Source organism: Topomyia yanbarensis, chromosome 2 (assembly GCF_030247195.1).
Source record: "Topomyia yanbarensis strain Yona2022 chromosome 2, ASM3024719v1, whole genome shotgun sequence".
Lineage (NCBI taxonomy): Eukaryota > Metazoa > Arthropoda > Insecta > Diptera > Culicidae > Topomyia > Topomyia yanbarensis.
The window spans coordinates 12,045,181-12,189,359 of NC_080671.1; the positions used below are offsets into that span (position 1 = coordinate 12,045,181).

Here is a 144,179-nt window from a genome sequence, read left to right on the forward strand (position 1 = left end):
AATAAAACTTTTCCAGGGAAGGGAAAAAGTTGCTCTGAAATAGTTACGATAATTGTCGCTGTTTTGATACTTACTCATGAAGTTGTTACATTGAAACAATCAACATAGTTCCGTGCCTGGTTTCCATTAGCAGCTTCAGAAACGATTCCGTTTGTTCACCAATCGCAGAACAGCACTCGTTATCAGTGAGCAAAAGAAATAAAGCTATTGAATATTAATCAGTTTCGATAAGTTTTTAGTAACTGTTTGTTGACATGAAAATGGGAAAAGTTTGTGTAGTGAATCGAACTATCTAAAACAAGCTTACAATTTGATGATTATTGCAGTGTAACATTCAATACCGAATAGGTACAAATTATCCACAAATCGCAAGAAATATTGGCAACACTGAAAGGAAAAAGAATTTCGGATACATTTCTATCAAGTGAAAAAGTTAAAAGATTTGTTTATTGCTAGCATTTTATTACAGGTTTGTCAAAATTGAATACTCTTCTCGAGATATTTGTTACAAGATTGCATTTCACTTGCTTTTGACTTGTGGTAAACGAAATAAATAAATAGGTCGAATTATTCCTAACCTCAAAACAAGCAAGTGTCGTTTTCATTATTTTTTAGTTACGAATGAACGCTTTTCAGCGACTGAATTTCGATAGTATTCGCAATACAAATGAGTACATATTTACACTAATCTACAAATTCGTTTATCTAATACTCAGCTTTAATAAGACTTACCTCGATGATACTGTTGATTTGCTTAAAATAACTCAGTTCGATTGCGGTTAGAGACTCGGGCTGCCATCTATTGATTGAGAAACATTTCACTGGTTTTAAATTGGGTTAAGTACAATAAAGTAGGACAGTTTGCAAACAGCTAGGAAGGAATAGTTATCTACAACATTGAAAAAAAACTATTAGCTACTAAAAATGTACATCATGTCTCCTATTAGTGAGTGATTTAACGTTACAATATCACAGATTTTCTATTACTTCCATCTTCAAATGTGATCAAATTGTCTGGTTTCGGTTGGTTTGGTGGAACAAAATAATCTTTTTGGGTTGAGATTTGAGATAGCATGGATGAGTGAAGCATTTCAACAAAGCTATTTACCAAACGCTCAGCTGCTTTCTTCAGTTCCTTTACTATAATAATTAGCTTAGTTTGAACTATTACTACTTGTTTATCAAACTTGTAGAAGGTTTTGTATTGTTTTTCTTTTGTTTTCAAAAATTTCACGAAAGGTATGCTGAATGGTGCACAATCTGATCCTGTTCACACATCATAGCCTACTATGTTGCCTACAACTGTCACGCTTGCTAGACGCTGGCGGCCGCCGCCGAACCGGTTCGAGATTCAGCCGCCGCAGCGGCAGCAGCCTGCATCTCCTGCAGTTCTTCCTCCTCCCGGGTCAGCGGCACCGTCGAGTGATTGTACAAACCTTGCGCCATCAGCTGCAGTGCGAGTGGGTTCTTCTGGCCGGAGGATTTTTTGATTTTCGCTCGCTTGTTCTGGAACCAGATTTTGATCTGGGCCTCGTTCAGGCCCAGTTCGGCACTCAGCGCCTGGCGGCGCCGCTCCGTCAGGTAGCGATTTTCGGCGAATTCGTGCTGGAAAGAGAGGGAGAGATGGTGGAAATGTAGCAAACCAAATTTGGTTAAATGACAATGATTAAACAAAACTTCCAATAACATAAATTGTAAAACACGTACATTAAAATTATGCGTAACTTTAACGAATATGTTCTATGATATTACCAAACTGAGCAGTTAACTATAGAAAAGCCTATATTTAGTTGGTATTTTGTTTAACAATATGTTTTGGGCCATAAAACGAAAACGGAGACCAGGCGATCAATGCATTGATTCTAGATGTAGTAATTCATATCGAAATTTAGGGATGTCCATTAAAAGGCTCAATTTTATATTTGGTCTGACCTGGTCTAAAGGTCGAACACGAAATAAGTGACACAGTCAATTCACAATCGAATCTGTCATAAGGCGAAACAAATTTTTTTAAGAAATTTTTAAATATATATTTTCTACGATTTACATATAATATAATATTTTTTGCGATATTTTTAAGAACTTTGGGTAAAGCGAATTGATCAAAACTTTTGTGTGTTATAATGTATCATTTCAATAACATTCTGTAATTTTTTTATGCAAAAATATTGACAAGCGACTCAGCGATGAAGATTTATGTATAACGTCTCTGGGAAAAACACAGTGTAACCTGCCATTCAAAAACTACTTAATTAATTTATTTCAAATTTTGCATACACATTCTATGTGAAAAATGCCTAACCCCTACGTTGGCCTAACTACCAATTTGCTAAGCAAATAAAATGCTAGTCAACTTGATTAAAATTTGTTGGTCTATCGCCCGAAGCCCACCTTTAAATTCGCATCGTATACATTTCACAGACGTAAGCAAATTCAAAGCAGAATCCCGTAAAATTAAGACAATTTGAGTAAATAAGAGAAAATTTAGCACAAGTCCAAGTGCAACTGTTGATTCAACCAGGTCAACGTGCTGAGACGCATTGTTTCTCAGTTGTTGGCCAATTGATTGAAATCCAATGTCTTACCGCAGTCGTTAAAGAGTTGGTACCTCAGGCTCTATTTTAGTTCAAATGTCTATAAGTTTCACACAAAAAGTTACATGGGGCAATTGATCTTTACTTTCTTCGTCAAAGATTTCTGCCAACATGGCGAAACAACTGAATACTTCACCGTGCGGCAAAGCCTTCTCCGAGAAAGCTATAAATGTCAGCCGGTAAACCGAAGAAGGTCACAACCTAACAGTAGCCTCAATCAACAAAAAACGGCCAGAACCAGGGCTGTACGGCAAAGTGCTGACGAACTCGATGGATGTGTTTAGACCGATGATGCAACTTATGCGAAAACCGGTTGTAAATAAATCCTGGGGTTCGAATTTCACAAGGCTATGCGGTCTCTAGCAGATTAAAGTTTGGTTTCGCGGATAAATTTTCGAAAAGAAAATATGATTTGGCAAGGAAATTGTTCCTGTGGCAAGAAAATCAGCATTATTGTTACAGATAAGACTAACTACTCGGAAGCATACTCTTCATTAAATCCCATGTTATGTTATGACCAGATCTATCCAGCAGCCATCACTACATGGACTTGCTGCAATGGTAGAACGACAATGAGGTCCAGCTCATCCCAAAAGAGCTGAATGCACAAACATCTCTCCAGTTCCGTCCATTAGAGATATATTGAATGGCATTGGTCGGAAGAAAAATTAATGGAATTAGCTTGCCAAGACCGTAACTGGTCGGCTGCTGATGGACGGCCAATGCGAGAATTCATTCAAAATAACGATAAATGAATTGTTTCAGTTATCGATCTGTTTGACTGCGCTAAATTGGAATCATTCTGAGGCATCATTTACGATATCGAAAATATTCCTGTCTTATGAGTACTTTTCAAGAGAAAAGCCAAACTTTTGCAGTCGCAACTGAAAGTCCAAATTATACTATTGATTTCGCACTGAATTAGAAATGATAACAAAATGGAGAAGCTGTAACAAGAACTATGAATTAAACTTACGGATATGAAACAAAAATTTGCGTTTAATAATTAAGATTTTAGTAGAATGTTGGTGAGTTGTTTTAGGAACTACCACTTAATTTCAGATTTCATTGTTCAAAATATTCTAAAAAATACGCAAATATTCTTTAAATTGCATCTGTTTAACAAGCTTTTCTTATGTCTTATCTGTTTGGGACATGATTAATTGCCCCAAAATGACAAGTATAACAAGTAGTTTTGCACCTCATTGATCATAACGAATCATGTATCGTGAAATAACTTTATCTTCAAAGATGTTGAAAGCGCACAAAGCCACTTGTCTTAACACTTTAAAGGGAACTGTTTTTAAGCGACCTGGTGGAATGTTACATTAAAGAGTTTTTTTTACCAAGTGTTCCGTTTTAATTCCACTGTTATAAAAAAATTGCGAGCCGTAGCCGAAATACGTATCTGTGATATTAAAGTACATGTATTTAAAACTACAAGTGTGTCTGTATAAAGCAATACAAGTGTAAAAATTTAAAATTAATTTCATTTCTTTATAACAAAGTGGAATTAAAAGGAAGACTTCTAAAAAAGGGTTCAACAGATTTAAGATTTTTGATTACTTGTACATTGTGCTTTGGCTTCGAACAATGTGTCATATTCCTACTATGTGAAATGCGTCTATTCGTTGGTACAAAGGCGGTGACAAAGATGTCGCACTAAAGAGAGGTTATTTGAGATTAGAAAACAGTCCTTATTATTGCTCAGACTCAGATTATACTAGAACATTGTTGTTTAAAACACCACAGTTTCACGATAAGTGAAATACTACCCCTATTACCTAAGAGAAGAATTGTTGAGCGTGAAATTAAAATAAATTAAAAATATCACCAATGTGCTAATCATGTGCTCTTCCTATGATATAATAGCTTAGGAGTTTTGAACGTTCAAAATCACGATTTTATTGATCAGATTTTCAATACTCAACAAGTATTCTGATCAACAAAGCATATTTAATGTGTCATTTTGGAAATCATACGTGACGCCACAAACTAATTATATCGACTCACAGTGAATAATGGAAGCCAATAAGAACCTTGCATATGAAACCTTCTCAAAAAATCATGTTTTGCATTCGTTGTCAATACTTTGAAATTTAAAAACTTAAACTAAGTAAAATGAGGTAAAATTGTCGAAGATTCCACAGAGCAATGATAGAATTTTGAGATTAAAATTGGTTACATAGGAACCCTGAGCAAAAATATATTTATAAAACGCTTTTAATCCACCTAACAGTGCACAGTGGTCCGAATCCAGAATTTAAGATGACAAAAACATTTGTGACTAAACTACCGGCTCTAGAGATTTCATGTCTTCGGAACAAATAATCTATGTCAATTGAGGCATCTTTTGAGGTGGGTGACATTAGGGTGGTCCTTATTGTTTGTACGATCTGAAAATTATTTTCGAAATAAGAAGAGATAGAACCAGTGTTGCTAAAAGAGCGAGAAACCAACACATCCACCTCGTTCGCCTGCGAGCGCGAGACTCACACTGTATGCTCCCTACTGCTGTACACACGTTTTCGAAGAACTCTCAAATATGTGACAGTCAGCACGAGCGGCAATTACGTTTGATTCATGTGAGTTATCTGCCTTCGCTATAAGCTCATGTGTCACTCGCACTCTTGTCGGCTCGCTAGATATCAGCTCCAACGAAGAGTGGGTTCCCATGATGGGACTCCTCAGCTGCGAGTTTTTGCTGCATGCCACCCACTCCCGTGTGCTAAGCACTCTTTATAGCTCTGAAGATGTTTATTAGAACAGCACGTATACACTCTTTTAGCAACTGGGAGCGCTCGTAAAGGAGCGAAGGGATCAGGTACGGCATTCTGATGAAATCCTAAAACAGCGCAAGCAAAATCTAACTAAACTAACAGTGCGCGCGTTCGCATTAAATTGTCATTGCATACATACGTTATCTGTCTATACAAATTTATGCCGGTCGTATTTAAAGAACAAATTAAATATATTGTTCTTCATATTTTTTTAAAAATATGTAATCAAATTATAAGTGCGGTGTCTTAAATAAAACTTGTCTTTTACGGGGCGTCTACTATAAAGTGCTCAAACTGAAAGTAATTTTGTTATAAGATTTTGATGGCAAGGTGACAATGGACCTCTGAACCCTTTCCATGTCGAGGAGTGCCGCAGCGGACATGATAACTCTTGATACAATTGTCTGAAATAGGAAATTCAATAAAAAAAAATTAAAACATAGACTTGTAGTTACTCGATGAACCAAAAAAATATAGAACAGTTGGAATTTCGGGAAATGGCATAAGATAAACCGAAAAATAAAATTCGTTCACTTTTCTTCAAAATAACGAAGAAGATTTTTGTATTCCATTTTCCCTTAGTTCATCGACTGACTACACATATTATGCATTCGCATAAAAATGTTGTTTGCGTCAAGAAGAATCAGTATTACCGAAAACAATGTTGTTCAGTCATGTTCAAATCTCCATTAGTACAAATTTATAAAACTTTTTCTATATATTTGTTGAAATGATCTAAATCCAAGATTATGTGTATTAATAAGAGAAGCAAGTGAATCACGATAGTAGGAATTAGTTCAGAGATATTTCGTTTCTATAGTCATTTTGATTTTCATTTAAATTCAGCATCTTCAAAATTTTCATTTTCAGAATTCCACCAAGACGCTCAAAGAGGAACGATTTTCATTTAAAGTTTGATTTTATTAATTACCCTAACTATTCTTTACAATTTGACTATTGATTCGATAATTTATCATCCCACATCCATGCTTTTCGTCAAATATAAATATTGAATCATCCTTTATACTATTCAATTATCATTAAAAATAACTTTTTTTATACTTAATTCGGCAAAACAACCCATTCGGGAAAATACCAGTCGGCAAAACAAACCCGGACCCTAGTTAATTCGTTATCTGGGAAAAACCAGCGTGAGAAGTTGACGAGCAAGTAAAAATTACAATTTCAATACTAGTATTGCTTGTGGCTTAAAAACTCGATTCGAACCATATTACGCACTTAACATTCTACTAATAAATTTATCTCATAGACTGGTTAGTTCGGCTGGCCTGTCTATGAGAGTATCATCTCTATAACTTCAAATACATGTGTTTTGGCAGCTCGCAGTTTTCAGTAGCAGCTTTATTACTCATACTTTTAAAGTGCAGCGTTCAGCTTCGTGGAAAGTGCGCAAAATCATTCACTTGAGATTTCTTCTAGCATAGTCTGCTGGCTGTATCAATTTTGGATTGTGAACGAATGCTTTAGAGTATATAACGCACGCTGTACTTTTCTTACAGCTGATAGATTTGCTCTGAGTCCGTCGTAATTTGGAGGACAGATAGCGTATGTTGGAATTGGTCACGAAATTTTCAACAAATTAAGTGCTTATGTTTAGAAATTCACTTTATGACGGTAGTCGATCTCCTACATACATATTCTCTAGAAGCCAATGTTTGTTAATGGATTTGAATTTTTGTAGTGAACCGCATTAAATGCGTTTATCTCGAAACGATGTATTTAATCCGAATATCAAGCACAGGTCTTGATCCGATTCATTTAATGCAAAATGTACAAGGAATGGTCATAGATGTATACTACCCATGATTGCATATTTGTTCCGTTTTCTATGGGATTTCCTATCTTTATGGGACTGACTTGCGATCATAGGCAATATAAGTCATAAAGAATTTTATAAATCTTGTGAAATGAAACAGGCCGCGGATTTGAAGTTCAAAGATGATGTCGTGCAGAGGTCGACGCGAGCCGCCATTTTGAATTTTGGAATGATAAAAAAATCAACCAATTCAGAAATTATACACTGAAAATATAAATTCGTAAATGGAAAAAATGATCGTGCAATGCACGATTTCATTCGTCATTTTCTGCATCGAAGTATTTTCGTGCATTGAAAATAGTAGATTTTGGTCATTTCATTCACAAATTTTCATTTTTTTTGCATTTTGCATATTAAGTGTACATTGTACGATATCGAAATTATTTTTCGTGAATGAAACGAAATGGTGTTATTTAAAAAAAGGTTTGTGTGTATTACTAACAATTTCGTTGTTTGCACGAATTTATTTTCGTTCATCTTAGAAAAGTTATCGTGTTCAATTATAAATAATTTCTTTTTATTCGATCTTTTAAGATCGATATTTGTATACCAATTTTTTTTTAATTAAGGGGATCAATCTGGCAAAATGAATTTTATTTCAAACAGCTCACCACTAAAATTTTCAAAATTTTTTTATAAAAATTAGTTTCACTCTTGGAGCAGCTATTCAATTCGATATTTTACGAAAATTATCTGCACAAAACAAATTCTTAGCGATTTATGCATATATTCATTCAGTGACATAACGTGAAGGCACAAAATTCCGCGCACCTAAGGAATGAGTAAAGCTAAATTCGTTATGAAAAATCAATCCAAATTGTTAGAGTTATGCAATAAATCCCACTGGCTAGCAATTTTATTATGTTACTATGGAAAATTATAACAACAGGAGAATTTAAACTGAATTACACAAAATTACAAAAATGAAAGATGTGTTGTTGCACCAAATTCCGCGCATCATATATTACACTGATTGAAATTCCGCGCACAGGTGCTTCAAATTCCGCGCAGAACATTATTTAGTAGGATTACAACAAAAGTGGAACCTCATCTAAATCTATAGGATTTTTATTAACGTATTGTAGAATACGAAAAACTACCTGAATAGAATTTTTACTCAATTTTAGGGTATCATTTGAATAAGGTTTACTTAGGTAACTGCGGTGAATATAATTTCCATTGAACCATGGTAAAGAATATATCCTTTGAATTGTTTCTTTTTGCTATGTGTTCGAAATGTGGATTAATTCATTATATTTATATCATTAGTTTTAGATTGGATTGGTATTTACACTGCAGTTCCCTTTCTTTCTGTTCTTCGTCAAAAGTTTTTTTACTTGCTCGTTTTTATCTGTTCTGTAGCTTTTTATTCAATCTCACTTCTCTTTTTTCTTTGTAAATTTATTTCAACATTTTTTTCTTCCTTGTAACCTCATCGAAATATTGCTGATAGACTAGTCGCAGCAAACGATAATTATCCTTTCATATTGTATTGAATTTACGTTTGCTGGTTTGTGACAAGTTTTATCAAAGGATTTTGCGATGTTACCGGTTCAGCAGGTTCTGTAATCAAATTTCTTCCAGTAACCGTTGGAAGCAGAAGTTTTGGAAGATTCGTACTAAACCAAAAACATAAAAGAGTATGGGTCAGACACATATACTCTTTTATCTCCCTGGTTTAGTTCGAATCTTTCATAACTCCGGCTCAATGTTTGAAGACAGGTTTGGTACTCTTCCAGATATGTTTGAATGTCGCTGAAAGAAACCTTTTATCCATTACCTTCCCGGAGTTTTCGCAGCTCTTTAGATGAAATGGTCAGTGTTAAGCCAGACTGGACAAATGTGACAAAATATTGTTTTCGAGAAAAACGAGTTTAAATTTTGAATACGTTATACTTTATTTTTTGCCATGATTCTTGTTTATGGTTACATTCTTCAAATCTGGCAAAAGTTGAATGTAGCTGAAGAAATTCTTTATCCAGTATTTTCATTATCTCATTTTTTGAAGTTTTGCGACCTAGTCCGGTCTGACTTAACACCGACCAAATGTCCTTGCCGGACCATAAGCAATGGTTTTTGACGTTTTCTAGAGTGTAATATATGTTTTTCTTGTTGGCTGAAACTACAATTTTTATGAGCGGAATTGGGTTCGCCTAAATTTAGTGCACCTTTTTCCGCGCACTGTAAGTTCACTGATAATACCCTAGAAAATACCTATTTATAAATGTGCTGGCCATTTTGGTCTTATGAATTGTAATTCAACACACTCTTTTTATTTTGTTGTTTACAAGTTTGAAAATGAAAATCAACCGTTTCGCTTCAAATTAGTTATACTGTCTACATTATGGTCTTAACGCAATCGCTTAGGAAATATGCAAATATGGCGGCCACAAGGACGAGCGATCTATTTTATTATTTTGCAGGTATATGAGCCACCAGAAAAAAAATTTCTCAGTCGGTATGGATAAACATAAGCAGCATATGTGTATACCATGTTCAATTATTTTAACAAGCCTGCTTCTGCAATTTGGCAAATAGCTCAGAGTGCGCGGAATTCTAAACTGCGCGGAATTATGTGCCTTTATGGTATTTGACAATAAAATTTCATTATTCCACAAAAAATCTCAAACTTCAATATAGGTATTTTTGCGTTTTAATGCGACCGCATTTCATTCGGATGCGTTTATGACTTCATTGTACAACAAGTGAACCGATGAATAGAGAATTTCCCGCGCCATTTCCTTTTCCGCTATACCAGTGTCATATCAACCTCAATCCATACGATACATCAGCTTCCATCAACGTTAATGTCCGTCAGCACCACGTCATCGTTCCATCAAGTTAAGTTGAATGCGTCTCTCGTTCACTCTTTCCGTACGTCAAAGCATTCCGTGCTGTTGATATTGTATGTGAATACCTCCATTTAACTGCATATAACTAATTTTGACGTTCCCTGACGTGCTGTATTGGTGACGAAAGCCAGACGTATTGTGCAATTCGATCTTCAAACAGCCGCGGCTTGGACTTTGTACATAAAATATCCGAATAAATTCATTTGCAGCATTCTTGGTCTACCAACGAAGAACGAAATGCGAGACGGGACGAGAGCGCTGGTGACTGCAAGAGTGCGAGTGCAGGCGAACGCCTTTAAGAGTGCGAGTGGATACGAGTGGGTTAAAGAGCGCGAGTGGCTACGAGTGGGAGTACGGACGAGTGGGAGCATGGGCGAGTGGGAGCTTAGGCGAGTGAGAGCATGGACGAGTGGTAGCAGCAGTAGGATTGAGCGCCATTGGGTGGGTGCGAACGAAAGAGTGGGTTTCAATATGTGCAATTTGAGTGGCTTTTGGCGACTGGAACTCGCAGAAATTCTACCCGGCTGGGGAGCGAACGAAAGAAAAGCATGTATGGAGAACACTCGGATACGAGTGTTGGGCGCAATGAGAACACGCGAATGAGAAATATAAGAGTTATTTTTACGAGTTCAGCAACACTGGATAGAACAATGCTTGAGCGTTTTTTCAAAACGTCATATCTGCAATGAGTTACTCTCTGTTTATACTTTCTCTTTCGATTTTTCCGGCGTCACTATAACACTTTTCACTTATTTTACAGTACAGATCGAAAGACGGTGGTTTTAACTAGCATATTATGCAAAGAGCTGAGGGATAAATGTTAAAGTAACCGAATTATTAACAGAAGAGAAAGTAAACAAAGAGAGTAACTCATTGCAGATATGACGTTTTGAAAAAACGCTCAAGAATGAAGTGTTCCGCAAAATTGTAGTACAACCTTTCTCAAGCAACTTTGCTGAGGACGTCATATTTGTAACTTTAATGGTTTTAATTTTACAGCTATTAAAATGTTGTGTGATAGGGTATCCCTAACAAAATCAGTTTTTTCGTCATAACTTTTTAAATAATTTTTTTCCGTCAATAGCGTCTTCACAAAACTTTTTGAGCTTATTGAGACGAATATTATTTACATAGACATATTTGAGATAGCTCATTTAGTTCAAAAGTTATGAGCATTTTTAGCAAAAAAACACAACCTTTTCAAATGTTGATATCTTAAAATGGAGCAAGTTAAATTGATCTCTTCTTTTTGCAATCGAAAGATCACAATTGATAGTATGTTTTATGAAAAAATCTCAGAGGTCATTTTTGTTTAACTCATTTTATTTTAGTTTGAATATTGAGAATATTACTACTATTTGTAGCATTAAAAGTGAAACGGTCAGTGTAACCTAGCAACTATTTTGAAAATAAGATCAGATATTTAAACAAAATCTCAAATAAAACTGCCCAAGTGTGGCAAAGGGCCCACTGAGTTGTTATTTCTCATGTAGCCGTGTATCAATCCATCTGAACAGCGGAGAACGTAGTGTGATGTTTGGCTAGCCATCCTAGTCACACATATTTTAATTTACAGTATCAACTTTGTTAGCTATTTTCGGAAAATTTATGAATAAGAGAAACGAAAGATGTTAAAATCGAAAAACATATAGGTATTCTAAAGTTAATCATTCGTAAACTTAGAACGGAAAGCTAGAGCTAGGCAGGATCATATAGGCATGATCGAACGGAAATGTTAAGAATCGGTGGTCGATGACGACGTTTTGAGAAGGAAACACCAAAGTGGCGTGTTGGAAAGACGACAAATCGTTAAAGAAAAGATCGAGCCTTCGAATTAATGAAACCATTACCCAGTGGAGGCAATTTCAATGATGGCAACGCGACAAGAAAAGTTTTTGATGAATGGAGTTTGTGAGATCACGGGTTTGAATGCAGATTTATTGGAACGATTGGGTATCATTCGCGCCGTTACCATTTAGCAAAGCAAAAATAAACTCCCAAGTTTTTGCAGGCTATTTGGAAGCAACGAGAATGATTTACGATCACGAGTACGGTTGGTTCCTCTATCTCCAACCCTTCATAAACTTTTGGTACTTGGTTCGTCTATCGTCAAGCATGCTTTTCTTCCTGTTGGTAGCGTAAATATGTTCCATGTTGATGTCCGAATCTCTTTCAAAAACGAAAATATCAAAAAACCAACACAATACTCTTGTTCAACATTAATTTTTACGTAAGAAACAACTCACTTGATGTTTTTTTACGTTGATTAAATGTAATGTACTGAGGACGAAAGACAATTCGTTTCCGCAGAACAACACACAACACGCGAAAACATAAACGACGTCGTAACTAATACAGCTGATTCACGGCAACAGCCCAAATGATAGTCGTCTACGATGCTTTCTACCGTGTGTCTAATTCACGCAACACGAGCTACCTCTGCAATAACATTGCAAAGATACTTATTGTACACCCGTACCTGTTTGACCCCATTCTACTCTATGTATTTCTATGGTTTTCTCGAAACTTGCGGATAGACATATTCCTCGTTTCTAAAGCCTTTTCACTGAGGCATTAGAAACGAGGAATAAGTCTATCGGCAAGTTTCGAGAAAACCATTCAAGAAAATTTAGCGGCGTTGCCAATATTAAAGATTATTAAATTATTAAATATTAAAAAAAAAATTGCTGCTTACTTCGGACCAAGGTGCGGAAAACTCGCTCACCGCCATGAGCGTACATGAATTTGTTTCCTTATACATCGTCGGGGGTTTACACTCTCGTTAAAAAGATACAGACCCACACAACTCGTTCCGCATCACACCGTATGCGATTACGAAAAGAGAGAGAATCGGAAATCGCAAAATTTTTTAACGCGTTCCACATTGCCGATGCAGTGACGTAATGAGTGCCATCGAACATATTCGGCAGCGAACATGTTCGTTCGGAAAAATGATCCAAATCTTCGTGCGCAATCCTGAAACTGAACGATTGAAATATATGGCTGGCCTGAAAATATCGGTAGGAGTCAGTGTCCGCCTGGACACCGCACGGAGTGGCAATTCCTGCTGTGTAGGTTCAACTCGCAGTCATTTCCTTGCTGCGTGTTAATTTTATCATGCGCTATACATGTTATCGCTCGTGTTGAACTCTACCATTGTATGCACAAATGCCGTACTTGCGATGTAGACAAGATGTGTAGTAATGTAAATTGGGTTAGATTTGTTTGGATTTAGTTTAATTTTCAATGTTCAGGCGCGTTCGGCTCCTTTCATGCGCTACATTCGAGAGGAAACTTAGATTTGTCTTCTTTTCTATGCCAATAAATAATCTCGAAAGTTGTGCGTTTTATAGCGTATCATTGCGCTACTTTCGGTGATATGCATTTGTATAGAATTGACAAAATATCGATTGTCGCTGATCAATTTTCTTGTTTTTAGCTGTAATGATAATATCTTTTGCTTCAATCATATGATTATCCACGTTTAGGTGGTTTTGGCTTGAGACGAAGCTGGCCCAGGTTATAACTCAAATTGATGTCAAAATAAATTAAGTGATAACAGTTTCGGTTGAAACCTGACTCAGTTTCGAGATCAAACAAAAACGCATTCGTGCTAAGGCATACGAGTCCGGCGCATAAAGTTCATACCTTTTTATGTGCATGAAATTAGGTGTGAATAAACAGATAGAAAGGGAATCATATGTATCAACTAATAACAATATCATACAATATAATAGATAAATCGAAATTTTAAAAACAGTTTACCAAACGAAATTTTCACTGAAATGCTGTTAAGTTTATTAAGTTTCTTGGAACTAATAATTGGAATGTGGATTGCGTGAAATTTAGTAACAAGGATCACCGTTCTGGCGAAGTAACTATTGGTGTTTGCTTCAGGCAAGATTTGTTCACAAACATATATAAGGCGAGTAACTAGGACTATAACCATTCATTTATGCGCTTACAATTGTATTATCTATAGCACTGCAGTTATTGATATTAGTCTGAAAGGATTCCGCTGGAGCAGTGCTGCCAGAGACATTTTCAGTTAGCAGTGAAAATAAAATTTGTAGATATTTTCGTTATATTGTATTATTATTGAAAACTGATAAAAACACATAAACGTAGACTATCTTTGTCTTTTTTTCCTGTGCTATGGGCTATTGAACAATTTGGCAGCCCATAGCACTCTGATAGAAGCATCACTCTTAATAATCAGAGGTTTTTAGTGTTTCTTGATACAAACAAATCAAAAAAAAAATTAGCATGAAAGGTTTCGAGTGATCGGTGTGAATGAATTTGTTTATAGACATCATTCAAAAACCGGGGATGGAAAACGTGTGCAATTTACGTAGCCATGTATTTTTCCAATCATAATAACTGGCCAACAACATTTCGATCCGCCTCAAATTGTTTAAAATTACACTATTTTCAAATCGATTGGAATTTATGAATCGGACAAGATCGGTTGAGTTTGAATCTAATATTAATAGAAGACCCCATGTTATATAATACTTTCAGAGAAAATTGGTTATATCTCACGGTATAAAGATACTTTCCTAAGATTCAAATTTGAAAAATGATACATGGTTAATTTTACGAAGATGCGAATTTTAATCCAGGTCGCAATTCTATGATTGTGAGTATTGTGCGAATTATATTAGAATTTAAACTATACTGTTCTCATTAGGGTCAGACCCAAAAAAATGTGAAAAGCCTTCAGGCAGCACAGAAAAGCTGTAAGGAAAACTTGGAGTCTCAAACCGAATTACATCTTTGAGTTTATATAAAAAAATCTATGTTTAATAATCTTCTTGTGTGGTGTCAGATGGAAGAAGTGACGACGATCCTGTAAAAGCTTAGCTATCTGCTGACAATGGTGTTCATTGCGATAACTGAGGCACTTACGACACAGAACTGCGTAGAACTGAAGAACTTATAAATACTATCAATATGGACAGTCTTCGGCTATCTTTTCCAAGCAACTGGATTTTTGCAAAGATTCTAGGGGAATTCTATTGTGCTTCGGAAAGTAAACATTGAGTAGTAGCTTATTACTGAAAGAGGAGCACATACCACAGAGAACAGACGTCCATCTTTAGCGTTCAACTTGTGTAAAAATCACTAACGTTATCGAAGCTAATTGGGATATCTCAACCCGGTGCGTTACTGTAGTCATATTTTTAGTGACCGAGCTCGATAGATTGAAAATCGAATTGTTAAGCCTGAAGATATTTAGGTTTGAAGGAAACCATTTTTGTTTGTAAAAATCACTTTCAACTGTCCAAACAAAAGGTTCTTTTGAATTTTTTTTTTCCAGAAATAGTCTTATTATCCTGTGTAGCGCATTCCTCTGTATTTGACTCCTAAAGTGCACAGACTCTGGGTCTTACTATGTAAATTGATTCCGTTAGACACTAGTTACACTGTTAACAGTTATATTATATATAAATAATACATCGCTATGCATTGTAATCAATAAATATAACACGTATAGCATAAAATATAGTTAACCCTTAAATGCATTACGCTGCTTTAAAACAATATTACCCAAACCTTTCAAAATTATCACAGTAATGTATTGAAACTATGAAAGAACTTTCACAAAATAAAATAAAAAGAATTATTTGCGCCTTTGAGGGTTAATATGACTCCCATGTTTGGAAATAAAGTAACATGTGATATCAATTGATACAAAAAATATCTATTGCGCATTTTTAAAAGACCTATTATGTACAACAATAATGTTGTCAAAAACGGAATCCATTTGTTCGCCAAAATCTGAGTGTACCGAAAAGGGAGCATGCAAAAATCGGAACGTGCCAAAAACGCAATCTTACTGTACTATCATTGAACAGCTTCCAAGAAACATAAAACACACATATCGTCAATACTTCCTCCATTCCATTACACGTTGAATAACCTTGTCAATACGCTCCAGTATTGACAAAACAACTGAACGTGTAAGGACCGCTAATATGGAACACAAACAAGATCAAACATTCTTCACTAGTATATATGATGATTGACAGCAGGAAAAACAAAAAGCACCACAAAAAGGGAAAGCAATCAAAAACAATATTTAGAAAACAATATTTAGAACAGATGGATAAATCGTCGTACACGGAACATCACGTTCCAGATTCATTCTTGACCGCTCATCATTCCGAATTAGATCCACATAACATCACTGTGAACAGTCTAGTGAAAGAAACCGATTCCACGCACCCCGGCTTGGTCACAAAGTCAACTTACTGTACTATCATACTACAAATTATGCAAAACATCAAACTGTCTTGAAAACAAAAACTCCAAAGTCTGTTAATGATTAGCGGCTCTTAAGCGTTCAATAATCCATTGTGGTATAACAAAGTTGGGTTGACGATGTGCATCAAAAATATTGAACGCGTAAAGTCCGCTATTCATTTATACCTATGTGGAATATGAATGATATACAAAGGGACAATCTGCTCGCTTAGCAAATTACAAACACGCACATGCACTCGACTGACACTACACCACTCCATCGATACAAAACACCGCGGTAGCGTCAATGCAAACAATCGCAATCACCGCTACCGCTCGCATGCGGTGGGAATTGAATCGATTTTCGATTTAGGCGAACATAGATCGCGATCCAAATTTTTGAGGAAGAATCGCATTGCCGAACGGATCCGCTCATCATTATTCGGATACAAACCCGAACATGTATCGGAAAGAACCTAAATCGCAACGATCCAAGGTGAGCGTAAGAGAGAAAAAATACGAACATGTGAGCTACCATATTCGCTTGGCTTTAGCCGATCGGGAGCTCAACAGATGACACTCATAAACAAGAAAGACAGAATAAAGCATCGGAGGTGGGTGAGTGCGCGTGAGCCTTGAGTGAGCATAAAACGATGCGATTCTTCCTATCCTTGCTTCGGACCCTATGATCTTGTTGAAAAATAGGTCAAATAATGTTCCAGATTTCTAGATCTTCCGGATGCTACCCGGATCTTGATTACTCGTGACAAATTAACAGCATACATGGGCCTTTCGCCGCACTTAAGCAGGGTGCTGGGAAGGTTTTCCGATTCCCAAATGGATTCTACCAAGGCTGTGACTAAAATAATAATTCAGCGGACTCTTCGCCACATTATGACGTAGTGCTGGAAAGGTTTTCCGCGGCTCAGGCGGAACGAAATACATCGGAAACAACTCAGCGGGCCCTTCGTCACACTCGAGAGGTTTTATTTGAGATGTTGTTTATCTATCTGATGTTATTTTAAAAATAGTTGCTAGGTTACACTGACCGTTCTACTTTTAATGCTACAAATAGTAGTAATATTCTTAACATTCAAACTAAAATAAAATGAGTTAAACAAAAATGACCTCTGAGATTTTTTCATAAAATATACTGTCAATTGTGATCTTTCGAATGCAAAAAGAAGAAATCAATTTCACTTGCTCCATTTTAAGATATCAACATTTGAAAAGGTTGTGTTTTTTTGCTAAAAATGCTCATAACTTTTGAACTAAATGAGCTATCTCAAATATGTCTATATAAATAATATTCGTCTCAATAAGCTCTAAAAGTTTTGTGAAGACGCTATTGGCGGAAAAAAATTATTTAAAAAGTTATAACGAAAAAACTGATTTTGTTAGGGATACCCTATCACACAACATTTTAATACCTGTAAAATTAAAACCAATAAAGTTACAAATATGACGTCCTAAGCAAAGTTGCTTGAAAAAGGTTTCGCTACAATTTTTCGCAACACTTCATTGCTCTATCTCTTCTTATTTCGAAAATAATTTTCAGATCGTACAAACAATAAGGACCACCCTAATGTCACCCATCTCAAAAGATGACCCAATTGACATAGATTATTTGTTCCGAAGACATGAAATCTCTAGAACCAGTAGTTTAGTCACAAATGTTTTTGTCATCCTAAATTCTGGATTCGGACCACTGTGCAGTGTGATGACATTTCTTATAACACTTAGAATTCCTTCTTCGGATATTGTATCGATCAAATTATCTTGGGACAACATCATTGCGAAAAATTTCGAAAGTTAAGTAAAATCAAGGACAAAGCGAAAAAAACTCCCTTTTATATAGGCAGACAATCGACTTATTACTAATGCTTTGCGAATAAAATATTTAAGTTCTTCATGCAATGCATTATTAATGGAGAAACTTAATTCCCTTAAGGGACTGTATATGCTGTGCTAAGCCAAACAATAAAAAAAATTCTTGAGTATATTTGAAGTAGACATATATCCAAGATAGAGTTTATTCAAATTTTCATGGCGATCTGTGGACTAGAACTGAAATTGAAGCCCTTGATAACACGCAACCTCAACGCGAATATTTCGATATCGACTTTTTCTAAAAATGACCTCGCAATGAGCAACATATTTTAGATACCGTTGGACTCACAATAACTAATGATTAAACAAAGGATTTTAAATTGCATCATAATTATTAATCCTAATGCCCAAAAACAAATTATCAAGCACTCAATATCTGATTTTAAAAAGGAATCTTTACCATTACTGAGTGTACTGAAAACTTTAACTGAGTTTTTCTAGAAATCACATTTTTTCGATAACCAGAAATATAACTCGAACAAATGATTGTAACCAAATTCGACCACCAATACTGATTTTCAATAGATAAGATTTTACGTATTACGTATTGTACAATGTTCATTTTTAATTCAAAATTTCGAACCTCTCCCGAAATTTTTTCTCCTGGCCGCTCCTGCTAACAATATCGAAAAAGTCGAGTTTTGTAGCTTATATCACCAGATAAATCGAAGAATATATCACAACAATCTTTCATATAGCCTTTTAAGATTATAACGAACAATATTACCAGAAAACTGCTTTTAACCATTTCTGTAGCACGTTCAAATAAAAAATTCAAACCAAAAATACATATTTTTTTAGAAAACCGCAGAAAAAAGTTACGGAAATCGAATATTTCATACTATGTTGCGTTTCGGCTTCGCCTCATCAGAAACCGACACTAACACATTGTCGGAATAGATTAGCGCCGGCTTGACGCAAAAATATAGCATAATCGAATATTTGTTGTTTCATTAATTTCATCCAGAATTACGAACTGCACTTTTCCCTCCAATTATGTGTTACAGTAAAGAAATTGTCCTTGACTTCGCCATTTTGTGAAGTTTTACAAGGAAAATTTTATTTTAACTTTTTAAATGTGTTCATAAATATACGTAGGGCCAACCCAGTGCTATTCGGACCTACCTAAGCGAATCGCCCTTTCAGGTGGATAGATGTGAAAGAATTTAACGGTCAAAGATCCTAATTGATAGTTTCAAATTTCAAGTACATTTTGGTGCCATAAAAGTTCATTTGCACCATTCCATGGCAACGCTAAGCGACGATTTGCATCCTTTTACAATATAGGGGTAATTCGGACCCTCGGAAAAACTCCTTAAGAAGTCAAAAAAAAAATTGCGCTACGAAAACAATCTGGTTAGCCACAGCTGTCGATTGACGCATCATGTATTTTCTTTGCTGTGGCGTTGCAATAGTGTGCGCCGCTGAACAGTGCTTGATGGAATTGGCGGTCCGGATAGCCCCGTACGCTCATTTCCCACAAAAGTTGTGAGCGTCTTGAAAATATCTGTTGTTTCACCCAAACAAAAAATATTTCATAAAATAGGACTCTCAATCTTTCCAAAACCAAAATTTGTTACTTTAATAACGGTTTTGACATTATTTTTGATTTGAATATGGCAAAAAAACGAAACACGTTGTATTTTCATTCTAAAAAAAACGAATTATTAGGTTCAGCTGTCAAAATTATGTTTTAGAATAGCGGTTCCACGAATATCCACTAGAATTTACTTAAATTTGATATCCGACTTTGCTCGGGTAGTCAGTAGCAGTCAGCATATTGCGCAAGATTGGTTGGATTCGATCATGGAAGCAGTCTGACAGCATACCTGGTAAATTTGGACTGGATATATTCCAGCCTCGATAACCAATCATACAGTTGAGGACTCTACACTACCCGATCGGAATGAAATAACAAGAATATTACGAAATGCAATTTTTCTAACATTTTGTGTTATAAATTTGGTTTCGTTAATAGTTAAAATATCGGCAAATTATAACAAGTAACAAAACGAGACATTGTTTTGAAACCTTTTTGTTATGTGTTTCTGACCGGTAATGGCGGCTGTGCCAATAACTGATCATACTAACTGGAAACAGGGTGACTGTGACACTTTGATACGCTTATGGTCAGCAAATTAAGAACGTACTGTTCAGTAAATTAATTGATAAGCACTTGTAACTCTAAAAAACTGAGGTGAGACAACATGTTCAGAAAAATTTGCAAACTCTCCGCATATAAAATTCTTCCTCGGTACAAATTAGAGGTCATTGAAAAAACGCGTAGAGCAATGTGCTCATATTGCTTCCTTGAGGTACTCCAGATAAGTTAGTGAAATTTTCACCGCCATTACGTGGTTCCACAGAGACCGATCGATCGACTAGGTATGATTCAAACCATCAATGGCAGATAAATGAAAATGAAAAAACAAATCAGATTAGGACGCAGAAAACAATGTAAAAATGTTTTCTCGACTATAACGATAATTGTACTTTTTAAATTTTCTGATAGTACAAAGGCTTTAGACTCAAAAGTTTTGTCAGTTTGCTTATAACTAATTTCTGATGTAGTAACAAATTAACTATGACTCTATCCCGCCATATGCAAAGCATAAGCATAAGCATAAGCATAAGAGATCGCCCGTAGTTGCTACTCCGTTATTGACCAGAACCAAATTAGGTTGCAAAATGTTGATTGGAACACCATGCTTGGGAATAACATGATGAGCCACATTGTACAATCTATTCCGATCCCTGCATGCTGATCAATACCGACGCCGGCCACGTCCGAATGCAGATCTTCTGGGAAAGGAAGGAATGTTAGTCCGATACATGTTGCTACTAGAGACCTAGGAATCCTCTGCATCTCCACATGTATCACGGGAAGGGGAGAGTTGTTAGTAAGTGTGCCAATAGCGTTATCATGTAATAATTGCTCTGGGCAGCCGGCTGCCGAGAATTTGGGAAATTTATCATTTGTTGTATTAATACGATTAGCAAAATAAGCAACTTGAACTCCGGATAGCCGGCTATAAGGAGCACTGCTTATATTTTTTAATAATATTCAATCACGCGACGAATTTATTCGTGGTTTCTATCGTGTCGGTGCTGATTTTACCCGGCGATCGTTTGAATAAAATGAGGAATCTTATACCGAAGGTTCATCAGACTCTTCCATAGGTGTCGCGGAGTTGGTGGTTTGGAAGGAAATAGGGTCTAAGATTCGCTCCAAGCAAGCGATGCGACCTGTAAAGCATAGTTTATTAGGGATCATCCATAAATGAGGTAGCATTTTTTGAGTAATTTTTACCACCCCCCTCCCCATCGTAGCATTTCGTCACAAACCTCTAAATACCCCCGGGTAATTACGTAGCTCGACGGTAACTCTCCCCCCTGTCCCCGTGATTTTTTTTAAATAAAAACCGATGTTAGTTATTCCCCTTTGAAAAAGCTACATACCCTGACATGACTCCCTACCCTCCCGTCGTCACACATCATCACAAAATGCAAAACTCTCCTCTCTTCCATATAATGCTACGTCATTTATGGATGATCCCTTAGTTTGTAGTTCAGTTAGTTTTCGAAAACACGATCGCTCGAAAAAGATCTTGTTTAGTTTTTTGTTCTTTTAAAATCTGGGTAGCCAGCTACCGAGAGTATCCTATGTTTTCTAAACAAAAGCAATTTCAACTCCACACAGCCGATCGTGGGAGTATTGCCCAGAAAAACTAATCTTATCTGCTTAATGGGCCGGATCACTATTTATTGCGACATTATTTAGACTAACTTCGCTATTCCTTCTCTACGATATATTTTTTGGGTTGAAAACTATCGAGTGATAACACTTTATACAGACAAAGAGTTATGATAGCTCTAGATGTTATAAATCAGCGAAAGTGTTTCCTGATTCTAATATCGGATTGTTTGTGAAATACATGTATACGAACGATTATATCGAACATTGAAGGGAAATACAAAGGATCGTTAACCTGATGGACGGGCTTGTTACCAAAAACGGAACTTGAAATTTGATTCATTAAAACAGACGCGGCGAATTTTCAGTACGTATTGATCCGCGTTCATCGATACTAGTCAAATTAAAGTCTTATTGGAGCTGATTATTCACTTACCAATAGCTTTTTCAATATAATAAACTTTCCCCAAAAGTTGAACAAAATCTATTTTCACACATCGTCGAATCTCCTGTGTATTGAAAATGTCCAAAACTATTGATTGTCAACTGCCAATAACTTTCCCTTCAATATAAAACACTCCCGAAAAGTTGACAAAAAGTTGAATCTTAACTATGACTCTATCCCGCCATATGCAAGGAGAAAAACTCCCATACCTTTAGTTTATTAAATTTCTACTTAACTACTTCATGTACACGGTGTTTAGAAACTAAAACGTGTTTAAACAGCTATAATTTTTGTTGTACGAGAGATTATCCCACGAAAATAGGTAAAACTAGTAAGTGTGACTATTACCATTCATTTGAGAGGTGCGCAGTTATAAATATTAACTGTTGAACTGAAGTTATTGCTTTTAGTCTGATAGAATTCTGTTGGAGCAGTGCTGCCAGAGACAGTTTCAGTTATCGGTGGAAAATGAAATTTTGAAATATCTTTGTTGTCTTGCAATATTATTGAAAACTGATTAAATCAACCAATTTAAATTGTCTTCGACAATCTTTTCCATGCATTTGGACTATTGTAAATATACTATAAGCATCGTATCGAGCCTCGGAAAGTAAAATCTGAGCAGCAATGCAACAGCAACATTGATAAAAAACATATTTTAGTGTATTTTTATCCCGGCAGTATTAAGGAAAATAGTTGTTTAACTCTGTGTTCCATAGAAAAAAGTAGGGCGTGAAATTGTTAACTCCGTCTTCGCATCTTTCAACAAAAACGGCCCGCCACATTTACACCAATATGACCGTAGATAAAACAAAACGGGGTCTACATCTATCTATTTGCCACACAATGAATCTCCTTCTGGTGATTTTAAAAGGGGGGGTGTATCATACTGGGGCAGAAATAGGTTTCTACTCAGAAACGGCAGTGATGCAAATGCCGCCACATAATTTAGGGCACCGAATCGATGGAATACAGTAGAAATCTACAGATACGATGTAGGAAATCGTCCAACATTTGCACGCTCTGGCAGGGAAGAGGCGTTAGATGTAACTCTCTTCTGTTGGCAAACTAGCTCGTACCAAACGAGCTCAAACTGTGGTTATCTGATCATAAGTCTTGCATCATTTGAACGTCTCACTAGATATTGTCACATATCGCAATCCCAACTCTACGAACTGGGACCTGTACGAAGAGGGTTTGGCGACTAGGTTTTGTGGGTATTTCCAACAATTGAATATCCAAGTGGCTTAATTAAGTATAAAACAAACTCACTCATAGTAACAGCATATCAATAGGTATGTCCACTTAGTGCTATACGTGCTTCTAAAGAAACCCCTTGGTGGAATGCCGAACGTGCTTGACTCAAAATGTATTGTAGAAGAATTCACAATCTCAGAAGCAGATACGGATGAGAGGCTTTTGGATTAGATCATAAAGCGTGCACAAAACCACTCGATCTTCTGAGCGAACTGGTTGGAATAGCTGCGCTGCACAAATATCTGAACCCTCAACAAGACTGGTAGATTAAAAAGGATGTACTACCCAACTCTGTTTTTGGAACACACACTTTTTAGGCTGTACGGAGCCAACTGCTCCTGAGTTTTTTTAGTTAGGTCTGATTCTAGGACAGTTGCTCGTATAATTGTGACAACCGAATGGATCAAATGGGCGATTGGAAGTTTTTCTCAATATAAGTCTTGGGTAAAAGATGATATCATTCCAGTTCTACTATAAAGAGGATATGAAAACTTTAAACATATTTTGAAAAAAGTTCTTCTTATAATCTTGCAACAGGATGCATTCCATAAGTGTGGTGGGAAATAACTATCAATTTCATTGCCAAAGGAGGCCTCGTCACTTATGAGGAGGCAAAGAGCTTTAGACCGATCAGTCTGACCTCCTTCCTTCCCAAATCAGTGGAACGTTTATTCGACCACTACATTCGGGGCGTTAGCTTGGGCGAGCACCCGCTGCATGCAATGCAGCGGGCATATCAGCGGGGGAGGTTTACTACCACCCTGTTACATAATGTTGTCTACATGTTTAACAAAAGCAATCAAGTTTAAACGATTTCTTGATATTGAAGCTGCTTTTAACATAAATCACGAACTGGATACACGCAATGCTTAGCAACCGACATCTGTGCGCATCGTTAAGACAAGTAGAGATTAGGAAACTAAGTGTCTGCGGATGTTCTCAAGGTTGTGTGCTGTCATCACTCTTATGGAACCTTGTCGCCGATGGCTTGTTGAGGAAACTTATTTTTTATTTCCGACATATGGTTTTTCCGATGATTATCATATAATGATCGCCAGTATTAGCATTGACACACTTTTCAAATTGATGCAGCAAGCCTTATGTATTGTTGAGCAATGATGTCTTCAGATTGGACTATCACTTAATCCAAATAAAACATCAATGGTGATTTTCACCAAACGAAGGATTACAACCGGAGTTTGTCCGTTGCCGTTCTTTGACTCCGAAATTATTGTCGTAGATCAAGTTAAGAACTTTGGGGTCATTCTTTTCCAAGCACAATGACAGCATTCTAGTCAGGGTACTGACTGGACATTGCAAACTCAATTATCGCATGGTTACTATTCAGCGTACTGAGTATTATTCTGTGATCTTTGTAAATCCGATTACGGAACTTCATATAATTTGATATGTAACTGCCCTGCAGTAATGCAAGAGAGTATCTGGATTTTTGGTTCTCCATATTTAGATGAAGCTAAAAGCTCCCTGTACGGAGCTAAAACTCAAGGATATGTCATTGTTGCTAGCCCAGCGTGGTAACGAGCTATAGACTTATTTACGATTTGGCACGAGACAAATCTCTGAATAACATGGGAAATTTCATTTCTTGCGCGACATCACTCAGGACTAGGGGTTTACTCAAAAACACAAATAGTGTTTTCGGTTTTGAAGCTGGCGTCAATCAGTGACAATCAGTTAGTGTCGGATTGTGATGACCCGAAATCAAAACGCAAATTCCATAACTAACGGGGAACGTGTCAAACGAGCCAATATATTCTGATTCCTGATATAATGTATCTGACACCTTAAATAGTAAGAATCGAAAAAAAAACTTTAATGAAAAAGGAGCTTAAATTGTTAGTCAAAATCAGAATTTATATTCTACCAGGACATAAGTTCGGACCGTATTGTATACCATTAATCGACAGTGTTCATATAGTTTCCAATCATCGAATTCAGACATACTTTACTCTCCCATATACACGCAAAATCAACACAAAAACTCACCTTCAGCCTCGCCAGCTGGGGTCCACTGAAGGCAGTCCGCGGTCGCTTATCGTCCGCCAGAGCACTTGAACTGCTAGTACTGCTGGCGTTGCTGGCTGGCACCTTCTCGCTGGGACTCTTCTTTGGTTTACGCGTTCGGGGACCTGTAAGTGAAAGCAGAAGGGGAAAAACACCAAATCAAATTTAATCATTAAATGCACCACACTTCCGTCCGCACGCATCATAACCCACTCTCGTTAGGTTGCATCTCGGCTCGATTCGATGTGGTTCCTCCATCCCAGGCCGAAGGTAACGAGATGCCTATTTGGTAATGAGTGCTTCTGAACTACTGGTACGGGATGGGGGACCACCAACGACGAGTGAGCCCGGGTCGCGAGCATTTCTTCAATCTTGTGGCGCCATTCAAGCGCCAACGAAATCACACTCAATTTAAAATTCAAACAGAGAAAAAAAAACGGGGAAACAGGAAAAAGAAAGATGAAACTTGAAAGCAGCACCTCCACGCACACAGATTCTGTGAAGGGGCCCGGGAGAAGTGCATCTCCCGAGAATTGGGCCCCCTGAATCCATTGAGCCACAGTACGTACGTACTCGTTGTTTTGTTCAATTGTTGAAGATCATGTCTCAAATAGAGTCCAATTTGTTTTCTCTCCTTTACGTCTTATTTGCTTTGGCTCATACAACAACAACAACAACAAACTAGAGAAGCTGTTGATTGATGCGGTGGAGAAGAACTGCGGAATGTTTATTTACTTTTGCCTGTGTTCTGTTCGTTTCCCCCCCGGGGTTCGGTTTTCACGCACCATGCTGTACGAAGAGTTGGTCTACTATTATTCCTTGCAGTTCCGAGGGTTCCGAGAGGCTTGTTCTGTTCTGTTTGCCCATTCACGCGCACCACTTGGCCGGCCGGCTGGTTGGTTGGTTAGCTCTCACATCAGACGTGAGGTTTTCGCCTTGAAGCAAATTGAATGGATTGAATACATGATCCAGTGTTGCCTAACATTTTCGTAGAGTCGTTTTACCAGTTGCACGGTAATTTAAAATTGAAAGAAAAGAGTTTAAATAATTAAATGCTTAGATATTTCTCGGGTATTTTTTTAAAAACGTATCTAACAATGAGATACTCTTTCTGTTTTAATTATTATAGACTAAAGACAAAGCTAGCGCCGGATTGAGGCTAGCTCTAGGAAAACAAATTGAGTCTCCGTTTGTTTTGGAGCCAGCGTCAATTCGGTGCTAGCTTAGTCCTGTCACTAAGTTAGTGTCGGATTCTGATGAGACGAAATCGAAACGTAAGTTCCAAAACTAATTCAGTTATCGGTTTTGAGCTCTTCACGGGAAAATCTGGCTTTAAACAATTTTCACCTTAATCGAAAAAAAATGTTTTTATCTAAATTGTTCTCCACCAAGGAGAAATATAGGATAGTGCAAGAAATTATTTCCAATTTGTAACACACTATTCATAAATTCTAAAAATCCTAAATATTAACAGTGTACAAACTGTTCAAATAAACGATCAAAAGCAAATAATTCAGATTTTCGAAACAATTAGTTACATGTGTATAATTCCATTTTCTCTTCAAAAAATAACATGTTATTTTATTCAACGCCACCACCGGAGCTGCCCTGAAGCACCGAAGCGAACATAGACATGGTGGAAGAAACAATGCGAACACAAAAGTTTGAACAAGTCACGTCAAGTGATCTCGAAAGCTCTTCGCGTCCAGAATAGTAAAAGAATATTTATTTTATGCGAGAAATACACATGTAAATCAACTGAAGACTTCAACAGTCTTGATCCCATTCTGTCTGCCTTCATCCCAGTTCTGTGGGCTACACTCACTCTCCCTCCCATCCCATGATGGATGTTCGACAACAAAACGCAACAAAAGAGTTACAACGAAGAACAACAGCCATAAGTGAGCGGTGTGAATGACGTACATATGCCCGCGATGGCACTTGAAATTTCCAATAAATCACCGAAGAGAGGTGGAATAATAATGAGGTTTGATGATTTTGTGAGGGGGTTTGCTATTCGGAATTAATTTCATAAGAAATTCATCCAAATTTGAAAAGAATGAACGATGATATGTTTCTGTTTGGATTAAATGCTCAAATGGATTCAAATATTCAACGTTCCATTAAATCATCATTAAAAGTAAAACAATGGCATACCAGCGAGCGATGACTAATCGTTCATGCATGGAAGAGTAAAGCATTCAGCATCCGCCTGATTCAGAAGCAAATATCGAAAGCAACCGGACAGCGGCGCTCGCAAATTCGCCATGGGTGGTCCACTTACTCAGATTCGTTTAAATTATTCCCTACTCTTTCTCACTCTCTCATACACAGAATTTACACCCGCAGCATATTTGTGTGTGGAGAGTTCGAGGAACTTTGATGAAGGATAGGAAACGTACAGATTATGCAATGTGTTAAAAATCGCTAGCGAAACAATTAGCACATTTTAATTGCTGTTCGTTTATTCAAGGTTCATTCACATATACAGATTATTCTGTATTTTACAGATATCTCTGATGATTTTACGAACAAGATTCTGCATGTACAGATTTTTGCTCAAAATACAGATTTATCTAAAATATCAACAAAAAATAGCACACGTTAAAATGTAATGTGAATAGCAATTAAACACTTTGTACCGTATACTGAGGCGACATTGCTCACGTTTAAAAGTAATCATTGGATATTTTAAGACGCAACACATTTTTTCAAGTTTAATATATTTTAACCACGTACTGATGTATGAAGAACAAGATTGGATGGTTTTACATGAAATTGTCAGCTTCCTACATTTTTTCCAAAAATGACTTCTGTTTGAAGTCCGTTTTCGTATTTCACCCGCCACATTATGTTCTTGATGTCAAAGTTTCACACAAAGTCTTACATGTATAGGATTCGCTCAAACTTTGCAAACTTTTTCTGAGGCCCTGAGGGTTGAATCTCATATACCAATCGACTCAGCTCGACAAATTGGGACAATGTCTGTATGTGTGCGTATGTATAAGTATGTATGTATGTACAGCAATGTGATGTAATTATCTCAGCAACGGCTGAACCGATCTTAACGAAACTAGTTTCAAATAAAAGGCCTATCGTGACAATTTGACACCATTTTTGTTTTGTTTTTTGATATGCTGTTTACTTTCTGAGATATGGGTCATTTTTTCAAAACAAAAAGTTTTTTAAGCAAATAACTTTCGAACGACGCAGTTGAGTCACGCTTCCTGTAGATAATCAAAAGATTTTAAAAATACCTTTTTTCCTTTTTTATTTCTACTATGTTAGTCGCATTTTCTTTTTTACATTTTAACGACATTCAATTAGCTAGAGATTACTGGGTAGGGAAAGTTATGAAAATTAGAGCCATAGTACTCTAATGAGAGCAAGGATGTGAAGTAATTAGATAGGAAAACTAGAAGTGGCAGAGTCATTAGAATAGACTTAATATCGTACGGGCTTAATCTTAGTCTTCTGTTAATGAGGGACAGACGGGCTTAATCTTTGTCATTAACAGAAGACAAAGATTAAGCGATTTTAATCCTGTTCTAATGACCCTGCCACTTCTAGTTTTCCGATCTGTTTACTTCACATCTTTGCTCTCACTTGAGTACTATGGCTCCAATTTTCATAACTTTCCCTACCCACTAATCTCTAGCTAATTGAATGTCGTTAAAATGTAATAAAAAAAAATTAAAAATACCTTTCCAACTAGCTATAGATTGTCAAAATCCGTTCACGAACGGTGGAGATATTAAACATTATATATTTACAATCCTCACATCAAAGTTCAATAACTAAAAATGAAACCGTTGCATGAAGAGTATTGGTTAATTGGTGTTTTTGGGGCAAAATTAAACCGATTTTGAATATCGGGTACGAATATACATCTACGCGATTCAAGGAAATCGATTCCGAAAACATGTTGTGAATTTATTCAATAATTAATGGACCATTTCTCAATGTTTCATACGTAAGTTTACTTCACAGACAGAATAATGTGTAATTTCACTTCAAATTGAATTTTTTATCAGAGTTCATGTATTTACCCCTTGGATTAAGTATTGCGTTCACCATTGAGGTAGATGTTGGATGGTGTATTGATACGCAGATCACAAAGTAATCCCCCTAATAGTGAGATAATTTATTTCTCGTGTAATACTTATGCATATTATAATCGTGGAGCACCGAAAGCATTTTTTTTAATCGCGAAACTAGTGAAAATTTGACTTCTTTTGCAAGATTTAGGTTATACTGGTCATGGTGAAAAAGTTACCAGTTGCATTATTTATAGTAAGGATGTAAAAAATCAAAATATCGTACAATATATAAAAATAATGTCACGGTATTAACCAATAACTACCATTTCTCATACGCCTTCTCCCTTCTATACCTCTTACTCTTCGTATTTGTGGAATTTGTCACGACTTATATCTATCTTGCTATTTGTATATCCAGTTCTAAGTTGTGTCATAAAATCTTCCACTAATCTGAAATATTTTTAATGTCCAAGGTTTAGGAAGACAAAATTATTTTGTCTCCTTTTTTCCCTATAAATATTTTTTGCATTTTTGTATACAACAGAGTCACTCATGAAAATATTACATCTTACGTGGAAAAGAAATTATTTGTAGTCCTGCGACAATTTGCAAAATGTTTGTATTATGAGAAAACTATAACTAATTTATGTTTAAACCCTGTTTTCCCCTGAAGATGAACGATTTTCCGTCGAAACGTTGCACTATGGGAGGACATGTGACCAAAAAAAAAAACCACGTCAACTCCAATCAAATTTAATTCTATACTAAGTGTTTATATATACTATAATTAAGAAAATCATTGGGTATCTATTCGACTTAACTGGGTAGAATGGATGTTTAAAGACAAAGATTTCGAAAACATACATTCCACGTGAGTTTTTAAACTTTTCAAACATTTTTTGAATTTTGTTTGAAGCATATATTCAAATATGTCATCTGAAAACTAAGATTACCTGTTTTGTGATGATATTATTGAATATGCATATTTATTGTAAAGGTATGAAATTTTATGAAACAATGACGCATCAAAGCCCAAAAATATCCACAAATTAGATCCGAAAAAAAGTTTTCCAAATACCGCCTGAATTCTCAATGGCGGATGCAAGTATAAAGATTATTCTAACGTATAGCGAAGGTTTCGGTTCCCCATATTTGCTCTATGCTGAAAAGCTTCAGTTGGAGTTTCAATGGCAGTTACAATTCCGGAACTAGAATTCCGAATGAAACAATTCGCAAGCTATAAGTGTGACTGGGAATTTTGTATTATTGACAATAATATAATCGCCAACATAGCCTAGATCCTCCCTTCTATTTACTACAGTGCAAATGAATGCAATGAAATATTTACTTGTCCCATTAACGAGCACTCTCTCTCTCTGTCGCTCTTTTTATAAGAGGTTTAAAAGCACATGTGACCTTATCTAATCTGGTCTAGTCTACACATAACCAGCCAATACATGTGACCTTATCTCAGTTAACTATTTCCAATTACGCGTAAATATACTGGACCTGAAATCTTTTTTCTGTGCAAAATTCTTTGTTGAGAAATATATGACCAAAAAGACTCCTTTGAAATTCAAAACAAATTGAACGTTACCATATTCTGATAACTAATAAATAAATAGGGTAAGGTGGGGCAAATCCGACCGTTGGGTAAACCCGACCCCCCTCTGTTATCGAAAATCGGAAACACTACCAGAACTAATATCAATATTGTCGTGTAGATCATCGAAAATAATCATAATGGTGGCATGACAGCATTTTATTAGTCTACATTGAGATGCTCAAACGAAAATAAGTGTGTTTATACAACTTTTGATTTGATTTTTGTGCATCATTGACTTCAAGATATTTCTGATTGTTAAAGTGATAGCATAAAAAATGTGAGTGGATTTAAATTCTTTAATTTGAGTCCTACAAAGTGCATAGATTAATTTAATCCAACTTTTTTCATAATTTTTTTAATCGCGTCGTAATGAAAAATGACGCGGTGGGGCAAATCCGACCTCTAAATAGTGGGGTAAATCTGACCGCTTTTTTGCTAAGAAAATGTTTATTTATTAGTTTGAAAAATATTTTTATTATCATTATTTATTAGTTTTTTGCACAATAGTTCATAATTACAAACGAAAAATACAAAAACGTGATGAATATAGTATTCATCGAGCAATTGCTCCGATGCAAATGGGAATATCTTTAAGTGCTACCGCTCGTGATTTTGACATTCCAAGATTGACATTAAATTCCATTTTCTTCATGTTACAATTGAATAACATAACATTCATCTATTTATCATTGAACAACCATAAAATTTGGGTAATATCTGTACTAAATCAACCAAAAACATAGGCGGTCGGGTTTACCCCACCATTTTTGAAAACAGCAAAAATGAACTTTTTCGTAAAACGCTTGTATCTCCAAATTTTCTAAAAATACGAATAAAATGCTATATATAGAAAGTTGCCCAGAAGTCTAACCTTTGATTTGGTATATAAAACGACTTGATCCGATTTAAAATGAGCGTTTTACAGCCAAAGCCACTTACTAGGTCGGATTTGCCCCAATAAAATAAAATAAAAATACGAAATAATCTTAAACTACATTGTCAAGAAAAGAAAAATCGAAAAGGTGAAAACAGAAAAGATTGGAAGCACTGGAAAGTGCATTGTAATTAATTAGCCTTTTTTGAACAATGGCATGTTACTAAACATTTCAGAATTTTCTGAAACAATGGTTCTATAATACGTACAATTTGTTTTATTCATTTACTTTATTTAAGCCTTTTTGCCTTTCTCATATATAAAGACTATGCAATTACTCTAAAAATCATAAACCTAATCCCAGCCCGGAGGGCCGAGTGTCATATGCCATTCGACTCAATTTGTCGAGATCGGAAAATGTCTCTGTGTGTAGATATGGGTGTGTATGTGGAAAAAAAATGTCACTTCTGTTTCTCAGAGATGGCTAGACCGATTTGCACAAACTTAGTCTTAAATGAAAAAATGAAAGGTACAACCTTCCCATCGGCTGCTATTGATTTTTTTATTAATTGGACTTCCGGTTCCGGAGTTACGGGTTGAAGAGTGCGACCACACAGCAAATTTCCAAATAAACTGGAATGAAAAATTCTCAGTGGGGAGTATTCCAAAATCGAATTTGCATGCCAAATGACTATAAAATGCATGAAACCGTTGAGATTTGATGAATTCTCGAAAAAAAAATTTTGTCAAAGATTAACTTTTTTAGATTTTGACACATTTTTGCCTTTCTCATATAGAAAGGTCAATCACTCTAAAAATCGTCAACCTAATCCCGGCCAAAATTTTGTTTGACCTATAAAGGCTTAGGTAGGAGTATGCAATGAGGGGTTGCTACTTTGAAACTAAGTTAAACTAACAAATTTCTTAACAAGTTGAAAATTTTCGGCAGGGTCCGAACCCCCCGGATCTTCCTCCTTGATCCGCCGCTGGTTTCGAGCGATAGTTCAGTGTCGACACATAGTATCTCAAGATCTTGGCTGTCGATCCATTGTACGTATGTGCGAATCGTACTCAATATGTAATATACATTTCCATCATTGTATTGAACACAACCAGCCATGGAATCGGAGTATGGACAAATGAGAAAATGATATATTTATTTCATTCAGCATTCCTTTCATTCATTTTGTTCATTTGAGTTATTTGCTTCTGTTTAATTCATTTCATCCTTTGGATTCATTCTGATCAGTTTATAATTTTGTGTATTTTATTCATACCATTTATTTTACTTATATTATTTAATGTTTTCATTTTACGCATTCTACTCATTTCTTCCGGTTCATACATTTTATTCAGTTTTTTTAATTTTTATGATCTGGCTATTTTTTAATTTCAATTTTTAATTTTCATTTTTCACTTTAATCATTTTATTGTTTATTTTACACCTTTTATTCATTTGATAATTTTTACATTTTGTTTATTTTATTCATTCTATTCGTTTTGCTGATTTCTATAGTGTTTATGAACAACAACGTTTTTGAACAGCTATATATCTTTGGGGTTAGATTTTTTATTTGTTGTGTTTATTTTATTTATTTCATTTATTTTATTTGTTTTATTTATTTTATTGATATACTTATTATAAGCATATTTAATTCATTTTATGTATTTCATACATTTTTATTTATTTCATTCATTTAATATATTTTATTCGTTTTATTAATTGTAACCATGTTATTCACTTTCTTCATTTTGTTCATTTTATGCGTTTTGTTAATTTTACTTTTTTTATTCATTTTGTTCATTTTATTAATTTTATTCGTTTTATTCATTGTTAATGTAACTCATTTCATTCATTGTATTCATTTTGTTCGCTTTGTTCATTTCATTTATTTTTTTATCCTATACATTTTACATATTTTATTCAGTTTAAACATTTTATTAATTTTATTTATTATGATTACATGCATAGAAACACTTTGTTTGGATTATGTCTGTAGAAATAAATGGCGAGTGGATATTAATTTAGACACTTTCGATTGATTGGTAAATCGGCTATAGTTATTAAACCAAAATTTGAAGTAGTTGAGTATAGGTAGTTTTATCAGATTACAAACTTCAGGTTGATTTTGAGTAAAATGCGACTAACGCCCTCCATCAGAGCCAATACAGCTGTTTCCGATTTTTTTTTCAGTTGTTTCTACTTCCTTTTCACTTTCTGTTCGTCCTTCGTATCTTGGCCACCAAAACCACGGGTTTGATCATGTCGTCTCAAAAAACGCACAAACCAATGTTGTGTAAGTCTTACCTTTTATGGTGCATTTGGTTCCGAATGGTTCACTACGTTTGGCACAAGTGCATATGGCCTGCCAAATCAAATATTTTGAACCGAATTTCGACAGTTTTGTCCGTTTGAAATGGTCGTCCACGGCAACTTTGTCCTTACCCGTGACATATGCCTGTCCCGGCAACTGCTTGAAATCCGCAGCACTGAAGTACTGCTGGCGGTCGTCCAGATTGGAGAAATTTTACCCTTTTTGGGTTTTCAATCCGGATGGCCCTCTAGACGAAGAATATTTATTTATTTTATAAATATAGTTTATATTTATTTTTCCCATACAAACTTTGAACCGTTTGCGGAACCACTTCTAGTGTACCAAATGAGCTGAAATTTTCAGGGAAGCTTATTAGCCACCCAAACTATCAAATTCAGGTGCAAGGTTTGAAATTCCTCACATTGCATTTTTTCATGCAACCTTGGGCCACTCTACTCTACACACAGCTCTTGATAAAACCGCATTGCCTCGTCATGGATAACAAAACTTATGTGAAAGTAGATTTTCGGCTGAATTCTGGGCTCCTTTTTTCTAGGCGCGTCGTTCGATGTATTTGAGTAAAATTAGAAAACAGAAGCTGTCTCGTTTTGCCAAAAATACTCTTCATGGCAAGAAATTTGCTCTTGTGGAAACCGGTGTACCCCGATCGTGACAACCGGAATGGACAATGGGTAGGAGTATCTGAAAGAATGCCTCCAAAAACATCTACCTCCGCTTTTGAGGTCTCACGATAGCACTACACTTTTCTGGCCGGTTTCAGCCTTGTACCATTATCCGAAAGATGTTCTAGAGAGGTACAAAACTAAGAAAGTCTATTTCGTGCCAAAGGATCTTAATTCTACGAACGCACCGGAATTGCGGCCAATTGAGAAAGACTGGGCCATAACGAAGCAGGCATTCCGAATGAATCCTATGTAATTGAAATCGGAAGCAGAAATGACGAAAAAATGATTTCCACAAAAAAAATGGCGCAAACGTTGTAAAAATCTTCTGAGCAATGTTAAGAGGATGGTACGTGTATTTGAATATGGCTGTGAAATTGAATGAAACGAACATGGAAAAAGTTTAATAATATGTTTTAATATATTCTCTGAAAGTTTGATGGCGATCGGTTGAATGGGTATACGTTTCTTGTGACGCAGTTTGATTCCGTACACCCTTTATACCAGAATAAGTATGATTAATCCCTTTTTATGGAATTTCGTTTCAATTCTTTATTACATGAAGAATATATTGCATTTACCTCTTTTTTTGCTGTACTTAGATATATTGGCATTTGTAGCCTCAATATTACATACATGTTCTTTCAATAGTTTCAAATCTTCCGTCTTGAACACGTGTTTTACCAAAATCGTTATCACGCTGCAAATTACTGTTCAGAATCCAATTAAGTCATTCAGCATTCAATTGAACCAGTTTCCCTACGACCATCGTAAAACAACATTCAAATTATCCACACATAACAAATCGACACCCCCTTCCGACGCGAATTCCTTGCCTTGACAGCTGACTCCGAATCGAATTTGGAATTTTCTAATTAAAACTTGAAACAATTAATTAGTGTAGAATACTGCTCACGCTGACATGTCTCATTTTCTCAGAACCGGCACACTTTCTGTTGGAAGCTGATCCCAAGTACCATATACGCAAGAAACAAATCAATATGTCTCAATTCTTACTTCATTTTCCAATGGCAATGGAACAAAACGAAACGTCATCCATTTTCTTCATTATCGATCTCGACGGGTTCACACAAAAATTAATTGACGTAAAGTCAAATTACTTCAGAAATGTTCGTTCATTTGTTCGAACACAAAGACGGAGCTGCACGGGAAAGGACGTTCCCACAAATTGGAAAATTAAAATGAGACTTGAATGACTAAATAACCCCCTTGAGAGGCTAACCTTCGGGGGGTGAGAAAGAAATTTTCTTCTCCGACGACGACGACGGAAAAAGGATCGACGACGATGCTGACGAAACAATTTCCCTCTTCACAGCGGCACAGCCGCTGGTCGTCGGAATTTAAAGAGTCATCCTGCCTAATTTCGATCCGATGAGTGACTCTTTCATTCACTTAAGCGATGCTGAGGTTGTTTTGGGGATGGAAAATTTGGTTTTCGACTCGAGCGGGTTGGTGTAATTTGTAAAATAGAAATTAGCTCTCTAGGGTTGGAATTTTCCGAGGGAGGCAAATTTTCAACTACTCAGACGGCTTGAAATGAGAATAATTTGGGGTTAGCTGTAATTGCTCTCGACTACGTTGTTGCCAATTGGGGAGTGTATTTCCCGTTGAAGAAGCCACAAATGAAAAGTTGAAGACAGATAACTTACCCAGCACTTCGAGGCACTAGATGAAACCTGTTCTAAGAAAAAGGGGTGCTATGGGAAGGAATGTTTAACCATTATCGTATGCTTAATGGGGTACTAAAATGAGAAATTTATTTCTTAATTTGTAAATTTGCCAACGAGGTAAAAATTCCGTAGCGATTAATCAGTCGCGAACTTCCTGCCCAATTACAACCAACAGGCTTATCTCGAACGGATTGATCTGCTTCTTCGTGGGTTTGAGTTGTTGTGAGTCGATACACAATTTTATGAAAACAGCAAGACACAAGATTTTATCTATTTAACAAGAATCGTATTCATTACCTAGTCTACAAAAAGCATACACACACAGAGCTCATTCTCACCAGCAAATGAACGGAAAAGGCAGCTCCATAGTTAAAACCTACGCATCATGTCTTGTCCTGGGCTCTTGGAAATCGTGATGTGTTTCGGTGTTTTGCGATATTTTTTTCTGCATCAAGATCCGATCGTTGGCTGCAGCGATTGTCTTGCGTCTAGCGTCGCCTTCCTTTCCTCCAGGCGCGGTGCTTGATTGTAAACGCTTTCCATGTTGAACAGAGTTGTCATACAAATCGATTACATTAATCAATGTTGCGCAGTACCGAGTTTGCTTGCGCAGTGCTGATCATACTTTGTCTGGGATTTCATCAACACTTTTTCGAGTTGATATGATACATATAAAAGCAAATCTTGTTCGATGTGTTGTTCTTGTTTTTTTCCTTGGGCATAAATGTGGGAAACATAGTCTTTATACAAATGGTCTCTCCACATTCATGTTTCTGGAAGGGACGCCACATTGTGGCTACATTGTAGGAGTGTCAATATGTAGAAAATATTTGTTAAATGGGTTGAAAAAATGTGATATTTAAATTTAAATTGTTTTTTTTTTTCAAAGAAATCCAGCAATATTAATTAATACTGGCTTAAATGAAACCATTGGATCATGAGGGCTTTTCGTTTGTTCGGGTGGCTCAACGATATGGCGCTGTTCTTATAAGCAAACCCTCGTACGTTCGAGCTCCGACCAGAAAGGATTCTCACTGTAGCACAGTCAAGTGGGGCTGGAGAATGGCGTTTCTTCCCTCCTGTCCCGAGGTATATAATTTATTTTGTTGCATCTTTCTTGCGGAATCTATCGCAACATTCTTTAAAAAAAAATCAAAATGCTAATGACTTACACAGAAATAGGAAGATGTAATGTTTTCCTATTAGACCACTCTTTATTTGAAGCGACTGCGAATGATTTCTTTTGAAATATATGTCCATGTTTTTCATTTTTGCATTTCTCTACGTTTTCCATTTTGTTTATTTTTTATACGTTTACTTTTTTTCAGAATTTCATTCATATTAGACAGTTTTATAAATTTGATATATTACTTAATATTCTTTTTAAACATTTTCATTTATTTTTCTATTTTACTCTTCTCATATATTTTCTATTATTACTATTTTTATTTATTTTTTTGAACTAGATTTATCGTTTATGATTGTCATAGCTCAATTTTAATACATTATTGCATTTAGCAGTATTTCATCGAAGAAATTCTCTCATTAGTTTTTACAATTTTAGGTTTAAAATTTTTGCATGTTTTTAACCTTTACTTTTCTACACCCAAAACGGTGAGCTCAGATTTTCTGTTTTTGGGCTCACAATCTCATTCCCAAAAGCAATCCTTTTTGAACATTGAGCTGTTCGCGCACAATTCGGGATGAGCGCAACGCTCACGCAAAAAAAAACGAGACACACACTCACACACAAGGAAACTTTGTTAGTATATAGTTTCGTATCTTTCTTCTACACCTTACATTCCCCCCACCCAACCACCACAAGTAATCTTATCACCATTGCTGCTGCATTGCATTTTGTTTTGTTTCATTCTTTTCTTCGCTGCTATAAATAGCTCGTGACCTGAAACTTCTGGTAAAAAAAATCTTATATCAGATTCAAGATTAGAACCGACAAACTTCTAATCGGTTAAAACACCTCTTTATTGCCCGTACCATGACGACACACTGGTGGAGTAGTATAATGGCGTATATAAAGCTTCACACTTATGATGAGTGAGATAATATCGTTTGCATCCCGCCGCCGCGTCGGTATTTCAGCATCGTCATTGACGCATTTTGCTTTGTACCATTTCCCCGCTGTTATTAATATTTTGTTTGTATGTATGTGTTGGGAACTGAGCCTTACTAGAAAAAAAGATTAACGGGTAGCATCAAGACTGGAACCGACACACATCCACTCGCTAAAACGCCTGCTTTACACCTTATGCCATAACGACACATAACGAGCAGTCGTTCGAATGGGTTATATAAACTTCGCATCATTGCAGCAGTGATCACAAATGGGACAGTATGGGGACGATGGTATGTGTTATTCAAGTTATCCCTGCACTACATGAGCCAACAGTGTGTAGCTATGGGGTACGATATTGTATTCCACAAGTATGAGGTTGGTTGAACACTAATGCATCGTTTGGGAGCTTTTCGCTCACAGTTCAAGAGCGAAAAAAACAGAATCAATTCCGCTCTCAACGATTCGTTTTGGGTGTATTTAATTCCGTTTCCCATTTCTTCTGTTTTCTATATTTATTCTAATTCATATATTTTATTATATTTTATATTATATTTTGCTGCATGTTTTCCTTGTTATTATCCTATTTTTTCAAATTTGTCTTATATTCTCTTGTTGTTCCATTGTTTCATATCGCCGCATTTGTCCAATTTGTTGAATGTATTTTTTTTCATTTTTTCATTATTTCTTTGGTTTCACTAGTTTCTGATTCATCCGTTTGATTAATTTGTTTGAGTTTTTAGTTTATTGTGCTTCTTCTTAAGTGTCCTTTTTTAATTATGTATGCTTCCTCAATTATTTAAAGATATATTTTTGCACTTGTTTTTTGTTTTTTAAACTTAAGCTTTTTCCAATCCCCAATCTTACTACATTTTTCATTTTTCTTTCTTATTGTTCTGTGTAGCGACACGTTGCGAGCTGTCGCGGTAATATTTCACGGCGGACTTTCGTTTAAGCAGCAGACACGGACTGGCGACGCACTTCTCTTGGGAATGTGGCTAATGTCGGATGCAACGGAGCAGAAAAAAAAACTCCCAAGCAACACTTGCAACATGTAATGGCCGCAGTTTGTTGCATAACCATTCACTTTTGCTGGTGCACTTTTTGGGTTGCTGAATCAGTTGAATAATGGTTGATGTATGCTTCTTTTCAACAAATTATGTTGCAGAAACTGCTAGTCAACAAACGGTGTTGCTCAGGGTGTACTTGATCGTTCGATACTTATAATTCAACTGAAGGTTTTACAAATTCATCGTAGTTGTGTGTGTGTGTGTGTGTGTGTGTGTGTGTGTGTGTGTGTGTATTCAGGAGCGTAAGGTATGTATAAAAGTTGGGATGGGGCTTAGAGTGTACAGGGTGTTACAATAGGGCAGTAATTTATTTTCAATTTAATTTAAGTTGCATGTTCAAACTCCAAACACACCGGCGCCCGTTGAAACTGTCCGTTTCAAGAGCTATTCATTTGTATGATGGGATGGTATCCTATTTCTCTTCGTCTTCTTCTGAATCGATGGGGAGCACAGAGATTTCGGTGATCGTTCTCTTGTATCGTCCCGTTGCTGTTTTTACGACGACAACGCGAACATGCTCGTCTGGACCGAGAATCGTTTCGACAATCCGCCCCAAAGGCCACTGAAGCGGTGGTGTGTTGTCTTGGTTCAGTAGTACCAGTTGACCGACCCGAACATCCATAGTGGCTTGCTTCCACTTAGACCGTTGTTGTAGCTGGCTTAAATAGTCTCTAGACAAACGCTTCCACAAACCTTGAACAGAGCGTTTCATGTCCTGTAAGCGGGTTAAACGGTTAATTTTTAAGTCGGACAGATCGGGCTCAGGAATTGAGAAGAGAGGTTCTCCGATTAGGAAGTGCCCCGGAGTTAGAGCGGAAAAATCATCGGGAGAATCGGACAGTGGGGTTAATGGACGGGAATTGAGGATTGCTTCTATTTGGGTTACAACGGTCAGGAGCTGGTCCATGGTGAACGCATTGCAGCCCATGATGCGTCGAAAGTGATATTTGAACGACTTGATTCCCGCCTCCCATAATCCACCGAAGTGGGGCGATCGAGCTGGGATGAAGCGGAACACAATTTCACTGTTGATGCAGTAGTTGTCCCAATCCTTGGTCTGGAACTGTTCACGGAAAGCTTTGCGCGCAGCCTTGAGCTCACGATCTGCCCCGATCAAAGCAGTCGCATTATCGCAGTGCAGTTCGAGCACTCGGCCACGACGTGCCACGAAACGTTTAACGGCGTGAATACATGCGACCGACGTAAGATCGGCGACGACCTCGAGGTGCACTGCCTTCACCACTAGACACACGAATAATGCGACGTAGATTTTTACCGAAGCTCCTCTCCCAACCAACGGACGAACGAGAAACGGCCCACAGTAGTCCATTCCCGAGTAAGCGAACGCTCGAGCAGGTGTTATGCGTACTGAAGGGGTGCCATTTGCTGGTATGTTGGCCGCGCATTGCTCCGACAACATGTTATGCATCTACGAACAACCTGGCGAGCGAGACGTCGACCCCGGAGCGGCCAGAAGCGTTGTCGAATAGTTGCCAGTAGAAGAGTTGGTCCAGAATGAAGAGTTTGGATGTGCAATGAACGAGCAATCAACCAGCTAAGTTTGTGATCCGCTGGTAATATCGTTGGACAAAGAGTGTCGTACGGTGCAGTTTTGTATTTTATTCGTCCATCAAGCCGGAACAATCCAAATGAGTCCACTAGACAGGTTATAGATTTTAGCGGTGATTTCGAGCCAAGTTCCTTCGAATTAACTGGGCTCCCTCGACGTTCTTGATATAGCCGTACTTCGGTTGGAAAAGCGGTTGCCTGTGCTAAACGAACAAGAATTTTCAAAGTGAACTGACAATTGCTAGGCGTTAAAGGCCCTGTGATCCGATCTTTCTTCGGCAACTTGCAGTTGTTGTAGAAGCGATAGCAAAATGAAACCGTCTTGATCAATTTAGCGAGATCAGAGTATCTGTCGAACAACGATGAGTCAACCTGGCTGACGAGAAGGGCAACGACGACGTGCGATTCGTCTTGGATTGTCTGTGTAGAGGGCTGAGAAATAATACATGGTGGCCATTGCTCTACAGGAGTAGTGACGTAGCTCGGTCCATGCCACCATAATTTGTCTTCAAGAAGTTGACTTGCTAAGGCACCACGAGAAATCCGATCGGCCGGATTTAATTCGGTGGGAACGTACCTCCACTGCGATCCTTTGGTCAAACGTTGAATTTCCGCCACACGATTTGAAACGAAAACCTTCCAGGTGTTGGATGACGACTTGATCCAGTGAAGCACAATTATAGAATCAGTCCAGTATGTGACTGAATTCGAATACTTGGTTGTTCTGCGAAGATGGTCGATCAGTTGACTTCCTAAGAGCGCGGTGCAAAGTTCCAGTCTAGGAATGGTCTGTCCTCGAAGTGGAGCGACACGTTTGGAAGTAAGTAATCGGGAGTGAAGCCTTCCAGTCTCATCTGGTGAAACAACGTAGATGCAGCATCCGTAACCTCGCTTGGACGCGTCGCAAAAGCAGTGTAAACTATATTCACGGCTGGCGTTGAATATTACACTACGTTGAATTTCTATTGAATGAAGTAGGTGTATATCTGAGCGGTAGTTCGTCCACTAAACACTGTGTTGCTGTGACAGCTCCTCATCCCACGTCAACGTTTCCGCCCAGAGTGTTTGTACGAACATTTTTGCATTCACTACTACTGGTCCGAGAAGGCCAAGGGGATCGAAAAGACTGGCAATTTCGGAGACAACAACTCTTTTGGTGACTACATCCAGTTCTTGCATTGCTGGTATTTTGAATTTGAACGTATCCGACTTAGGGAACCACAATAGGCCTAATGTTTTACCGCAGCTGAGCGATCGATTTCCAATTCGGGAGCCGATTCCCACAATTCCGGTGGAACACTTGAGAGTACGGATGGGTCATTGGATGCCCACTTCCTGAGCACGAAACCGACTGATTTCAGCATCTCCATTAGTTGTTGACACGCATTGCTAAGTACATGATGGTCATCATGCCCTGAGAGCACATCGTCGACATAAGTCCCTTTCCGAATGATCGGGACTGCAAGTGGGAAGCGTTCTCCTTCATCGGTGGCCAACTGGTTCAGGATTCGCGTAGCATGATACGGTGAACAGGCGAGACCATAAGTAACGGTCTTCAACTGATAGGTATGGATTTCTTCTGACGGATCTTTTCTCCAAAGAATTTGTTGATAACGGGGGTCTTGCGGATTGACCCAGATCTGCCTAAACATTTTCTCCACATCAGCAGTAATGGCGTAGTGTGGCAACCAAAAGTTAACGACAGTTGAGTATAGAGTTGGCTGCACGGTGGGACCAGAAAATAAAACGTCATTGAGCGATAGCTGGGTCGAACCTCGACAGGATCCATCGAATACCACTCTAATCTTCGTAGTTGTACTGTGTGGACGGTGGATGGCATGGTGGGGTAGGAAGAACTGTGGGCTACACGACGCGCGCGGAATCACCTCCATGTGACCTAACCTGTGATACTCGTCCATGAAGTTACAATATTCCTGACGAAGATCTTCATTTTCGGCAAACTTCTTTTCCATCGATAGGAGACGGCGTCGCGCTGGAATGTACGAATCGCCAATCAAGGATAACATTTCTTGTCGCAACTGAAGGCGAACCGTATAACGTCCATCCGAACCACGAGAAACCGTTTCAGTGTAGTAATCTTCACAAACTTGCTCATCGGAGGTATATGCTCTACCGTCATCGAAATTTTCAACCTCCCAGAATCGTTCAAGCTGAGAATCTAGAAGATCATCTGTGCAGACGTGGCTGCTTTGTACGATATTTGGCTCAGCAACTGGCTCCATAACCTTTCCGCAGACAATGTATCCCAAAACTGTCTTTTGAAGAACCGGGTATCCATCCTCAAGTGAAATTTGTTGATTCTCGAGCAGGGTAAAGAAGAGCTCAGCACCGATAATAATATCAATCCCCTGACAAATGTTGAATTGGGGATCGGCGAGCGGGAGATTATGTGGGATTTTCCAGCGCGTAACATCAATATGATGACTTGGTAGTGAAACGGTAAGCTTTGGCAGGATTAAACAATCGAGACTATATTCGACATTACCGAAGCGAGCGACAAGGTCACACCATGATGCACGGTGACAGTGGATTGCCGATACCACTGACCGGCGAATTTAGCTTGGAACGCTTCAGACGAAGCCGTTGACATAGAGCTTCGGTGATGAAACTAGGTTGAGAACCACTGTCCAGAAGTGCCCTGGCAAATTGATAAGTATTATCTGCATCTTTGACTTTGATGTGGACAACATCACAATATTATTACGCACTTTCGGATTCACGTTTGTACTTTGACAGGAGGTGTATGGATGGTGATTTGTTACGATACCGAACGAATTCTCAACCGACGACGGGGAGGAAGCTATACCGACCGAAAACGAGTGCGACGACGACGGGACGGCGAGTTGTGAGGCTACCGAATGCCCAACCGAATTGGCATTTGCGACCGGCGATTGCGCGACTGGCGAACTGAATGCTTCTGCGAGCTGACATGTTAGCGCAGATGTCAGATGGCCTCTACCTGCCGAAGACTGAGCAGCCACCGTTGGTACGGGCGGCAAATGCAGCAAAGAATGATGCTTTTTGGCGCAGGATTTACAGGAGCCACTGGAGCAATCCTTCGAAAGATGGTTGCCTTTGAGGCAGTTAATGCAAAGCCCGTGCTTCTTGACGAATTCAAAACGTTGTTGTGGTGTGAGGTTGCGGAACAGGTCGCACTGGAACAACAAATGGGCTTGCTTGCAACTTGGGCACTTGGGAATATTCTGAGACGCTACGTGGACTGTAGCGAGGCGAGGCTTAAATGGTTTTGTTTCTGAATGGATATTTCCAGTGTGGGAGAGCGTTAGGGTTTGTAAAATTCGCGATCTTTTGTGCACAAAATCAAGAATTTGCTTGTAGGTTGGTCTGTCCACTTCAGACGTCTGAGTTTCCCACTCTCGTAGCGAAATGGGATCCAAACAACTACTCAGTCGTTCGACGAGAATAGAATTCCAGTGGTCCTCAGTGTTCTCAAGTTGGTCCAGCAATTGAACATGACGATCGAATTCATCGGCCAATTCCGACAGTCCCGAAGACGATTCCCTTTTTAAGGAAGAAAGTGCTAACAGTCCAGACATGTGCCGTTTAATCAGGAAATTTTTATTCTCGTACCGTTCCCGCAAAATTTTCCAAGCAACTGTATAGTTGTTGGCCGATAATTCGAGCGGCGAAAGTATGCCAGCCGCTTCACCGAAGTGTTGCACGCAAATAATGTAGTTTTTGAACTGCCCCAAGTTGCGGATTATTATGAATCAACGACACAAAAAGATCGCGATATGGTACCCAATCGTCAAGTTTCCCAGAAAACTGCTTCAATGAAATTTCTGGCAATCGCATGTTTGAAACTGGTTGCGCTTGCACCATTGGCGGCATCGACGGCAACATAGGCGGTGCAAGAGGGCGAGGAGGTAATCTACCCTGCAAGGACGCTTTCAGTACAAAGTACATGTTTTGAAACTCACGACGTTCATCCGAAAAAGAATCTTCCGCATCTTCCAAGACTTCTATTTCGTCTTGTATTGCTTCGAATACGCGCCACAAGTCATCTAAACGTTGAACTCTGACCGGCAGTTGATCAATGTGAGCGGGATCATATTGTTCATCGAACGTTTTAATCAGTTCGGCTGACCCCAAGACTGCTAGTTCGTCGACGGTATAATAATTTTAATTTTGTCATCTTTGTACTGGATGGTTTCGGCCTTCTTGGCGGAGTCAATTTAGTTTCATACACCATCACCAAAGTATTAAAAGCGTTACCTTGTTTTCCGGCTTGGGGTATACGGGTCACTTAACCTCACCAAATAGAAAAATCCCGCTGGGGCTACGAAAATCACAGAGTTTGTTCCGCTTTATCGCTCGACGAATGACTGCTGCTGCTGACGATGGTTCCGGTAACTGTTGTTGCTGATCGAGTTAGAAATCCGAAACTGGCGGACTCGTAACGATGGTATTCCTTCAACCTCTTCCACGTGGTGGCTCCTCGTGCACGAATTTTAGGTTATCAGCAACTCCAGCGGCGAAAAATTGCAACGGGAAGATCCCGGGTTTCGGCACCACAATGTTCTGTGTAGCGACACGTTGCGAGCTGTCGCGGTAATATTTCACGGCGGACTTTCGTTTAAGCAGCAGACACGGACTGACGACGCACTTCTCTTGGAAATGTGGCTAATGTCGGATGCACAACGGAGCAGAAAAAAAACTGTACTTGATCGTTCGATACTTATAATTCAACTGAAGGTTTTACAAATTCATCGTAGTTGTGTGTGTGTATATTCAGGAGCGTAAGGTATGTATAAAAGCTGGGATGGGGCTTAGAGTGTACAGGGAGTTACAATAGGGCAGTAATTTATTTTCAATTTAATTTAAGTTGCATGTTCAAACTCCAAACACTTATTGATTTTCATTTTGTTACTTTCTTAAAAACTTCAATTTTTCTATTTAAATCTCTATCCATATTGAGTTTTGGTTTAGCGCAACCATTTTTGGTTTTCCATTTTGAACGTTTTTAAATTTATTTGACTTCTCTAGTTTTGTTTTATTTCCTTCACCTATCTCGTGCATTTTTCAGTTTTACCCTTTTTTACTTTGCTTATCCTCAATTAGTTATTGAATTTGCGTTTCGACTTCGTCTCATCAGAATCCATCGGTAACTAAGTGACAGGATTAAGATAGCGCCTGATTGACACCAGCTCCAAAAATGAAGACACTATTTGTGCTTCTAAGCAAACCCCGCAAGAAATGGGCTTCGCGCGGGATGAGCACACAAATCGTTTTTTGGAACTAGCGTCAATCCGATGAGAGCTTAATCCGGTCACTTAGTTACTGTCACATTCTGATGAGACTAAGTCGAAACGAAAATTCCATGACTAATTTATTATAATATTCCCGAAGATATCCAAATTTCATAGTCTGGCCATTTCAAGATATAAAATGATTAAGAAAAATTGATCAGAAAACCGTTTATTTTTCAGTTTGTTCAAATCTCGACAAACATATGGGCTTTTAAGCCAATCACCGAAATTTACTTTGAGGAGAAAAACCGTTACTTGCCTCTTTTGGTAGCAATCACCAATAGCGGTCATTGACGAGTTATAATATACCCGGAATATCTCCTCAATGTCCCACAAGAAAAGGTGTCCCGATTAAACTGATGATAATTAATATAGTTGTAATTTGGTTTCCAATGCAATATGCTCCGTTCTATATTTCTCCTTAGTAGAGAAAAATTCAGGTAAAAACTATTTTTCTTCACTAAGGAGAACATTGCTTGCGCGTTAAAGGAACAAGCCCTATGTATAACCAAATTAGCTTTGGAACGACCGTTTCGATTTCGTCTCATCAGAATTCGACACTAACTTAGCGACAGGACTAAGCTAGTGCGTCAACCAGCGCTAACTTAGTCCCGTCCATAACAAATTTCGTTATAGGTTTTGTGCTCTTAATACGCAAGTGTGATTTGAAACAATTTTCTCCTTGGTTGAGAAAAATAGTTAAGGACTATTTTTTTCTTCTTTAAGAAGAAATATAGCATACGGTAAACATTCTCAATGTTTTCCCTCTCCTCTTTGTCATTCTACTTCTTACCCATTTTTATGCTTTTGATTTTTTTCCATTTTAACAATTGTTGATTTATTTCAGTTATTTTTTGCATTCATTATATGATTGTTTATTTTTCTTAGTTTTGCCATTATCATAATACTTTTTGTCATTTCGCCGTTTTAACTATTTAACCGTGTTTTTCCAGTTCTTCTACTTTTGCTTAGTTTTCTTTTTCTTTTTCATTTTTTAGTTCTTGTGATGTTGTTTTAAATCATGCAAGTTTTGTTCGGTAATTCCGTTCTTTCCTTTTTTATATTTGTTTAACACATATATAGAATTTGTCCATTGTTTTAATTTTCTCGTTCTATGTCGATCCTCAGATTGGTTATTTTTGTTTGTTTTAATTTGGGATATTGGTAGATTTTTCACAATTTGCGCAGTTTTTGATCTTTGCCTTGTCTTTTATTGTCATTTATTCAGTTTTATTTTTTGTTTCTATTTTAACCATGTATATTTTTATTTGGCATCTTTTCTTCCTATTTATTTGTTTGCAATTTTGCAGCCTTTTAAATGTTACTTGTTTGGAATTTTCTTATCATTTCTCAATTTATCTCATTCCATTTTTTTTGCTTTTTGTGCGATTTTTAGAGTATTACAAAATGTTCATTATTAGTTTCTCAATAGGCTAATTACATTAGTTTAATAATTAAATTTATTTAATAAATACATAAGTAGAGACCTATTAGTTGTTTTTTGTAATAATTGTAGTTTTTTGTACTAGTGTACAACTGTTATATGCTAGTCGTATGTCTATCTGTGTATGTGTTCGTCTGAGTATTTATGACAGTTGGGTCAGGGAATGGTGCAGAACTGGCGTATATGATGGAATAGTGGCTAATACTTCTGGTGTTCAATTTGTGCATTTGGTTCTATTCATTCGGAATGGTCGGATTGGATAAATTAAGGTACAACGAATTCACCGGCACACGTGTATCATCCATTCCCGGCGAGCATAGCATGATGAAAGTCTAACAGAATGCAATTGTCGTTAATGGTAAATATACAAAATTTGATGCATTTAGACGAGTTTGATTGCATGATACATGTGTTTTTCTATTTTTCTTCATTAGTCTGTTTCTTTTGTATTTCTATCACTTCATACACTTCTAATCCTGCTCTTTGCATCTTTTTTTCCTTGTTCGGCATGTTATGATTCTATTTATTAGTATATCTCTACTATACACTCTATACTCATATACACGTACAAACCCTCGTGGCTTTCGCCATAACACAAACCTGGTCACAAACGCGACCATGCAATTGCAATAATCTACACATACTTATGCCCGCTATTTCACCATCATGAAAACATCCCGGTAGTTAAGTAATTGTAGAACCTATAAACTACCAAACGCGGTCTCAAGCATTAAACCAACATTCGCGCGATCATGAAACAGTCATTTCCGGAAGTCTAACCTCGGTCCTAGCAGTCTAGACTAATGCCTTTAGTTGAACCAGTCAAAAAATGATACTCATATTTACTAGAAAACACGTTCCATGATGACATGACCTGGAAATACACTGATATGGGGAAACTGACTCTCTTATACCACCTGTAACATACACTAAATACACGCCATTTGACTATAAAATCGAAATTATACACGCGAAGTCACATACACGGGACAAACATGTTAATATACAAATGCTTGAGCCCTTCGCGACCATCCACGGCACCTACACCCGCGATCTTTTTCAAACCCAATTCGAACATTCTTCTATTAAAGACATTGAAACAATGAATGAAGGGACTAGAGTACCAGTTCTAGTAAAACTATTACCCGAAGATTTTTACCAATGCAGAGGTATACTTCACCAGAAGAAACAACATGCGCTTAGACTAGACAAATATTGAATCGAATTACCTTATTAAGAGGCAAATCTTTCATTTCTTATATCTTTAGCACTGAATAGAAAAACTGACCACTGCTACTCTTGATAATTAACAGCAAGTAAGAATGGTGCATGTAGATTAACGACATTGCCTGGGAAGCACTCTGTGACGCATACCGGGATTCTGTAATTACAACGTTCGGAAATGGGAGCACACTTTTTCCTAAAGTAGATTTGTTATTCACTTTCCTTGTTTTTCATTCGAACTCCGACATACTTGAAATGAAGGGTATGTTAAGGCAAAAAGATATAAATCTAAGGAATGATAAAAAAAACTCTTTTTAAATGTATAGCAAAAATAAAATAAAATTGACTTACTGACCCTGAATAAGGGGAAGTTCTATTGGACCAAAATACTGCAAAGTTTGTTAAAAAAATGGTGGAATAATTAAAAAGTGTAACAACTAAATAGTTTATTATTGAAAAAATCAGTAAATAGGTGAAATTCAAAATGGTGCACAGTGGTGCGAAACTGAAAAAAGACTGTCAAAGGTGTTCCCTGAGATCCACGGATGTTTTCATGCTTTGATGTCTTCAGGAAAGTTTTCTGGGACTATAGCCTACATCTTTTAGGATAAGCACCTTAACTGATTTTAAGGTGCAATGTATATATCTCTTAAGGGAAAATATGTAGATGGCGGACATGTTCATCAAAGTTGTCCAAAATAAATTACTCTACAAGATTCCGAGCAAAAAAACGATTTTTGTTGGTGAGTTAATTTTTTTTTTTTTGATTGACAATTGCACCTTAAGCAAAATTAAACTCAGGAAAGATTTTTGATCGTCTTTTTTCAGTTTCGCACTACTGGGTGGCGTCTCCAAAATGGCCCAAATTCTGTATGCCTCTAGACTCGTAACATCGTTCGAAAACTACGAACCTGAAGTCTCTTGTAATAAACAGAAATCAAAAATAATTATTATATGTTCAAGGTAATGGTAAGCCACAAAAGATAATCTGAATAGTGTTCGCAGTGGCAAAGTTTCCCCTAACAAAAAAAGGTAATGGTAATAAAATTCTGTACGACTTATGTACTCAATTAATCGTCAAAATTCAATCCAACTAGGTATAAGTCGCACCGAATTTTATTAACTTTAAGAAATTACTATGATTTTAATTTTAGTTTACTACAAGAGGCTACAGGCTCGTAGTTTTCGGACCATAGTTCGCGCGCAGAGGTAGACGAAAATCGCCATTTTGAATACTGATACTGATTTTTCGAAATTTTGATGAATAAACGTATCTAACCATCACAAATGGATGTTATTTCGCCATTTAATTATTTCACAAAAAAAAATTAAAACTTTGCCTTATTTTCGTCCAAAAGAATTTCGTAAAATGACCCTCAAAACTGTGGGCATGGTGAACAATTGCGTTTCGTTACGTCGGAGTTTTTCGCCAGTGTCTGTCAGCTGTATCTTACCAACGTTCAACCAATTCACTGGACAATCATATCATAATTGTATGTATAGTTAATGGTTTAGTCCTCCTGTTAGCAAAATGTTAAATTAGATTAACCATTTTATCCATCATTCAGAATGACACATTACGATCGAACGACGAAAAACCGAACTCATCACATTTTGTCAGAAAATCGGTTTTTTTTGCACATTCCCACAAAAATTGCTTATTCATGGCCAAAGACACTATGGCTTCAAGCGGCCGCGCCGTCGTTCGTTGGTCGAGTTCGCGAGTTGAGTTGAACCACATTTTCAATTTCCAACGTGGGTGGTCCTGCCAGGGTTCGGTGAGATTTCTCAAGTATCACCGAAATGGTGCGGGGTCCGAGGAGCACCACCGTACAAAGATATCCTCCGTCCAATTAGCATTCCAAACCCAGCCAGCCCGGACCAATTAATTGTTGTTTTGATTTAATAAACGATGGTTATTATTTTGAGTTCAATTAAAAGCAATCGCCCCGCTTTATGCTTCGCTCCTGCACCGGTGTTGGTTGAGCCGGGCGGAATCACATCTGTTTGCAGTGTCAGCAGCAGCAGCCGCAGCCAGATCGTCTGACCGAAAGAGAACTATATTTTTATCTAAATTTCTCGCATTTCTTTACCCTGCGGGGCAAGTCGACAGTCAGTAAGCCAGCCCCGGTCGGTGGCAGTTCAAGTCAGATTAGCCGCCGCAGATCGTCACGCAAACTGTTTGCCTTCCAGAAGTTCAGATTCTGGCAGGAGATAAATCATTGGACGCTGTGCGAAGGCGAAATGACTTGCAACTGAAAATGAGCGCCGGTGGGTCGGAACGGGGTGAAGGGAGCAGCAGAGCGAACAATTATAATAAGTAGCGAATTCCGGTGAAAACTTTCGGACCACCCACCTTGACAGGACGGTCAACGATGCTGAAGGTTCCGAAATTGAATGCATTCGCGCCGTGAACCACGGTGAGTGAAACGTGTGCTAATGTTGCTGTCGGTGGAAGTACGGGATGAATGGACAAATTACGATTTTTCGGTGCCATCGATGACAAGATTAATTTGCGCACCTTTCTCTGATGTTTGGAACTTGTCCTGTGTGAAATGAGTCATTGCATTGACGGTTTTAAACATTTTAAATTATGTTTAGTAATGACTGCTTGATTACTGAAAGCTCTTATTAGGTTATCTAATTTGATCGCACCAACAAATTACTTGCCAGATCAAATTGTTTTGGCGGTTTGTTTTTTTCCCCTACTAATACGTTTTGTAATCCTTACCTGAAATTCAGCAGCATCAGCATGGCTAGGTTTTTAAGATCTTTTGTATTAAATTGCTCTTCTATCTTGTGCGTAGTCGTAGTCTGGTCTCCGTATGTGCAGAGCACTCCAAACTACTTCTACCCAAATTTTAAATAGAAAATAGCCAATGGGTCATTTTCTACAGCGTTTGTTCCGTGATGCAATTTGATGTGGGACACTTTTTAATAACGTTTTTCTCTTTTCAATTTGGCTAACAAGATAACTCAAAATCAACAAATTGACTTGATTTTTTATAAGAATGCATAATATGTATAGCCTGTCGATTAACCATAGAAAACCGCATAAATTTTTTTTCTCGATATTATTTTGAGAGCGAATTTTACAGTTGAATATGAGATTTTTTGGTTTTCATGAAGCCATTTTCCGAAACTCGAACTTTTTTTTGGTTCATCGAGTAGCTACATGTCCAAGCATTACAAAACTTATTAAATTTCGCGTATCAGACAATTTTATCGAGAGTTATCGTGTTCGCCGCGGCACTCCTCAACTCGGAATGGACTTCTACCATTGGAACACTCGTATGTATGGCTCTATGTGACTAAAAAATATTTGCCTTGCCTTCAAAATCGTAAAACAAAATCACTTTCGTTTTGAGCACTTCACACCAGACGCTTCCCTTAACGCAATTGAGCTGAGGGCCTTTCATACAGTAAATGCATCATTTGACGCTAGATCAATTTAAAATAAAAAATAATGCGGCTGGATTAATAGGATGTAGTCTACTACCGCTCCTGGAGGCACTTGTAATCGACAAGAAATCATTTGCTGCATTGCCTGAGATGCTTGACCATGTTCTTTCCGTCAATCCATGTTCTTTCGGAACGGTTTTCTCAGTCGGTAAAATTTAGACAAACGATTGGTTTATAAATTGTCCAACGTTTCGGCCGCTTTTGATGGCCTTTTCAAGGAAAATTTAACTTAATCGTTTTTGTCGTATTGTTGATTGCCAACAGTCGGATGTCAGGTGGTTAAGCACGGATTTCTGTGGCTGAATGGCGATTTTGTGCGAGAAAAACCATTTAGTAGCGCAACGGGTCATGAATCGTATAGATCCAGAGCCCCATGACCCGTTACGCAACTAAATGGTTTTTCTCTCACAAAATCACCATTCAGCCACAGAAATCCGTTCTAAACCACCTGACATCCGACTGTTGGCAATCAACAATACGCAAAAACGATTAAGTTAAATTTCCCTTGAAAAAGACCATCAAAAACGGCCGAAACGTCAGGCAATTCATAAACCAATCGTTTGGTTAAATTTTACCAACCGAGAAAGCCGAAACACCTGTTAAAATTAACTGTTAACTGTTGGACGGTTGAATTATTGAAAATTTTGAACGAGAACCTCCCCGCAAGGGAGTGGGAGAAGGGAGGGGGGGGGCGCTCCCTAAAGACATTTAAAAAATCGATTTTTTGACGTAGGACTACGTCTTTATTTTCTACATGAGGGTGTACTTTTAAAATTCTACAAAAATGGTATGTAACAAAAAGTGGTCCTATTTAAAACGCATATAACTCACCCATCTCAAGATAATTTTCAATTTTTTTGCGAATATCGCCCCGAAATACTTCTAAGAATAGATTCCAATAGATGAACCCAAAGATTTGTAATATCATGGCATTTCAAATTTAAATAATGTACAACCTAGTCAAAATATCGCGCATTTACAGACAGAAGATAGCACTTCCCAAGTCTGGCATGACAAATTTGTGTACAGCGCTACGCTTTTATGTCATTACGTCATCATCGACTATTTAAATCAGTGCCGCTAAATTTCAAAATCATTTACCTATTTCTGCTTACCTCTTCCGAAACCGACATTCAGATTCACCGCCTCCCTCATTCATTTACTTTCCGACTGACTGAAATTTCATGCAGAATCGAATGCTTGAGTGCAGAGGAAATATAAATTCCTTCACCAACCAAAGCATTCATTTGTTATTATGTGGAGAGTTTCAAGACAGAAGTAGGAATATTCTACATTTTCGAGCATAATTGAAGTGCGTAATCTCTATCTGGTGCAATTTTGCTCGATAATCCTTCTCATAGGTAGAATAGAAACAAAATTCAGTTTGCTTCTGAAACCAAACATGTCCGAACCTGAATGCGCTGTGTCGAGAGAACGAATGACGAGGGAAACGAATTAAAAATTTCATTCATCGAGGCGGGCATGAATTGAATTTTGTTTTCTTTCAACTTCACGCAGCGATGTCAACTTTTTCAAGCTCTGATTTAAATAACGGATTTGCCCGAAGAATCTCAGTTGCCTGTTGAACGGCAGGCGGAGCAGATCACTGCGCTGTGTGATTTCACAGCCAGTGTAGCTGAGCTAGAAGCCCGTTACACTGGCTGTGGAAACTGGAGGTACGCTACCCAGTGCAGTGCTGTCCAACACGCGACTGAGCTTGTCCGTCCAAACGCTTTCTTTTGTGTCGTGCTCGTTTCCAGCACACTTGTATGTACAATCTCGAACACGATTAACATAGTGTCGTGAAACTAGTTGTCTCTTTCGCTTTACTCATCATCATCAGCGTTGGATCATTTTGTTTTGTGCGCTTGGGTTCAATGTTTGAGGCGAATGTGTAGGTAAGTATACCTAATTTGTTAGCAGGGTTACCATATTCACAGATTTTTCTGTTATGTAACAGATTTTTTTTCACATTACTTGATCACAGATTCTTTTATACAGATGACAGATTTTTGACATTTTGATGAAAATTTTATAGATTTTTGGAAATATTGTGATTTTTCGGAAATTTTTCACAGATCTTTTTCCTGTTTCAGTTATCACAGATGGTAAAAAAAATTGTTTGAAACGCTGATTTCAATGTGATATGTTAGCGGTTGCATGCGTAACCTGCATGAGAGCAATCTCTGCTTTTGTTGAGCAAAAGCGAAAACTTTCTTAGCAACAAATTTACGCGGATCGATGGAAAGCGCAACGAACGTTTATTATTTCCGTTCGATCAATTCATTGATTCATTTCCACTTCACGTGATTCATTTCTGCTAATTGGTACATACTACAAACTCTATTTAGGAATGAATACACTACCATTCGAAAAACCGTTGCAAAAACGCATCCAAGTCCCTATATAAAATTGTTTTCAATTCTTGTATATTTATATACATATTTATATCTATATAAATATACAAGATATATGATTAAGACCACTGCATTCGCTACATTTGTATGCATACTTTAGGAAAGTTACAATAATGAAAAAATATAGCTAGAAAGTTTGGTCTATACATAAAATGTGATTATATTGTCTAAAATTTGATTATTCTTCGCCTTTCTTCAAAGTAGAAACATTCGACTGTAACTATTACAATTACAATCATATTCGAATGCTTTAATATTTTTTTAATTAGGACAGCAATATCAAAAAACCGACTCAAATTTTCAGTAAAAGGTATGGAACATACGTGTTTACTTAAAATTACTTTCATTGAATCGTTAACTTTGACATTACAAGGGTAAAGTAGGTTTTTTCCAGCATCCAGATTTTTTCAAGGAAGGCTCCAGTTTAAAAAAAAATGTTGGCAACGCCGCCCACTGACAGTTCAAATTGTTCTGCTCCTTTTGCTCGAAGCTCGATTTTTACTAGTCAGATACCGTACGGTATGACTCAATTTTTAGGCATTTGTTAAAAAACTAAAATATTGGACAGCTAATTGAAGAAATGTGTTGTTTTGGACATGCCGGTGAATAACAAAAACTTTACACCATGGTGCACCAACAATTTAACCGAGCTCGACTGTCACAAAATTGTGTCGAATGAAATTGATTCTGTTTATTCTCGATCGACCCTAACGCGACGTTTTAGATGTTGGATTTCAAATCATGGGGGTGTAGCAGGTTTCAGCTGTCTAATACAGGAACGGTTGGGCAAACTCAGTTGTCCAGCGAACCTTCACCGTACAAGCGCCAAGCAAGCACCGCATTTCACAGTCCATCGCACTGCTCCAGACGGCGCGAATGAACTTCTTTGGCCCAGTTTCGCAATTCCAAATGTCAACTCCAATAATTACAGTTTCCTTTTTCAATTAATTTTCACCAACGTCAAAACGTTGGAAGCATAAACACGCATGGTAAGATCGCGAAAGGACCACACACCGCGTGCGCAGATATTCCGCCTGCAATGAGCAACAATTACCACGCTTTTTCTCGTGACAACACGACGAAGTGAGGCGAAAGCCACCCGCGTGAGTGAAAACCCCTGTGCTTGGAAAATTCGCTTAATTACCGCTGCTACACGGTCGGCAGAGAGGAACATTCGCACTATTCGAAACATGTCTCAATTCCTTCTTCCTTCCCCCTCCAAAAGGGTATGTAGCAAGAAGTCACCTCAATCCGCGGAATACGCAGCCACACCGTGCTTAATTAATCCGTTTTCGCCGGTGCTCTTAATTTCAAATTATTTACAGCACTCACGGTTCCCACTTCTCCGTACTGGCAGAACTCAGAACCAGAACCGTTGTAAACACGTCAGCTCGGATCAACCGAGGCGAACGCTTCAACGTCCTGTCGGTCCGAATTCTGGTCCGTGTCAACGGAGATGTTTCCCCTCTCTTACACTCTGTCTTTCCTAACTAATGAACATGGTTAGAACTGAACTGTCCATACCACACACGAACCCGGCCAACCAGTCGACACTCCGGTGGTGCCAAACAAACGAACAAACCCGGCGACACTTCCATAATTGTTACGCTCAATTAACAATTATTTAAAATGTTAATTAAAATCAAAATATACACCAAGACATGGCTTCGGTGGTGCTGATGGAATCTCGCAATTTAAAGTGTCATTGCGTAGCCATTCAGACGAAACGGTCGACGACGACGACGATGGACACATTTTCGTGTTGAGAAGCTCTTCAATCTCTGGCCAGAGTGGGAGGTTTGGTGTATTTTTTGTATTTTTGCGATGACTTGCTAATTATAAGAGTACGCAGCGGAAATTTGTTGAAAAATAAATATTGAAACTAATTTCTTGAATTTTCATATGTTCTTGCATATTGCATATTTATTCATTATCATTACGGTTCAAGCCACGATTTAAAAGTGAACGTGAAACATTCATTATAATAAAATGAAACATTATTCATGATAAAATTGATATTACAATTCCGGTCTTCCACACATTGATCGAAATATACCTTTGATAAACCTAATAGTTCTGCTCCTTTCTAGCTATAGTCATTCTATTTGACTAATGTTGATTGTTTACGCTTAAAAATATTTACATCTCGCAAGATGCACTTAAAAAGACTTAAGCGTCACAATTCATTAGAATTTACATTCGAGAGCATGTAAAAATGTACGTCGTTCACAATTCTCTATCTTCTTCACCCGAGTTTTACATCAAAACAGATATAATATTTTATTTTACATGTCAAAGCATGTAAAATTCTTTTATTAAACACCAAAATACGTCGCAATGTTGGTCACGTACAATGTAATTTTAATTTTTTGTAAGTGTGTTTATAAAGGTGTATATAAAACATTTTTCGTGATTGTCTTATCTTGTGTAGCTGGACGTTCGTTAGAGCTATCACCTTCCATCTCCATGTTCGCATATATGGATGTAATAACTTAATACATGTATAAATAGATGCAGATGAATTCCATAAAAATCCTCCCGTCGGTAGGAGATCGGTTGTACACGTACACTAGGGAAGCTATAGCTATAGCTACTATAGATATATCGACAACAAATTTCCGTTAACTAGCTTTAGCAATTTAAGTGCATGAACAGCTATTTCTGCCTTTATTGATTCTAGCGTTTGCACTGAGCACGAAATCGCTACAAACAATCCACTAATAGATATTTTTTCAGGATTTATATTTGAGTAATAAATGCATTTTTTTTTGTTTGAGCATTTCAATTCTTGAAACACAAGTTACTCTATTTTTTGGAGTTTTCCGTAACCTCCTACCGTTATAATGATAAAAAATAACTATTTACCTAAAAAACACAAACATATTCTGAAATTTAACGAATTCAAAGGTATAGAACCCATTAAATTACGAACCAGTCCAAAAAGTATTGTTGGCAATTTCTAACCTGTCCAAATATTGGCCGATCAAAATATTTTCTACTGAATTTTATTTGAAAATAAATTATAAATCTTTTTCGCGGGAATCTCGAATCCCGAGAATAAGAAATCAGAAATTCCCGGAAATCCCGTCGACGCTGAAACAGTAGAAGCATAAAAATATGATATATAAATAGATTATACCCGTCGCGCGTTGCTGTGACTTTCAACCAAATAGGAGTAAAACACAATTTGTTCCGAAGCGCCATCTGGCGGGCAGATAATCCCCAACCAATAGCACACAAATGTCTATTACGTATAAATTTTTACTACAATCGGTTGAGCCGTTTGGGAGTCCATAAATCATATACATACAAAGATTGTCGAATGGTATATGATAAACGACCTTCCGGGCCGGGATTAAGTTGGGAACCATTCATAAATTACGTACCGCAAAAATTTCCCAAGATTAACTCTCCCTCCCCCCATGTAATACATTGCCACAAGATTCTATATCACTCCTTCCTCTATTACGTAACAAATTCTTTAAATAAATGTTTACTTCGATAAAAAACATGTTACGTAACGTTCTAGTTTGCTCCTTCTCCCCTATATGTCAAAATGGCACAACTATTAAATTTTGGAAAAAATATTGCGTTGCGCTGCGAAGCACGGTGCCATTCGTAAATTTAATACTAACAATCATCATGTTGCCTACAGGTAGTCTAACACATCTTCCGAGTCCAATAAACCAATAGCATGAGAATCGTTATTGCCGACCATAAGCATCTTCAATGGTACCTAGGAAAGCATAGAAAATGTTAAGGTTCAAGTTACCGTTTTTAAGCATGTGTTAGAATTGAACGCTTGGTAGTGTGCGTAGGAAAATTTGTGTTTAGCTTTGCCACCGGATTATCCATATAAACCTTTTTAAAACTCTAAAAGAAGAATATCAGTCGATTTATCAGATCATCACGATTCAATTCATGCAAAATACCTGTTGGAAAAACCATCGGCTTAGCTGGATGGTGCTTTTGAAAAAGTGGCTGTGGTTTTTTCATTGCGCAGTTGTGTTGCGTACCCCCGCTCGGTGTGGTAGTGTGATAAAAAATCACAGCCACTTTTTCAAAAGCACCATCCAGCTAAGCCGATGGTTTTTCCAGCAGGTATTTTGCATGAATTGAATCCTGATGATCTAATAAATCGACTGATATTCTTCTTTTAGAGTTTTGAAAAGGTATAAATGGATAATCTGGTGGCAAAGCTGAACACAATTTTTCTTACGCATACTACCAAGCCTTGAGGTAACTTGAGCCTTAATGTGATACCTACTTGAAGGAAGTCTACCGACTCAGCAACGCTTCCATATGTATCAAGGAGTTGGATTGAAAGACGGTATTAGTCTTGGATTCGTTACAAGCAGGCAGTGCGACCACGAAATGAAAATGTTTTTATGGTGGTAGGTTGGATAGTTTCCGAGTATACGAACACTCAGAGCAAAAAGATATTTAGTTAGATTTCTATTGTGGTTCAACTCTGGATAGCCGACCATCAAGAGTGGTTTAGATGTTCCCTAAACTACAATTTGAGCTCCAAACAGCCGGCCGAGGGAGTATTGCTAAAACAATTATGTAACCTAATATGTATAGATAGTCGATTGGGAATTGACCCGATCACAAGATAAGATAAGAATGCTTTTCTCATAACACTGTTAGGTGGCTTAATCCGAGTTTAAACAGCAAATTCGCCAAAAGTTTACAGCAACTGAGAATGACAGATGGCGATTTAGAAGACGTAAAATGTATAGTAGATGGGCTGTATGAAGAAACCGAAAGTCAAAGAGATTCAGGAAGTACGACTAGATTTATCGGCAGTGCGTCGAATATGATAATCCGGAAAACATTTGGATGAGTTGGATCGCATCTGATTTTGCAAATAAAAATTCATTCGAACAAGATTTAAAGGATAGGTCTAAAATTAGATGCGGCCTGGATGATGGAGGAGAAGTATTGAACACATCAGTAATAGAGGAAACCACTAAACCATTGAAATATTAGCTTGCTTATTTTGGTTTTACCTAAGCGTAGGTGCTACAAAGGTTTGGTTTCTTTCGAAATGACCTTCCAAAATGTTGTTCTACTTTACTGGATATTCCAAAGGTTGGATTTGTCCCGAAGAAAGTTGCTGCCAATTCTCAACCCTCATACATGATTCAATAGTCGTCATTCCACTCAGACAAAACCATGCGTATTCCCCATACACATTGATGCACTGTGGATTACTTTCCTAGTTGGTCAAATAAACACTAACCAAACAACGAAATTAGTTTTCTCAGTCCAAAGAAATATCAGCTTGATTGGCATCACTCGGCGGATACGTGCTCTCTTACAATGCCATCAAATCAACGAACAATTAAAATTACATGCGACAAAATATGTGCAATTTGAAAAATAGTTGAATGAAATCTATTACTTATTTGCAAAAAATAAGATCGGAAATGGAATTCATTGCATAACAAAGGTGGCTCATTTTCAAAGATAGCATTTTCGATGAATCACCTTATAAAAATGGATTATGGAGACGCGGACGAGAATAGCTGACCACCACCGCTGCCGTTCTCTTTGTTGCCCACTCGAAACACGCCCGGAACCGTTCCGAGTACATAAAAAGTATTCAGGACATGCACACAGGTTCGATAGACTTCGATTCAAGTAACGATCTAAGGACACGTCCAGGAGTGGTTCAGTTCTAGATTCATAACTTTTACAGTTCTATAATATAAAACCGAAAAATTCTCAAATGATAACTTACTCTCCCAGCAGGAGTTTGAGCGGATGTTCTTTTTAGTTCATGTTTCACCCTTCGGAAGTTGCGCAAATGGCTCACTGAACGAGCAGCCGCTGGTGCGCTAAGTCGATGTCGCTAGATTTTCAGAGCAGCGTGCACTCGGAGCACTAGCGCGTATTGCGGAAGGTTAAAATTTATGCCTTGTCTAAGGCATCACCGAGCTTAAAACCGAGTTTTTTATTAGGAGGGAGGAAGCAGGAGAGTATGCTAGAACGTGAATAGATAGTTGTGATAGAATAAAACTCATTCTCGAATTATATTGGAGGCACTTTAAAAAACCAGCATTTTTAATGTCACCGTGGTCCTGTAAACAATCCTTGAACTTTTGTGCTAACCAACTGCGTGTACACTTCCGTGACATCATCGTTGTTGATGTCTTTATGTTCGCGAACATTTGATTTCTTCCTTACTTCTTGCCCTTACGAGTGTAAACGTCCTCGATGATGGTACTGGTTGTAGATTTGGAGGTACTTGATGCAGCTTATGCCGTTGTCAATATTAATAATATTTAATAATATGTTGTTTATTACCTTCACCAACAGGCCCCTTGGCCCCAATTGTGGTTGCTTAAACTAATTACATTTTAGTATTGACAACATTTTCACTTTTATCGCATTCCGCGTCCTGTTGAAGTCAAAGGCCGTCGCCACACTGTTAAAAATTTGTTGGAGTCCGGTAACGGCGCTATGACAACCATAATTGGTTCTCCTGAACGGAACTCGCAGAAGGGAGTTATTGCGTAGAGCTCGAACGCGGGCTTGAAGATCCAGACGTCCGAGGATTGTAGGGCAATCCACTCTGGCAGAGAGTAAGTCCGAGACGAACAGGGCTCGAGAGCAGTCCCTCCGAATGCTGAGTGTATCGAGGTGTATTAGCTGGAAACGGGTTTCATAGCTCGGCAGCTGAAATCTGTTTCGCCATGGGAGATGACGAAGGGCGAAGCGTATGAACCTGCGTTGGACAGCCTCGATTCTGTCAATCCCGTTCTGGTAGTACGGATTCCAAACAGCTGAACAATATTCTAACGTTGAGCGGACCAACGCGCAGTAAAGCGATTTAAGACAATATACGTCCCTGAAGTTTTTCGCTATTCGGAAGATGAACCCAAGCTGTCGTGATGCCTTATCCACGATGTATGACGTATGTGGTTTGAATGTTAATGCCGAATCCATGATGACTCCGAGATCTTTGATGTGAGAGTGTCTTGGAATGCTCGAACCGAAGAAATGGTAGTTAAACTGAGTCGGTTGGCGTTGCCGCGTGAACGTAACGATTGAACATTTGCTCGGGTTTAAAACCATTCTGTTTAGATCACACCACGTACTAAAGCTGTTCAGTTCCCTCTGAAGAAGCTCGGCATCGGTTTTATCCCGTATTTGTTGAAAAATTTTCATGTCGTCGGCGAAAGAAAGGCGGGGTCCTTGTAATGTGAAATTGACGTCATTAAAATAGAGGAGGAATATTACTGGACCGAGATGGCTTCCTTGTGGTATGCCGGATGTAGCGAAGAATGGTGCAGATAAACAGTCCTTAATGCTGATTTGGAGTTGCCTTCCATCGAGGTAGGAACGAAACCAGCGCAGAAGTTGTCCATGAATGCCGAGTTTGTCCAACTTCGCTATTGCGATATCATGGTTGATTTTGTCGAAGGCCGCAGATAGATCCATATAAATAGCATCGGTTTGCAATCCGTCAGCGAATCCATCCATTATTACCTGAGCAGCTTCCACAGCGCTACTGTGTTTTAAATTATTCAAAATCAATGGTTTTGCCTGGGCCAGTTTTTAGAACGAGCGCTATGAGCGCTGCTTGCCTGACATGGTAGATATCGATAAAGGTGATTTACGTAAGTCTAACCTCCATTTCCACTTTCAGAAGATGTTCCACATCATGAATGCTCGGTCTTTTGCGACTCATCAATAAGCACCGTATTTGGCCGGAGCACCACTTCTTGCTCTCGACAGATTACTGCGGCCAGAATAATAGTAACAGTTTCTTTTGTTTTTCAGATAAGGTACACAATTTAAAAGTAACCTATGTTCGCACTAGCTCGGGCAGAAACATAAAGCACGCTGAGTTTCGTGACCATTATTCTTGGTGGCTTTATCAATAATGATTGGGTGTTTATCGACTGGTTACGGAATATTCACAGGTATTTGACGGCTTTCTCAGTCTTAATAATCTAGGCAAACGATTTAATTTTAGATTGCCCGACGTTTTGGCCGTTTTTGGTAGCCCTTTTCAAGGGAAAATCTACAACAAGACTACATTTTCCTTTGACAAAAGCCACAAAACAGCCAATTCTCAACCCTCATACATCATTCAACAGTCATTATTCCACTCAGACAAAACCATGCGTATTCCCTATACACATTGATGCCCTGTGGATTACTTTCCTAGTTGGTCAAATAAACACTAACCAAACAACGAAATTAGTTTTCTCAGTCCGAAGAAATGTCAGCTCGTGGTGGCATCACCCGGCGGATACGTGTTCTTTTACAATACTATCAAATCAACGAACAATTAAAATTACATGCGACAAAATATGTTCAATTTTAAAAATAGTCAAATGAAATCTACTACTTATTTGCAAAAAAAAATAAGATCGGAAATGGAACTCATTGGATAACAAAGGCTCATTTTCAAAGATAGCATTTTTGATGAATCACCTTATAAACATGTGTGATAGAGACGCGGACGAGAATAGCTTACCACCACCGCTGCCGTTCTCTTTGTTGCCCACTCGAAACACGCCCGGAACCGTTCCGAGTACATAAAAAGTATTCAGGACATGCACACAGGTTCGATAGACTTCGATTCAAGTAACGATCTAAGGACACGTCCAGGAGTGGTTCAGTTCTAGATTCATAACTTTTACAGTTCTATAATATAAAACCGAAAATTCTCAAATTATAAGTTACTCTCCCAGCAGGAATTTGAGCGGATGTTCTTTTTAGCTCATGTTTCAGAGCACTAGCGCGTATTCCGGAAGGTTACAATTGGCATACATGTGACCAAACTTAAAACCGTGTTTTTTATTAGGAGGGAGGGAGCAGGAGAGTATGCTAGAACGTGAATAGATAGTTGTGATAGAATAAAACTCATTCTCGAATTATATTGGAGGCACTTTAAAAAAAAACAACATTTTTACTGTCACCATGGTGCTGTACACAACCCTTTAACTTTTGTGCTAACCAACTGCGTGTATGTACACTTCCATGCCATCATCGTTGCTGAAGTCTTTATGCTCACGAACATTTGATTTCTTCCTTACTTCTTGCCCTTACGAGTGTGAACGTCCTCGATGATGGTACTGGTTGTAGATTTGGAGGTACTTGACGCAGCTTATGCCGTAGTCAATATTACCTGAGCTGCTTCCACAAACTTGGCAATTGTTTCTATTTAGCGGTTTGTGAGCAGGTAGGACCATAATGTGCCGTTTTTTCACAGAACTGGTACGTATTGGTATGTGCAAAGAATTCTCTCTGTAACAGTACTACCACACATTTTCACCACAAAAACAATATTTGAAATATAGGGCAGTAGTTCCTACATGTGTCCTCCGGAATAGATTCCATATCTCCCAAATGTGACATGAATCTGGGAGCAGGTTTTGCGCGATCTTGTAGCCGAACATTGATTTTCTCATCGCAATATATATGAGCATCGTAATTATAGCATTGTCACACATTACTATGTGTTTTAAATTATTCAAAATGAATGGTTTTGCCTGGGCCAGTTTTTTTTACCGAGCGCTATGAGCGCTGCTTGCCTGACATGGTAGATATCGATAAAGGTGATTTACGTAAGTCTAACCTCCATTTCCACTTTCAGAAAATGTTCCACATCATGAATGCCCGGTCTTTTGCAACTCATCAATACGCGCCGTATTTGACCGGAGCACCACTTCTTGCTCTCGACAGATTACTGCGGCCAGAATAATAGTAACAGTTTCTTTTGTATACAGATAAGGTACACAATTTAAAAGCAACTATATTCGCACTAGCTCGGGCAGAAACATAAAGCACGCTGAGTTTCGTGACCATTATTCTTGGTGGCTTTATCAATAGTGATTGGGTGTTTGTCGACAGGTTACGGAATATTCACAGGTATTTGACGGCTTTCTCAGTCTTAATAATCTAGGCAAACGATTTAATTTTAGATTTTGCCCGACGTTTCGGCCATTTTTGGTGGCCCTTTTCAAGGGAAAATCTACAACAAGACTACATTTTCCATTGACAAAAGCCACCAAAAACGGTCGAAACGTCGGGCGATCTAAAATTAAATCGTTTGCCTAGATTAGACTAAGAAAGCCGTCAAATCCCTGTGAATTTATCAATAATTTGTTCAAACCAAGCAAGCTACAATTTTTTTTTAAAAAGTCGCCGAAAAAAAATTTCCTTTTCAATCCATTTTTGAAATGGGTTGATTTTTGTAGCTTTTTAAATATTTTATTTGATTTTTGGCATTTTTTCAATGTTTTGGAAAGTAGACGCTTCAAAAACCCATTTTTTCAAAACATTTCAACTGACTATCTCTTTTCTTCAGAGATGTAATGCACCTCAGAGCAAATAAAGAGAAGAATAAAAACACTCTTTGCACCTTTTATGCGAACCACCACTCTTCGCTTTCATAATAAACCTCTTCACTCCGATGTGTGCTGCTCCCATAAGTGCATTCTACTCCATGGCTTGTGCAGCCCAATGAGTAGAAATAAAGAGGCTCTTTAGTGTGAATCTTGGTCTCACGCGCACGGAAGTAGAGAAGGCAACCAAAAAACATTCTTAAAACGTTCTTCCGATCAATCTTTATATGAATTGTAGTTTCTACCTGTTTGCCAGTTAAGGGGAGGCACAAAAAGTGGCTTCTTCTTTGCGCGAAATTGTGTAGCTCTTGGTGCACATATCTTTCTCTTTTTCGTTTTCAAGTTTCTCTTTGTGCGGTCGTTCTGCACATCGCAGTGTTTCTGTGCTGTTCAATTTTTCATCGGAGTATTTCGCTCTTTGTGCACATTGTGTGAGCAAATAACAAGCCTGCTTTCCTTTAAGGATTAATGACTTTAAGGGCTACAATTTGCAGAGTAGCAGGTAGTACCAGCAAACATATTATTTAATTCGTTGCTGAACAAAAAATAATAAATTCTACTGCTACTACTCGCTACTTTGCCTGTAGCCTTTGTTAGAGTAAAAAAATCCAAAAAACAGTTATAAATCTTTAAGGAAAAGAGATAGCGAGTTGGAATGCTCCGCAAAAAGGTGAATTTTTCAAGCATCTACAACTTTCCAAAACATTTTAAAAATGTCAAAAAATACCCAATGGTTCCATCGCGATATCAATGACCGGTTTTTACGATCGTGTCCCACTGTGCGTCGGCTCGAGCGTCTTTTTACCGATTTTCCTTAAAGTCAACCCGCCCCACGCACACACCCCTAACGAAAGGGTATGCATTTTTGTAGTCATAGTAGGTTCAATTTTTGAGTTTTAGCTGCACCAGACTCTACTGATTCCTTTTGTGGCCCTAAGAAATTGTGCAAATTTTGATACCAATCGGTTGTGTCTAAGGACCCTCCAAAAATTTCAAAGTTTGTATGGAAAATAGGTTAACATTGAAAATAAATTCTTATAAAATCACCTCATTAATCAATTAATCAGAAAACTACTTATTTCTAAAGGTATTCTTCTACCGAACACATTTGGAGAACATTGCAAGTTTATGAAAATTCGTTGAGAAAAGTTATTAACTAAAGAAGCAGCATGACTTCAAAACAAGTAGATTTTATTATTAACCATAGCAACCCTGTTTGAATAGCTACATTGTTATACAAGTATAAACTAGACTTATCACCCACCGCTCGTGTATGGCAGATACAGCTATTCAAACAGGGTTGCTATAATTAATAATAAAATCCACTTGTTTTGAAGTCATGCTGCTTCTTTAGTTAATAACTTTTCTCAGCGAATTTTCATAAACTTACAATTTTCCACGGATGTGGTCAGTAGAAATGTGGTTTAGAAATACAATATATACGCGAACGGAGGTCTTAGTAGAAATATATAGTGTTCTGATTAATTGATTGATGAGGTGATTTTTTAAGAATTTATTTTCAATGTTAACCTATTTTCCATACAAACTTCCATATAAACTTTGAAATTTTTGGAGGGTCCGTAAACACAACCGATCGGTACCAAAATTTGCACAATTACTAAGGGCCATAAAAGAAATCAATGGAGCCTGATGGAGCTAAATGTCAAAAATTGAACCAATCTGCTCTTCAATATACATCAGAAATATTTAATAATTTGAATTATAAGTATAATAAAATAACTGAAATAGGGGTGGTGAACGAAAGGGAAAAATGAAGAATAATGCTACGTGGAAAAAACCCGTTCATAAATTCATGAACAAAAATCACAATTTCGTGAACTGAACAATTCACGAAAATCGTGACCAAACCTCTGAAATTATGGATAGTAAACCTCGTATTCATGAAACTATGCGTGTTCAACAAAAACTAGCTCGCTCAAAACGTACATGAAGTTATATTGCAATGTTTGGTTTGGTGTGGTTGTTCCCTGGACATGTATAATTTTATTAGGATTATTGTTCATACTTCATACTGCGTTCATATGTATTGGTTTGTAGCACGTTTAGACGAGTTCTTCTTCATCTCATTAGTCAGGATGTCACACTATTTCGTTGAGAGCTCGGCCAGCTGTCATTGGATTGCACTCCAATAGTAAAATGTAAACTACTCGCCTTTGAGCGAAGCAAAAATACTACCATTTAAGCTGATACATTGAACAGAGATAGCAGATACTGCTCTAACTGATGTGTTCAAATGGGTGGGATGAATAGAGGTGCTAAGATGAATTAGAGAACCGGTAACCTATATCAATTAAAACGATGTTTATGATTTCAGGAGTCACGATTTTCAAAATCTCTCATTACATTACTGTGATATTTTGTTGATGAGTTTACAATCAGATTTTTCTGGTCGGGTAGCACAATTTATCTTCATTATTTCAGTGCTATAATCACTACATTCGTTATCTATATTCATGTTTTCGTGATATTCGCGAGTTTCGTGCTGGATTTTTCTGGCAGTGTAGTGTGACTTATGCTCATGATTTCAGGATCTCAGTCACGATTTCTGTAATTTCTCTTCACGTTATCGTGACATTTATGTCCCAAGTAGAGAGCTTTGCGTTCATGATTTCAGGATCATAGCACTCAAGATAGATCTATCTTGAGTGATTGTGATGTTTAAAAGACATTCGTAATCATTTTCAATTTCATTGAACTCTGCACATGTTCATGAAATTTTCACGTGAACTATTTGACAAAAATTGGGTTATATAATAGTAATAGGTGCGAGCAGCAGGCATAAAGAGTCATGTACTACGAATTATGAACTAGTTCACAATTCCATGAATAATATTTTATGTTCTCGTGAACTATTTCACGAACACAAATGGTCAGTCGTGAAAATCATAGATACTAGGAATCATGAATCAGTACACGAAGACATGAACGACATTTTATGATTTTGTGAACTATTTCATTGGCTCATGGTCAGATGTTTTAATTTTGTGAACTACTTCACAACCACGAAACCAAGATCATGTTCAAGATGTAACGAATTATGAATCAGTTCATAGCGCATAGTCGGACTCTGATCAATGTTCCAAAAGCTATGAATAAAATCACAGTTCAACCTTTGGTTTTATGAATAATGCTCATAAAGTTGTGAACCCGTTCACGTACTGAAAATTGATTTAGTAATGGTATGGCGGAAACCGTGACTGATGTTCTCAAAATAAAACCAAATGTCGCTACTAATAAAAGCGTTTTATATGCGTTACTGGATGGAAATGTAACATTTACACTACCGGTCGAAAGTTTATGTTAACTAGCTTTTTTTTTAATTTTACATAATTGAGTGGGTTTCTCAGTAGACTTTGTCAAGCATGTGTGCCTTCACTATATCATGTTGCTACACGCTACTGGTCAGAGTGTAGGAGGGGTTTTGACACCTTTGGGTGATGCGTAGATCGGCGCATCAAAAGAATACAACCTGCCATGACAAGATCACGTAGATCTTGTCATGGCAGGTTGTATTCTTTTGATGCGCCGAGTACATTTTAGGGCTACGAGAGCTCGCTCCAAAAATTATATTGAAAAAATGTCAAATTGACCTAATTCGAAGATTATCATCTCATTATTGAAAAGTGAAAAAAACTACATATTTTATGTGTCTGTCGTAGAGAAATAGATCGATAAGTAATTGTAAATAATAATAATTAATAACAATAAATAAAGGAAACCATAGCTTTTTGAATATTACATTAACATTACATAGCCAAAAATACGTACAAGTACAGAAATTTCATTTAGTGGGCAAATAACGTCGAATTCTAAGGGATGATTTACACTTTTTTATACACCAATCGATTGTAATTGATGGCGGCTACAATTTTTGAAAGAACACATTTTTATATTTTCTCAAAAATAGACAAAATACGTAGAAGTACGGAAATTTGATGTAGTTGGCAAATAAGGTCAAATTCAATGTGATGGCCGACACTTTTATATATATATATATATATATATATATATATATATATATATATATATATATATATATATATATATATATATATATATATATATATATATATATATATATATATATATATATATATATATATATATATATATATATATATATATATATATATATATATATATATATATATATATATATATATATATATATATATATATATATATATATATATATATATATATATATATATATATATATATATATATACCAATCGATTGTAATTGATTTCGGCTACAATTGTTGCAAGATAAACTTTTCATATTTTCCCAAAAAAAACGACAAAAATACGTAGAAGTACAGAAATTTCGTCTGATTGGCACATAACTACAAATTTCCGTACTTCTACGTATTCTTGGCTAATTTTTGAGAAAATATTAACAATTGCTCTATCAGAAATTGTAGCCGCCATCAATTACAATAGATTGGTGTATAAAAAAGTATAAATCATCCCTTAAAATTCGACGTTATTTACCCACTAAATGAAATTTCTGTGTTTATACGTATTTTTGCCAGTTTTTTTTGCAAAATAAAAAATATGTTCTTTCAAAAATTGTAGCCAAAATCAATTACAATCGATTTGTGTGTAGGTGCATAGGTGATAGCTTTGAATACTTGAAGTTATTTGTCAACTAAATGAAATTACTGTAGTTCTACGTACTTTTGTCTATTTTGGAGAAAATATAAAAATCGTTCTTCCAGAAATTGTAACCAAAACCAATTATAATCGATTGGTATATAAAAAGGTATAGGCCATCACTTTGAATTCGACGTTATTTGCCAACTAAATGAAATTTCTGTACTTCTACGTACTTTTGGCTATTTTTTGAGAAAATATAAAAATGTGTTTTTCAGAAATTGTAGCCGCCATCAATTACAATCGATTGGTGTATTAAAATGCATAGGTCATCGCTTCAAATTTAAAGTTATATGAAGAATATTTTAAAATTCTGAACATCTTCGTATTTACTGAATCGTTCTAACACACTCTATTATTTAGTAACTTACATACAATAATGTTTTTTTCCACGTTCGTGCAAACATTTTGATATAATAATATCCATGTATAATATGTAGAAATATTGAGTAAACAGGTAATTTTCAAACCGTAAAACTAACAAGTCGCAAAGAATTTCAATCAACGGTACATTGTAAAAATCCTATCTCCTAAAAACTCGAAAAAGTATAGTAATTTTTGAAAATCTACTATTTATTGAATATATTACAAGTCTAGAAGCTCTAAGGATTGCATTGGTGTAAGGAAAATTGAAATTGGTTGACAAACGGTCGTGATACGATTGTTTGAACAGAAAAACTCATTTCGTCTGTACTGACTCTCAATTACTGTTTTTACAATTACTTCAGATACACAAATTTGTTTTCCATCATTCTTTGTTCACTGTTTTTATTAAAGATTTACCTATCCAATGGTGATTAAAGAAAGATTAAAGAATTAAAATTGGTGAGCAAACAGCGAAGATATGGCAAGTCAAAGAAGCGTTCACATTTTTTCTCACTGACTTTGTTATACTCTTTTTACTGTAACTTACGATAGACAACCCTATTCTTCTATTTTTTTTTTAATTCGACGTGTTCACAAAAGACAAACCTTTATATTGGTGAAGACAGATCTAAAATCGATTATGTAACAGCTGAGATATGATCGGTCAAAGTAAGCGTTCCCATTTTTTTACCCCCTTGGTATTCCGAGTGTTAAGGGGTCTTGAAATTTGCAAAACAAATTGTTTCCTTCAATTTATTTTTCTTCGGAATATATTTTTGCTCGGGGTGTTTTTTGTAACTAATGTTACATCCAAAATTCTATCATTGTTTTATGGTTTCTTCGAACAATTTTAGCTCAATTTGATTTGTTTTGGTTTTTAGTTTACTTGAAAATTACGAGTTTAAACACGATCGTCAGACTCTCCCTTTAAAAACACATAGGAGCAGCGGTCCACATTTTAGAAGAAAATTATATTTTCCGCAAATTCATTTCATACTATCTGATTTGGAGGAAGCGAGAAAATGTTTGAAATCAGTAGGGTGTTTTAGGGATTGTTTAGTGGTTCAAAGTAGCAATTCTATTAAAGTAAATATGGGAAAATTAAAATTTTAAAGTGCACTTTATCAAGTATTTTGATTTGAGTAGCCAACGAATCAAAGGATCTTACACATGAAATAAAGGTAAAATGTTCTGAGGAATCCAAAAATGATAAATACAAATACAAACACAAATACAAATACAAAAAAATACAAACCCAACAAGAAAGTATTCAAAATTTCAGCCAATTTCAGAAGATTAATCTACAAACACAGTTTCATCTCACTTACCATGGAAGTCGGAATCAGATATTAGTAAATAGGAAGCAGATATTAGGCCAATATATTTATAATAAGTGTGCTAACAAACACTGTAATCATTGAAATTGGAACACATCAAAATGACTTCTCGCTCAAAGGGATGCATGTTTGTTAAAAAAAAACTCTAAATTTAAGTATTAAACAATACATAAACATAATTAATTGAATTCAAAGAACACAAATAACTCATTAACTAAGAAATTATTTACTGATACTAAATATTTATCAATGAATCAAAAAAGCTAGTTTCATATATCGACATATAAACGAGTAATGAAGTCTTCATAGATAAATAAATATAGATATTTATTTTTCATATTAAGAATTAAGTTTTAGAACCTTAGGAAAAATAATTCAAAACTTGTCTCGTTTAAAATAGAAGCAAGTTTTCGGATAGTGAGTACTTCAGTGATATTGATTTGTTTGTGGTAATATTGTTCTGCCAGAGACAAAAAAAGCCCCGAGTAAAAATATTATTCAAATTTTAAATTTAAATCATCCCGAAGTTGGCTAAATGTCGGACATTGGTGTCTTCGGAGCTATTCATTAACGTAACAAGCCCCTCCTTCTGATACTGAATGTCCCAAGATCCACCCCCCTTAAAGTGATATATCTTCTGAGAGCTTTTCGTTGAAACGCAATTTTCAAAAATAATCATCAAAATGTTAAAAAAAAATTATTGTTCTACACCCCCCGATAGAACATTTCAAATTTAGTCTCAGATAAAAGAAAAGTATCTAATCATTCAATTAGGGAATATTTCAACGATACTGATTTTTTTTGTCTAAATATTGTTCTACCAGAGACACCGTGAGAACACATGATTTTTGTTCATGGTTGTGATTGTTCCAGAATTTATTCACGATTTTGGAAAAAAAATCGTATACTATATAGTAACAGTGATAGGAATATTGACGATATAATTTCCCCTCTGTGAAAGATTCGACCGAAACGTAATGTCAACACGTTCCAGAGATCCATAAATTGAAGTGTAAATATATCAATTAAATCCGACCACTCACATTTCCAACAACCGGCTGAGTTCGAAATCAACCGTAAAACCGCAACGTGCTTTAAGCAACAGTCGACGCAGCCAGCGGAAGAAACCGCGACTTCAATCGAAAGTGACAGATTTCTTCACCTTCGCACGTCTGTCGCTGATTACCGCCGTCGTCAATGGAGGGGCGAGATGTGAATATTCACACCGGAATCAGGCTTCCCCAGAGTTCAATAAGTATACAAAAAAAAACCGCAAATGGACACGTTACTTTATGCGACAGGGCACTTTGCCACGTCTCGTTACTTCTTCGCAATGGAACAGTGAACCCACTCTTTCTCACGTCACTGTAATTGTATCTGGAATCGGTTGTATCCGAAATCAGCGACCGTTTTCATTTACTCACACTTACTCCTCACAGCTCACATGGTACCAATCAAACAATCAACGATGTGACACTTACTTCTGCCTGAAATTAAAAGAGAAAAAAAATGACGAAATTAATTTCCTGTGACACCGAAGAGTTTACAACGGGATGGAATATCGATTTCAAGCAACAAAGATTAAAATGTGAAACAAAGTATGAAACTGGTTGAACTGCCATCCCAGGCTTGGCAGAGCTTTAAAAATATTGATTCTCGCTAGCACTGACAACCGCGGTATGATCCATCCAAGCAATCGATACAGGAACAGGAAAAAACGAGATCTATAAAATTCTGCAGGCTTCTGATGGCTTTGGCTGATCGTTTGCTTTATCTTGCGTGAACAATGTATTGAGTCATCCCGAATGGGGTGGTATGCACCATGAAAAAGTAAAATCGTAACCCATCTTCGTAAAACTCATAGAAAGTTACAAAAATGTAAGGTGTATTGATAATAAATAATATTAGCACTAATAATAATAATAATAAAATGTTCAATGAATACTGAACAACTCAACCGGCCCAAAAAGTGCTAAGAACCCAATCAAGTCAAATCCTATTGAGCGTGACGACATCATCATCATCTTCATCATCATCCCTTACATGACCAGCTTCTCGCTTTATATTGTCAACCCTTCGAAAGAAAAGAAAAAGGCGAAAACCTGCTCGCCTACTACCACCGAAGAGGGACCAACATCAAGCCGACAAGTGTAATAAAGTAATAATAACTTTAAAATTAATTCAATAAAATGCAATTTCGGTACACCAAGTGGGTGAACCGATTCTTTCCGCGTTGGGTGTCACCGGAGCAAGGAAGGGGGAAAAAGCGTGTAATCTGGCAGCGGACACGTGTTCCTTTTGACATACCAAGGTGGCGCGAAAACAAATATTTACCCTTGAAGTGCGAGAGAAAACAATCTTCATGAGGGGATGAACCCAGTGCGTTGATCTAGATCGAATAACAAACATAGCACAGCCCAGCATCCGAGAGGGGCCGGAATTGTAGTTCGGGAGGGAGGTTCCGCTACTTTCAACCATCACGGCGAGCTGACAGACTGACTGGCTGGCTGTGGCTGGAAGTGGCTGGAAAGGGGCTTGTAGTAAATATCCGGATTTAATCGACTGTGAAGGGTTGCTTTGCGTTATCGGGCTGCAAACATACGGCCGTTGTATTCCAGTAACCAGTAGATTTGCGGATGAGACCGGAAAGGGAGAGATGGTTCGGCTTGCTCGGGCAGGTTGAGTTGAGATTTAATAAATCAACGTTCGATACGCCCATCAACGCGGAGTTTTTTATCTCCGTTCGGTCGAAATTCCAGAGGAGTTTTTCCCGACGAAAAAGCACACATTAATTCCGGGTAAAAATTGGTGACGTGTTCTTTGAAGGATGACCTTCTGTATCGATTTGCGATGGAACGTGATTGGGAATGTTATGTTTTTGAATTTCGATATTTCAGGAACAGCTTAAACTTAGTTTGATCGAAGGAGGCTTTGTGAACGCCGGGTCTCTGGTAATCATCTATTCTCGTGTATTTTTTGAAAAGGACCAATAAGCATACTGTCAAAATTCTCTTTATGGGGAAATTCCGGACAAACCATTAATTGTCGTTTATTGTTCTTTAAATTAAAATTATAAACCACCATGGTAAAATCCACTTGTAACTAAACCACCACTTTTTCTGATTTGTTTTCCCAACTCAACAGGAAGAAAGCATTCGTTTATATCAATAAATAATTCCTTTTCAACGATCGACCGCTATCGACTTCAAGTTTATCGGTTTATTTTGCTTCCAGTGACAACCTCGTAACAACCGGTGCTGCACGTCGGCGATGGGTGGTTTGCTTCCTTGTACCAGTAACTCATCGAAACGCGTTGAAATGTGTGCGACTCGAACGATATGCATATTGTGTGCGAGTTGCGTGACGGTAACGAGCGTAACTGCCTACTTAGGTACATAGAGACATCGAACCTGTCCGGTTGATTGGCAAATTGCGTAAACATTCTTCCAAGCTGCATGTCGTAAACTATGTCCCTGTTCAGAAATTCGACTTCATATTTAGTTTATGAGTTTAGTCTTATGGCACGTAATACGCACAAATCGTCGTTACCTTCGCTAAGCCTGTAGGTAGGCCTCAACCACCGATTTTTATGTGACCTTTCCGATAGTGGATATATCAAACCGTTTGTCAATAAGGAATAACTTTTTTACGACCTTTTTTTTTTATCGACGAGCTAAGATTATCGATTAAGCGCGACCTTTTCTTACCGCCCGATAGCAGGCAGTGTACATACCAAAGCAAACAATTTTCTGCCTGTCCCGGTCTGAACCTGTTGGCGATTAATTAGAGACCTGGTGGAATCGCAATGAAAAACCAATAAATAGCCGGGAATGGATCATTAATTTTCAATAAAAATGGCCCGAGCTGACTTTTCAGAATCCCAGCCAGCGGAGAGAAATCAGAAATCAATAAGCAATAAATCAACACCTACAATCTCGAGTGGTCGCTAGCGTCCGGATTCCGTGGTCAGTGGCAGAGGAGGGAGAGGGACAAAAATGGCTCAACCCATGGCGTAAGTAGATCGGGAGGTACCATCGACAGTCGAGTTTATTGACTGAGTTCTAACTGAGGATGATCGTTATCGACCGACCTGGTGAAGGCCGCAGTATTTCATTCGGGTTGGAAACGGTAAAAAAGACAACAGAAGATTTAACTTAGCACGTGCCGGAGTTAGATAATCTTCGGTGGGAATGGCAGACATTCTTTCGTAAGGGTACGATTTGACGACTCTTTGTTTTATACATTTGATATGATATTTTCAAAACACTTCCGTCAAATCTTGTGTCATTAAGTTCGTTTATTTCTATGTAAGTAAGGGACATATGAGGAAGATCACGATTTACCACCATATCCCGAATTGGGACATTGGGCGATCTACCTCGGTCCCGAAGGGAATCCTTTAACTGAGACCTGGCGTCACAATATCCGGTGCACACCCAGACAAAGTGCTCGATGTCGTGACAGCCCTCGTCACAAGCGCAAAGACTACTCTCTGCAAGCCCAATACCCCTCAAATGCGCATCCAACATGTAGTGATTGGACATGGTCCGGGACATTACATGAATGAAATCCCGACCCACATCCATCCTTCTGAACCAAGGCTTCGTTGATGCCTTCGGGGTAATATAATGTAGCAATCGTCCAAAATCCCCGTTGTTCCACGAGGTTTGCCAACTGTTGAGTATCCTCTGACGACAGATATTGAAAAATTCGTTAAAACAAATTGGGCTTTCGTAGTTGTCACATGCTAATGCGCTCACCTTTGATAAAGAGTCGACCATTTCATTGTCCTGGATAGAGCAATAAGAGGGGTCCCAAAAAAGGTATTCTAGCAAGATTTTCCAGATAACATACATAATAACTCCCGTATCTTCCCTAGAAAATACGGGAATTGATTTTTAGGCTTCAACGTACGAAGAGCCTCGATAGAGCTGATGTTGTTCGGAATGATGAAATAACTGAATCGAGCTTCTTGAAATTGAAAGCCGTATAGGTATTCTAGAGCGAATCAGCTATAAACATAGAACGGAAAAATAGGACTAGGCAGGCTCATATGGACATTATCAAAGGAAATGTGAAGAGTCCCTTGCCTTCTGCTAAGTAGGAGTTGGGCGTCGCTCCCAAGTCTACCACATGGTCTTTGATAGAACCGACGTCGGCGGTAAAACATGATGATGATGATTTATGTTCTATTAAAGACCATGCAGTAGACTTGGCTGCAACGCCCAACTCCTACTTAGCAGAAGGCAAAGGATTCTTTACATTTGCTTTCGATCATGTCCATATCAGCCTGCCTAGTTTTCCGTTCTAAGTTTATAACTGATTCGCTCTAGAATACCTATCCGTCTTTCAATTTCGTCGTCCCGGAAGGTCTTATACGCGGTGGCCTTCTCCGCATACACGTCTGAGCACTCTTTGTCCCACCATGGCTTGGGAGAACGCCCGTGAGAGTTCACGTTTGGTATGCGTTTTGTCTGAGCTTGAATCGCGGTATCGAGAATCAAGCCAATCAGGAACCCGTACTCTTCCTCCAGAGGAAGCTCTTGTGTCGACTCTACTCTTCCGGATATCGCGGATGCGTAACTCTTCCAATCAATATTTCGTGTGAGGTCATACGAGACATTGATTGTATTCGGTGGTCCTGAACCGTTAGCAATATTAGTTATGATTGGCAGATGGTCGCTGCGGGGGGATCAGAGACTACATTCCACATACAATCTAACCGCGGCGATGTCGAACAGAGGGACAGGTCCAACGAGCTCGGACGCGCTGGAGTGGTAGGAATGCGTGACATTTCCCCCGTGTTCAAAATAGTCATATTGAAGTTGTCGCAAAGCTCGTGGAGTGGGGTAAATCGATTATCGTCATGAAGGCAACCCCATGCCGTACCGTGGGAGTTGAAATCACCTAAAACTAGCCATGGTGCGGGGAGGGGTTCCGCAATATCGCAAAGCCGTTGATGGCTAACTGCCCTAGTAACAATTGAGGTTATATGGCACTCTTGAAGCCCTTCTTAAAACTTAGAGTGTGCTATAAAACTAGGAATGCTGCTTGGGTGAGGGTCTAGAAGGGATGTATGTGGAAGCGGCTCTACCCCATTTAGCATAATGTGATATGGCATAATGCCATTTGGCATAATGTCATATGGCATAATGACCATTTGGCATAATGGTTATTTGGCATAATAGTCAGTTGGCATAAAGGTGACTTGGCATAATGGCAATTTGGCATAATGACCATTTGGCATAAAGACCATTTGGCATAACGCCATTTGGCATAACACCATTTGGCATAACGCCATTTGGCATAATTCTATTTGGTATATTTTTTTATTTGGCAAAGTGAAAATTGGATTAACGACAAGTTAACATCTAAGGATTTCATTCTACTTATGTAAATTTTAAATAGAAATTTTGGCAATCTTTCTATTTAAGAACATCTCATGTTTAAAAGAAGGGAAAATCATCAATGATTTATACCGAACTATCTAGTCTGTACTTATCCTAATTATTGAAAGATAAATGACATACTTTACTGAAAATTCATCCTTCTTTCAATTATGAGCTTTAATGCGAAAGTTTGCAAATAACTAATTTCATATTTCCACAATTTATGATATCTTACTCAAAGCAAATTTTACTTTTAAAATCCTTGTGTAAATAAATTCAGTAAACTAAGCATTTGTTCTGGCTCTGTTTCTTTATGTTTATGTGCAAATTAAAACAAAATAAATTATATTCAATGATTTTATTCGTAGTAACCGTCATAGGGATTAGAAAATTTAATTTAAAAAATGCGATCTTTATTGCGAGCCCAGATTTGCTGCTATTGCTTGAAGATAATCAATAGTATCAAAATTTTGTAAGTTCGTAACATTTTTGCACAGTTTCGCATCAATTATCTGATCTTTGGTACGACGCTTCTTCTCGGAGGTTGGTGACATATGCGCCAAGATTTGTGAAGCGATAAATTTTTCCTCTAGTTTCAGTTCTTCGGTAATATGCACCAGACCAGCACTGCGACACATCAGACGACTCCAATGACCATTATCATTAAAATTGGAATTTTTTTTTTGATGCCAGATGTCTTTAAGGTGCATGACTTGCCGTCGAAATTTGATGCAAAATCAAAAAAAAAAAATTTGACAAAAATTTACTTTTTTCGATTTTGGCACATTTTGGCCTTTCTCATATAGAAAGGTTATGAAATCACTTTGAAAACCGTCAACCTAATCCTAATAATTTTTTTTTGACTGGCATAAGGTTTTTGGATTTTAACAGGGGCGTAGTTGAGGGTATACGGAGAGGGGTTACCCCCCCCCCCCTCTACTGTTCACTTCCCTCCCTTTAAAATCCCCTTAAATCACCCTCAGACCAACATCCCACCCAGCTCCCAACCCCATCATCTTTAAACCACCACCATATCACAAAGCATACCAAATTAAACTGGGGAGTCGCTTGTTCGTGGGATTTTCGCCCTCTTCACATACCCACTCCCGCGTGACAAAATTAGTTAGCTAGCAGATAACATTGAACTAATGCTGATTAGGCTAATTAGGTATGATATTTTTTTTTGTTTCAAGTGTTTCACCGTCGATACGTATCTCATCAAGTTCGTGGCTGGCAAGCCATTGTGTATAAGTGCAAAGTGTACTAAGAATGTAATGGACATTTCCACAATTATGTTGAAAATAACCTGCCGCCTAGCCGTAGTTTATAGAAATGAGAAAGGCACAATTGAACCGCTAGGTGGGTTAAAACAGGTTTTTTGTATGTATTAAATAGTTCTCATTTTTGTTGAAAATCTGCAACAAACGTTGGATATATTTCTACCAGTTCATTCTTAAATGAAAAAAAAACATCCATCATGCCTTGAACCAGGGAACTCTTCGGCAAACGCATTGATAAGAGCCTTTCCAAATCTGTTAAAATCACTTCTGGATGCAATTCAACGTCGACCTCATCAGCAATTTCGATAAGCTTAGACAACACTGCTCTATAGAGAGATTCTGATTTGCTTGTCATCAGAGCAAACACCAAAGGGAAGGTGCAGTGCTCCCCTCGATAGTAAAACGCAGACGAAATAAACTAGTCAAATGTATTGTAGACCAGGTTGATCTTTCCTGGACCGTCAATCACCATTCTCCCTGCACTCATAACGCATAGGCATTCTCCTTATTTGCACGCATTCGGTAAATGCGGGGTGCTAATTGGTTATGCCAAACCACCCTTATGCCAAATGGCATTATGCCAAATGGCATTATTCCAAATGGCATTATGCTAAATGACCATTATGCCAAAAGGCATTATGTCAAATGACCATTATGCTAAATAACCTTTATGCCAAATGACTATTATGCCAAATTGGCATTATGCCAAATGGTCATTATGCCAAATAGCATTATGCCAAAGGGCATTATACCAAAGGGCATTATACCAAATGACATTATGCCAAATGGGATAGAGCCGGTGGAAGCAATGCAAAGGTTTTTTAATTCTGGTTTGGCAAGCGACAACTTCTATGCCTGGTGTCGAGGGGAGGTCAATTCGATTGAAAGAATTTCACTTTTTGATCCCCAAAAGTACTCCTCCGTGAGAGTCTTCTCGATCCAAGCGAATAATATTAAAATCGTGGAAGTGTAGGTCTGATTCTGAAGTGAGCCATGTCTCGCATAGTGCAAATGCATCGCATTTCAAGTTATTTAGTAAGATTTTAAAAGAATCGATTTTCGAGATAATGCTTTGTAATTCCACTGTAGAACAGTGATTAAATCCGTGACCTCGTTCGATGAATTAGCCGTCGAAGGATACAATTGCTGAAAGGGGGGGGGCATTTCGCAGCGAACTGCACCAAAAATGTTTTTACTGCGGGGAGAAAGCTTATCAAGATGCTTTTAAGAGGCTCAGAAATATTTAGTACTGTAAAAATACGGTCCACAATGTCAGAGAAATTTATTACCCCCTAGAACGTTGCACTTGCGGTTTCCACCGTTGCACTGGGGTATAAATATACCCCACGCGTTTGATCGCAATTTTCGAAGGTAAAAATGCAAACAAAAGAAATGTATAATACATCTTTTTTTCTTTTTTTAAATGCTCAAACCGCTGTGTAAGTGAAAGTAAAGAATTTTTTGAATCAATGATGCATAAATTGGTTTGAACAAAATAAAACGTGAAAAAATCGCGGTTTTGACTTTTTTCACAAAATTTACTATAACTTTGCGAATTTTCTACCGATTTGAAGATAATCAAATGATTCTAAAAGTTAAATTAATGGTCTTGAAACGGTATAAAATGGAATTTTGATATTTTTGAAAAAGTGCAATTATTTTGAAGAGCTAAAGTTTAAAAATCGTGTTTTGAAAAATATTAAAAAATATTTCTGACCAGTAATACATTGGTAACACGCAACGTTACATTACGTTATTGTGCGCAAATTATACTTGCGAGCCATTGCTTTGAAAAACTATAAAAAATAATACAATAAAAAATAAAAAAATGAGAACGATTTTTTGTTCCGCTTCAAAATTAAATTAAATTGATTAAATGATTAAAAACGATTATATAATACGAATTGTTGCGTACGTAGTAAAACAACCAGTATTTGAACTGGTATTGTCACGAATCACATTTCCACTGACAGCACGAAATACTAACGGCAACCGTACACTGGGGTCCAAATGTACCCCACGCCAACTTTGACACCTGCTTCCACAAAGGCTATAAACAAACTGGCTATACCACCTTTTCCTACTCTTACTAGGAACTCGAAATTTAATTATAGTTAGGGTCCCAGGTCGGTAAATGCCGAATTCTCGTTTTCACACGGCCCCAAAGAAGGCGTGGGGTACATTTGTACCCCACTGCAACGTTCTACGGTTAAGCCAGCGCTGCACAGTGTTTCCAAATAGGCAAAACAGTGATCGAAATTGTTTTGAGTTTTGACCACGAGAAAATGACTTTCGAGCTATAATGTCTTCAGCAAAGTTTGTCTATAAAATATTCCCCATTTAATTAAACTATTAGTTTGATAATTAATCCCGTTAAAGCCGAGAAGCTAATTTTTGTTTGGTCATTTATGAAAATAATAAAAAACTGAATGCAGCAAAGTTGTAGAGAAAATAATAAGAAACAATTGTGCTGAAGAGACTATGTATCTATTATTTGGTTTTAATAGACATTTGTGGAGTTTTCTATGATACACCCCTGAAAATCACTTTTTTCAAAATTACTTATCTGGGTGATTTTTTAGAATTTCAAAATGTGCCAAGGTTTTCTCCGGCATAATAAAATACACAATTTTTGTTATGTAAGCTTTTTTCTATCTCTTACATCTGTGAAGTTATCGAATGTTTTAGTGCCAAAAAACAACATTTTGGTATGAAATACCATTTCAATCCGCAAATTTCCGCAGACACAGCCATATTCGTTCGAATCTATAAAGCAAACGCTGTCAAATCCAGGGATAACCATCTGTCGCATGCTGTCTCTATAAGGCAATTCAAAAATTACACCACACATTTACAAGGAATAAGTGTGAATAAGTGTTGTTACATGGGGGAGAAGTTATTTCTTATTATATTTCCGACAACTTTACTGAATACTTTTTTTATTATTTTTATAAATGATTAAACAAAAATTTGCTTCTCAGCTTTAGGGGGATTAATCACCAAACTAATACTTTAATAAAATAGAGAATATTTTGTAGACAAACTTTGCTGAAGACAATATAGCTCGAAAATCGTTACTTCGAGGTCAAAAAAATTTCGATCGCGATTTTGTCTATTTGGAAACACTGTGCGCTGGTTTCCCGAGCAGAAGAAAATAACTGCGGAATACTAAATTTAGGTATCAATACCAACAACTGTTTACCACAATATGGTATTAATGAGCTCTACATAAGAGGTAAAATACAAAAAAAATAACAAAGACATGTTCTACCAATAACTATTTGATAATGAAACGAGTTATTATAATACCTGAATAATAATAAAACATTTTTCAACCTTCCAACAACAAAATTCACTCTATGGAGGTATTCAATTAGGTATTGATTTGGTATTTATAATAATTACTGGAATACATAAATAATACTAAAATAAAGTATTATACCTCATTGAGGTATTAAGCAGGTATTGAAAAATGTTTCTTTAACACCTGCTTAATACCTCAATGAGGTATAATAATAAATTAATACTAAGTTTTGGTATGAATACCAAAAAATAATACGCTCGGATTATTGCCCAGTTATTTTCTCCTGGTCGGGTTCTTTCTCGGGCTGAGGTTTTTGAGGTTCCTGGAAGTACTGGAAAATCCTTCTCTGAGCTCAAGTTTCTGAGACCGGTAGCGACTTGCTTTGGTTTTGCACCAGTTCTTCCTTGAGCAATCATTTTAGAAGGGGGCATGACCCTCCTGGGGTCCATCGCACTCGGCTTCGTCAGTAGACAAGTTGGTAGAGATGTTCGTAGACTCCGGTGGCGTAGCTACCTTAAGCCTTCTGCAAGAGATCGCTTAGAGCGTCCCTGAAGAAAATGCCTAAGATTCTCCTCGCACTGGTTGTACGCGGGACATGACGAGTGATCATGTGGGTTTTCCCCACCGTAGTGACACTTTTCGACATCCCTTCCACAGGAATCATCCGCATGGTTCCAACCGCATTTCCCACAAGGGGCCTTATTGCTACAGTGGGCAGCTGTGGGCCCCAATTGTTTGCAATTAGTACAGTTCATGACCCGCGGCACAAAGAGGCGAACAGGTAGACGAACCTTGCCAAAGAGGAGGTAGTTGGGTAGAGCAGCACCAGCGACTCCACAGACTTCAACCCTGTTAGCTGGAATATACACTCTGCACTCCTTCGTAAAAGGCAGGTAGCCAGCGATATCGTTTGCCTGATTCAAACTATTTACCTCCACCCGAAGTTTATCAGGGCGAATTTTCGATATTTTTGTCACGGCCGAATACCGATCCGTCAGAACTCGAGAAATCTGCAAGAGATTCAAACACTTTTTGTCTATGGTCTAAAAAAAGATCACGGTGGCCTTGAATATACTTTGAGTCGGGGAGCCGATTTTGTTTCGACAGGAGAACCAAGAAGGGGAAACGTAAAATAATACTTAACTTGTGTATGTAACGGTATTAGGACGGCTTACTAGAAGATCGCTACTTCACTGGTCACTGGCCAACTAACGGTACTCAGAAACAGAAACACAAAAAAGGGAAAAACCACTGAAACCTCGACGAAACGGAGAGTGCGCAGATAACCTTGAACGCGGATTAGCACTATTCTTTGTCGCTATACACTGCACGGACTGGCAACAAAACAGCGAGCGCTCGAAAACGAATGTTAAATTAAGTTAATGAATAAAACGAATTAGACAAATATGAGAATCATTGTTCCTGAAATGTTCGTAAAATCCCATTATTTGAAAAAGGTTTCTGTCCTGTTTTATTTTTGTTTTTGTTTTCGTTCTTTCTTTCTTGGAATCGGTAAAGAATATCTGGCGCTTCAACTTTTTTAAAAGACTCTAATAAATTATTAGAAAACTTTTTAAACGTCCAATTTGTTTTAGAAATCAAAGATGTCTTTTTGGTCACAGATTTCTAACAAAACTAATTATTTTGCATCAAATAGCCAACACTGACATTAGACCAAGAATAATTTACAAAAACTGTAGACATTCAGGTATTGAGCTATTAATATAAACATTAAATGTAATGTCGAAGTTGAAGCAACTGGTGCTGTTTTACATAAGAAAAAAACCTGTTTTAATCAACCTAGTGGTGCACTTGTACCTTTCTCATTTGTCCAAACTACGTTTTCATGGCTCTTTATGTTCAATACAATGGTGGAAATGTATATTACATATTGAGTACGATTTGCACATAGTACATACAATGGATCGATAGCCACGATTTTGAGATACTATGTGTCGACACTGAAACATCGCTTGAAACCAGCAGCGAATCAAGGGGGAAGATCCATTAAGAAATTTTAAACTAGTTATAATTTTAAAGTAGCCACCCCTTACTGCATACTTCTACCTAAGCCTATACAAGCCAAAAAATAGGGATTAGGTTGACGATTTTTAGAGCCATTGCATAACCTTTCTATATGAGAAAAGCAAAAATGTGCCAAAGTCAAAAAAGTAAAAAAGGCAATTTTCGTCAAATTTTGTTTTTTTGAGATTGCATCAAATCTCAACGTTTCATGTGATTTAAAGTCATTTGGCATCAAAAATACAAATTCGATTTTGAAATTTTCCCTTACTCCCCCCTTTGAGAATTTTTCATTTCAGTTTATATGGGAATTTGCTGCGTGGTCGCACTCTTCAACCCGTAACTCCGGAACCAGTAGTCCAATCAACAAAAAATTCAATAGCAGCCGATGGGCAGGTTGCACCTTTCATTTGAGACTCAGTTTGTGCAAATCGGTTCAGCCATCTCTGAGAAACAGAGGTGACATTTTTTCCCACATACACACATACACACATACACACACAAATGGAAATGAAAAGATGTAGTGTCTGAGATATAACCAATGTGCCGTGACTGTGCTTAGGGCTGGCAATTGAAATCAAATTTCGGCTTTTATACGATCAATACCGTTGTCAATACTTCGGATTATCAATAGTGTATTGCAAAAAAAACTGTTTTAATCCACCTAGTGGTGCAATTATGCCTTTCTCATTTGTCAAAACTCCGATTCCATGGCTGGTCATGTTTAATATAATGGAGGAAACGTCTTTTACATATTCAGTACGATTTGCACATACATACAATGGATCGACAGTAGGGCATTGCAAAAAAAACTTTTTTTTTAATTCTCAAAGGCTCCCCCTCCCATATTGTGACAAATGTCAAAGTAAGCTTAGATGCCAAATTTAAGATCATTTGGACAATTTTAGACCCCCGCCCACTTCGCTTGAAATTTTTGAAATTGGTACTATGGGAAAATATAGAGGAAACATATACTAAATGCTATAATTTTTGAAGTAGCTATCAGAAAATTACAATTTATACCTTCTTTTAAAGGAAATGACCTAAGTATTTGAAGGGAGAAATTCCTCTTTCTAGAAAAATAGGGGAAAGGTGGGTACTGGGTCATTTTGACCCCAAAATCCCCTATTTTTCATAATTCTTCTGCTTTGTGATGCAAATCATACATATTTTGGAGTTTTTCTAATGGGCACAAATTTCAGAAATCGAACGGAACCTTTTTGACCCTGGTCCAAATACGGGAAGTGGGGGTTATAGGACCTTTTGTCATTAATATTAAATTTTATAATTTTCTCGTGTATATATCTCTATTATTCTTCAATCAATTTTCATAAAATGTAGCTTGTTGAACGTGGAAAACTCCTATGAATACAACAAAAATGAATTCGTTAGCGGTAAAATTCAGAAACATCAAATTTTTGGACATTAACTCTACAAATCACATTTTTTTCGTTAAATGTCCTAATACCTCAACTTCCCCTATTTTTCCAGGATGGAAACTTTTCTCATGCGATCCTCAGGCGTATTTTACACTAAAAGTAGTAAATTTAATAAGAATTTTGTTGTTAAATGGAGTTAATATGTGCAATTTTATGATAAAAATGTGAAATCGAGGCAATATATAAGATAATTTGATGTTTCTGAATTTTACCAATAACGAATCTATTTTTATTGTGTTCCTAAGGATTTTTTACGTTTAACAAGGTACATTTTATGAGAATTTATTGAAGAATAATAGAGATATATGCACGAAAAAATGATAAAATTTAATATTAATGACAAAAGGCCCTATAACCCCAACTTCCCGTATTCTGACAGAGAACAAAAAGGTTCCGTTCGATTTCTGAGATTTTTTTACATTAGAAAAACACCAAAATATGTATCATTTGCATCACGGAGCAGAAAACTTATTAAAATTAGGGAATTTGAGGCCAAAATGACCCAGTACCCCACTTTCCCCTATTTGTCTAGAAACAGGAATGTCTTCCTTCAAATACTATGGTTATTTACCTAAAAAGAGCTATAAATTTTAATTTTCTGATTGCTACTTCAAAAGTTATAGCATTTAATATATTTTTCCTCCATATTTTCCCATATTACCAATTTCAAAAATTTCATGCTAAGTGGGCGGGGGTCTAAAATTGTCCAAATGATGTGAAATTTGGCATCTGAGCTTACTTTGACATTTGTCACAATATGAGAGGGGGGGCCTTTGAGAATTCAAAAAAAAAATTTTTTTGCAATGCCCTAATCGACAGCCACGAACTTGAGATGCTATGTGTCGACGCTGAAACACTTGAAACCAATGGCGGATCCTGGAGGAAGATTCGTGAGGTCCGAACTGCGCTAAAAATTTTAAACATGAATTTTTAAATTAGTTTCAATTTTAAAGTAGTTTCAAACTCGAAATCATATCAAACCAAATTTTTCACTGGTTTTTATTAAATACGATTATTACGTATTACGTAATGTGTTCATTTAAAAATCGAAATGTTAGACCCACTAGAAAAGTTTATTCTGGTGACACTAGGAAATTTTATTCAGGAAGAGCTTGGTGTGGGAAGGGGGGCTTAGCGAAAGGTGGTGTGTGATGTCTGGGGGGGGGGGAATTATATCCCCTAACCGCATACCCCTAGCTACGCTCCTGTTAAAATACAGAAAACCCCTATATGTCAAAAAATTAAGCCGGGATTAAGTAGACGATGTTCAGAGTGATTGCATAACCTTTCTATAGGAGAAAGGCAAAACGTTTTACCTTTTGAGTTTCCTGGGTTTGAGCAGCAATCCGGTTGGAAATCTATCCGAAAAAAAATTGCTGTTTTGGGGAAAATTGGTGAACATTTTTTCCACTGATTTTTGAAAATGTAGTGTAAATCCATTTAATACAATGAAAGTTACTAATGATTAAAATCATACACTCCGGTTTTATTTGTTATTTAGAAAAGAAACACTTATATTGAAAGTCACGAAATCTTTTATAAATCCCGCTCTTTATAACCACAATCATTAGACCTCTCCACATTTTGAAAAAGTTTTGAAATATACATGGGTCAGCTCAGATTTTTGTTCTACATGTGAATTTAAGAAGTTTCAAGAAAAATTAGTAGTATTTTTTCTTGGTTTTGAAATTCTTTTCAATATAAAAATTCAGTTAACAAATTTTCTATTGCGATTAGAACTATGATATGTGAGCATGTAGGGCCTATTGAATCAGAATGTAAGTGATCTTACTATGGAAACGTAGCAAAAACACGATTTTTGATTGGAGACACCTCTAAATCATGTCCAAATCAAGTCATTTTTGGCGAAACTTCTTAAATTCACCCGTAGAACAAAAATTTGGGCTGACCCATGTATATTTCAAAACTTTTTTAAAATGTGGAGAGGTCTAATGATCATATAAACTAGAGGCAGGGCCGGCGGAACACGTGGGTAGTATGGGTAGTAATGCCCAAGGTGCGGAAAACTCGCTCACCGCCATGAGCGTACATGAATTTGTTTTCTTATACATCGTCAGGGGTTTACGCTCTCGTTAAAAAGATACAGACCCACACAACTCGTTCCGCATCACACCGTATGCGATTACGAAGAGAGAGAATCGGAAATCGCAATTTTTTTTAACGCGTTCCGCATTGCCGATGCAGTGAGGTAATGAGTGCCATCGAACATATTCGGCAGCGAACATGTTCGTTCGGAAAAATGATCCAAAGCTTCGTGCGCAATCCTGAAACTAAACGATTGAAATATATGGCTGGCCTGAAAATATCGGTAGGAGTCAGTGTCCGCCTGGACACCGCACGGAGTGGCAGTTTCTGCCGTGTAGGTTCAACTCGCAGTCATTTCCTTGCTGCGTGTTAATTCTATCATGCGCATGTTATCGCTCGAGTTGAACTCTACCATTGTATGTACAAATGCCGTATTTACGATGTAGACAAGATGTGTGGTAATATACGTTGGTTTAGATTTGTTTGGATTTAGTTTAATTTTCAATGTTCAGGCGCGTTCGGCTCCTTCCATGCGCTGCATTCGAGAGGAAACTTAGATTTGTCTTCTTTTCTATGCCAATAAATAATCTCGAAAGTTGTTCGTTTTATAGCGTATCATTGCGCGAATATAGCTCACTACTTCCGGTGATATGCATTTGCATAAAATTGACAAAATATCGATTGTCGCTGATCAATTTTCTTGTTTTTAGCTGTAATGATAATATCTTTTGCTTCAATCATATGATTATCCACGTTTAGGTGGTTTTGGCTTGAGACGAAGCTGGCCCAGGTTATAACTCAAATTGATGTCAAAATAAATTAAGTGATAACAGTTTCGGTTGAAACCTGACTCAGTTTCGAGATCAAACAAAAACGCATTCGTGCTAGGGCATACGAGTCCGGCGCATAAAGTTCATACCTTTTTGTGTGCATGAAATTAGGTGTGAATAAACAGATAGAAAGGGAATCATATGTATCAACTAATAACAATATAATAAAATATAATAGATAAATCGAATTTTAAAAAGCAGTTTACCAAGCGAAATTTTCACTGAAATGCTGTTAAGTTTCTTGGAACTAATAATTGGAATGTGGATTGCGTGAAATTTAGCAACAAGGATCACCGTTCTGGCGGAGTAACTATTGGTGTTTGTTTCAGGCAAGATTTGTCCACAAAAATAGATAAGGCTAGTAACTAGGACTATAACCATTCATGTATGCGCTTACAGTTGTATTATCTATAGCATTGCAGTTATTGATATTAGTCTGAAAGGATTCCGCTGGAGCAGTGCTGCCAGGGACATTTTCAGTTAGCAGTGAAAATGATATTTGTATAGATATTTTCGTTATATTGCATTATAATTGAAAACTGATAAAAACACATAAATGTAAACAATCTTTGTCTATCTTTCCTATGCTATGGGCTATTGAACAATTGGGCAGGTCATAGCATTCTGATAGAAGCATCACTCTTGATAATCAGAGGATTTTAGTGTTTCTTGATACAAACAAACCAAAAAAAAGTTTAGCATAAAAGGTTTCGAGTGATCGGTGTGAATGAATTTGTTTATAGACATCATTCAAAAACCGGGGATGGAAAACGTGTGCAACTTTCGTAGCCATATATTTTTCCAATCATAATAACTGGCCAACAACATTTCGATCCGCCTCAAATTGTTTAAAATCACAGTATTTTCAAATCGATTGGAATTTCTGAATCGGACAAGATCAGTTGAGTTTGAACCTAATATTAATAGTAGACCTCATGTTATATAATACTTTCAGAGAAAATTGGTTAAATCTCACGGTATAAAGATACTTTCCTAAGATTCAAATTTGAAAAATGTTACATGGTTAATTTTACGAAGATGCGAATTATTCAGGTCGCAATTCTGTGATTGTGAGTATTGTGTGAATTAGAATTTAAACTAAACTGTTCTCATTAGGGTCAGATCCAAAAAAATGTGAAAAGCCTTCAGACAGCACAGAAAAGCTATTAGGAAAACTTGGAGTCTCAAACCGAATTACATCTTTGAGTTTATATAAAAAATTGTATGTTTAATAATGTTCTTGTGTGGTGTCAGATGGAAGAAGTGATGACAATCCTGTAAAAGCTATCTGCTGAGAATGGTGTTCATTGCGATAACTGGGGCACTTATGATACAGAACTGCGTAGAACTGAAGAACTTATAAATACTATCAATTTGGACAGTCTTCGGCTATATTTTCCAAGCAACTGGATTTTTGCAAAGATTCTAGGGGAATTCTATTGTGCTTCGGAAAGTAAACATTGAGTAGTAGCTTATTATTGAAAGAGAAGCACATACCACAGAGAACAGACGTCCATCTTTAGCGTTCAACTTGTGTAATAATCACTAACGCTGTCGAAGCTAATTGGGATATCTCCACCCGGTGCGTTACTGTCGTCATGTTTTTGGTAACCGAGTTCGATAGATTGAAAATCGAATTGTAATGCCTGAAGATATTTAGGTTTGAAGAAAACCATTTTTGTTGTAAAAATCACTTTCAACTGTCCAAACAAAAGGTTCTTTTGAAAATTTTCTCCAGAAATAGTCTTATTATCCAGTGTAGCGCATTACTCTGTATTTGACTCCTAAAGTGCACAGACTCTGGGTCTTACTATAAAAATTGATTCCGTCAGACAGTTATATTATACATAAATAATACATTTCTATGCATTGTAATCAATAAATATAACACGTGTAGCATAAAATATAGTTAACCCTTAAATGCATAACGCTGTTTTAAAACAATATTACGCAAAATATCTCAAAATTATCACAGTAATGTATTGAAACTAGGAAACAATTTTCAAAAAATTAAAAAAAAAAAATATTTGCACCTTTGAGGGTAATATGACTCACATGTTTGGAAATAAAGTAAAATGTGATATCAATTGATACAAAAAATATCTATTGCACATTTTTAAAAGACCTATTATGTACAACAATAATGTTGCCAAAAACGGAACCCATTTGTTGCCAAAATCTTAGTGTACCGAAAAGGGAGCATACAAAAATCGAAACGTGCCAAAAACGGAATCTTACTGTACTATCATTGAACAGCCTCCAACAACATAAAAAACACATATCGTCAATACTTCCTCCATTCCATTACACGTTGAAAAACCTTGTCAATACGCTCCAGTATTGACAAAACAACTGAACGTGTAAGGACCGCTAATATGGAACACAAACAAGATCAAACATTCTTTACTAGTATATATGATGATTGACAGCATAAATAATAAAAAGCGCCACAAAAAGCATAAGCAATCGAAACATCGGGAAAACAATATTTAGAACAGATCCATTCTTGACCGCTCATCATTCCGAATTAGATCCACATGACATCACTGTGAACAGCCAAGTGAAAGAAACCGATTCCGCGCACCCCGGCTTGGCCACAAAGTCAACTTACTGTACTATCATACTACAAATTATGCAAAACATCAAACTGTCTTGAAAACAAAAACTCCAAAGTCTGGCTCTTAAGCGTTCAATAATCCATTGTTGTATAACAAAGTTGGATTGATGATGTGCATCAAAAATATTGAACGCGTAAAGTCCGCTATTCATTTATACCTATGTGGAATATGAATGATATACAAAGGGACAATCTGCTCGCTTAGCAAATTACAAACACGCACATGCACTCGACTGACACTACACCACTCCATCGATACAAAACACCGCGGTAGCGTCAATGCAAACAATCGCAATCACCGCTCCCGCTCGCATGCGGTGGGAATTGAATCGATTTTCGATTTAGGCGAACATAGATCGCGATCCAAATTTTTGAGGAAGAATCGCATTGCCGAACGGATCCGATCATCATTGTTCGGATACAATTCCGAACATGTATCGGAAAGAACCTAAATCGCAGCGATCCAAGGTGAGCGTAAGAGAGAAAAAATACGAACATGTGAGATACCATATTCACTTGGCTCTGGCCGATCGGGCGCTCAACAGATGCACACTCATAAACAAGAAAAACAGAATAAAGCATCGGAGGTAGGTGAGTGCGCATGAGCCTTGAGTGAGCGTAAAACGATGCGATTCTTCCTATCCTTGGTAATGCCCAATCGAAAATTACCGAGCGGGGAATTACCCACTCGAAAGTTTGTAACAAACCAATACCTGAGATTAACCACGAATGTGTCTCGCACATAAAATGGATGCGTGTGAAATTCTCGTTGTACAATAATTTCATTTTTTTATTCAGATACAAATGTCCTTGTTTTAAAATTTAAATTTCTTGAAAAAATGGGATAATAATTTGGATTTGTTTGAAATTTGAAAATATTTTTTATATATAGAAGTTCATATCGATATACACAAAATATGAATGCAATTTTATTCAGACTGAAGCTTGTAATAAGAAATATTTTTAAAGATTTAAATTTGTCGTTTTTTAACAATAATTATTTGATTAAAAATCAAAACAAGGCGAAACACTCTTTATAAGGAAGAGAAAAGATCTTTATAAGGAAGAGAAAAGATACACGAGGGATTGATTCCAACATCAGCAGCAAAGATCATATCAGGGAGAGTGACAAGCATGACAGGGAGAAAAAAAAATTAAACTTGCAGCTTTTTGGCAAAAGGAGGATCACTTTCAGGACATCATGAACAGCATCGCCGACTGGCCCCCTTGGATCCACTAGGAACGCAGGATCATACTTCCAAGTAGCTGTTAGCATGTCAACCAAAAGAGAAGAAATATTAGCGCATTTACCCAAAATTCTACGCGGCCTTTCCCGATTGAAACGAACGAATGCGCTCCATAAAACACCGCGCTAAGCCGATCTGTCATGGTATCGCGAATTTGCATAACGAAGGGCTGAATGACAACATATGTTGTTCCAAAAATCAGCTTTACGCCTCAAAACGTTTTGTGCAGGTTGGATATACCAGGTGCAAGTGATGCCATATTTACCACGTTCAATAAAATTCAAAAATCATTTTTAGATTACAAAATTGATAAAATTGGTTAAATGAGTTAAATTCTGTTTTAAAAATTGTCCTTGCGTTTAAACCAAAATAGAAAGCTTATTACTACCGCCACATTACTTAATTTCAAGCGCAAATAGCAAATACAAGTAGTAGTTACACCAAAAATTTACAGTGGCATTTAGGAAGTAAGTTTCGGTTAATGTCTTAATAATTAAATTTGGTATATATCGCATTTTAAAATATGTATGTGAGTAACATCGAGGATAGCCAGCACATCTCAAACTGGAACAAGGCTGCAGGGATTCGTTTAACGGAGGTCTGGCGCTAGAACACTAGGCGCACGACCAGACAACATGTTTAATGTTGCGATAACCGTCACCAGAAGCGCAGAGACCCCTCTTCTCGACCCCAATGTGCAGGATAAGCCTATTCAACGTACAATGATTGAACATGACTCGAGATTACCCGAAGGAAGTCACGACCTTCATCCATCCCCTTTAAATCAACCTTTGGGTTTCCTAAACTTCCCTACAAAATTTGCCAAGTTTCGAGCGTCCCCTGACAAAAAATACTGAAAAGCTCGCGATGTTTCACACATATCACCTTCTAATGCTTAAGTATCCGCCTTCGAATTACCATTCTAATCTAAATGATCACTTTCTCATTACCCGGAATGGAGCAATGTGAATGAACTCAAACTAACATTTTTATCTGGTAATTTGGTCCTATTGTTCAGAAAAGCACTCAGGAACTCCGCAATTCCCCAGGAAAACAAGAAATACTTTCCATGCTCCATCAAATAGAGAACCTCCTTGGAACTGTAATGATGTGGGCATAGTCGATGATTGGTTAATATAAAACAATAAGTTTTGTGAACCCTGGCAAATAATGTTAAAATTGTGGAAGATCTACGTCGGCACTTTACAAGGTTTTACATAATGCGTAAAACCTAGGAAAATATTAGGACTGGCGTCCGTTTTGTAACACAGCACCCATCAAGGGACACTCTCAGGCCTTTACAAAGAAATGATTCTCCTCTTTCGAAAATTTATAGGTGCATTAGAAGATGTTCCCTCAATGGGATTGTCAGAATCTAGCTCTTAGTCGTGGTTGGTGGCGCAGCCATCGTTAGCACTTCTTCTTGGAGCGTTCCTCAGAAGTATGCTTCAGTTTTTCCCGTATAATTTATATGTGGGATATGTCGACAGCTCATACGGAGTCTTTCCACAGAAATATTTTTTTCATTATTCAGCCTTGTTTCTACATTGGATAACTTTATGGCCCCATTGTTTGCAACGCCGGTAGTTCATGATCCGTGGCACAAAAAGGCGAACAGGTAGACCAGTCCCGTTAAAAAAATAAGTTTGGAAGATCAGATCTGGCGAAAGACTGAACGAAATCGCTTGCATAACAGAATTTTCACTGACTAAAGCAAAGGCTTCTGGAAAGAGCCAACACCATATTTTGCAATTAAGGCTCCTGCTGGAGACTACACCATCAATCTCTACTTCCCGGGTGGGTACGTAGATGGTATACTTCTTCGTACACGCCCAAGTGTTGTATAGTTAGATCACGCGACATATCGATGCTAAATGGCTTATTTTTGGTCCGAAAGTAGACCATCCAGAAGGAAAATTAATGCAACGAAATTTGAAAGCAAGATGATCCATGGAGTATCTGTAATCAACAAACACGTTTTCGCTGAGCAGTCGGCCATGCAGCTCCTTAACAAATGGTGTTTTCAAATGGCCATCAGCTATTATCAGGGAATTTTCATTTTCACGGGCACGGGTTGAAATCTTTTCGAATCTTACTACCCACTCGGGAAAAAAGTGTTCCGCCGGCCCTGACTAGAGGAGTTCAGATAATAATACAAAAATAAGAGTTAGGTTCGACGCAAAATAGTTTTTTCACAGCCACAAACGGTGTCAGCACACCCCTGCATGTTAAATCGCTATTTATTACAAAATTTATATCCCCATTCGGGATGCCATTTTGTTCGGTATAGTAAAACTGTTCTCTTCATTGAGCCATAGCTTATAGTTATCGATTTCTATACGCTGTGGACAAGCAATTCTCCCGTATCTAAACAGCACCACTTTAGATTGATTGATGTGTCACTGGTCGAACTGTCAGTTGCGTCGGCGAATCGCTTTGAATGGAAAATAAAAGTCACGTTTCCGTCGCTACGTGCTGTTGATTTATTTCGTCGTACCATCCACTTGAAAAAAAAGTTGTTTTATTCTTCGAGAAAAAAATTAACAATACTTTAGTAAGATTTTTAACGATCCTAATAAGATATTCTTTGCCAACTAATTACCAACCTAATTCGCTTGGGTCTCATTCGTGTCAAACAAACATTCAACACCTTCCCGACTGACAGCTCGACGAATTTTCTCAATCATGTCAGAGAGGAAAATGTAATTTCAACTAAATAAATGTCATGTTTTCATTTCTCCCGGCTTAACCGAACTTGCTCTGCATCACTCGGGAAGGATCAGCTTTTCTCGAAGTGAAAATTTAATCACGTTCTAGTTGCAATCCGCACCCTCGTCAAGACTCCACCATTCACCGCCCCCTGGTGGAGGGAGGAGAATATGTTTTCCAGTGCTCTCCGCTCTGGTACTGCTATCCGACTGGTGACGGTTTGTGCATTCATTCTTCGCCGGATTCGAACCACCGAAAAACTCGCTCGTTCATTTCAACGTCACATCTTAACAAACTGTCATGGAGTTAAATTTAATTAAATCCTTCATGTCGCTGTTTCTGTTTCCTATTCAAGTCCCTTCTCCTCTCCGTCTCGGCTGGTCCTCCACCAGCAACGGTCCATTCATTCCGAGCTGTTGGCTGCTGAACAGCTTTGGCGTCCTCGAACCGTTCTGCGGATCAGGCAGGACAACAGGCAGAACTTGTTTGAATGGAAACATTGGCTCTCCCATTGTTAGCAAAAGTCAGTCCCCAGTCTAAATTTAACACTTTTAAATCATTCAATTGTTTTCGTTACGTGTCAACTCTGATGTGCTCGGAACAAGTGCGCACTGGGTCTGCTGATCCCCGTTTTTCGGTTGTTGGTTGGTGTGTGTGTGTGTGTGTATTCGGGATAATTTAATTGAGCATTTATATTTATGGGACCATTCTCCCATTTCTTGTCTAGTTGACGTGATGAGTATGTGAACAATTTGTAAAATTTTAATTTGAACATGGCGCAGAACAGTGCGGAGAAGAAATATTTGACAGAATGGGAAGGGTTATCTTTTGCGATTATTTGTTGAGGTTTTTTTTTCTAGTGGGTACAGTGTACGGAAATTTTCATTTTCAAGTTATACTGGAAAGAGCAAATCCCGAATAACTTACTAATCTTATTAACTAATCCAATGACATAGGGATTAAATTGATTGGATTTCATTGAAAACCAATACAGAGTTTTCTTACACAAGTATTACATACTGAATTGTTCGAACATGAAGGTTTAATCTCTGTAATAAGTCCACCGTTTTCAAAACACTAAATTAATTTCGCAGATCAAGGCAATCTTCCTAATTGCCGGAACATCATTGTAATAAAATAAAATTCATGAACTTGACCAAAAGCAGAAGGGTCCCTTCCCCCTTCAGAACGCAATCAGAACAAATCCGGAGGGTGGAACAAATACTTTGACAACATCTACCGAAACTGACACCCACCAACCGAGCAACGAATTCAGTTTATCTTCCTAAAAACACTCAGGGCAAGTTTCCCCCATCCTCGGTCTACCCCATAAAAGCCGGAAACAGCAATGATTTTCAATTTTCTTCCATCTCCGGATGGATGATGATGATGATGACCGAAAATCGTTGCTCTTCAAGTGCTTAAAATGTGGAGTAGATTTTCTGTCCATTCATCCCTTCTTCGGTATCACGTTAAACGCCGAAGAGGGGTGTTCAACCCCACACTGACTGCCTACTATGGCTGTTACCGAGTAGCTACTGATGCTGGGTTTCCCCCTTGCACAAGCCAGTGAAAGGAAGTGTTTAATTTTTATTAAATGTTTGGCACCCTTCGCATCGGCCGGTTGGCTGTTGGCTCGTCGAGTGGAGTCGAAAATTACCAACAATCTGTTTTTTGGATGGGATTATCGATAATTGAGCACTTTCTCTGTGTGCTGTTGCTTTCATTGAATGAGCCGAGATTTCCGGGGTTGGCTGCCGGATGCCGGAAACATGTGTTCGGTTGGTCAATTTGTGGTACACCACGGTACATCAATATGCAGGGAAAGGGCACTTAGTTGATTGGAGTGGATGAGGAAAAATTTGGCTTGTTTTCGTTTCTTTGCTGAATATATTGGATCTCATAATTTAGTCTGTCTTAATCGATTTCATGATAGGATGCCTCGAGTAGCTGTTTACTTTCAGTTTTCTTCAATCCTATAGTTTTTTCTCCTTTCGGTTAGTAATTTAGTATGGATATAATTATTTCGTAGTTTTCCTGATGTATCGACTTAATTATCCTTTATTTCGTTTTTTTAAACTGATGCTTGATAATTGCCCAATAGCTAAGCAGGGGACTATTGGGGCGATTAATGTTCTTTCCGCAAAAAATAAAATCCGTTGTCATGGAAATAAACGAGTTCTTGTCAAATTTAGTCCATATTTCACAAGACATTATCATAATTGATCGACGGACATGCCCGTAGACTGCCGAATCCATAAATGAATACTATATCGACTATTATTTAGTCATATTGACGTAGGACTACGCCTTTGTTTTCGATATGGGAGTGCACTTTGCAAATTCAACAAAAATGATACGTAACGAAATGTGGTCAGTTTTCAAACACTTATAATTCAGCCAGGCCCGATGAGAGGGGGGGTCAGCCAGGGCAATTTCCCTGGGGCCCGGGTTGCATTTAGGGGCCCGCACTTTTACCCGTAAGATGGTCGAACACGTCCGGTATTCATAAAAGAGCGATAAAATGGTAATAGTAATTTCTTTATAATCATTCGCCTTATTAAATTGTTATATGATGAAAGTGTAAAAAATGAAAACTTTATTTGATAGTTGACTTTTGTTAAAACAAACGTTCTTAAGCGAGTTGTCTACTTTGTGTACCGTAAACCGGGGTGACATTGATCACTTTTCGAAGTAATCATTGCATATTTTTAGACGCAACACATTTCTTTTTTCAAGTTTAATATTTTTAAACCATGTACTGATGTAAGGAGAACAAGATTGGATGGTTTTACCTAAAATTGTCCGCTTACAGCTATTTTTCCAAAAATGATTTCAAGTTGATGTCCGTTTTCGTATTCCGGGGTGACTTTGATAACCTGCATGTTCACCCACATTAAGTTATTGATGTCAATATTTTTCATTCAAATGTTTGCTTAAACTAATTCTGGAAAGATACTCATTGTTAAATAGATGTTAATTTGTATTATACAAAGTATTCAATGTACTGTAAAATTCGAGTATCCAAAATTCGTATAATTTGTGTCCAACTAGAATAAAAGATTCTGAAAACCTTTGAAACTGCTAAAATTGCTTTATTTCAGTGCTTTATCAATGTACAAAATGTTTCATCCATTTTAACACGTTGGAATATAGAACAATAAAAAAAGTTGCGAGTTTAAGCTTAAAAAAATTTGAAATTATTGCCAACTAGTTTCACAAAAAAATGTATTTAAAATAAACAAACTCTTACAAACTTGGTACATCCCACTATAAAGGAAAATAAAATCTCGCTTGTAATTTATTACTCTTGCTCAAATCTGAGATTTATTTGTTTTATAAAAAAATAGATACTTTATGAAGCTTCGTAAAAATAAGGTAAAATCAAATTTCGGTTTCTTGTAGTTTTTGTGCCCAAAAACCGAACAAAATACTCAAAAAGTATAACAAACCAGTATTTCATAAGTTTAGAGTAAAAATCATTTCAAACAAAAATGATTCTGAAGACTATTCTGGTTTATTAAGCGATCTACGAAAAAAGTTTCGAGTGATCAAAGTCACCCCGATGATCAAAGTCACCCCGGTTTACGGTACATGTTAAAAAAAACGAACGAAGGAATATACACTATAAAATATTGGGAAGCCAATTCAAAGCATGTTCGAAGAAAGCAATAGAGCGTCAAACAGAAATGTGAACGCGAGGACAAACACATCCGTTCTGTTCTGCGTTCGATTATTGATGGTGGTGCCGGTTGTTGGCTTGGAGATACTGGGCGCGATTGTTGTTGAGTGAAGATTTGTTCCTGTCAAATCCGTAGATATTGGTTTTGAAGCCGATTGTGGTTTGGCATAAGATAACGGTGTGCTGTTTACGGTTATAGTTGGCAGGCTTTTCTTAGCTGCTTTTGCACAATGTTTTCCGTGGTGCAGTGTCTTTTTGCAGAATTCATAGGCATGGGAATCTACCATGGGTGCATAATCAGTGTTTTTCTGATGAAACTTCCCATTTTCGGTTGATGTGCATAAAAAGTTACGTATGAAGAAGTTGGTTTGTACGGAAGCATTCTCACCATAAGAATATTCGCATTTTCCCGGGACACCCGGGAAAATGCGAATATTCAACTGTTATGAAAACCACTTCTCCGTTTCTTGGCATAAATTTATTAATCACGATGGCAGGGGTGTGTGAAGATAAATCATGTAAGCACATCTCTCTGGAGGCCTTGTCTTTATATACGGGGATAATGTTGCTAACGTGGCAGCTTTCGTTGGTGTGCTGCACGTTGTTCCGCGAAACAAACGACTGTGCTTCTTAATGTTTGATATGGTGCATTTACAGGGCATTAACTTCTCCCGGATTGAGCACAATCTGTATGTTTAGTAATTGTTTTACTACCCGAGTAGCTAGTCTTGCAATACATTTCCAAAAATCAATAGCAAGACAATTCGTCTGCAGTCGTTTTTGCCGTGTATCTATAGTGGAACGATGTTTAGCTTCTATCCTGGGCGTGATGAGAAGGTAGACTGACCTTAATTAACCGGTGATAAAAAAAGGATAATTTTTTATTTTTAATTGCACGATCAAGGATTGTTCCCCCTAGCAAAATATCACTAGCAAAGCATTTTGTTGAGATAGAACGGTAATTTTGGGCCTCGCCAAAGATGCATGTGATGTCCATGTGAGAACCCAATTATAATGTGCAAACTAAAGAAATCAAACAGTTGAGTTCAACCAACAGCAGCAGTACTCGGTTGCCCGCTGTACTCGCAGTTATTTAATTTGCATCTGATTACTGCGTTCTGAATCTACATCGTTGTCGGGTTCTACATATTCTCACAGCATATCAAAACCGGCTCCTACGTTAGACATATCACATTGTCTATTTACAAAATCTGCATAAAATCTACAATTAGAAACGGTTTAAACTTATGTAAATTAAAAATCTTTTTGATTTAATCATTTTAAACGAGAATTTCGAGCTGCATCTGCTACCTTCTCATCTTGCTTACAACAAAAGCTACAAACTGCTCCACCGCTACCAGCAAATAAATCAATCCGTGTTCCTGCTTTGTCTGCACAGTAGAAGCAATTTATCGTGTTCCAATTCACTATGTCAAAAAAATGAGTAATGATTATTAGCAGATCATAAGGCTTATTGTGGTCGAACTGTATTCCTGTTTACTTTTCGAGGCGTTCCTTAAGATGTATTGTTAAAAGGACAAATGTAACTAAAGATGGCCAATGTTTACACTCCACAATTTCACCATGTTAGACATACCGTGCTGATTATGTTTCACAACATCAATCAAGTAGAAGCGTTTGTTTTGCGAAACGAAATATATCGTTGAATGTGGCAACATGAAGTCAGTACCTCTGTATATATAGGCGAGGACAAAATCGAGGTACGAATACACGAATTAGCACCGTGCGCCTCTAATTACGTCGATAATCGTTATGTACACCCGAGTACCCGCAAGTTGAAAAAATTGTAACAATTGTGGCAATTTTACCAGCTTTGGATACCACGGAATAAAAAGCTGTTGAAATTCAACCTGCCTGGCACGCTATCTGTGGATATATGAGTCAACCGAAGACTAATAGAAACCACGGACTCACGAATTTCCCATAGCAGAAGAGGTACTAACTCATGCTGAACTAGACGGCTTAGGTTTAAAAGGGCCCAGCAGTAATACAAGCATTGGGGCCCGACGCGGCTCTCGACGGCCCTGAATTCAGCCATCTAACGATTTATGGAAGGGCCGTTACTCACGCACAACGGTTGATGTCGGGTTAAAAAAGAGGAAAGATTCGTTTTTTGTTTACGGCTTTAGATATATTCGGATATATTCGTTGGGGGTTTTATCATGTGTTTTTTTAACCAAAAGGGAGCACCTTTTACTTCATTTTGTTGTAAGGAATTGTTCGGAAAGTATACAACTTCTCGGATCGGAGAGGGTCACGAAAGATTTGTATCTTGCGACAGTTTCATTGCCAGTTGGTTTGTTGAAGTCGGTCAATTGGGTCGCCCGTGGTAATTTTTCGAGATAGCGGAGCTCGAGACTGCTTAACGTCAATATCATGGTCAAAAAATTTTTTTTTTCGCGGGTCCCACCTGGATTTGATTTTGAGATGCCAGATGCTACCGAGGAATTGGGTCTTCTATCGTGGTTGTGATTTCACCTAACCTAAACCGTTTGAGAAATTTTGACTCATCTGCTTATGCGGTCATTTATTTTTAAGCAAATATTTTATATTTGTACATACAGATTGGATTGGTTTTAAATTACTAGAATTCGGGATTAGTACAGTTTTTTTAAATCTATTCTTGGCAACCTTGATTTTTTATTTATTAACAGATTAAGGCCGAAATGGCCTGTGTCGTATACAAAAGATTCCTCCATTCCACTCGGTCCATGGCCGCGCGTCGCCAGCCACGCAGTCTGCGAAGGGTCCGCAAATCGTCTTCCACCTGGTCGATCCATCGTGCTCGCTGCGCGCCACGTCTTCTTGTACCGGTCGGATTGCAATTGAGAACCGTTTTCACCGGGCTATTGTCCGACATTCTGGCTACGTGCCCGGCCCACCGTAGTCGTCCGATTTTCGCGGTACGACAGATGGGCGGCTCCCCCAACAGCTGATGCAACTCATGGTTCATTCGCCGTCTCCATGTGCCGTCTTCCATCTGCACTCCACCGTAGATGGTACGCAGCACTTTCCGTTCGAAGACACCAAGTGCGCGTTGGTCCTCCACGAGCATGGTCCAGGTCTCGTGCCCGTAGAGAACTACCGGTCTAATCAGCGTCTTGTAGATGGTCAACTTCGTACGACGGCGAACTCTGTTCGACCGAAGTGTCTTGCGGAGGCCAAAGTAAGCACGATTTCCTGCCACGATGCGTCTACGAATCTCTCTGCTGGTATCATTGTCGGCGGTCACCAGTGAGCCTAAGTACACGAACTCTTCAACCACCTCGATTTCGTCGCCACCGATGCAAACTCGAAGCGGGCGGTTCTCATTCTCTTCTCGTGAACCTCTTCCTATCATGTACTTTGTCTTCGACGTGTTGATGGCAAGTCCGACGCGCTTGGCTTCTCTTTTCAATCTGATGTAGGCTTCCTCCATCTTCTCAAAGTTTCGTGCAATAATATCAACGTCATCGGCGAAGCCAAGTAGCTGAACGGACTTTGTGAAAATCGTACCACTCGTGTCGATCCCTGCTCTTCTTATTACACCTTCCAGCGCGATGTTGAATAACAGACACGAGAGACCATCACCTTGCCGTAACCCTCTGCGTGATTCGAAGGGACTCGAGAGCGTCCCTGAGGCACGTACTACGCACATCACCCGATCCATCGTCGCCTTCACTAATCGCGTCAGTTTGTCCGGGAATCCGTACTCGTGCATAATCTGCCATAGCAGATCTCGATCGATAGTGTCGTATGCGGCTTTGAAGTCGATGAACAAATGATGTGTGGGCACATTGTACTCGCGGCATTTCTGCAGTACTTGACGAAGAGCGAACACCTGGTCCGTGGTAGATCGTTCGCTCATGAAACCCGCCTGGTACTGCCCCACGAACTCTCTTGCAATTGGTGATAGTCGACGGCATAGTATTTGGGAGAGTACCTTGTAGGCGGCGTTCAGCAGGGTGATTGCTCGGTAATTACAGCCCCAGCTTGTCGCCCTTTTTGTAGATAGGACACACGACACCTTCCATCCACTCCTCCGGTAAAATCTCCTCCTCCCAAATCTTGGTAATCACCCAGTGCAGCGCTTTAGCCAGTGGCTCGCCACCGTGTTTTAGTAGCTCGCTTGATAGCGCGGGTGAAAACAAACACAAATGTTGTACTAGTACTAGTAGTAGTATTTAGTGATGTCCGATTTTTAAAAAAATAATTGATTATCCTCTGGTCGAGCGATTTCTGAGAGCTCGATTGGCGGGTTCGATTAGTTGACCATGATAATCGATTAATGTTGCTAATCGAGTAGGAGGTGGGAACTCATTTTCGGAAACGTCTGCCCATTGGGTTTCGCGATGTTCGCGAGGTTGGGTGGCAGCCCCCTTGTGGGGTTTCGTTTCAGTTAACGGATGTCAGCTAGTCGTTTTACTCGATTTTCCCAAGGCTAATAATCGATTATTGATTTTCAAGTATTCTAGTGATTAATCGATTATCTGCGTTAATTGAGTACAGAACGCATGACTACTTGTGTTGCCTTGTGTATTTTCTTGCGAATGGTTTTCTGCCGATATGATCTTCTATACATGCTCTTTGCGGCCGGAGGGAGTTTGACGCGCTTGACGGTATTTTTGTCTGCTGTTTTTGGCGCTTCGCAAGCCTGTGTGCAACGAATCGAAGTGGATCATTACCGGAGTGTGAACTTGTCGTTTTCGGGACAGTGTGATGTTTGGTATCATGTGGCCTAGTTAACTTTGTTGCCAAACCGAGGTGCGTGAAACAAAACTTTATGAATGATAAGAGATCAATAGAGATTAAGTATACAGTAGTTAAATCAATCGTGCGCGGAAATGATTGCTCCGAATCGGCATTCTATTATTTACTTAGAATCATTATTTTATTGAACTATTGTCTTGGAAATAACACAGGTTTTCATACTCGTTTTCATATTACGTTTTTCAATTCAATATTATTAAATGTCCCTTTTGCTACGAAAACATTATACATGTGCAATTCCAACTATCTATGAGAATAGCTACAATAAAAAAGTGAATCGCACACAAATACCTGTTGCATATGATTTCGCATTTATTTCATACGATCGGCAGGTAAAGTTAGCACCGATACAGCAGAAACCACCAAAAATTCGTCGCGTGATAAAAAAAGGGGATAAAACCGATTTATTAAAATATCCAAGGCTCCTCGTAGTCGGCTATCAGGAGTTCAAGTTGCTTTTTCGGCCTACCGTACTAATACAACAAATGATAAATTTCCCAAATTCTCGGCAGCCGGCTGCCCAGAGCAATTATTGCATGATAACGCTATTAGCATACTTACTAACAAATCTCCCCTTCCCGTGATACATGTGGAGATGCAGAGGATTCGGACGTGACCGGCGTCGGTATTGATTAGCATGCAGAGATCAATATAGATTGCACAATGTGGTTCATCACGTTATTTCCAAGCATGTTGTTCCAAAGAACATTTTGCAATCTAAATTGGTTCTGGTCAATAACGGAGTAGCAACCACGGGCGATCTCTTATGCTTATGCTTATCCTTATGCTTATGCTTATTATTCAGCCATCTAACGATAAATGTTCGAAATTTTTGCACATATCGCTCAGAAATCCTTGTAAGAATTTAGATTCCAATGGATAAACCTATTTTGATATCATGGCATTAAAAAATCAAATAATGTATAACATAGTTGAAACACCACTCATTTGCACACATAAGGTAGCGTTTACCAAGCCTGGCGGTACGACAGATTTGTGTACCTAAAGCGCTACGCTCCCGTGAATGACGTCATCATCGACTATTTAAGGAACAGGTACAAGCTTGTACAGTCGAGCTCCATGTGCGAACACAGTTAACAACAATCCCGAATAATAACGGCAAGAATGGACTGGTATTCAATCTCGCACATTTCACACAGTTCGTAAAGATCTATGTTCATTTGGAGTACAGAATTACGCGAATTCCTAGAGTGTACGATGTGAGATTTCTCTCACGCAGACAAATGCGACCCTTTTCAAGCCAATTTTATCTTGGTAGCAAACGTGGATAATTTCTTCAGTGCTAAACAAATTCATAAATGTTGTTGGACCCTATAATTTAGATTGATTTAATTTCTTAACGTTAGTGTGATTGATCATCAATCCACTTAACAGATCATTGCAATAGGAAAAGTTTGGAATAGTATTATAAGGTAGTACAGTGACGGAGAAGGTGAAACAAATATTGGGATATTTTGTGGAACCAGAATATCTTCTTCGAATTTGTCCAATTTTAAAGGTGTTCCTCGAAATTTGAAAAATTTTAATGAAATATTTTGTAGCGCGTCGTAAGCAATTTAAAATTCAACAGATTTTGATTTTCAATATAGTTGTCTTTACACGAATACAAACCAATAAACGATATCAATAGTTGCTCGTTAGAAGAAACCCTGGATTTCGGTAATACAACTTACGAACTCATCATCTGTTCGTGGATTTCAAGGCAGTGCGCGATTCAGTGCAACGAAACGAACGATGGTGCCAGATCCCAAGAAACTGAATAGGTTAGGTAACAAACAAGCTTCAGAATTGCCAAAGAAACATCCGTCCCGTTTGTGGCGATAGATGTATTGAAACAAAACGATGCATATCCTAATTTGCTGTTTGAGAATGCTGGAAAATGCGATGCCAAGATCTGGTGTGAAAAGGAAGGGTAGTATCATTACGAGATCTCACATGCTTCTTAACTTCCAGCAGAACCGTGCACAAAAAATCCTCAAGGGGAGGGTTTTGATTTGTTTACGTTTCTTTTAGAAGGAATGTATAGAAACCCTCAAACGTTGACGATTTTTGCCGAGGTCTGGAAGGCCAAGTCTCGTGTGCCAATCGACTCAGATCAGCAAATTGAGTAAATGGCTGTTATCGAGCAGAAACCTTCAACAGATACCGCTACTTGCTGGTTCGTGGTAGCGTCGGATAGGTTTTTAGTAGTTAGGCCTACCGACTAAACCTAAAACTCTTGTATCTCGCAATTCTCATCCATCCGGGGCAACTGTTAGAAACTACTTCAGTAGGGACTGCGCTATTGCACTTTTTATTTTGTGCTAATCGTTCATGTCTTTTTTCCATTGCTGCTTTTTCTTGCTTATTATTATTCGCGGGATATCTGACCTGGTCAAGTCTGCTGCAAATATCGTCACCTGTTGAGACACAAACCGATCCGGAGGTCCATAATGATTTTACATCTCTTTACAACAGCCTTCGCATGGTTTCTTAAGCTTCTTGGCGCTACCAGTTCCTATTTATATGCTAACTGGTGCTGAGAGTTCTACGGCGGCGGTATTTCTCCCGATACCGATGCCCATTTTCGCGAACCATTTAGCTGTCAGTAACTTCGACGAGAGATCATCAGCGGTAAAATTTCTCCAGACTACGATATCCCGATGTTTTTTCCGTTTTCATGTTTTTCTTCTTAGCTCCCGCTGATCGTCTTGTACTGTGTAACTGGACTACTTACGACTGTTGCCAGTTTGTGTAAACACTCTGTAGAAACAAAATTATGCTCACCACTGTTCGATACCGTTCACAATTTTCGTTCATTTTCACGTTTGTGAATGGTTTGAATGGATAAATAATTTTTTGTTTTATGTTTGTGAATAAGTAACATAGGGTTAGACCACAATTCTTCCTTGCTGTCGAAAAGTGTGCTGAATTTGCGAAAAAGTGGGTGTCAGCGACTGCGGTAATGCAAGGTGAGCGGTTTATTTACATCGTGCGAAAGGCGGCCATCGTAATGGAGCCAGTTAAATCCGTCAGAAAGCAATGATCCACGGCGTAGAACAGACGCCCGTAAACAATGTTTTATTCGGAAATTTCCCGCCACTAAACAGCGAATTAAGCTCCCGCGTGCGACGGAAAGTAATTGCGTCGAAAAGTGTCGGTCGTGGTTCGGGTCCTCGTTGTGGTATTAGGTCGCCGACACGGGAAAAGTGCTTTTTTTAAACAGGCTAGGGAAAGTGATAAAATATCTTCTACGCCTTAAATTAAGTATTGATTTTTTTTGCATTTCGAATTCATCTCGTCGGTAACTAGCACCATCTGGGTGTCTAGTTAGACGATGTATCCAACCTAGTACCCAAAATAAGCACTAGTTAGACACAAAAAAAATCCAAACAGATCACAGGACTTATGTGAACGTCAAAAGCAACTGACTTGTCCCGAATGATGTTGTAGCTTTTATACATCTACCGGGAGGAAATACTAGCATCGTCCAAATAGAGCTTAATGGAGCCAAGCCAAAAGAATAGTAAAAATTATTGAAAACAATCCAGTAAAGTCATTTGGGCCAATGGCACGGAAAATCGAATGTTCGGTCTTGTCAATTTCACGAGTAAATGGATCTCAGTCGTAAATGTTACTCAGGGCCAATTCAGCATTGCTGAGCCCAAAACACGGCGATTGATGAAACTTTCACACATGCATATGCCCGGAATTTGTGCCTATACAGAAAATTATTCGCGACGTGCCATCGTGCAACTACGAAATCGACTCAATTTTTTCGATGTTAGTTGCACTCCTGTGAAGCAAGAATAATTTGTTCAATAGGTTTCTGATGCAGAACATTGTTCCACGTGACTGTAGACAAGTGAGAGCGATTGCTATCATTAAACCGCGAAAACCAGACTCCGACCATAATTCGTATCGGCCGATTGTTGCCGAAGCCCAGCGAGTCCTGTACTAAGTTTAATCTCTTGTTGAAATGTCACATGCATTTTTGGTGTTCCTGAAAGAGTTTGATTTCAAATTTCTAAGATCAAAAGCAGTCCGTTTCGGCTTTATGTCAAAGCTTCCTCGAGCTGGTATATTTGGCAGCCTCTCAAGAGAAAAATTTAAACCTTCACAAGGAATCTAACCTGTCTATAGTTTTTGGGGACAGTTAAAGATATTCCCACTTGGAGATCATCATAGTCACACTCTTCCTGAACCAAGAGGCTCAATTATTATTTTCGTGAAGAGTGGCGTAGATCTTTTAGTATGTCTGTAAAAAATCACAAAGAGAGATAGCTTCATATTCATCGGACACTGTTGTGCTCGGTGCGTGATAATGTGAATTCTCCTCACCGTAGGCACACTTTTTAACAATCCCAATTCAAGAGTTACCCCCACGATTCTCTGCGCAATAGTCACATGTAGCTTATTGCTACAATAGCCCATTTGCGCGCTACAAACAGCAGAACAGAAAAACGATCATAGTCAAAGAACACGTACGTACACACAACGCAATCTCGCTTAAAGCTACCCAACAGGAGTTTGAAAGTGTACATCATTTCGTCCTGTCCGCACTGGAGCAAGGGATCCTTTAAAAAACCACGTCCGTGCTTCAGTAAATCAACGCATGATAAACTCGAATCAGTGACGACACCATCGCTCTCAACTTTGTGAGCGGGCATGTATACGCGGTAGACCTCCATACAAGACTTGTCACCAGTAACCTAAATTTTCAGATCGCGCACATTTCAAAAGTTTTAGCGCATCGAAAAAAGGCCCTATGCAAAATTTGAGCTCAATCGGAAGAAAATGACAAAAAGTCATGAAACGTCGAGAACTGATATAGTATCAAAAATGCCTTTATAGAACATTGGAATTTTTTTTAGTTGAGATGAAACTTGAGGGCTGTAATGCAGCTTTTAATTTATTGTATGTCTTACAAATGCATGAAATCTCGAGATCTGGTATCGATTAAAGAAAAAATATATTGATTTTTTTTAAAGTTTAAAATTGATAGGTACCAGAGAGGTAACTTTTTTCGAAAAAAAAAGAAATTAATTTTCCACACCCAAGTGTCAACTCAACTCCAAAAGACCGTGGCATTATAAGACATTCGGCATCAAATCTGTATCTGTATCTGTATTTCACAAAACTATAGTGTTCTGTTGGAGCTCCTTATTGAAAGCTTTGCCCGAAATAGACTGGAAAACTCCGGTTTTCTGCTTCTCTTTTAAACGATTTTCTGAAAATTAATTTCCCCATTTAAAAAAAATGTTGACATTTTAATCTGGCTAACATTACTACAACGAATGTGTTAATTCTGCCCAATTTTTTGTCGATGTATTTCGCTCTCCGTGCACATTGTCTCTGCAATTAATAAGCCTGATGTTCCGTAACGGATGCCGTTAGCAAACGGTTTTAATTTGTTTGAGTTACATTTCCCATTGATTTAGAGAAAAAAGTGGTTTAAGTTTTCAATACATAAGAGACGTTTCGGCAAACGGCCCAAGAAGCGCATCATGGCTGTATACCAAACATATTAGATGTTTATAAAGATTTTGTATTGAGTTTGAGCTTGTGCGACCACCTCTGGCTGCTACTCCGTTATCGATCTGGACTAGGACTGTCCGCTACGAAGCCAAAAACCGACACCAGAGAGGTGACTCTACTATCTGGACTAGATATCGACTCATCAACCAACGGGGACCAACGGCTTTACTTCCTTTCCGAAGGAAGACGTGACCATAGATTTATTCACCTCAGAAAAATTTCAATGACCACGGCTAGGATTGAACCCGGACCAACTGGAATAGGTGGCGGTGACGCTTACCACTCAACCACTGGCGCCGTCATTATGACGATTTTTTATTATATATAAAACAGAAGAGACCAACAAAAAATTCTAAAGAACAACTTAGCAAGCCTTTAACCTTGACGGTGAAAGCCCCAAATAAACAAACAAACCGTTACCTGTTGATCCATAGGTGGCCCCAATTAAGTTTCTGATTTTGTTGAGATTGAGTAAACGAAAACAGCGAATCCATTGCCCCGAATATTATACTACCTTTGGATGCAATGCGATGAAAAAAAGATGTCAGATAGAGCAGTGTCAACGATTTCAAATGGTTAGAATAATAATAGGCTCATTACTATATTGAGCTGAGTTGTTGAATAGGCTTGCGGGGTTTATCTATATTGAATTATCATTGAATGAAATCGCTAAGAACTTAACCCTTTTGTGACAACAATTTTATCTAGTGCATATAGGGTTCCAAAATGATTTTTGCTTAGAATAAACAACATGGGCATGAAGGGGTTAAAATGGCACTGTCAAAGACGCTAATAATCAACAAGTCATAACTCAAATCCAATGCAAACTGCAATATTGCCAACAACAAAAAGGGATATTTATCAATTCCACGGTTGTTCTTGCTCAGGAGAAACGAAAAACCTGTACCAAAAAAAGAGCCAAACAGTCAACAAAATCTCACTGTGCAAAACCTCGCTGATTGAGTTATTATCAATTCCTTCTAACCCTCTATTTTCAACTTTTTGTGCTTTAGCGTTTCTTGAGAAAAACGTTTAAAATTATATCTTCCTGCTGTTTACATACGCGCCAAACCGGTACCACACACATGGAAGAAGAGTGAATAATGAACACGGTGATTCCAAGATTTCGAAGCTCGTCTTCCACCCAACGCAGGCCTAGGGACGGAAAAGAAATCATCAGAACCATCCAAAAAACTGTGTGTTGTATCGTAGAGTAACGGAGCGCCCTCTTTGGCGGTTTGTTTGACCCAGTGAGCCACACGGAGACGCACTGATTCTATCCGTATCAATCCTCCGATGATAATGATCAAACTGGGTCAATATCGCAACCATTCATTGTAAAGAACAAATTGATATTGTTTATTTGAAGCTCACAAAACAATTAATTAGAAACAAAAACAAGCGGCGAAAAACGAAAATCTGCACCATCCAAAAATCGAATGAAACATAAATCACATGAATGGAGGGTCCCCAGCGGAACTGAAACTGATCCGCGCGCTCTCTGTTGCACATATGCATACTACTAAAATGCACCAACGACAGATGAAAGAAAGACAAAGTCACCGAGCCGTGAGAGGAAAGCAAAAAAAAAGGGAACGAAAAAAAAAAACAAAACAAAAAAAACGGCGATCGTGCGGCCTGCACTGACTGCGGCGGTTCACATTAGGGCAAACATTATAATATTACGAGCGGAATGAATGCCGTGAACATGCTTAATTGGGCCCCCCGTGTTGTATTCGTATGTGTGGGGTCCCTCGCGCTGGCTCGATTTTTTTTCTATCTGTTCTTCGAAGTTGCCAGATTTCGGTTCGGTTCATCACACCATCGGGGCGCATCCAGCGTCGGTTCGCGAAATTATTGCAACCGCGAATGTTGTTTTTTTCTTTCTTTCGACGGTCGTTTAAAATTTATTCTTTTTTTTGTTGCTCCTTGTGATTCATTTCAATACAATGAACTAATTGATCGAAACGTCAAACAAATCCAAACAAGTTCGGGGATTAGTAAACAATCGGCTTCCGAACTGTCGAACTAATGTCGAATCATCGTCATCTGTTATGGGTAACCAACCTTCCTGGCTGGGTGGAGACGTACGCGGTTCGTTTCTCAGTTGGCCTTGATTTTGTCTGTTGGTTTTGTTAAATGCAAATTGGTTGTATTTCTTTCACGTCGGTTTATCAGTGTGCATGTGTGTTGCCGTGAAGCTCATTCGTTTTTTTTCCTCCCAGAATTAAATCTGTCAGTGTTTACTTCTAAATACCCTTAATGGATGAGTGATGGACTGTGTATATGATCGGTGCGATGTCTTAATACACTAATAGGTCGGATTTAAAAAATGTTTACTCAATAAAAACTTGAGAAACTTATAAACAAAACACGTGAAATAGTTGGAGACGCTGTGTGGGGATGAAGGCAAGATGGTATCTATTGAAAACCAAGAAAAATTATTGAAATCGTCGGACACTCAGTACAGTGATATAACAGTTTTTGAATAAAATATATTCGAAATAGGTCGTGAACAGTCTACACCCACAAAAAACAGTTCAACAAGTTTTGTAGATTTAGAACTCACCTCTAGTAAAAAGCGAAAATTTATTTGACAATTGAAGAGAGACCAGAGTGGGATTAAATCTGTGTATAGTGTGAACTTCCTTCAAAAGTGCCCCTCTGCGAGATCACCCAAAAGATCCTACGACTACTGTCAGGTCAATTAGCGTGCGCATGGTCACGAACATTGTCGTCAAACTATAGAGTGATTGTCGTTATTGATATACATATATAAAGAATTTGCGAGACATCGCGCTTGACTAGGGGTTTGCTCAGGGACACAAATTGTAACTCCGTTTTTTTGGAGCTAGCGTCAATCCGGCACTAGCTTAGTCCTGTCACTAAGTTAGTGTCGGATTCTGACGAGACGAAGTCGAAATGAAAATTTCATAACTAATTTATGAAGCAATGTTTGCACATCTGGCTCATAGTAGATGTCATTGTATTTTTATAGCCTAAGGCTCACCTGTATTCAGTGTAATCTTTATCCATAAAAGAACGAAAATGAACGTCCCATCCTTTTGAAATTCACTTTGGGGTATTTTTCGCTCTTTTTCAAATATTTCATTTTTTTCTTGACCACTATTTTACGGGTACTGATCGTTATTGATCGTCTGAGTTCGCAAGACTTGTGATAATTGGAATACGAAAATGGCCGAACGATGTACCGTGCAATGGGGTATTTTTGTATTCTCCGAACCATGCCATTCCATTGTGCTTCTCTCGTTTGACCTAGTCCTCCGCGGATTTCTAGTTTCTCGAGTTGAACAACTCGAAAATGCAAAAAGTATCACTGCACATCCAGCTGTCACAAGCTATAACCACCAAACGTTACTGAAGTGATAAATTTACTGGTTATTAAAAGAGACAAACTAGTCGCCATCTGTGCCGCTGGTTTCGCCGGTGGTCCTTCAAGATTGTGTTATAATTTATGTCAAAGCTGAAAACCACCAAGCAACCAGCAGCGGAAGCTAAATCCGGGCAATAAATTATTAATATTATATCTCAAGGAAAGGGTCCGGTTTTGGCCTGCCTGGCCACAAGTCCAACCGCAGAGCCGCGGCAGTAAATTAATTTGTCGCCTTTGTCTTGATTGGCCCGTTTTCTACTGCCAGAAGTTCCCCAAGGTTCGAGCCAGGCACAATCAAACAACCAACAACCTCACAAACAGGATGATTTATTTTCATTCTCGACTGGTGCATACGATCCTTTCAGTAGGGCAAAAGTTAAATGCTTTGTGATTTATTGAATGAATTCTTTGGTGGCCGCTAAGGACTACGGTCGTTGACTTCATTCAGTGGACCTCCTACAGCCTCCAGAGCCAATCGACACTTAATCCTATACCAACGCTGCATGTAGGTATAGAGAAATCTCCCGAAAAAAAAATGCATTTCCATTCATCATTGCAACAACGGATCGGGTAAAAGAGTTGGAGCTTCATTCATACCGCCCCAATCCCCGGCACGCACAGCAACCGACATGATCTATTGTAGTGGGAAGCGAATGACGACAGTCCTCTGTAAATAATAACAACGGATTATTCGAGTGAAAGAAGAGGATCAGGAAAGTGCATCATCGCACGCGAGGATAATAAATCATCGAATTATCGAAAATCTTTAGGATTGATTGGCTCGTTGTGTCGGGTGTGTGTGTGACGCGTTCGCGTTTTACGGTTCCGATGTACCGTCGGTCCTCCAGGATGTGACGATGTACGTGTGGAGGCTGATGTGAGGACTGATGCCACATACGCCGATTTAATCAATTCCATACCTACTCATTGCTGGCGGTGGAAATATGAAGGGAAACACAAAGTGTCAACAGTCCTGTAAGCAGATCTTATTTGTCGATTTTATTCATTTTATCCATTTTATTCAATATTTATATTTTATTTTATTTATTCTCATTTTATTATCATTTTAATCTCATTTTATTTCCATTTTATTCTCATTTTATACTCATGTTATTCTTTTTCATTCTCATTTTATTCTTATTTTATTTTAATTTTTTCTCATTTTATTCTTATTTTATTTTCATTTCATTCTCATTTTATTCCTTTTTTATTCTCTTTTTATTCTCATTATATTCTCATTTTATTCACATTTTATTCTCATTTTTTTTTCATTTTATTCTCATTTAATTCTCGTTTTACTCTCATATTATTATCATTTTATTCTTATTTTATTATCATTTTATTCTCATTTTTATCACATTTTATTCTCATTTTATTCTCATTTTATTTTCATTTTATTCTTATTTTATACTCATTTTATTTTTATTTCATTCTCGTTTTATTCTCATTTTATTATCATTTCATTCTAATTTTGTTCTCATTTTATTCTCATTTTATTCTCATTTTATTCTCATTTTATTTTCCTTTTATTCTCATTTTATTCTCTTTTTATTCTCATTTTATTCTCATTTTATTCTCATTTTATTCTCATTTTTTACTCATTTTATTCTCATTTTATTCTCATTTTATTCGCATTTTATTCTCATTTTATTCTCATTTTATTCTCATTTTATTCTCATTTTATTCTCATTTTATTCTCATTTTATTCTTATTTTATTCTCATTTTATTCTCATTTTATTTTATTTTTATTCTCATTTTATTCTCATTTTATTCTTATTTTATTCTCATTTCATTCTCATTTTATTCCCATTTTATTCCCATTTTATTCTCATTTTATTCTCATTTTATTCACATTTTACACTCATTTTATACTCATTTTATTCTCATTTTATTCTCATTTTATTCTAATTGTATTCTTGTTTTATTCTTATTTTATTCTCATTTTATTCTCATTTTATTCTCATTTTATTCTCATTTTATTCTCATTTTATTCTCATTTTATTCTCATTTTATACTCATTTGTTTCTCATTTGTTTTTCATTTTATTCTCATTTTATTCTCATTTTATTCTCATTTTATTCTCATTTTATTCTCATTTTATTCTCATTTTATTCTCATTTTATTTATTTCATTCAGTTCATTCGGTTCATTCAGTTCATTCAGTTCCTTCAGTTCCTTCAGTTCCTTCAGTTCCTTCAATTCCTTCAGTTCCTTCAGTTCCTTCAGTTCCTTCAGTTCATTCAGTTCCTTCAGTTCCTTCAGTTCCTTCAGTTCCTTCAGTTCCTTCAGTTCCTTCAGTTCCTTCAGTTCATTCAGTTCGTTCAGTTCATTCAGTTCATTCAGTTCATTCAGTTCATTCAGTTCATTCAGTTCATTCAGTTCATTCAGTTCATTCAGTTCATTCAGTTCATTCAGTTCATTCAGTTCATTCAGTTCATTCAGTTCATTCAGTTCATTCAGTTCATTCAGTTCATTCAGTTCATTCAGTTCATTCAGTTCATTCAGTTCATTCAGTTCATTCAGTTCATTCAGTTCATTCAGTTCATTCAGTTCATTCAGTTCATTCAGTTCATTCAGTTCATTCAGTTCATTCAGTTCATTCAGTTCATTCAGTTCATTCAGTTCATTCAGTTCATTCAGTTCATTCAGTTCATTCAGTTCATTCAGTTCATTCAGTTCATTCAGTTCATTCAGTTCATTCAGTTCATTCAGTTCATTCAGTTCATTCAGTTCATTCAGTTCATTCAGTTCATTCAGTTCATTCAGTTCATTCAGTTCATTCAGTTCATTTAGTTCATTCAGTTCATTCAGTTCATTCAGTTCATTCAGTTCATTCAGTTCATTCAGTTCATTCAGTTCATTCAGTTCATTCAGTTCATTCAGTTCATTCAGTTCATTCAGTTCATTCAGTTCATTCAGTTCATTCAGTTCATTCAGTCCACTGAGTCCACTCAGTTCATTCAGTCCACTGAGTCCACTCAGTTCATTCAGTCCACTGAGTCCACTCAGTTCATTCAGTCCACTGAGTCCACTCAGTTCATTCAGTCCACTGAGTCCACTCAGTTCATTCAGTCCACTCAGTCCACTCAGACCACTCAGTCCACTCAGACCACTCAGTCCACTTAGTCCACTCAGACCACTCAGTCCACTCTGTCCACTCAGTCCACTCAGTCCACTCTGTCCACTCTGTCCACTCTGTCCACTCTGTCCACTCTGTCCACTCTGTCCACTCTGTCCACTCTGTCCACTCTGTCCACTCAGTTCATTCAGTCCACTGAGTCCACTCAGTTCATTCAGTCCACTGAGTCCACTCAGTTCATTCAGTCCACTGAGTCCACTCAGTTCATTCAGTCCACTCAGTCCACTCAGACCACTCAGTCCACTCAGACCACTCAGTCCACTTAGTCCACTCAGACCACTCAGACCACTCAGTCCACTCTGTCCACTCAGTCCACTCAGTCCACTCTGTCCACTCTGTCCACTCAGTCCACTCAATTCATTCAGTTCTATCAGTTCTATCAGTTCTATCAGTTCATTCATTAAATCATCAAATTTGGGTCAATAATGTCTTCGGAGGACTTTGTCGACACTATAAGCCCTTTTATATGGTGTTATTATTTTAATGATTAATCTCCCTAAAAGTAAAATATATATACGAGCTTTCTTGCAAGTGAATATATTAAAAATATGTCTTTGGCAGAGTTATAGAGCAAGATTTTGCCAACAACTTTGCTGAAGACATAAAGTCTTTATCTTTGATATCTTCAACATTATTGCCGCTTGTTTAAACCCATTTTATTAATATAACTTTTGAAATATTGTTTTGACAAGTTCGTTATTTTCAGTAAAAAACTTTGAATTACCAAAATGGAAATTCAAAGTAATCTGGCAATTTTTGAAAAAAAGTGTTTTAAATTGTGATGGGCTGTTAACGTGAAAACGGCTGAGTTTACGTCAATAGTGTTTTCGGACTACTCATCAAAGATAGCAAGGTTTGTCATTTGCTGCTATGATTTTCGTGATTAATCCTCCTATAAGTGAGATTTTTCAACTGAATTATGTTTGTGGTGAAAGAAATTATCTAATGTCTTTAGAAAAGTTGGGGAACTTGCTTTCACGAATATCTTTGCTGAATACACGAAGTCTTTTCTTTAAATGCTTAAGAAGTTATAGCTTGTTATATTTGAATATTTTTAAAATATTTTTCTAAATATCATTCCTACGGGTTTCATATATTCTATGAAGTTATTTCAATCGTCAAATTACACAATTTTTATTAACGCATATTTTTACTTATCTCGAGTATTTTCGAAGATATTGGACATTTTTTGAAAAGCAATAGTTTTTTCAAAACATCTATAATTCTATTGGAGACAACGAGAGACAAGTGAACTCTATTGAATTTTATAGTGTTGATGTAGCGTATCTAATTGCAATAACTTCTAATTCGCAAAAGATATCTGGAAAGATATCCATCTTGATAAGACGAACAAGTTTGTGGAATATGATGATGCTTTATCTACGAGATTTAAGACGTTATGTCGAATAAAAGCTTTTAAGGGGTCATTCACAAATAACGGTCAATAACTTCGAGTGTACTAAAAATGGAGATTTTTTGTCTTCAATAAAGATGTTCGCAAAAACAAGTGCCTTGACTTTTCTGAAGACTTTATCTTGTTTTTCACATTTTGAAAAAAATTGTAGGAATTATCTCACTTCAAGGGGGATTAATCACTATAATTATATCATCGAAATAAAGGTCTTGGATTATAATAAAACATCTCAGAAGATATCATTGCTGTCATTGTGTTTTACAGTTTCCGCGTAAATAATTTTTCGCACTTTTTTTCAAGAGTCGTCCTACTGAAGCTGTAGAGCTAGGTTCTCGGAAGGGCTCCCCGTCAGAATCACATACTACAATTCGCAGACGAGACAGGCGAATGGCGCCCACTAAAACACTGCTTTAGGCCAATTCTAGCGAGCCGTGATTCTGAATGTGATGTTCATTGAACGGATCAGCTAGGTGCGGGCGTAGGGACTCGCGATCGCGTGTATCATCGCGAAGGGCTCGAGCATTTGTACGTTAACGTGTTCGATCGCGTGTGCGTTTGTATGTCGCGTGTGCTAACGTGTATGTAACTTCGCGTGTATAAATTCTATTTTATAACCGTGTGCCTTTCGCATATTCGCGTGTGTTCTTGGATAATCGTGCGCGGACCGTGAATCTAATACTTTATTTTTTGTGTACGGCTCAGATGCTAAAAGAAAGTGAGATCTACCATATCACTAGAGTTCCCGGTGATCTCGCCATGCAACGTATTGTCTAGTGTATACACTAGACAACACAGATATTTTTTGGTTGGTCCTACTGTTATTAGGACAGAAAGTAATGGTTTCCGGACGTGACCGATTCATGAGCGCGCAAAAACGGACGTTTGTAGGTTTGCGTTTGCAACATCATAAGTGCTCAAACGTTCCCCTTATTATCGGGGTGTTATTAGGTTTACGCGATCACGAACGTAGGTGTGCGTTGTTAATCGCGAAGGGCTTAAGCGTTCGTATATTAACGCGTTTGTCGCGTGTTATCGCGTCCATGTGAGCTCGCGTGTACAAAACTGGATTTTGTAACCGTATGGCCATTCCTATATACGCGTGCGTTCTTGGATGGTTACGCGGACCTTCATTCTGATAGTTAGTTTTCGGTGTTCAATTCACATTCTGACAGGGAGTAAGTTACCCCATATCACTGGAGTCCTCGATCATATCGCTATGTAACGTGGTGTCCAGTGGATATGTGAGCTTTCTTTTTTTAATTGGTCCAATTGAAGGCATGGACCTAGTCTGCTGACATCAAGGATAGAAACATCCGGAAGTGACCGATTCATGATCGTTCGACCGCGGGAGTTTTTAGGTTCACGCTTAAGATCGCGTTTGAAAATTTACAGTAGCTGAGACATTCACTTTATCACCGGATTGTTATCATGTTTACGAGATCGCGGGTGTTGGTGCCGTGGATGGTCGCGAAGGGCTCAAGCATTTGTATATTAACGTGTTTGTCACGTGTATGTGACTTCGCATGTATAATTTCTATTTTATAATGATATAGCGTGTATTCTTGTTTGATCACGCACGAACCGTGAATCTGATGCTTAGTGTTTGGTACAGATGGTGGAAGGGAGTCCGTTTCCCCATATCACTAGAGTTCCAGGTCATCTCACCATGAAACGTGTTGTTTAGTGAATATGAGCGTCAATTTTTTGATTGGTTCAACTGAAGACATTAGTCCAGACTGCTAGGGCCGAGATAAGACGTGACCGTTTCATGATCGCGCGAGTGGTAGGTTAATGTTTGAGAGCGCGTTTGGAAGTTTAAAGATGCTAAGTATGTGTGGATTATTGCAATTACATGGTCGCGTTTGTGGCCAGGTTTGTGTTATCGCGAAGGCCACGAGCGTTTGTACCTATATGAGTATAGATAGCGTATAGTAGAGATATACCAATAAAAGGAATCATAACATGCCGAATAAAGAAAAAAAGATGCAAAGAGCTTGACTAGAAGTGTATAAATTGACCGATACTATTTTGGTATAAATTAGTAATGGAAAAGCAAACCAATAGATGTGCAAAAGTACAGATTAATGAAGTAGAATAGAAAAACACATGTAACATGCAATCAAACTCGTCTAAATGCAGCAAATGTTGTATATTTACCATTAATGACAATTGCATGCTGGTAGACTTTCATCATGCTATGCTGGCCGGGAATGGATGACTCACGTGCGTCGGTAAATTAATTGTACCCTATTTTATCCAATCCGACTTTCCCGAATGAATAGAACCAAATGCGCAAATTGATTATCAGAAGTATTAGCCAGTATTCTATCATATACGCTAGTTCTGCATCCATTCCCTGAATCAACTGTCACAAATACTCAGACGAACACATACATAGATAGACATACGACTACCCCCAGAAGTAATACCGAGAGCTAGTCCCTGGGGAGAACGATGGCGGAGCCCAATGAAGTTTAGTCGGTATTAATGGCAGCCTTACCATTCGAGCCCAACTAGCCCCCAGTACACCCCGCACATAAGCCCTCTCAGTCTCCTCGATGCACCACTATCGAGGCGTGATGCAATAACCATCATAAAGCAGTTGTTCTTTAGCGCGGATGCACGCAATATGCCTGATGATGTTTGCAATACCATCAAACCTCTCAACCTTGGGGAGGGAATAATTTTTTGCACGTTTTTGGTGAAAAAAAACCACTGTGCGCTTGTGTGGAACATCTCCTGAGAGAGTTGCAACATTGCTGTCGTCTCTTGTCGATCACTCTCGCAGTAGAGACTGAACCGGCTGGGTATTTGCTTTGTGCATTTTCATCGCTCATGTTGTTTGCTATTGTCACAAAGACATGGTGTATGGTGTTACCGTCGGTGCTCGTTGGTCGCCCAGGGACGTACCATATACTACGAACCCAACTCAATCGATATTAATTGTACGAGTATGGGGCTGATTTCGTCGTAACTGGCACTACAAATAATTTCCAAACTGTTCAATTAAAATCAAACTTTGAAGCGGTAATTTGTATGAAGTGATTTCAAAAATGGTCGTTATATAGCCGAAACTATCCTGAAACAACGACAATTGTAACAACGCCCAGTTTTACAAACAAATATATCTAGATAGTGTATTTGAGCGTGATCGTATGTGATTTGCGCAAACCCTAGTGTGAACATTTTCAAATAAGCCATATGTATCTTAATCGATATTTCCAGTTACTTCAATGGTAGCCAAGCTGTAAATTCTTCGCCAGAAATAAATAAACAGCTTGATTAAGATTCAAGATCCGATGATCACACGGGATTTGCCCGTACCCCTAATGTCTGTCTCAGCATGAATCCTTCCGGGGGGACTGATCTATCCCCGATGTGGCTGTTGTTCGTTACTAGCTCGCCAGCGATATACGCCTGATCGTGTGTGCCACTATGACTGGGGACAAACAAACACCTTCTGCTCGGTACGGCTTGGCAGAGGAATTAAATTTATTGCCATAATCTGCTCATATTGTAAACTATTTGTCTCTATTAGTGTCACCTTTATAGAGCTGCACCGAAGTCATCCTACACTGCACACTGCCTCTGAATGAGAAGCTCCCCAAATAGATTTGCGGCACGGCTATACCCCATAGACTCCCCAGGTCGTGTTAGGTTCTCATAAAAGGAAACTGAGTCTGTGTGTGTGTCTACCTACCTGCCCGATCCGTACGGCAATCTCCGCTCGGTGCAAATGACCACTGGATTGAGTGTTACGGGACCAATCGAAATAGGAGCTAAGATCGTAATCGTTGGTAATCCATACTGGCCCTCCTCTCGGTTGCAGCGAGCAGACAAAGTTGACGCAGTTTGCATTTCTCGAAACGGGCCTCGATAATTATGCCAATCGAGTGTTGACGGAATCCGATATCGGACCGCAATTTGATTGACTGATATCGCGTTGCGAAAGGCAGATCGAGTTGAAAATCGCTTCTACTCACTGTGATCGTTTTTATGGCCAGCCGTCGATCGATGCCTTATAGGCGCGGCGGCGCGTGAGAGATTTTGGAGCCTGCGTTCGACTTAAAAGTTTATAGCCCCCCTTGAGCGCGGCGGGGAGAAAGCTGTTCCCCATCAACCATCGCAAATGTGGCTTGTTGTAGGTAGGTAGGTAAGTACGGCGCGCATCTATATAGACATCAAAAGCGCAAATCCATCTGCGGAGCGACATAAAAACGCGTCCGCCCTGTGCTCGGCGATGATGTTTTACTGCCGTTTTATTGATGTACCTTTCGGAGATCGATGCGCGGCGCGATGGCGATTAGTTCATGGGTGGTCGCCAAGTTTAGACATCGATTTCCACTTTGCCAAACTGACACACGCATAGCAAACAACAAGTGCCGATTCGATGTAGGTCAGTAAGTACCGCGCGAGAAGTTGCTGATTAATTTGCAGCCTGTTGTCGGGTCCCGAGCGTTGACCCACGTTTCGCTCAACGCTGGTCGTCTGCCTGCCTTTGCCGGGCGCGAAAGAATGGTCAATAATAATTGTCACATTTGATATTGATTTACGGCGTAAAAGCTGCCTTCTTTCAGTCCCTCGGATTGCTGTTCGGTTCGTACCACACCACAGCTCTCTCGCAGACCAAACCCAAAGTCAGCAAGTGGCCGAAAGCCGGTTGGCGAGAAATGAAGTCATAAACATGACAGCAGTTTTGCATTTCAAGGGAATTAGCTCCGACCGGGTGGTAGGAGAGGCGGCCGCGCTGATTGAGGTTTCAATTGATTTACACATTGAGGATCTATGTATGTTTTTAAATTACGAAAACAACTTTGTGTGGGTCGTACCGGCCATGTAATACGGTTTAGAAGTTGCGAGGAAGTATGTCCGTTCATACTTCGTAATTTGTGTACAAAGGTGTCAGCGGTGGAAGCGAACAGTTGACAATTTCAGAGTATTGGAGTCAATACTGTCATTCTACACACAATGCACTATGGTCCCAAAGCTGTATTTAGGAAGACAAAACTGTTTGCGCCTAATCCGTTGGTTTTAGATATATAGTATCTTCGGCAAACTTTGTTAGTACTTTCTTGCCGATTTTTTTATATTAGTTGAATTAGGGTGGTCCTTGTGGTTAGGGTGTTCAAAGTATCAACTTCTTAGATATGTAAAATTCATCTACATAATGTTCTACAAAGTTATAAATCAATCAAATTGAAGCAACTTTTCTGAAGAAACTATGTGGCTATCTCTAATGGTTCATGTGCTATGATTTTTGCAATATTTAAGGTGGGGTGGCTCTTTAAAAATTGGTTTTCTATTAATATCTTTTTATGTGTCAATTTCTCGCTAATACTTTGTTCTATAGGTTTTTAGAACTTTTGTAAATACACATTTTTGCCGAAGCAATGAAGTTTCTATCTATTTTGTTTGCATAGTTACAGGCGATTTTCAAAACAAAAATGGTTTTTTCAAAGCTATATATCTTCCAACATTGCAAATGTATTTTCAATCTTTTAATTTCATTTGAAAGATCGAAACTTTTGTAGTTTTTGGTGAAAAAACTGCGAGAGCGTTATTTCTGTAAAATAAATAATTAATTTTTGAAAATGGTGTATTTTTCAACAAAAATCGTTCATAACTTTTCAGCTTTGGGACCATAGTGCAATGGTCCCTCACTAACAGGGCCAAAATGGCCTCTTTACTGTATCTAGAGAGAAATGGTGCACAACAATGGGAAAATATGAATAGGGACAAATTAATTTAGTATCGAAACTTTCGATTGAAAAAAGTATCAATATTTTTGCTACTCACTAATAAATTTGAATATTTTATACATAACTTCTAAAAGAAACGGTAATAGTATTTCCTAGTTCAGTCTACTTTCTACTTCTGCCGCAGTCAGACCCACAATCGAGCCAAATGAAAAATAGGCCTCTTGATCTAGTGTACACTGTCTCGAGAACCAAGCAAACGTCGGATTATTCTTGTAATCGTTACAAAAGTTGACGAAAAAGCTCTACTTCGACCCAACGCACAGTGGTCGGAAACGCCAAAAACGTGAAATTAATTCACTAGAGGCCAAACCATCGAATATATTCACATATTGTCTTTGGAAGAATTGGTCGGTGTTAAGTCAGACCGGACTAAGTGACAAAATATTGATTTCGAGAAAAACGAGTTTAAAGTTTGAATCGTAGCATCCTTTACATTATAATTGAAAATTAATTTTTGTCATAATTCTTGATTATTGTTACATATTCCAAATCTGGCAAAAGGCGAATGTAGCTGACGAAATTTCCTATCCAGTGACATCATTATCTCATTTTTTATGTTTTGCGACTTAGTCCGGTCTGACTTAACACCGACCAATTGTTCGTATGAATATTCCCCACAATCTGCTAACAATTGAAATTAGACATGGCTTACTATGATCGAACTAAAAAAATAACTTTTTATACTGACGAGATAGATAGTCGGTGTCTTCGACAAAGTTATAGAAATACTCATAGTGAAGAATTTTGTTGAAAAACTTGAGCTCGTAGGTTATCGATTTATAGAGTTAAATCTAGTTTTTTTTTAATATAACTCTTTTCATTGTGACTTTTCGTGCAAACTATGTTCAAGACAAATGTGTAGGTATCAAAACTACATCATATTGCCGAAGACTGTATGTAAAAATACTCAATCGTTTCAAAGTTATTGAAGATTTTTACATTTTTTTACACCAACTCCAAGACTTTCTATCTCGTCAGTATAAAAAGTTATTTTTTTCAGTTCGATCATAGTAAGCCATGTCTAATTCCAATTGTTATCAGATTGTGGGGAATATCCATACGAACAATTCTTCCAAAGACACCCTGTGAATATATTTGATGGTTTGGCCTCTAGTGAATTAAGTTCAAGTTTTTGGAGTTTCCGATCACTGTGCAACGCCGCGGTCGTTGATTTTAAATTTTCTTCAATACGACCGAGTTTTTGTGTAGTGGAATATCCCGATCAGAAGAGCATAACAAAACAGTAACACTATTAAAACTATGGTTGATATTTATAACAACTGGAGTTATATTCAGATAACGGAATTGAAAGTGGATTGCGGACAGTTTTCTATACTATCAATATTATAACATAATCTATTATGAAACCATCAATTTATGAATTGACCGTTTGTTACTAGGTCACTGTCATTAGTTAATTATATTTAATACAGTCTCACAGAATAGCTATATATTTTTGGAAAAAAAATATATCTCATTTAGTTTTAACTTTGATAAAATCATATCAAATTTTGTTACAATTTTGTTATAATTAGCCAGGTTTTTGTTTTATTATTTGTTATTTTAACAACTAACCAGCCGGATTTATAACAGGTTCTGTTTCAAAATATTTTTGAAATAAATTACTCCAGGTATTATAAATCAGTTATGCCCTTCTGATCGGGATACCTTCTGAAGGTGAAAATTCAGCTTTGGCTTGCGGAAGCTGCGCACCTTCAGTATCATCATCTTCGCAATGCAGTATTAATATCATTCAGCACGTTAGCCCAAGGCGAGCGTTCCGTTTTGCAGAACAACTTAGAACACGTTGTTGAAAATGACAACGTTGAAATAAGGATTCCCGCGTATATAAAAAATGATGTCAGGCTACATGATCTGTTTCCTCGTACCTATCCTGAGCCAATTGCAAAATGCGTGTATAAACTCACTTGTTAAAATACTGTCACTGTTATGAGTATTATTTAGCACGGCTTATTTTTTCAGTTTACTATACTTTGGTTAATAATTATACATTTCCGCTCTCGGACTCGGTTTCTTTAGGTTAAAATAGTTGCCACAATGATTTCAGGTTAGCGAAGGTCAGTTACCTGACTAGTGGGATACGGAAGCTTAAGTTTTTTAACATTAATGTATGCATTGTTTGTGGTAGTTTGGAATTTCAACCAAATGTAATATGCTTTATTATTAGTTTGAATTGCAAAAATTTCGCATGAATTCATTAAATTTAATTTTTCTGGTGCATAAGCACATATTAATGGATCGTTTTACATTTTCTTATGGATCGTTTTATAAATATCCATGAACCATAATTTAACGTTCGATATATGAATCAAATGCTATGTCTAATGTTCATTTTTACATCTTTTATTTGGACCAAGAAAAATTATTTAGCAAACATTTTCATCAAATTTATGGAACTTTTTCTAACATTTTATTGCTCCATTTTGTAATACCGTGGAACATTTTTGTCGATATTATGGAACATATCGACTCGTTTTAATGCACATTGTAAATATTCTATGGATCAATGTCAGTTAATTTATGGCGCAAAATGTAGCATTTTATGGAACATTTCCAATATTTTTATGGGGCATTGGTTGATTTTAATTGTTTTACATTTCTTACAAAAGAAATGTATAAGATTCGCTCAAACTTTGACAACTTTTTCCGAGGCCCGGAGGGCCGAGTCTCATATACCAATCGACTCAGCTCGACAAATTGAGACAATGTCTGTATGTGTGTGTGTGTGTGTATGTGTATGTATGTATGTACAAAATGTCATGTAATTATCTCAGCAATGGCTGAACCGATCTTAATGAAATTAGTTTCAAATGAAAGGCCTAACGTTGCCATTTGATACTATTATTTTTGATTTTCGATGTGTTGTTTACTTTCTGATATATGGGCAATTTTGTCAAAACACGGCAGGTTTTTCGCAAATAACTTTCGAACAATGCAATAATCTCACAAACCGCACATAAATAGAAAGCTTGTAAAAATACCTTTCTAACAAGCTATAGATTGTCTAAATCCGTGCACGAGCGGCGGAGATATTAGACATTTTGTATTTTCAGTTCTCGCTTACCAATTTACACCAATTAAAAATGAGATTGTTTCATACAGAGTATTGCTTTACTGGTGTTTTAGGAGCAAAACTAAACCGATTTTGAATATCGGGATATGAAAACACATCTACGTGATTCAAGGAATTCGAAGTTGAGAACATTTTGTGAATTACCTTTATAATAAATGAACTATTTCTCAAAAATCAATATATAAGTTCACTTCAAAGACAAAATAATGCGTTGATAAAGAAACAGTGAGTTCTAGTATTTATTCCTTGGATTAGGCATTGCGTTCAATCATGAGGTAAATGTTGGATGGTATATCAATACACAGATCAACAAGTAATTCACCTAGTAGTGAGATAAAAGATTTCTAATATAATTATACTTGTGGCGTCACCGAAAGCAACTGTATGTTTGAAGCCCAAAAATCTAGCGAAAATTTAGCTCTTTTGCAAGATTTAGGTTATACTGGTTATGGAGCAAAAATAACTACTTACATTATTTATGATAAGAATGTAAGAATCAATATATCATAATAATATACTATGAAAATAATGTCACTGCATTAACCATCATTTGCCGTTTCTCACACACTCGCTCTTCCCCATCTCTCTCTCACTCTCTCTCTCTCTCTCTCTCTCTCTCTCTCTCTCTCTCTCTCTCTCTCTCTCTCTCTCTTCCTCTCTGTCTCTCTTCTATCGCATCTATCTAGCTATTTCTGTATGCATTTCTAAGTTGTGTGATAAGATCTTCTGCCAATCTGAAATATTTATTAATTGTAATTGCGAAGGTTTGAGAAAACAAAACTATTTTTTGTCTGCTGCTACATCAACTCAACTTTAATTCAATTATATTCAAAGCCTGTATCTACACTATAATTAAGGAAATTCATGGCTATATCAGGAAAATATTTGGCTTAACTGGGTAATATGAAAGTTTGACGATGGAAATTTTCAAAAGAGACATTCCACGTGCGATATTTAAACTATTCGTATCTCTATTGAATTTTGAATGAAATATATGCTCAAAGACTGAAAGCTGAAGCCAGGATTTCGAAGACAAAATACATGAGAGGAAGAGGTTCTAGAGACGACAATGTGAACCTCCCACCCGAGTTCGGATTGACGGTGACGAAATCGAGATGGTCGACGAATTCACGACGACTATGCTCGTGGAGGACCAACGCGCCCTTGGAGTTTTCGAACGAAAAGTGTTGCGTACCATCTATGGTGGCGTGCAGATGGAAGACGAAACGATGCGCAGGCGAATGAACCATGAGTTGTATCAGCTGCACATTCGTTGTATTGGTACGAACTTTCATGAAAAATAACGGATCAAAGACCAAAATATCCACAAATTAGATCCAGGAAAAGAAGTCCCCAAAGTACCGCGTCTCGATGGGGGATGCAACTACAATGTGTCTTCTAACTTATCGTCGTCCATATTTAGATATACTGAGTAGTTTGAACCATTTCTTTTTCACAATATTGGTCTGTATAGGACTTATTTATCCATATTTCCTGCACGAGAATTCCGAACGAAACAATACAAACACGGCTTTTATGCAATCGACATAGCCTAGACATTTCACACTATTTACTTCAATGCAAATAAAAACTTTGAAATATCTACCTGTCTCATTCACGAATCGCATTCTCCCTCTGTCGTTCTCTGTTCAAAAAAAATGTGCTTGAAAGCACATGTGACCTTGTCTCATTTTACTATATTCAATAGCGCGTTAAAATACTGGACCAGTAAATTCTGTTCTGCACATAAATCTTTTTTCGGGAATATGTGACCAAAAAGTAAACTTTGAATTCGTCAAGTAAAGAAGCATGAAAACAAAAAGAATAAAACCAAAAAAAGATGGAAGCCCTAGAAAGTCCATTGCATATTTATTAGCCTTTTCTCAGAAGATGGGATTTTCAAAAACATTTCAAAACTTTCTGATGCAATGGTTTTCAAATTCGTACAATCCGGTTTATTCATTATCTTTATTCAAAAATGTGTTTGGCTTTAAATATATGACCATTTCATTTTAATTAATAATTTCATTTCGCATCTTTTTATTCGTTTTGTTCATCTGCGTTCATTTTACTTATTTTATTCGTTTCATTCTTTGGATTCACTCTGATCAGTTTATTCTTTTTGTGCATTTTACTCATATCATTCATTGTTTTCATTGTATGCATTTTATTATTTTTTTCCAGTTTATTCATTTTGTTCAGTTTCTTCATTTTAATAATCTGACTACTTTTTCAGTTTTAATCATTTCATCCAAATAATTTATTTGATTCAATTTATTTCTTTATATTCATTTATAACCTTTTACCATTGTTCAATTTTTCATTTTAATCAATGCATTTAATTCTGCTCATTTTCTTCTTTTTATTCATTTTATCACTCCAGCTCATTTTATTTATTTGATTCGTTTGTTTTATTTATGCATTTCATTTATTTTTTACTTTATTCATTTTGTTCATCCATTCTTTTTATTCATTTGATCCATTTCATTAATTTGATTCATTGTATTCACTGGATGAATTAAATCAATTTGATTCATTTAATTCATTTGATTCATGTGATTCGTGTGATTCATGTGATTCATTTGATTCATATGATTCATTTGATTTATTTGATGCATTTGATTCATTTGATTCATTTGATTCATTTGATTCATTTGATTCATTTGATTCATTTGATTCATTTGATTCATTTGATTCATTTGATTCATTTGATTCATTTGATTCATTTGATTCATTTGATTCATTTGATTCATTTGATTCATTTGATTCATTTGATTCATTTGATTCATTTGAATCATTTGAATCATTTGATTCATTTGATTCGTTTAATTCATTTGATTAATTTGATTCATTTGATTCTTTTGATTCTTTTGATTCTTTTGATTCTTTTGATTCTTTTGATTCATTTGATTCATTTGATTCTTTTGATTCATTTGATTCTTTTGATTCATTTGATTCTTTTGATTCATTTGATTTATCTGATTCATTTTATTCGTATCTTTAATTTTATGCATTTCATGTTCAGTCATTCGTTTTATTTCATTCAATTTGTTAGTATGAGTCAATTTATTCTATTAATCTTATAACTATTTCTGAATATAATCTTAATTTTTATGTAATAACCTAATCTAGTTTGATTCGTGTATTTGGATCAAAATTATAATGATTTCCATTAATTTTTCTACTCATTTTATGAATTTAAAAACCTATTGTTTCATTTTTTGCTTTACTTTTTTATTTCGGTCGTTTTGTTGATTTCTATAATTTATTCAGTTTATTCGAGATTTTATTCGTGCAAGACTAGAAACTGTTTTCATCCCACCTCTAATTGGGTACCTACTTCTCGTGAGTTCTGCAAACTAATCCAATAGTGAAATGTGTAAGAAATGTCTCATCTCACTGCTAGGTGGATTAAATCGGTTTTGCCTTTCTCAATAGAAAGGTATTGCAATTGCTCTGAAAACCGACTTTTTAACGGAGGCCCGGAGGGCCGAGTGACATATACCATTCGATTCAGTTCGTCGAGTTCGGCAAATGTCTGTGTGTGTGTGTATGTATGTGTGTATGTATGTATGTGTGTGTATGTGTGTGTGTATGTGACCAAAAATGTCACTCATTTTTCTCAGAGATGGCTGAACCGATTTTGACAAACTTAGTCTCAAATGAAAGGTGCAACGTTCCCATAGGCTGCTATTGAATTTTTAATGGATCCGACTTCCGGTTCCGGAATTACAGGGTGATAAGTACGAACACGCAGAAAATGTCGATTTTAATAAATTCTGCAATGAATGTATAAAGGTGAAAAATTTTCCAAAATATGACCACAACTGCTTCGATTTGTAGTATTAGGTCACTAACATCCATTCAAAGTCTATTTGGCCACATTGGCCACCATCCTCGGTTCCGGAAGCCCCGGCGGAAGTATCTAAATTCAGAATAACAGTCACATCGGTTTCTCGGAGATGGCTAGACCGATTCGACTAAACTTGGCCTCAAATGAAAGGTATTGCGTCCCCGTAAATGGCTATTTAATTTCATCCCGATCCGACTTCCGGTTCCGGAGTTACAGGTTGTGGCGTGCGATCACATAGCAAATTGTGATTCAAACCGATACTCCGATGAAAGCAAAAAAGGTAAAAATTTCGCTAAAATGTCTCTCAAACAACTTAAATTTGCTGTTCTAGGTCACCGACGGCCAACCAAACTTTCGTTGACTACATTGACCACCATAGACGGTTCCGGAAGTGCCCGGGAAAAGCGGCCATCTTTCAAAATTTACGAACTCACATCAGTTTCCCTGAAATGGTTGGGCCGATTTTCACAAACTTAGTTCCAAATGATAGCTATAATATCCCCACAGATGTCTATAAAATTTCGTACGGATCGCTTATATGGGTCCGGAAATATAGACTAAATCGTCCGGTCACATATGAAATTCCCATATAAGCCAGAACTCAATTTTTTTTTCAAAGGGGGGACCCCATGAAATTTCAGAAATCGAATTCGTATTTTTGATGCCAAACATCTTTAAAATGCATGAAACGTCGAGATTTTATGTTATCTCGAAAAAATTTTTTTTTGTAAAAATCGACTTTTTGGGACTTTGCCGATTTCGCACCTTTTTTCAGTTCAATATTACCGTGGCTGTTTTTTTTTTCAAAATTTTAGAACTCGAACTCTTTTAATGAATATAAACAACGCACACATTCTCGTGATTCATAATTGAGAAAGGCACAATTGCACCGCTAGGTGGATTAAAATAGGTTTTTTATTATTATTTTAGTGCTCTTTTGCGACAATTTTATGATTCAATTTTACATAATCTATGGATCAAATCACCCTTTTTTATGGATCATTCACACTGTTTTGTGGATTTTCAGTTTTGTTTTATGGAACATGAACAACTTTTTTATGGATCGCTTTCAATTTTTTTTGGATAATTTTTTTTTTTTGTTTTAGCGGCGCAAACTTAGGACTGCCCCAACTCATCTACGGCAAACCAACCCAATACAAAGTTTTGAATAATACCTGAACAACAAACGGTGGCCAAATTTGTGACAGCTTTTCAGACGATAATGACAACCGCAAAAGAAGCATCTAGCGACCCAAAATCAATTATAAGTAACATCGGCAACGATGGTAATAACAATGACGACTGGTTTACACTGGTTAACCGTAAGTGAATGAAGCAGGGAAAAGCATCTGATCGCGGGCACCAAGACAGTTTCAACAACAATGACTTGGGCGTGAAAAATAAGAGAGAATTTAACGACTCGCCCGACGCAGTACAAGAGCAGACAAATATCTCGTCCCCGCGAAAGAAGCTCTCGGCTCGCAATAAAAAGTTGCGCGCATGAGATCCAACGGATAAATAATATTTGTTTTAATTTTTATTTTTACGTATTGTAAACATATCAAAGACACACGGCTGCATCGAGCTACCGCTATGATACCTTGATACTTTGTTGGCTACAGCGTCATCTCGCCAATGCCGAGCGTATCGTAGAGCTCCATCTTTGTTGGTATTGGGCGGCTTCCTTCCAGTTCCTCCAACACGTTCAGGCCACCGTGTTCGTGGCCTCCCACGAAGTTGGCATCCTCTTCCTGGCTTCCTGCTGAATATTGTTTTTGCAATTCTTTCTTCCGACATTCGTACCACATGACCAGCCCATTGCAGTCTGCCGTATTTTATCTGTTTAACAATATCCGCAGTTTTGTATACTTGGTACAACTCATGATTCATGAATCACATTCCATTTTCGCATATCCCACCGAGTATTGTCCGCAACACTTTACGTTCAAAGACTCCGAATGCTCTCCTATCTGCATCCCTCAACGTTCACGCTTCGTGGCCATAAAGAGCGATAGGGAGGATCAGTATGTTGTACATGGCGAAATTTATTGACTTTTGCAGGTTGTGGGACTTGCTTACGTAGACCGTAAAATTCCGTGTTGGCAGTTGCAATACGCCTTTTTACCTTACAGGAAGCATCGTTGTCGCAAGTCATAAGTGTACCAAGATAAACGAATTCTTCGACCACTTCAAACACATCACGCTCAAGTAACTACTTCGGAACTAACACCACCAGACCTGCCTCTCTCTTTACCTGCGACCATGCACTTTGTCCTTGGCTGAGTTGATGACTAAGCCTATCCTCGCTGTCTTCCTCTTAAAAGGCACAATGGCCTCTTCCACTGCTCTACGATCGATTCCAAATACATCAATATCGTCCGCAAAACCAAGGAGCATATGCGACCTTGTGATGGTAGTTCCGTTCCTTTACACACCAGCTCTCCTGATAGCTCCTTCAAGAGCAGCAAATTTGAAAGGGCATCGCCTTGCTTCTGTGCAGTCACAAATGAGGTTGAGATCTCATCTGCAATCCGAATACTTGATTTTGAACCATCCAACGTCTCACGTATCAGTCTAACCAGTTTCGCCAGGTCAACCATGTTCTAACATAATCTGCCACAGCTCATTTCTTTTCACTCAGTCGTACGCGGCCTTAAAATCTCTTAACAGATGGTGGGTCTGCAAATGGTACTCCCAGAATTTACCTAAAATTATCCGTAGGTTGAACATGTGATCCGTCGTTGATCGGCCCTCACGAAAATCAGCCTGGTATTCGCCGAGGAAGGATTCGTCAAGCGGTCTCAGTCTGCTAAACAGGATACGCGACACTATTTTGTACGCCGAGTTCAGGAGTGATATCCCCCTGCAATTAGCACACTCCAGTATGTGCCCTTTCTTGTAGATGGGGCAAATTAGTCCATCCAGCCAACTCACGGGTTAGTAGTTACCGCTATGAGCCGTGTCAAAACAATGAATTAAAAAAAAATTCATAGGATTTTCGGCTTTTGCGGTCTGATTAATCAGAACGGGTGATTTATACTGCCCGACGTTTCGGCCACTGGTTATGGCCTTTTTCAAGGGAAGGCCATAACCAGTGGCCGAAACGTCGGGCAGTATAAATCACCCGTTCTGAATAATCAGACCGCAAAAGCCGAAAATCCTATAAATCTTATTCAAGTCGTCTCCCCAAGTTAAAAAAAAATATTTTCGGTAAAATATTGAAACTTGGGGTGAAGTTTTCTCTAATGTAGAAAATTTTCAGGAATTTAAGAAAGTATTTTAGTTTTGAGCAAAATTCGGGAAAAACGAGTTTTGGGACATCGACATTACTATTTTCGTTATTCTTCAATAAATATCAATACAAGATACCAATTCATATGTGGCAAAGCGTATAACACTAACTAGAAAATTACGACAAAATATAGAAAGTCATTAAATGACGTACATGCTATTTACTAATCAATACATCTTCGTTAAAAAGTTAAAATCGCTTCCAAAAAAATTTGAACGATTCAGAGAGTGTTGGTCTATTCAATCAATTTCCATAGAATAATGCAACATTTGACCAATATTTTCCTGAATATTGACTGCAAAATATTGAATATTGGGCGGTTGACAGTGAATCTTCATGATGCACCTCAAAAATGCGGAGTACACCACAACTCAAAATTTTCTGGACCAATCGTTCTGAAATTTTGCTCAGTTCTTTTTCACATCTTTACCCAGGTAACAACAGGACCTTTTTACAAAATATTCAGGAAAAATGATTACTTTTTTAGGATCCGGGTTTAGACCTTCGAATTGGCCACATCCCTTGCGGCACCCGGGACTTGCTGAGCTTGGTGTAGCTTGAGATCCTGCAAATGTCTCTGGAGACATCGTTACGAAAAATCATACAGCTTGAAACTCATATTGACAGTACAAGACCAGATTCTGGAGCCAGCATTTGGCTTGAAATCATTAGTAGTTCTAATTAAAAATATTCATATCGGATTCGGGGGATGAGGTCCACTAGAATATTGATAACTCCGCCGTTAACCGCCATAGGAAGTAGCATCAGAGCGACAGAATAGTAAGGACCAAATTCATTTTTTTCGTCGTTAAATTAAAATTTCAAAATATTCACAGTCTACCAACACCCACTGGCTTCATATTTAACGACATAAAGCTTAGACAAGCCTCTTAATGAGGAACAACCAAATAGATTGTAAGTGGTTTATTTTAGTTTAAAATTGTGTATTGTAATTGTTTGATTCGTGTAATTGTTTTTAATACATAGTGTCCCCTGAAAATGATGCGAATCATGCATCGAAACGTCGGAATAATCACAACTTAAGTAGTTTCAATATAGAAAAGACTGCTATGATTCGTAATGAACCGTTCTCGACATAAAGAAGGAAAATAGACAGAGAATGGAAATAATTGAAATTATTTTTGTTTTCCAATTGAATTAATGAGAGAAACTAATACAGTAATAGTTTTACAGTTAATTTTAATTATGTACGCAAAACAATAATGAGAGTTTTTTTTATAAAACGTTTATTTGACACGGCATTTGCAAAAGCTTTTTTACGCCGGGTTTTTTTTTACATAACATGTTACAAAGGTTCTTAAGACTATCACGTTATAAAAAAAATTCACTTTCTAATACTAACACTGAGGATAATCATCATTTTTAATGTTTTTAATTATACTTTCTTGAATTTCATTGTAAACCTATTGATAATTTTTCTGTAATCTTTGTTTATTGTTTTCTTTATTTATATCGTTTTATCTAACTTAACTAACTGCGAGGAAATCTAAATTGTTTGTGGGTAGCACGGGCAAAAAACTAGAAACGTTGTGGGGATAATTATATTTGAATATTTATTGTTTTCAGGAAATGATAAATATGGCCCATGTATGTAAGATCTCGTAAAGCGAGGATATCACGAACAGGAACATAGGGTGGTTTTCTTCTGGCTCGTAAGGAGTCTATTAATTGGGATCTGGCTTCACAATATTCAGTGCAAGACCAAACAACATGTTCAATATCTTCGTAACCCTCTCCGCAAGCACATTGATTATCTTCTGCGATCCCGATACGGCGGAGATGCGCATTGAACGTATAATGGTTGGACATGAGTCTAGACATCACACGAATGAAGTTTCGACTTACATCCAAACCTTTGAACCATGCCTTCGTTGATACTTTAGGGATAATTGAGCGCAACCACCGTCCTAGATCACCATTGTCCCATGATGTTTGCCAACTAGTAAGCGTCCTCTGACGAGAAGCGCTATAAAATTCATTGAAGGCAATAGGTCTTTCATAGATGTCACCGTCCAGTGCTCCTATTTTGGCTAAATTATCCGCTCTCTCATTACCCGGTATGGAGCAATGAGCGGGAATCCACACTAAGGTAATTTGATAAGATTTATTTGTTAATTTAGTTAAGTATTCTCGTATCTTCTTCAAAAAGAACGGAGCGTGATTATCAAGCTTTGTTGAGCGTAGTGCCTTAATTGTGCTGATGCTATCTGTGAGGATGAAATAATGGTTCGGAAGTAAAGTATCAATGATTTCCAAACTATAGTGAACTGCTGCTAGTTCGGCTGTATAAACGGAGGCAGGTTCTGCAAGCTTGAAAGAGATCGAGATGTTATTGTTGAAAATACCGAAGCCAGTGGCCTCATTGATTCGTGACCCATCAGTGTAGAACATTTTATGGCAGTCAATGTGTTGGTATTTACTTATGAATATTTTAGGGATCTCCAGAGAGCGCAGGTGATCTGGGATTCCACGAATTTCCTCTTGCATGGACGTGTCGAAAAATAAAGTGGAATGGGAGTATCTAGTAAATTAACACATGTCAGAATATAACTAGAAGGTGTTATTTCTTGTGACATGTGATTGAAGTACACTGTCATGAATCTGGCTTGGGATTGAAGCTCGACAAATCTTTCGAAATTCTCAATTACCAGTGGATTCATAACCTCACATCGTATAAGTAAACGAGAGGAGAGATCACAGAATCGATCTTTTAAGGGAAGAACTCCCGCTAGTACTTCAAGACTCATTGTATGTGTCGATTGCATGGAACCTAAGGCGATTCGTAAACAACGATACTGTATTCGTTCCAATTTAATAATGTGAGTGTTTGCAGCTGAACGGAAACAGAAGCACCCACATTCCATCACTGAAAGTATCGTTGTTTGATACAATCTTATCACGTCACTTGGATGAGCACCCCACCAAGATCCGGTTATTGTTCGGAGAAAATTTATCCTTTGTTGGCACTTCTTTATCAGATACCTAATGTGGCCTCCCCATGTACCTTTAGAATCGAACCAAATTCCGAGATATTTAAAGGTCATGACTTGGGCTATCGTTCTACCAACCAACTGAAGCTGAAGCTGAGCTGGGTCACGCTTCCTTGAAAAAACAACCAACTCTGTTTTCACCGTAGAGAAATCGATGCCTAGCTTCAAAGCCCAAATTGATAAATTATCCAAGCTATCTTGCAATGGTTGTTGTAAATTTATAGCTTTTGGTCCTGTGGCAGAAACCACCCCATCATCTGCAAGTTGTCTTAGAGTGCATGGGCTGACAATATAATTATCAATGTCATTCACGTAAAAATTATAGAGAAGGGGGCTTAGACAAGAGCCTTGTGGGAGGCCCATGTAACTTATTCTGAGTGTCGCCAAATCGCCATATGAAAAATGCATGTGCTTTTCTGACAATAAATTGTATAAATAATTATTTAATATCGGTGAAAGGTCTTGTCCTTGATGTAGCTTCTCCGAGAGAACATCAATGGAGACTGAGTCGAATGCTCCTTTTATGTCTAAGAACACAGACGCCATTTGTTCTTTTTTGGCGTAAGCTAGTTGGATTTCTGACGAAAGTAGCGCCAGGCAATCATTCGTTCCCTTTCCCCTCCGAAAACCAAACTGGGTATCTGATAGCAAGCCGTTCGCCTCAACCCAATTGTCGAGACGTCGTAGGATAATTTTTTCCAACAATTTCCTGATGCAGGATAGCATTGCAATCGGTCGATACGAGTTATGGTCGGAGGCTGGTTTTCCCGGTTTTGGAATGGCGATAACTCTCACTTGTCTCCAGTCGTGCGGGACAATGTTCTGCTCAAGAAGCTTATTGAATAAATTCAACAAGCGTCTTTTTGCTAGGTCAGGCAGATTCTTCACCAAGTTGAATTTAATTCTGTCTGGACCCGGAGCATTATTGTTGCATGAGAGGAGTGCAATTGAAAATTCCATCATTGTCAAAGGCGAATCTATGGAATCGTTACTTGTGGGAGCATCGCGAATGATTTTCTGCGCAGAATCTGGACAAACTTTCTTGGCAAAATTAAATATCCAGCGATTCGAAAAATCTTCGCTTTCATTAGTTACGTCTCGATTCCTCATTCTTCTGGCTGTATTCCAAAGAGTACTCATTGATGTTTCTCTTGACAAGCCATCAACGAAGCGTCTCCAATAACTAGACTTTTTGGCACGACGGAGACTGTCAAATTTGTTTTGCAAAATCGAATAATTTTCAAAGTTCGCACGTGTACACCCTTTCCGTTTCATAATTTCTTTGTAAGCAACTTGTTTAGCTTCATATGCATCCGAGCACTCTTTGTCCCACCAGGGATTAGGAGGCCGGCTATTCATGGTCATGCCAGGATTGCATTTCGTTTGGGTTTGTTCTGCTGCTTCAATAATCAAACCCGCTAGAAATTCATATTCTTCGGTAGGTGGTAGCTCTTCCGTCGAAACAAGAGAAGTGGAAATTAAAGATTGGTATTTTTTCCAATCAATATTTCGTGTCAAGTCATAAGGGACATTGATTGAATTCGTGAGGCCTAATTCACTGTTAATTGAAATAACGACTGGCAAATGATCGCTACCGCGAGGATCAGGTATGACCTTCCACGTGCAATCTAACTGAAGTGATGTCGAGCATAGAGATAGATCTAATGCACTTGGTCGTGCGGATGGTCTGGGAATGCGTGTTGCTTCACCTGTATTTAAAACTGTCATATTGAGCTCGTCACAAACATTGTATATCAAAGAGGATCGATTATCATTGAAGAGGGAACCCCACAATACTCCGTGCGAGTTGAAGTCTCCCAGTATCAGCCGCGGAGCAGCCATGGATTCCACTACCTCAAAAATCTGACGTTGTCCAATTTGAGCTTTGGGAGGTATATATATAGAAGCGATAGACATGTCTTTGCCTTTAATATTCGTTTGGACAGCTACAGCCTCAATGCCCGCAAACAAGGGGATGTTAGTTCTATAGAAAGGATAGCACTTTTTAATTCCTAGAAGCACTCCTCCATATGGGGTGTCTCGGTCTAGGCGAATAATGTTGAAATCATTCAAGTTGAAATTAATGTTTGAGGTAAGCCATGTTTCACATAAAGCAAAAGCATCGCATTTCAAATTATGCAGCAAAATTTCTAAGGAATCAATTTTAGGTATGATACTTCTGCAATTCCACTGTAAAATAGTGATGGGATCTTTCACTGGAGAAGGTGAATTATCCATCGAAAGATACAATCGCTGCAAGGATGGGCCATTGAGCAATCAGCTGCTCAAAAAATGTTCTAATTGTTGGGAGGAACGCTGAAAGTATACTTTTTAGTGGTTCAGAAATATTGAATGCTTTGAAAATCCAATCAACAATTTCAGAAAATTTCAATAAACCTATTCCCGGTTGAGGCTCGGAGGAAGTTGAAGTTTTATTATTTCCAGTAATGGTGTTCTGTTTGGATTGTACATTACCAAAACTGGGAGGGACTGGCTTCGGTATTGCATCGGAATTCTTTAGCTTTGGCCGCAATTTATTTATTGGAGGAGAAATTTTAAGGCCCTTGCTCGGCATTTTGGGAAAAGAGGATTGTTTTCTTTTCCTGGATCCTCTAGGTAAAACAAATGATGTACCTTCGGACGCTTCGTCAGAGTCAGATTCTTTCAGCAATAGAATAGCGTATCTGTTCTCTGAGACCGTGGGCTCAGGAGTAGCATTTTTCAGTATTTCTGCATAAGAGCGCTTAGACCTCTCCTTCAAGGATCGTTTAATTTTATCCTCCCGCAATTTATATATGGGACATGCAAGGAGCTCGTGTGAAGTTTCTCCGCAATGTAAACATTTTTCTAAGTTTTTATTGCATGTATCCTCTTGATGAGGCCCCCCACATTTGCCACACCGTACCTTATTGGAACAGTAAGTGGCTGTGTGGCCAAGCTGCTTACAATTGAGGCAATTCATCACACGAGGAATGAAAAGGCGAACTGGGAGACGAATTGTATTAATAAGAACATGGCTAGGCAAAGCAGACCCAGCGAAAGTTACACGAAATGAATAGGATGGTCGGTAAACTTTTTTCTCTTCTTCAAGTGACACTGAGTACAATTGCTTACAATCGAGTATTTTTACTTTATTAAGCAGGGTGTTCTTGAAACAACCAACACCATGCTTAAGTATATCCTCGGCAGTGAGACTGGGTTCGGAGATGACTACATCGCATTCTATATCGCGCGAAAGTATATAAACTTTATATTCACGCGTGAAGAGCTCGCAGGCTACTATCTCGTTAGCTTGTCTAATGTTATCAATGCTAACTCGAAGTTTGTCTTTATTTACTTTCACGATCTCTGTTACAGCAGAAAATCGTGAAGTCAGATCCCGTGCAATTTGCACAAGGTTTAATGGCTTTCCTTTCCGCCTGAAGAAAACCTGCCAAGGTCCAGAAGACCCTTGAGGGTATAATTTTATTCTAGGGGGAGTTGAGGGAGGGGGATCAGAAGAATTTTGCTCTTGTGAAATGGAGGATTCCATCTGACTATCCTCCATCTCGCCTACCATACACAGTAAGTTAATTAAATACTAACACTAGCAAAATTATATTAAAATCTACCTGTCCTTCGAAAAGTTGCAGATTCACGCTGTCTCCTTCTGTCACACGCTCTGGTTGAACACAGCGCAACCACCACTACCAAGATGGAGCCGCTGTTTACCTGTGGGTCCAGGGATATTTCCTTACTACGCAGCGTGGCTAGGTACACAAATACACAAAAGTCCGTATCTGCACTAGCACAGATGAATAAGTGAATAATGAGAGTTATAATCAACTCATCTTGAAAATTGGTCCAACATTGTTTCCTGGAGGTGTTTTACCGGTCGAAATCGAATCTTTCACTTCCGATTGCATCTTTAATGAAAGAAAGAATGCAGTTTTGAAGATTTTTTCAAGTTTTGGGGATATCCATCAGTTTGTCGCAAAGAAGGACAAGGTTATCTATAGAGACCTTTAAAAATGAAGAATGGCTGTTGCGCACAGACAGGACGCAGAAATATTTCCGAATTTGTTAATCCAATTTTATTCAAAGTAGGATAAGGATTACAAAATTCCTGTATCATGACAATAAATAATCTGTTAATGTTTTGTTTCAGATATTTCAATTTCCATATTTACTTACGTTTACTAACTTTCCTAAGCAGACGGTTATAGGGTACCTGACGGTAGGAAACTGCACAGTCCTGACGTGCCAACTAGAAACAGGCGATAGAATTTGATTCACGATCTTCGGGCCTAATTGAATAACGAAATCGGCACGGAATGGTTTTTGTATCTTGTAGGTTATACGGTGGTGGTGTAATTCACTTAGTATAAATTAGCTTAAGTAGTTTTAATTAGTTTTAGCTTATTATAAGTAAATTTAGATGCTCTAGATGTTCTACTATCTGATGGATTTTGTTTTATTCTTTCTTCCCGCTGTCACGAGATACTGTCTGTCACTTGCTGCTGCGTGATTGTATTGGCTATCAAGGCGGATTGCGAAGGTGGTGTATTCCGCAGCTGATGTCTGTGGTAGTGAGCAGTGCTGGCAGTTTGGTTATGATGCGCGCAGACTGATATTGAGTCTGCTAACAATGGCAGTTCGTCAATATCCAAATGACATTTGTGACACTACTGCGGACTCAGAAGATAGTCAGTGTGGCCCAAAAATAGAAGACTCTATGTAGATCGAATAAAACTCATTTTAACCCTCAAAAAAGTAAACTGGTTTCAGGGGCCTGACGATTATTTAGTTACAATCAGCTAATTATGAAGTGAAGAATTGTACATGGAAATTTCTTTCGCTGACATAAAAATTTACTGAAAAATATGACGTTACGAAAATATCACATAAGGAGTGCTTCACAGGTTCGTATAATTTTTTACATACACAAAGGCGGAGTTTTTACAAATATTTACCAAGTTTTGACGAATGTAAATTCTTTATAATTTAAAACACAAAGTATTATTTTTGTTACAAGTGGCTGGTTGAAACACAACCTCAGATTAATTTAGGGCAGCTCAGATATCAATTTGAGAGCCACAAAATTGACGGAATACATAGGAAGTACAAATACAGAAAACTGTCTCATAGTAGCAGTATACCAAGAGGCTTGTCCGCTTCGAGATATGCGTGCTTTTAAGAGGAACAGCTTGATAGAATACCGAACTTCTTCGACTCAAAAAGTTACGTAGAAGGGCTTGGAATCACAGACGCAGGGATGGGTCGGAGGCATTTATGTTGGCTCACAAAGAATACAGAAATGCCGTTCGATCCTTTGAGCGAAACAGTTGGAAAATCATCTGCACAAATGTCTCAAGTCTTAACGAGACTAGTAGATTAAATGAGTTACTTTTTTCCTTTTTTTATTTCGACTATGATTGTCGCATTTTCTTTTTTACATTTTAACGACATTCAATTAGCTAGAGATTACTGAGAGCTCGACCCTCATTAGCAGAAGACAAAAATTAAGTCCGTACGATATTAAGCCTGTTCTAATGACCCTGCCACTTCTAGTTTTCCGATCTGTTTACTTCACATTCTTGCTCTCACTTGAGTACTATGGCTCTAATTTTCATAACTTTCCCTACCCGGTAATCTCTAACTAATAGAATGTCGTTAAAATGTATTTAATAAGTTACTGTCGAAATCGAAAGACTTTCATGTCAGTTCGAATAGAACTGCTAATGGTAAATACTCCTGTGACGAACATGTAGTACTCAAATGTCTTTTTGACGTACACTTTCCAGGCTGTACGGAGCCATCATCGACGGCTGCACCTGAGTTCTTCTCAGGTAGTTCTGATTCTTGGGCATTTGCTCGTAGAATTGTGACAACCGAATCGATCAAATGAGCGATTGAAAATTTTCTTCGTGTAAGTCTCAGGGAAAAAGATAGAATCATTCCAGTTCTACTTCCAAGAGGATATGAACACCTCAAGCATATTTTGTAAGTTCTTGCTTGTAGTATTGCAATAGGGTACAATTCCTTCTCAAATCAGTGGAACGTTTAATCGACCACTGCATTCAGGATGTTAACTTGGGCGAACATCCGCTACATGCAATGTAACATGCATATCAGCAGGGAAAGTCTACTACCACCCTGTTATACAATGCTGTCTACAATATTGAAAAAGCTTCTTCGTAAAAGCAATCAGGTTTAGGAGATTTTCTTGATGTCCAAGGTGTTTTCGACAACGAGTTCATGGAGTCACCTCTTATATCACGAACTGAATACACGCAATGCTTAGCAACCGACATCTGTGCTCATCGTTAAGACAAGTAGAGATAAGGAAACTGTGTGTCTGCGGACATCCTCAAGGTGGTATGCTGTCACCACGTCTATGGAACCATCTTCAGAGGATGGTCTTGCTGGCGATGACTGGTGCGTTCACGCTAACACCTACTGCTGCACTAGAGGCACGCTTGAACAGAAAACCACTATATGTGTTTCTGAAACAAGAAGCGAGGAATGGCTGTTTGGCTGGATGGAACGACAACTTGAAGCATACGGTTCTTTTTTGAAAGCCTTTGTCGCTGCTGGTGTCTATTGTCGTGAAATGAGATTAGACCAATCTCATTCACTTAGTAGATACTGTATTCAGTATTCCAAGCAGAGATCTTCGCGATTCTGGGTGGCGTACAATGGGCACCTCAACAGGGAATTTGCGGTAAAAGAATCTATTTTTGCTCTGACAGTCAGCCCCGAAAGCACTTAGTTCGGCGGATTCGAGATCGAAATTAGTCCAATCACATGTCGAGCTCAAATCGAAAAACTTAGCATTTCAAATGCTATCTACCTTCTACGGATATCCGGTTATTCCGATATTACTGGAAATTTGATGAATTGACTGAAAGCTGGCGCTACGACTGACTTCGTTGGTCCAGAACCAGCTCTACCACTGTCGATAATTTGGAAAAAGCACAAGAGTCACTCTTGAGCTGCATCCAAACATGCCATTCATTGGCGTAGCTTGCACACATGCGTTTCAACAACTTTTCTGTCGGATGTGAGTCCGAAAATGTCAAAGAATTTTCTACATTTTTCCAAGCACAATTGCAGTATTCTAGTCAGGACACTGACTGGACATTACAAACTCAATTATCACATGGCTACTATTCTGCGTGCTGAGCATTATTCGTGTGATCTTTGTGAATCCGAGTATGGAACATCATATCATTTTAATGACAATA

General features: G+C 37.8%; 2 protein-coding genes across 2 annotated transcripts; both read right to left on the reverse strand.

Moving 5' to 3' along the window:
- Nucleotides 1-474: 474 nt before the first annotated feature.
- LOC131679317 (homeobox protein E60) lies at nucleotides 475-25,849 on the reverse strand. Its single transcript, XM_058960025.1, has 3 exons — nucleotides 25,834-25,849; nucleotides 25,603-25,745; nucleotides 475-1,605 (listed from the first exon to the last, which is right to left on the reverse strand). Exons 1-3 carry the CDS (start codon nucleotides 25,847-25,849, stop codon nucleotides 1,315-1,317), a joined length of 450 nt encoding a protein of 149 aa, XP_058816008.1. The 3' UTR covers nucleotides 475-1,314.
- A 16,919-nt stretch (nucleotides 25,850-42,768) lies between these two features.
- On the reverse strand, nucleotides 42,769-116,931 carry LOC131679318 (uncharacterized). The gene is made up of 5 exons (XM_058960026.1): nucleotides 116,334-116,931; nucleotides 45,323-45,678; nucleotides 44,289-45,264; nucleotides 44,069-44,232; nucleotides 42,769-44,004 (listed from the first exon to the last, which is right to left on the reverse strand). The coding sequence occupies exons 1-5, from the start codon at nucleotides 116,929-116,931 to the stop codon at nucleotides 42,769-42,771; spliced, it is 3,330 nt and encodes a 1,109-aa protein (XP_058816009.1).
- Nucleotides 116,932-144,179: the final 27,248 nt, after the last annotated feature.

Coding starts and splice junctions, on each gene's coding strand:
- LOC131679318 (XM_058960026.1), bottom strand. CDS start 116,931: ATGAATGAACTGATAGAACTGATAGAACTGATAGAACTGAATGAATTG. Junction 45,265..45,322: donor CTGGGAAACTTGACGATTGG/GTACCATATCGC, acceptor AACTTGGGGCAG/TTCAAAAACTACATTATTTG. Junction 44,233..44,288: donor TCCATACACCTCCTGTCAAA/GTACAAACGTGA, acceptor TCCACATCAAAG/TCAAAGATGCAGATAATACT.
- LOC131679317 (XM_058960025.1), bottom strand. Junction 1,606..25,602: donor CCCAGCTGGCGAGGCTGAAG/GTGAGTTTTTGT, acceptor CTCTCTTTCCAG/CACGAATTCGCCGAAAATCG.